This window comes from Amblyomma americanum, chromosome 11 (genome assembly GCF_052857255.1).
Source record: "Amblyomma americanum isolate KBUSLIRL-KWMA chromosome 11, ASM5285725v1, whole genome shotgun sequence".
Classification (NCBI taxonomy): domain Eukaryota; kingdom Metazoa; phylum Arthropoda; class Arachnida; order Ixodida; family Ixodidae; genus Amblyomma; species Amblyomma americanum.
The window spans coordinates 84,613,666-84,742,382 of record NC_135507.1 but is presented as its reverse complement, the minus strand read 5'-3'; the positions used below and the strand labels follow the sequence as shown (position 1 = coordinate 84,742,382).

The following is a 128,717-nucleotide window of genomic DNA, read 5'->3' as shown; positions in this document are numbered from 1 at the left end:
AACTAGTGAAGCGTTAACGAGTTAGCGGCAAGAGGGAAAGTAAAGGAAGTCAGGATCTCGCTGCACAACAGATATTCGGCAGCTCAGGACGACGACCTTAATTTTTATACAATGAACGATAATCTCGCAGCTGTCATAACGGAGTGATAGGATTGTTATACAGGACACCGGCAAGCTCTCTATGGAGACGAAAGATCTGATTAAGAAATGCCAAAAATGGAATCCTCCAGCCCCGCAAACAAAATGCAACTGACAGAGCTATCAAAACTAATCAGTAAGCACTAGGTAGCCGACATAAGGAAGTTAAACATGAAGAGAATCGAGCATGTTCTAATAAACGGCGGTAGGCTAAAACTGCGAAGAAGGAAACTAGACATGGGTAAAAACCAGATGTCTGCGTTAAGAGACAAAGAGGCCAATGTCATTAGCAATATGGATGAGATAGTTAAAGCAGGCGAAGAGTTCTACACAAATCTATACAGTAGCTAACGGCCGCGGCGGTGGCTTTCGATAGAGGCGAAATGCTAGAGGCCCGTGTGCTGTGAGATGTCAGTGGATTTGAAAGAACCGCAGGTGGTCAAGACGCAGTAGCCCACAGAAATGGGATATCCCGCCAGTAACGAAAGCTGAAGTAAAAAAAAAGCCTTAGGAAAAATGGAAAGAGGGAAGCTGCTGGTGAGGACCAGGTAACCGCTGATCAGTTAAAGGATGGTGGGGAGACAGTGCTAGAAAAATTAGCCACCCTGTATATGCAATGTCTTTTGACCTCGAGAGTACCGAAAGCTTCGAAGAATGCTAAAACCATCTTAATCCATAAGAAAGAGGATATCAAGGACTTACAATTCCAGACTGATCTGTTTACTATTCGTTGCCTACAAGGCATTTACTTTGGTAATCACTAACAGAGTCAGGACAACCTTAGACTTAATTCAACCAAAGGATCAGGCAGGCTTTCGTAAAGGCTCAGCAGTCATGCAAGAATTACTGAAACAGTGTGTAGGTGTACCTTATATAAAAATACTGGAAGATATCTAAACCGGCCGCACAGCTACCATAGTTCTCGAAAAAATCAGCAAAAAATTTCAATAAGGATAGGTGTCAGGCAGAGAGACACGCTCTTAACAGCCTGCTTACCGAAGGTGTTCAGAGGCCTGGATTGTGAAAAATTGGGATAAGAGGTAATGAAGAATACCTTAGTAATATGCGATTCCCTGATGACGCGAGACCATTCTACGCACAGAAAGGCCGCGGCAAAGGTGCGTCGACGCCGTTCGCGTCGCCGAAGGCCTTCAAAGGAGGCCTTTGATATTATTTGGGCACCACTACCGAAACCTTGCACGCCTACTGGGTCAGCGACGATGCCGACACCGCAGTGTCCAACGCAGGTTTGTTTGTTTATTGCCTGGCAGTGCGGCAAACCGCCAAGGGGTTGGCGAAAACCCGGCGAATTCTCTTAAACGAAACATCGTCCATGACGTACAAGCACGCAACGTTTGAAGCAAAGAAAAAAAAAACTGCGTCACATGCGGATGGCCGAGGTTTTGAATAAGCAAAGGTTACTCCTAGAAGAAAACGCATGTTATTTAAACTGGAATGTGGCCCCAGGCTGTGCTAATCTACTCTTAAAGAAGGGTTGCACATGAACCGGAGTCAGTGCCAGTCACCGAGAATAACTCACCCTGGTTCGAGGGAAATGAACATAAGTTTCACAAATGCTCTGCTCTTCAGTAAAAGCTTTTGTGAACTTTTAACACCCATCTGCTACCTAATTTAACTACTACCTACCATGGTGGACAGTTGCTCACTTTTTGGCGGAAAGGTTGTGATGACGTCCCAAGGTCACGTTATTATATATGCAGGCCAACTTAGTTCATTCTGTTCCGCTCTAACACTCTATGGCTTGTCTGCGAAAAAGATCTTCGATGCAATAAAAAAATATTCGTTAGAAAAAGCCTTACCTGCAGATTACTCGGAATCAAAATTTCTCCTTCGTCATGAGGGAAAGTAACAACCAAAGCACCCTTAAAAACAGGACCTCGAATGGACGAAGACAAAATGGAAATGCCATACAGGAGTCCATTCACGAAAGGGAACTTACACGCAAGCACTCAGGACCAGTTGGATGAACAGCACTCTCACTCTAGGCGCTCAAGGTAATGCACGGCGCTATATGTGCTTCAGTGAGGTTTTCGAACGTGCCGGAGAGCAGCGGAAGGGAGAGTTAAAAAGAAGCAAGAAAAAAAACACGTTCGGTGTTTTTTCATCCATTCCGCTTGGAGACACTAATGGCTCCCCGCGGCCCTCATTCTATATGAAACGTCATTGGCGATCAATACGGCGCCAATACCGCTAAGTACACGAGTACATATTCTACGGTTAGGTTCAAGAGCGTAATGTCATATTCCCCGCGATGCTTTTTCCATGGAATGATGAAATGGCAATCCAATAAAATGATCTCAAGACGTCTACCACGTTTGTCTTCTTGTTATGACCATAAACAGAGTTAAGGGTTTCTGCTTTAAATTTTACGCTCACAATGCCCCGGAAAAGTTTTGTGATGGTGTAGACAATCAATACGGCACAGTCCACAAAGGGCCCGTGCAAACGCTGTTATTTATGGTCGATACCATACTTAAATATTCTTCGAGATTGCTCCGTGAGCTCGCGCATTAAAATTGCAATCGCACTGCCATAGAATAGACTATATTAGTGTGGATATAGCTGGACTGTAGTTCTCACCATGGTTGCAAATATTCTGCTTTTCTTGCGCCTCCTACGGCTCCCCATTCTACGGGCCAAAGCAGCTGACGTCTCATTAAGGCCACGATCTTAATTTTTTTGTTGCACATCCCACCGTCCCTTAACATGTCAAAATTGCATACACATTGTAAAAGCCACTCTTTATATAAGAATGGCGTCTCTTGTGGCGGCCATCATTAGAATGACTGCTACTACTCTAAGATCTCGACTCAGAAAACCTTATTGCTCCTAAGACTTCATAGGCCAATCAGTAGAGTGCATTCTGCTAGTCACCACTCCGATATTCGTGGAGGCATAATTATTCTCATTGAATGTTTTGTGCTATCTGTTGAGATATAATTTATACAGGTAACACGTTTTCCTTTATACTTGCCAGTAAGAGAACTTCGAAAATTATTTCATCATTAGATAAGAAACAGTGTTCTGCCCTGCTGTATCACTGTGTCTGCAAGCGAGTGTTACAGCGAAGCCCTCCAGTAATCTTAGAAAATAGCTTTCTTGAGGCACAAAGGTAGCTTCCGCGGCGTAATAATGCCAGTGTTGGAGGATATCAGAAAAAAAGGTCAATAATGTTAACCGCTAACCTCGCTATCTAAATTCAAATGTTAAATCTTTTGCTTACTAGAGGCAGGTACCTGGCTGCATTCGAGATCTTAACTGGGCATTAATAATAGCCATATCAAGTTTTAGAATTTTGAAAATGCGATTATTCTAAGCTCTGTAGCTAAAGGAGCTTTGACAGTTCCAGCGATAGTAAGAACAGTTAGGTGAACGGATATGACAAAGCATAATGGCTCGCATACAAAATAATAATAATAATCAAGAACAGTTGGAAATCTGGCAGTCGAAATGTAGAAGTCTCAAGCGAAAACGACCCAGCTTGCTACAATACATCCAAAAACAGCTCACTCCCCCGGACATTACATTCTATAGCAGCTTTGTAGGAAACAAGATGCAAGTCTGGAATCACCATCAGCCTGACTACGCCCACTGCAAGGTAAAGGCCTCTCCCATGTCTCTCCAGTTAACCCTGCAGCCCTGTGCCAGCTGCAACTAACGAAAAGGGTTCAGCTCAAGTTAAGTACAACGCAGAGAGCTATCGAAAGGAAAATGATAGGTGTAACGTTAAGAGTCCGGAAGCGGGCAGAGTGGGTGAGGGAACAAACACGGGTTAATGGCATCCTAGTCGAAATCAGGAAATGGGCTTGGGCAGGGCATGCAATGCGAAGGCAAGATAACCGCTGGTCCTTAAGGGTAACGGAGTGGATTCCAAGAGAAGGCAAGCGTAGCAGGGGGCGGCAGAAGGTTAGGTGGGCGGATGAGATTAAGAAGTTTGCGGGCATACGGTGGGCGCAGCTGGCAAATGACAAGGTTAATTGGAGAGACATGGGAGAGGCCTTTGCCCTGCAGTGGGTGTAGTAAGGTTGATGATGATGATGATGCCGCCGTATCCCCGTAAACTTCTTAATCTCATCCGCCCAACTAACTTTCTGACACCCCTTGCTACACTTGCATTCCCTTGGAATCCACTCCGTTGCCCTTAAGGACCAGCGGTTATCTTGCCTTCCCATTACATGCCTTGCCCAAGCCCATTTCTTTATCTTGGTGTCGACAAGGATGTCCTTAACCCGCGTTTGTTCCCTCACCCACTCTGCCCTCTTCCGGTGTCTTAACGTTACACCTAACATTTTTCTTTCCATGGCTCGCTGCGTTGTCCTTAAGGTCAAACCTTTTCGTTAGCCTCCACGTTTCTGCCCTATAGGTGAGTGCTGTTAAGATGCACCTGTTGTATACTTTTCTCTCGAGGGATGTTGGTAAACTGCCATTCATGGTCTGTCATATGCGTTCCACCCTACTAATAAAGGATACAAACACCCAAACTGAGGTCGGGAACTCGGTTAGTAGTGACTAGTGCCCCGACCTTACCTTTGTTAAGTATGCAAATGAGGTGGAGTGGAGGAATACTTCGGAAGAGCTGTGCAGCGTTCACTTCATCTTAATCATTACACTGACCACATAGGCACTGCGAAGATTCATGGGGGTGGCAAAGCTCACGGACTGGAAGGCCTTCCGCGGTGCTTGCAGCGAAGCTCTCATGGAGTGGAGCCTAGAAACTCGCGACATCAACACCAATAGACAAAGCAATGCGGAAAGTTGAATTTAATGAATGTATACAGTTTAAACCTTGGGAACATTGTATCATACAGCTCAGTCGCAGCTGGCCCGCAGCAAGGACAGGAAACTGGAATCTTTCAAGCGTCAAGTGCCGTTCATCAAAACGCTGGAATTGCTTAAAAGTACTCTAAACCCTCTTATCGCTTGAAACATTAGAGAGCAGCGCCAAAGAACGGCACAGAACACAGCAGAAACAGAAACACAGGACGGGCGCCCGTCCCGTGTTTCAATGTTTCTGCTGTTTTCTGTGCGGTTATTTTGCGCTGCTCTCTAATGTTTCAAGTATGAACCAACTAGCTCAAAACCAAATTTGAGTCGGATTTTAGCCTCTTATCGCGTCCAATAATTCGTCCTTTTTGTTTCTCGGGATAAATGATGGCGGCTAACATCTCGTACGAATTAACCGCGACTTGGGAAAGAAAACGTGCATTTCCAAGCTTGACGATTACCAAGCCGATGCTTAGTAAACACCTGCAGCCGCACACATTGCCCCAATAAACCAATGTAATTCATATCACCACGCGTGAGTCTGACCTATTAAATCTCTAGCTGTTTCAATGCAATATAGTTACTTGAGCACATATCTACTTCCACACTTTGTTATTTTTTAAATTCCATGTTCTAATGTGCGCATGTTTGCAAATTACTGCGTTATTTATTTACCGCCCAATAATCAACAGTATAGTGACCTTCAACTCCTACAGTTTGAAATTGAATGCGTAAGAATCTGGTGTAACAAATGGCTAATCTCTTTAAACGTCAAGTAAGCATCTCTGCTATCCTTCATCGACGTCAATCCCAACCTACTTAAAACCAATTTATCTCCAACCCCGAAAACACTGCTGTGGCAGATTATAAATACTTGGGTGCTCATTTAACCCGCAATCTTAATTGGTCACGTCACATAACGCAGATTATACTAACGATGCTAATCTCGTTCTCGGTTATTTCTGGCGAACCCTTCACCTAGCACCTCCATTAGTGAAGTTGTTAGCTTATTTAACATTAATTCGTACCAAACTGGAATGCGCATGCACTGTTTGGGACATTATCAAAGTAACCTTTCTGGCTTACCAGAAGCATCACAAAACCACGTAGCAAGATTCGTCCACTTGGATTATTTCTATCATGCAAGTATCACTGAACTAAAACTCAACGCTCATCTTACAAACTTGGTAGACCACCGTACTATTGCAAGACCCCCATGATTCCCATGATCAGGCCTGTAATCAGTCCTGCCCACCGCATGTCCAGCAGCACGAACCACCAGAAGGTCGTTTACCGTACTCCTGCCCGTACATGTGCTCGTATGTCATCATTTTTTTGTCCGCTCAGCAAAGGACTGGAATCACTTGCCCAACGCCGTCGTACATCATTCCTACCGATCATCATTCAGATCATCCATCGAATCAACCATGTTCCCTGAACTGCACTCGCTTATGTAATACAACTTTAATGAGCCCTTTTAGGTATTAATACATAAATAAATATGGTAATAATATGGCATAATATAGTAATTCATAAACCACGACAAAAACAACCAGAATGTTACAGCACTTGGAACCTATCTCCGCGGTGTATTATGCGCTACACGATGAGAGCATTAGACAACTTCTCGCCAACCTTTTTTGTGCTGGTTTTTCTTATTGCTCTTCCTTTCATCATTTCAGTTTCTGCGACAGCCTCTCGGCTAACGCACGACCTTTCTCGCTGTGTAGCTCGAGCTAGTGCGGTAACTTCGGGAGCCTTGCAAGAAAAATAAAGCTTACCAGAGGTTTGCTTCGAATGGAGCTATATTAGCGCACCTGAGCTGTGCTATACAATATATCCGGTGACGACTTGCATGCTCAATTTTCCTGCAGCCATTAAGAGGAAAGCGCCAACCCTACTCGCAGATGGCGAGGAGTCTCAATCCATTAGGGCTTCGCAGAATGTGGTTTTTGGCATCGCATCTTTTCCCGTCTTCCACAATGTCGCCATTTTAATCGCTCTGATTTTGTATATGTGTTCGTGTTTGTTTGCTGTATCGAACAGTCCGACCGCCGAAAGGTCAGCCATGGCGTTTTCGCATCGATTTCTTTTGAGCTCTCCCCTGATGAAGGACGGCAACCAGCCGCCCCGCACTCCACCTCACAAAATCAATTCAACATGCGCTTAGACTATGCATTTTATGTTTTGCACTGATATTTTTCACACACCACGGAGACGTGAGTCTGCCATAAGTCAAGCATATTGAACATTAAGGGCATAACCAAAATGTAATAAGGGAGTAATCACTCATTGGCATCCACCCAAGCGCAGCAAAGGAAAGCTATTCAGCTTCCACAGAAACTTCGTATTTAAATAAAAATTCGTCCTGGTCAGGGGCTCGATACCGGCACCACCGCTGCACAGAAGCAGCGCCGTGTCAAGTAGGACGAAGATGAAGAAGGAACGACCAGCGAAACGGAGCGGCGAAAGACTGACTTTGCAATTCAGCTGAGCAAGTTCCACTCGGCCAGCTGTAGCTATATCGAGTCACTCCAGGTTTAACCAGAGCAAAACCACCACCGATTTTTTTACTGCGGCATTTGCGGCCATGTTAAACGTGTCTGCCGCAGCTAGGCACCTGCGAAACATGCGTGCAAGCTACGGAGCATTTCGAGGCGGCACCAGCCGTTTCCTCACCGCCAGCCCTTTGACGAGAATGACCCCGTCGGCTTGCCGACAGTGGCTCGCGGCAGGCACTTAAATTTGCATCAATGTGCTTTCGTTCAAACTTGTAGCCGGCGGTGATGTCGATCTCCTGGGGCCATAGCTCCGTCGAGTGAGGCGACCGGAGGGATCCTTCAAATTGGCAAGCCAGCAAGAGCGTGGTGATCGCCGACAACCTTGAATGGCCGTCCCTACAGGCATAGGCGGAGTTTTGTCGTTGCCCAGATAATGGCGAGGCACTCAGCCTCGGATTTCAGAAAAGAAAGGCTCGCTTGAGCGATTGCTTACTCCGGTCCACCGCTTTTCTGAACGAGAACGGCGCCTATGCACACGTAGCTTTCGTCGGTAAGAATTCAGTGTCGGCGTTTCCGTCGAATTTTCCAAGGACCGGAGGGGACTGCAAATGACGCTGGAGTTCTTGAAGGCTCCTGCTTGCGGCGCTTCCCATTTGAATGGCATGCCCGCTTTTGTTAGCTTAGTCTTGAAGTTCGGCAAGGTGTGAAATGTTCTTGGCAAACCGTCTGTAATACGCACACAGTCCGAGAGATCTTCTGACCGCTTTCTTGTCGTCAGGATGCGGGAACTGAAAAATAGCTGCACTTTTCTGTGGGTTTTCTGTTTTCTGTAGGTCGCACGCAGTCCTTGCTGATGATATGGCCGAAAAATAGCAGCTTCCGGTAGGCGAAGCGGCACTACTCAGCCTTGAGGGTAAGTCCGAAGGACTAGATTGTGTCCAGTAGTGCCTTCGGCCTCTGCAGGTCTTCGCTGAAGCTCGTCGCAAAGGATACAACGTCGTCAATATATACGAGACAGGTTTTCCGCTTGGGACCTGTCAGCACCGTCTCCAGTACTCGTTGGAACATGGCTGGCGCGAAACAAAGCCCGAATGGCGTGACCTTGAAATCCTATAGGCGGTCCTGCGTGTTAACGCTGTCTTTTCCCGATCTATTTCGTCGACCTAAATGACAAGAAGTACTTGGCGTGGCCGAGTCCATCTAGCGTGTGGTCGAATCGGGGCAAGGAGTGGACGTCTTTCTTCGTTATGTTGTTCAGTCACCGGTAATCGACGCAGAAGAGTGCTGCCTTTATTTCTCGCCAGGAGACCTGTGTCGCCCGTGGGCTCCTTGACGGATGGATGATGTTGTCACGAAGCATTTCTTCCACTTAGTCCCTATTGGCTTGGGACTTCCGCTGCGATACGCGGTAGGGGCTTTGACGAAGAGGTCGGGCGTGTTCGTCGGTGAGAATCTGGATTATGTCGAAGGCGGGCTTATGGTCTACGTTAGATGAGTCTTCTGAGGGTCGGTCGGAGAGAACGAATGCGCCTCGAACATCGGGTAGTTCGTCTAAAAAAAGCAGCCGTCGTGAGTTTCGGTATTCTTCGCTGAAATTTCTCAGCAGCACCTCAGCCTGTCCATTCCGGAAACGGGTGATGCTTCTAGCGATGCTTAGTTTTCGATCTAAAGAAACTGCGTGTTTCCCTCGATGATTCCCTCGATGGTCTTGGTAATTCTGGCACTCACCGGGACGATGACACTTGACAGAGCACTCTCAAGGTGGCGTGATGCTCCGGTGTTGTGTTTGAAGGCGGCTTCCTCTGTCAAAGACATGATGGTCTTGGGCGATGGACTGGTCTATGATCACTCGCAGCTCAGTCAAAAAGTCCATGCCTGAGGTCACGTCTCGGGAGCATTGCTGCAAGACTATGAAAGTCGTAGGGTAGGTATGTCCGCTGACCATTACTCGTGCGTTGCATTGTCCTGACGGTCAAACTAAGTGGCCTCCAGCGGCGTGGATTTGGGGCCGTCCCTTGTGGTCGTCACTTTATTGATCTGGGCCGCAAACGGCCCTCTGATGACGGATTACTCCGCTCCTGTGTCCAGCTACAGTGCGACCGTTGATAGCCACTTCAAGGTCGGTGGTTCGTATCACCACATCGCAAGCTGATCTTAAAGTCCGGTCTCGGCTTCGGGTGCCGTGATTGTGGCTGGCGTACGTCGTTGTGATTTCGCTGGGCGGCTGCCACTTCGAAACTTTCCGTCCAAATAATAACCAGGAGAAAAAATTCAGCCCCAGGCGAGATTCGAACCAGAGTCGGTGCAAACAGGGAAGCTTCGTAACGCTTCAAAATGCACGCATTGTTTAATTCCCGCGTTTTCCATAATTCCTATTTGCAGACTAGGTTTCTTCGTCGAAAAAACTTGGGACAATACTGTTTTCTCGCGAAAAATTTCCCACTTGAGGAGGCTGTCCTTTCCTCCACCGCTTTCAATTCCGCTTACGGGCAGATATATGCAAGACGAGTGCAGAACATCTCTTCACATTTTGGCAATTTCGTTCCAAAGCTAGCACTGGGGGGGGGGGGGGGGGCGCACATTATCGTGCTGCAGTATGACTAGTCTTCTTCAATCTTGTTTGCCCCGCAGGGCACAACGTAGCTTAGAGAGCATTTTGACTGGCGAGCCGCGTTTATAGTTTTCTAGCTCAAGGAAGTCAACCAAATTGAACCTTTCCGCTTCTCAGAAGGTCGTGGCCCCAACGTCGGCAGCTGAAGACACCCTCGTTGCTTTCCTTCTTGATGAGAATTCGGTTTGGTTTTGGGGTTTAACGTCCCAAAGCTACTCGATCAGGCTATGAGGGACGCCGTAGTGAAGATCTCCGGAAATTTCGACCACCTCTACGAGAATTTCGACTGCCTCTAGAATTTCGCCTCCATCGAATTTCGACCGCCGCGGCCGGTACCAAACTTGCATCTTTCGGATCAGCAGCCGAATGATGGACAATATTAGAGTTATGCCATGCAGGAGGTGTGGAGTTCTATCCTTAGTGCCGCCGGGTACCCACCGATTTTCCAATAACATTTCCCCTGACCCTGTGCTTGTCTTGTCTGAGTAGAAATGCCTGAAAAATGGGTATCCAACGCCACCTTGTATAGACAAAAATATCTTATGTCACGGCACTCTTCGGCCACGCGGCCCTTGCGCCATTAAAATTCTTAGTCAACGAGGGACGCCACCCTATACTTTTCAGTTTCATTCCGAGGTCCAAAAAAAAAAAAAGGAAAATGAAAACATCTTTCGTCACTGGTTTCAGTAGAAATCCGCAAATTATGTCATTCGTCTCGATTTTTTTAGCAAGCAAAAACTTCTCATATTGTCCAACGCTACCTATCTTCTAAGCAGTTAGTAGGCGATCACAATGTACAGCGGCCACAGTGCTGCACATTTTAGCCTCCAAACTGATCGTGCTGGTGCACCAGTTTTTGAAAGTTCTACATGAGTCAGTTTGATTTCCGTCGACCAGCGCAGTTTCTGTCTCAATGCGTATGTGCACGAATAGTCTACATTTACCCATAACAATTACTCATTCAAACTTACCGCGCCTACATCGGACGCCTCAAGCCATTTCAGCATCCGCTTCCGTGCTCGCGCACTTCGCGCACATGGCACAAGGCGGACATGGCAGCGCTTGTTTAGCTTGTTGATCGTCGGTTCTCACGGAGTTGCATCTGCTTTTGCCGCTTCTGATGAGATCATTACCACATCGTGCCTTTGCCGGGCAGACCAAGGCGAATGTTTCGGCCGTGACAAGTCAATGGGCCGAACGGAAAGCCCTTACGAGCGTCTTCGACGCGGCGTTGAGCAGCTTTTGAAAGCTAGCGGCTACTCCTGCAGTGATGTACAGGAGCTACTGGAAAGGCTGCCTAAGCGCTGGGAGAAGCACGGGGACCTTGTGATCGTTAAACGAGCTGCCTTTGACGATCGCCGATGGGACTGCGTCCGTAAGTAACCATACGAGAGAAGCTGTGGTAACAAGCACTCGTTCGTGTCGATGCGCTACCCTTTTTGCCCGAGCCATGGTTCAGAGTGCAGGGATTTTTTTTTTTATGGCTTTTTACGCCAGGCATAGGAGTCGTATGGTCAGTGAATTGCTCCGGGCAAAGTGCGTTAAGACAGCGCATTCATTTGATTCGCAGGCTCGAGTCTGTGGGACATCGTTTGTGACACTCTGCGGTGCAAGAGGCTGGCACTGGGGGCAAGCATCGCTCACGATGGCCATCGGACGCCCAGAGTGGATTTGGTGCGCGGGAGCGATGGCTGGGTCACGCACGTTGACAACAAAGTCAGGTTGGAGCGCCTTCGGAGCACGCACTTGTTCTCATGAGCTCAGGCCTGCGCTTCATGAAGGCTCTATGATTCCCTGCTTCTGGCGATCGATCTCAGTGCATCACATCATTTAGTTTTTCGATATGCGCCACTTCACCTGGTGCTGGCTTAACCTTTTCATAAGAGCATTATATTCTACTATACATCGAGAAAAAAATTTTTAAATTTGTGTGTGTGCATTTGAACCCTCCATTTCACAAAAATCTAGCATGAATGGCTCAAAAACTTTAGGAATCCACGTACGCCGCACACTTCCGCGCTCACTAATTAATTGCCGCCCTAATTCTTAAGAACGAAACCGCATTTATGCCCATCTAATTATTTTCTTTATTTTATCCAAAGCTGTTATTTCTGCAATTAAAACTCAGCTAATGTGACCTTTAGTAAAATAATGCCCCATATGTAAGACAAGAAAAATGTTAAAGCACCTGACATTTACTTTCTTACCAATACCCCTACATGGGTATGTGCCATGACTGAAGAGGCGAACAACACTTCCTAGGCGCACCGTAGAACTTTTGAGACATCCATCTTATTTTGTGCTTTCGAAAAGCAATCCTTTTTTCTAAGCACGTCATGGCCTTGCTATTCTGTCCAGCAGGGATTTCAAATGTAGCCAGCATCACTGACTTTGTGAAAACAGCTGTGGACGCTTCGACAAAAAGTTTGAAGAGCCACATGCACAATCATAGGTGCCATGCTGCAGAGAGATAAAAGTGGATTCATTCAACAGCTGGGGGAGTGTCCATCACAGAGAGATTCGCTGTGATGCTGTGATGCTAATGGGGCGGGTGATAGTTGACCTATGAATCAAAGCTCCTTGTGGTCTTGGGTCTATCTTGGTGGTGGTATCTATTTTCTGGACCTAAAGTAGGGGCATGCTTGTCTAAAGGCAGTAATGATGGCCGATTAACCGCTTGAGATGCCAAATAATTTGAAGAAAAATTAATGTATAAAACATGATCAGAAGCTTTTTAAAGTAAATTATGAAAAGAATGATGCAAGATTTTTTGAGATGGCTGCTCTTTCTGATTGTGTCCGCATATCTGGGCATTGTGCTTAGTATGCAACGACCTGATGGTGTTCATGTTGCATCCGCAAATCTGGATAGAGTTTGCTGCTGTCTAGCCTACTTATAACAAGTTCAGTTATAACGAATGTTTGCTTATTATGAACAAGGGTGGAACTGCTGTATGTATCAAGGCTATGGCATTGCGTCTCGAATAAAGCGAACAGCCGTTGCTGCACCGTTCAGTTATAATGAATAAGAAGGCGCCATAAACTTTCCCCGCAGTCGAAAAACGCATGCCTCACTGAAAAGCGCTCCCAGCTTCCATGATACCCCCCCCCCCCCCCCCCCCCCCCGCGAAAAAAAACTAGAAAGAAAAACATTAAAAAAAGGCGCATTAAAACTTTAGTTAACCGATGGCAAAGTGTCTAAATTGGAACGAGAGGAGTGGTAAGCGTGAGACAGGGGCAGCTTTGAAAGCGATACTACTCACAACTGATGATCAACCAATGACTGATTTGAGAAGTTTGAATACCAGTCACGAGGTATACCTTGCTAGTCTACCCAGTCACATGTCATGCGTTGCCTGCCCAGTGGGATCTCTGCCCTCTGCGCTGCTTTTGTATGCAGCCAGCGCTAGACAGCAGACAGTCTCAGTTACCCTTGTGTAGAGTGGTCGAGCAGTGTGCGCCAATAAATGAGATCAGACGCTAGCTGATGGCTTTCAAGTGAAGTGCTAGTTCCCACCTGATTTGTAGGTCTAAGTGGCTCTATTTCCATGCAAAGGTGGCATCAAGAACATGGTAGCTATGGCGAGGTGTCGCTTCATTTGGAGCCCAGTGCCCTGCTGGAGCGCGTTACACAAGGGCGACTCATACTGTACATCTTGCGCAGATACACTGTGGTAGTGAAGAAGCGTAGCTTGTTGGGCCTGTTGGTGCTTGGTACGTGGAAAATCAGCGGAAAGGACATGTTCACAAGCAGGAGAAGTAGACAGTACAATGCTGGAAACAGCGTTGTGTTTGTGGTGTCTTCCTCCCGTGCTCGTCTCTTTTGCGGTACTTTTTATTCAATTATGTGTCACCAACTAGCCCAGCAACAAGTTTTATTGAACAACTGAAATTTTGTTTACTTGATAAGACTGACAACAGAAGAACAGGGCGCACATGCGCGAAAGCACCGCACACGCTATCGAAACGACAGGAACAAAATATATATTGAGCGGGAGAAGACAACATGTGGCAACCTATGGAAATATGGTGTTAAGGTTGCCTTTTCTGCTCCCACAAAACTGTCGTCACTTTGTTTCCATATCTCTAAAAATATCAGCACAAAAAAGAAATGTAATGTTAAGCACCAGAGCATGTTCACCAAATGTAAAACCGATCTCGTTTACTCGCTTCCACTGTCCTGTGGCAAGGCCTACATAGGTCAAACTGGTTAATGTATTAGCAAGCATATAAGGCAGCACTGCACTACGCTCCAGTCAGGCAACACAGCAAGTCTGCCAAAACATTGCAACCACTGTAAAGACTGCACCTCTCTGTTCCATAATGTCATAATCATCGGTCGCGGGAAAACGCTGATAGAGAAATCTTAGAAGCCTTTAAAATCAAGCAGTTAGGCACTGAATGTGTCATCGACAGCTCTGTCAGGTTCACAGCAAAAGAGTACAGGTTCATGAATGGAACATAGTCTGCCACATGTTATCTTCTTTCACTCAATCTATATTTTGTTCCTGTTGTTTTGATAGCGTTTGTGGTGCTTTACGCGCATGTGCACCCTGTTCTGTTGGCAATTTCACCAAGTAAGTAAAGAAAATTTCAGTTGTTGTTTCCAGCGTTATCCTGTGTACTGCTCCTGCTTGTGAACACGTCCTTTCCGCTGGTTTTCCACACACACTATGGTAGCTTCGTTGCTGTATCCTTACAACTTTGTCAAGGATCGAAGGCGAGGTTCTCGACTTACCACTAGTTTCTGTGAACTCTTCAGTCGCTAAATCGCGTCCTTAAATCGGCTAGCCCGCACAAAGGGTCTCAGCCAGGAGGACATGACCACTCCGGAGAGCTTAGGAAGTGGGTCGACAGCGTCTGGTTTGAAGAAACAGGCATGTACAACAAACTTTTTGAGGAATAATTGCCACTTCCGTCTGACTGCATCTTCTGGCTATATAAGGGCTAGTCCACTTACTACGAACTTTGGGTACAACAAACGCAATCCACGTCACTGTCACGTGCATTATTAAGTGGGCTCAACTGTATATCATTGTAACTAGGCCTCACCATACCTGAGCATATCAAAGTTGGGAAAATGGAAAACCTGCTGTGCCTGTAATGTTCCAGCACTGTGGAGATCAAGCATGCATGCATGCTGCTCTGAAAAGTCCGCTCTGCACCAAAGTACAGGCCTGGGGACTTAACTTCATTGGTCAATGTTTAGGGGAATCCCCCAAGGTGGAGTAGATTTGTAACAAGGGAGTAATTACTCATTGGCATCCACCCAAGCGCGCCATATGGCTACAGAGGAAAGCTTTCCTTTATGGGCCCTATGGCAGCGCTTGGGTGGATGCCAATGAGTAATTAATCTCTTGTTGCTTTGCTGCAACTGTTTCCTTTGTAATTAAAATCAGCTTACTATTGAAATGGTGGGTGTATCGAGTCTCTGTAAGTATACTATAGTTTGGATCGGGCGTGTAGTGAATGTATACTGCTTGCTACAAGAATGCACTCTTTGATCTTGCAGCTAACATGGTGCATGGCTTTTCTAATGTGCCCATGATAGTTTACATACCTGGTAAAGCTGATCGTGTGTGTGCTTGCTGCCTAGCAACTTGGCATACTTTCAGCGAGAGAGAGGCAGGCTTATGTACAAAGGGATGCAGTGAGTAAATCTTTGTGTAAAGGACAGCAAAGTGTGTACAATTCCAACCAAAATGAAGATTGCAATCAAGGGAGTAGTTGCTCATTAACGTCTTATCGAGTGCAGCCATATAGCTACATATGGCTCATCCTGTTATGAGCTGATCATCTGGTCAAGTGATCGCACCAAACAAGCAGTAGTCCCAAGATCAAGCCAAAGCCTAGAACATATTTTCATTCAGCTGCGAAGATTATGAGAAAGCTGTGTGGGTTTTTCCTGTAGTTATATGGGTACACTCACATGGATGCTGATGAGTAATTACTCCTATGATTTAAAGTTTATACTCCATTTTCTGCTGAGGTTGGTTGAACATTGAGTTTATATTTGTCTCCTTATAGTGGTGTTCTGTATGAGGATGAAGGAATAAACTATTTTCCCTTGTAGTTAATGAAGGGTCTCCAGGTACCCCAAGTTGAAAGCAGTTCTTAAAAGTTAAATGGGATGGCATCATCTGCAGTTGTTGGAGCAGTTTGTAAAGGCTAGCCAAACATGCATTCTCACTGTTGTAATGCTTGTTTGATCTTTATGAAGGTTCAAGGGTGTCCTGCTCATGTGCTGCAGTCAAAGATCTTGTTCCTGGTTCTGACTACTGACTAGCCCATGTGCCCTTGTTGTCATGTGCAGGTACACGTTCGATGTGACCCGCTGCATGTTCAGCGCGGGAAATATCACGGAAAAGCTTCGCGTGGCCAGCATGGACTGTCGAGGCCAGGTTGTCGTCGACCTCTTTGCAGGTTTGTTGTTGGGATGTGTGAAACAGCAGTTAGTCCTAGCATACCTTGGTACAGAAGTGAGCATATGCATCCAACGATGCAGTCTGCATCATATTGTTGCTTATTAAATGGTCGTTAAAATTCGTAGGACAAAAAAAATTTTAATGCCTTTGTATGAATTGTGAAATTGTGGGTTTTAATGTCTCGGCTATAAGGGACGGGTTCTGCAATCATTTAGACCGCCTGGGATTCTTAACTCGTGCTGACATCGCATAGCATAAGAGCGTTTTTTATATATTGTCTCTATTGAAATATGGCTGCTGTGGAGGTTAAATGAGGCTCTTTGTGCTCAGGTGTAACACAATTTTTACACCTTCAAAAGTTTGTGTAAATATTAGGTTATCCACAATTTATACAAAAACGGAGTTTGCCAATGCAGACAGCGGAAGGTACCATATGAAAACTATAAGCTATCCTAACTCTTCTGTAAAAGGACTTCATCAGTTGCTTGGTAGGAGTTACATACCTGTTGCAACCCTTGTTCTTTAAGGCATCGTTCACTGCAGGGTGTAGCTGAATTAGTACTTGCTGAAAAGCCAGCCCCAGAATTGACCTCATGTCTTACAGGCATTAATGTTTCAAGTGATCAAATGCTTCTCTAATGCAGCTGTATGTGGCTTTTTTGCAGTTATGGTCATGCAACAACCTGCCAAGATGAGAATGGACACTGAAACTATATGAGTGCAGGTGGTAATATATTCTGAGAAAAAGCTGGCAGGAACAGATTGAGTCGGCAAAAAAAAAACAACGAAGAACCTGTGATTTGATAAACATCTTCATTGTGGAACCTGCCTCTTGCAGCTTGTTTCACAATTAGGCATTTAATGTCCTGCAAGAATTCATGGCTGCTGGCAAATTCCTTTTATTGGATATGAACAACCCACAAAAGTCTTGCAAGAAAATCAGAACGGTTTACAAAAATAACTCAGTGCCCTTCCTCCTAGAGTGAACTGTACATGATACATTAAAACCTGGGTGTAGCGAACCTCCATGTTGTGAATTTGTATATATTGCAAAGTTTCTCAATTCCTTGACGCTGCCTCTATGAAGAGTGTGCATTTGTGAACTGCATGTGACGGGAGTGCTGTGCTGGCTAACTTTGACATAACGAGCTTGCTACACCGACTGTCTATTGGCTAGTGCCGCGTTGCTTAAAAGTTGGCTAAAATACACGAAAGTATCACGATGGTAGAACCAACTGCCATGAGAGGAACACCTACAGTCATCATCATCATTACCCTTATTACACCCACTGCAGGACAAAGGCCTCTCCCATGTCTCTCCAATTAACCCTGTCCTTTGCCAGCTGTGCCGACCCTATGCCTGCAAACTTCTTAATTTCGTTTGCCCACCTAACCTTCTGCCGCCCTCTGCTACGCTTGCCTTCTCTTGGAATTTACTCCGTTACCCTTAGGGACCAGCGGTTATCTTGCCTTCGCAATACATGCCCTGCCCAAGCTCATTTCTTACTCTTGATTTCGACTAGGATGTCATTAACCCGCGTTTGTTCCCTCACCCACTCTGCCCGCTTCCGGTCTCTTAACGTTACACCTATCATTTTCCTTTCCATAGCTCGCTGCATTGTCCTTAACTTAAGCTGAACCGTTCTTGTTAGACTCCACGTTTCTGCCCCGTAGGTGAGTACCGGTAAGATACCGCTGTTGTATACTTTTCTCTTGAGGGATATTGGTACACCTACAGTAGCAGTGGGCGAATGCAGTTGCCATGGCACGCCATGGTCTAATGCCAACAGCTTCACTCAGTGGTAAACGCAGTATACTCCACAGATTTTGCATTTATGTACATTGCACCAAGTGTAATTGCAACTGTGCACCTTTAGTGCGATTCGGGTGCTGGCAGTTGACTCGCGGCGGGAGCGGAGATGGTGGAGAGTGGCGGAGATGCGAGTTGAGGACTGTACCCATTTCCTAGAGCAACGAAGAGGACACGTAGGAAGAGGCAGGCTCCTTTGAAAGTTACTTTTCAAGCAGTTAGTTGATGGGTCACTGTTCTCAAAACTAGAAGTGCTCAGACTGTGGCCCCTACGATGAAAATGATAGTCTGATGAGCTTGTGCAAAGCTCCTAGGGAAACATCACAGTGCCACTGTTGCAGCTGAATTTGGAGTGGTGTAGCATTTTTTTGGAATGTGCCAGGCTAGTAGTGTGAGAGTCAAGATGGCAGTGAAATTAGGGTGCCCATTGCGAATGGCCCTTGGTAGAGCGAGGCACCGTGCCTGTTGTGTTGTTCAAAAAGGAATGCAGTGCTGGGAGTGGTGCTTTTTGCTGCAGCTTTCCAGGTCCCCGCATGTGCAGCCATATGCTGGACATTTCCGTGTTGCTCTTGGAGGGACACTAAAATGGATTTCACTTCTGGCTGTATGTTGCAGATTAAGCTGCACAAAACGCTCTTGGACCATTATTTACCAAGTTTGTTTATTAGTGCACAGAAACAGATGTAACCATTGACGTAGCCATCAGTACTTGCAGGAAGTAGTACATTACATGAGGTAAAAGCACATTTGAATTTAATTCCGTCATGTCGCTTCAAGTTTGCTGGCTTCATCAGTGGGCCATGCCATTATTGGCTAAGTGAGCTCAAGCACTAAGACAAGCAAATGGGTGCCATCATAATGGCTGCCCGAAAACTCGCCTATTAGGGTTTGTGCAACATTGCTGCGGATGACATGCCAAGTTTCTGTAACTGTGCACGAGATGCAAATTCCTTGATTGAAAGCACTTATGCTGCGAAAAATAAATGCATCTAAACACACGAGACGCTCATTGAGAACATGACTTGGAGGTCATGAGCTTTGTGTTGTAGAAGCAAGCGGATGACGTATGAAGTTGGCACAGGGCCAGGTTAACTGGAGAGATATGGGAAAGGCCTTTGCCCTGCATTGAACGCAGTTGATGGTGAAGGTGTCCCTTCAAGGGCATGCCATGCAGCATTGTCGCTCATTGAGCGACCCCAACCATCCCACCTTCTGTGCTCGCCCGCAGGTATTGGCTACTTCACACTGCCATACCTTGTGCATGCTGGGGCAGCCCACGTGCATGCCTGTGAATGGAACCCCGATGCTGTGGAGGCCCTGCGCAGAAACCTCTATCTCAACCGAGTGCAAGACAGGTGTACCATACACTTGGGTGACTGCCGAGAGGTGAGGAATCAAGCATTGGCTGCAGCCTGAGTCCCGAGGCAGGTGCAGTGTTTCTTGGCGATTGGTGGCAATTCACAGGGTAGGAAAGGAAGAACGGCTGGCACAGTGTGCTGTGTTCTCTCTCTGCTCTGTGTCCTCTCTTACTGTGCTGCCAGTTTCATGAAATGCTATATCAACTAGCTCATGCTTTCAGTTATTAAGTATGGTCCTTCGTTTCAGCCTCAAAACTGTTGTGTTAGTGCCAGTAGTACTATGCAGCGAAATTAGGGTATGTGCTTTAATATGAAAGCAATGTGCAGTTCATTTATATTTACTCTTTATTTTTAAATTTATTTTAAAACTTTTTTCACTTCCTTTGTAATGACACACCTACTCATTAGCATACAGTCGTGAGGCAGCACATATACTAGATTCACCTTTGTTTGCCGCAAGCAATGTGGTTTTGTGGCCTATGGATTGTATGCTCGCTTCGCAGGTTCAGTTCCCGCACTTTTGGAAGAAATTTTTTTTATATATATATACCACTGTGATGTCATCTGGGATTTTTGGGACCGCTGCTGGTCAACGCCGACGCCCTGTTTCGTTACTGATGAGCCATGCATAACGCTTTCGCATTAAATTAATAGGTCCAGTAGGCAGAGGTGACGGCAGCATGTCTGCTTAGGTTTTCATTACAAGCAGCATGGATGCAGGCACAATGAAAGCGTTTCCTGTTTCGATAAAACTTTTTGGAGTTGACGACAGTTTGAGGTTGATGCAAGATTATGTTTAGAGAGCAGCATGGAGGTAGGATGCAACTTTTGGAAATAGTTGCGCACACAAAAGAGAAGACATGAAAAGGGAGTTGCGCCTGTGTGTGTGTCCCTTTTCATGTTGTGTCTTGTGTGCATGCAATTGTTTCCAAAAGTATGCAGTATCAACTCACCAAAAATGCAATGCGTAGGACACAAGACAAAATTGACACAACACGAGCAGCTATCAAGTGATGTGTATTTCTCACATAGCAAAATGCATTTAAGAAGTGGGAAGGTGTAGATTTCATTGTGGCCCGATAGTTCTTCTGGCGCGACACCCATTCTAACAAGTGGACCGCATGTTTCACAGTTGCATCCAACTAGTCCAGCTTTCATTACTGCCTTCCATTTTGTGTTAATTGCTCGTCATACTCGACAACAACTTTTTCTGGCGACAGAGCTGAAGCTACGGAGCGGAGCGGGATGTAGTCCCCGCTTGCAGTTATTAGTCTCTTCTTGAAACATTGTACATTGTCAGTATTAATTATTTAAGGTATATTTAATTCTGACACAACTGCCGAGTTTCAAAGTTGAGGAAGAAAACAGTTATCTTGATTACAACAAATTTGTTAATCACGTCGAAATACAAGAATCTTCAATAGATGGTGCTAGTTGCTCCAGCAACGGAATTAACTTACCGCGAAGAGAACACGATACGCGACCAAGCGCACCGTCGTGCGGCCTATTTGAAAGAATGATACAGTTACTGATGCTCCGCCTCTGTAGCCTTCCCTGCATTATCTAGAAAAACTGTCGCCATGTATAGAGAGGTACTTTTGTCATAGAGATGCCATAGGCATCACAGTTATGGGAACCATTTTGTAGTTACCATCCGTGCAACCAGTGGCAGGTTGAGGCGTAGTTGACATATACGTGGGTACACACACCTGTCGTTTATTTTTTTTTTTATGGGGTTTTAACGTCCTAAAGCAACTTAGGCTATGGGGGGCGCCGTAGTAGAGGGCTCCGGATAATTTCGACTCCCTGGAGTTCTTTAAAGCGCACTGGCGTCACATATTACACGGGCCTCTAGCATTTCGCCTCTAACGAAATACAGCCGCCGCGGCCAGGATCGAATCCGCATCTTTCAGGTCACCAGCCGAGCACCACTTCCACTGAGCCACCACTGCGGCCTCTATCTGCTGAATAATCATGAAAGTTATTGTATAGTATTCCCCTGCAATTTAATTCATTCACTAACCATAAATGAAGGTTTTTTTTAACCAACACATGTTATGGCAGCCTTATTCCATCCCCAGTCCACTCAATGCTAATACAGCACTTCTATTTTCACTGCTCTGCCAGTTAGAAAACGAAGTCTGTCTTAATTCAGTGAACTCATTATAAGAAAGGTGTACCACTGAAAGGACAGCAAAAAGTAGAAGTTTTTGTGTTAGTGATCTCATAACACATGAGAAGATCTCCATATTTTCGGTCTTACCTTTTAGACATTCATTTTAGCCTGTGGTGCCATTAAGGTGCAGACATTGAAAGCACAGGCACTGGAAGTCTGATTGAAAGTTGCGAAAAGCTGCTGTTGCCGTAAAGTGGCACTTCCATCTGCTCCAGGTATGTCCCGAAGGTGTGGCAGACCGTGTCAACCTAGGCCTGATACCGTCGTCCACTGTGGGCTGGGAGACAGCCTGCAGGGCGCTAAACCCAAAGAGCCGATTCTGCTGGATGCACGTTCACGAGAACATAGAGTCGAAGCCTGGAATGGAAGACTCGAGACGAACTCTGTGGGCAAAGCGTGCCCACCAAGTGTGTGCAATGATGGTGGATTTGCTGAGGCAGTGCCGTCGTGGTTATGAGTTGAACATTGTGTGCGAGCACATTGAACACGTCAAGTCGTACGCACCCCTCGTGGATCATGTGGTGATGGACCTGCGGTGTGAGCAGTTGGCAATGGACTGCCAAACGCCTAATAAGGCAGAGGAGTGTACAGAAAGTATCGTGAGGTGAGATGCACATGTCAAATAGTGCCTGGGTTCTTGCATCCCATTTTATTAGTGCTGCTGTTGGCTGTCGGTAACTGTGGGCAGCCTTGTGGTTTCATACACTTGCTTTAATGCACGGACAAGGTCTAAAAATAAACGAGGTTTTCAGATATTGCAGATATTTTTCCAACAGACACTTTACAAATGTTCTTAGCTGTTCCATAATTACACAATTAATGAGCTGTAGTTAAGGATTAAATATGTGTGCATGTGCTATGTGTTGAAGTTTCGCATGAAACATCATATGTCAGAACTGCTGCCACATGGACTGCCAGGCAATCCAGTGTTCAGTAAGGGGATTGTCTAAACTGATTTTATGCCAAGGTTCATTTGCAACCATGAATGCGGAGATCTTTCAAAATGGTAGCACTGCCACATTACCGGAGAATAAGCTGTGCAGCCTTCTTTCATTGGAACGCAAGGCTAAACCTAGCCAAACTTGCTACTGTAGACAGAAGGACCATTGCAAGCAAGCAGTCTTACACTCTCAATACATTACTTCTTGTTTTCGTGTAATTTAAATGTCTTGAATTCAGTGTGAAGCCTGTAAACAGCACACTTTGTGCGTTTTATTATAGGCAGCATAAACTACACCAAAGTGAAAGCTAGGCTAATAAGTAGTCCTGTGGCTACTATTTATCTATTTACACAAGTATAATGCATTTTTCCCTCCGGGCATTTGTTTCAGAACGTACCTCGTGTTATATTCAGAACCAAGGTATGAATAAAAAGTTTTTTTCCTGCTGCTCACCCAAAGATGACAGTAAAGTGAGATGGGTTGCCATAGGAAATCGCCTCTGGGCCTCCATCTCCTCAACAAAATTTGAGAAAATTTATTTCCAAAACTATGGGGACACTTGGTCATATTAAGAGTAGAATGTGATATTAGATTGCATATTGTTGCAGCAGGAAGAGGTCACATTACCTCTCTCAACCAATCAATTGCCACGGTGGGCAGGTTGTGATGATGTCACAAGATCACGTGACCTCTCGACCAATCTGCAAACTGTGACACTGCACAGCAGTGGGGTTTTGGTGCGGTAACTCTAGTGCTATCATAAATAATTTTAGTACTCTTTGCTCTAAATTTTATGCTTTATTCAAGCTATTATGTCATTGTGATTCAAAGGTGCAGATTTCATTGGTGAACGGTTATATTCTTTTACTCTTTTTGTTGGCTCAAAACGACTAGAAGATGTTACCTGCACTCTAATGCTATTTCTCGCCACACCCTTGCTTGTAAGGGTGCTGTAGGTATCCGGATAAACAAATATATGAATATAGCTAACAGTAGCCTCCACCACCAGACTTGAGCTACTAGGAAAATATAGCTACAGCAGCCTTCATTACCAGACTTGTGAGCTACTAGAAGTCAACTATATGATAACCTTGAGGCCTATATGATAACCTGAAGGCAGCGTGACCACACTTCTCCAGCCGTGTCTCGACGTACACGCTGCTCCTATACTGTGCTTGCTGTCCGCTTTTTTTTTTGTTTTCATCGGGCCTTGGCTCTGGCTGGCTTGAACATGTTCCAAGGTCACATCATAATCATAACGTATACACATTTTTTTCGTTTTTGTGGCGTCCCATACTGCCCCCTCACAATGCATTCGTGCTAATTAATATGGTACGTTTCTGCGAGGGCGAGTGGCTGAGCAGTGAAAGGCACTGAGAGATTTCCTAATCGCACTGTTTTCCTCGTGAGCAGCCTTGAATGTATTCGTACGCCTCGTAGCTTTCATTGCAGTGCCAAGAAATTGCTGGAATGAGTACAGTGTTCCAACATCGCATTGAAAAATGAATGAGCCTTCTTGCAAGCTCATGTGCACAGAAGCCTTGGAAATTGAATAAGGTGCTGCTGGTCCAAGAGACATCAGCACCATGCTTTGCTGTCAACTGACACTACGATGATAGGCATCACATCTTTCGCGAATGATACGCTAAGTGGAAGCATGTAGCTTGTGCAGCTGCTGCAGAGTCTCGGACGCTTGCAATAAGGGGAGGAAGGCAAGCAGCAACAACAAAGACGAAAAAGCAGTGTGCTGCTGAAATTCACGACACATGGCATAGTGCTTGTAGGTGATAGCCAACGTGTACTAAGGTTTTCTCTAGCTTTTAACACAATACCGTTAAGGATCCTGTGTCGCAAAAAAGCCAGTGTCGTCGTTGCTGGCCACAAGCGAAAACTTCCCAAATAATTTCCAGAGAAGCGACCCAGGTCTCGTGACCTTGTGATGTCATCATAAACTGCTCACCGGATTGAGAGCAAGCTGCCCTCCGTGGCAGGTTACAGTTAAATTAATGATTGCTCGCAAGGGGTTGCTTGTGAAGAGCAACCTGGGTTGCACAAGCCCCAACAGTAGCAGCACCTGCCATCACAAAGCAGTGGCACATCGCTGAAGCGCTGCACCACAGTGCCAGGAGTGGTATGAGGGACCTATGAATCTCTCAGGGACCTACAAATGTTAAGTAGGGGATAACCAATTTGCACATTTATTTATATGAAAAAAAACATTAATGTATTAACACTATTGCGTTAAGGTGGAGCTCAAGTGTCTCCTGCAGCTTTTGCTTGGTTTCTACGCAAAAGCACTGTGCTCCACTAATACAATTCCCTGCACTTACACAGGAGTCACTCCCACACCAAATCTGAAGGCCAAAAATGTAACAAATACCTAAACAGCTGTGTTCCGAGTAGGGGTGGATATTTATAGTAGGTGACCATGACAAAACACCGATAGGATGACACAGGAGTGTCACTTCAGCTTTTTTATTCATTGACTTTGATCACCTGGCATGGGAGGCGTCCCGAAAGTATTAAAAGCTTTAAGCTTACGTGAATTTTCAACACAGTGGACGGCAACGATGACGACGACATCTACAAAGATGTTGACAAATCAACTCGGGCACTTCTGCAACCAGGTGCCAGATACTGTCATTACACGGCAGTAATCGTGCTTTAAAGCATTTTTAAAAAAATATACAAAGAAAAATGCCCCCTTGAAAGGGCAATATGTCATCAAAACCGAGAAATGCCGTCCTCATAGGGCCATAGTGCACTGCCTACCCATAAACCATAATGCCTGTCAATACTGTGATGCAAAACTCTATGAGGCAGCTGAAATTATGTTTGCTCAACTCTTTGAAAAGGTAAAATCGGTAACTAAAACCATCTTGGTCCATGCCAGGGGTCCTCTGGAACCGCAGGGTTCCTTGAAGTGCTTTTTGGGATTCCCCAAGCATCTAAATCCATGCACTCCTCAAACCCCAACTTTCAACTTTACTCACTTTATTGTGGAACTAATCACTCTGTAATTGCTCATTGCAGACTGTACAGCCGGTCATCATTACATTGAATTTAAACATTTCTTGAGGCACCGTGTGTCTGCATGCTCCTTTTTGCATGCATGCTAAGTGGAAGAGTTGGAAGACGAGACATGCAGGCTTCTCAGGGGTCCTCCGAGGCTAAAAACTTAAGGGACGCTTAATTGCATTACACGTTTACAATGGGTTAAACATAACATGCCTTCATGCACTACATGTAGCAATTTGTGTAGCTGCAAAGTTTCTGGTCAAAATCTGCCCAGAACTTTGCACTCATTTTCATTCTAACGCAATAGCATTAAAGGCCATGCTCTCCAGAAAATCCATTGTCGGCGTTGGCATTGTCGGCAGTTAAATTAATGATCGTTTGCTCGGGAATAGCAACCTGGGCAAGACAAGGCCCACCGCTGGGAGCACCTGCCATCGCAGGGCAGTGGCGCCTTCGCCTAACCACTGAACCACTGCGCCAGGAGGGGTATGAGGACTCCCAGGGATGAATGCATGTAAAGTAGAGAATGACCTTCTGCATATATATGGGAATTAACCCAATTACGCTATCTTGTCGTACACTTAAGGCAGAGCTTAATTGTCCCCCCCATCTTTTTCTATGTCATTTTTAGTCACTATCGACTTTACGAAGTCATTCCTTGAATCAATTTTTTGTGGTGGTTCTTCCCATGGTGGCCACCTTCTGGACTCTTCCTTTCTCACACAAGTGGAAAGGTGAATCCCCCTCTTTCCACTTTGCTACCTGCTCTTCCATGTACACAACCTTCGGCGACATCGGCACATGCTCATAATGGGGCTTCTAATGGTGGCACATTAAAAAGATGTGTGCAAAGTTTCACAAAGACGTAATGAAGACCACCTGGTCTATGCAAGGCATCCCTTTGAAGAGAAATATGTGGAAATTACACATATACACACACAGTGTTTTGGCAAAGCATTTTTTTATTTTGTTCACTCAACACTATGGCCGGCATCAGTTCATTGCAGTGGAATGCACTCGCGTTGCTCATGAGGGTGCGGCAACAAACAATCTAGGTTGGACGTAAGCTGTAATCCGGAGATGGCCACACAGCCACCCTTGACGGCACTTGCTGAATGGAGTGCACTCAACAAGGCATGGCTATGTGGCGCAACACCTCAAGCTCACTGCCATGGTGTTGGACAAATACAGCTTGAGCTGAGAACAATTTGCAGGTTGAAAACAAACCACACAAGCAAACCATTATAGAAGCCAAGGAAAGCACTGGGATGTTGCAGGGCTTCAACATTGTAGAGAAGTGGTTCCTGCTTTCTTCACGTTCTATTAGAGAACGAAACCAGAACCATGTAGACGGTAGGGACTTGACCAATGGTCTTTGCACGTGATAGCCTCCGCTCTACTGATGAGGCTATGGAGGTTGGCCACTCTCCCCTCTGCTTCTGGCCATATTTAAGTAGGCATAATAACCTAGCTTTGAGAGCATTCAACAGCTTTGCTCTTATCCCTGACCATGTCCACCACACCCCCGTGATGTAACATGCGATGTTAGTCAAATGCTACCTTTCTAGCCATACGGCTGTACTCGGGCGGATGCTAATGAGTACTTGATCCCTAACGGGGTTTGTTGCACTACACCTCGACCATATCCACATCTGTCACAATAGTCGCAAATGGTGAGCTTGCTGCTTCTGAAAGAAGCTATGGGATGCGTTCACACTCACAAATACAAAAGAGAGTAGCCGGGAAGAAAGCTAAAGGAAGAGCTCAGCTGGCAGAGCACAACATGCAGCATGTGGCGGCTGCTACAACTCAACCATTGGTTTCCTGTTCTCATACATTCATGTGACACTACAACACTCCAGTGCTCTCCCTGGTTCTATTGGCCCAGTTGGTTGATTCACCAAGCGAGCCGCTCGTCTCCTCCAATTCTTTCCAGCAGGTTGAAACTAGCACACCATTCCCACCACACGAAAATGCAAGCATTTCAGCCTCAATACTGTCGCAGCTTGTTGCAGCGGTGAAGCTATGCTGGCTTGGTTAACACAGTATGCACTGCTCAACAGCTCAACTCAATGGAGCTGCAAACAGCGAGAGGTCACTAAGAACACATGTTGAGAGTTCAGTTGACAAATATTCCAACTGACTCGGAGGTGAAAAAAAAACCTCTCAACTACAGCGTAACCTGCCTTTCTCAGATGTGAGCAATCAGAGGAGTGAAGAAGAAAACGAAAAGGAAAAAAAAAAAAGGCAGGATGAGAGAATTATGGGGCCTAAAGTGCAGATGCTACTAACACGCTCGGCTAATTTCAGAGATCCGGAGCAACTAGCGGTGTGACCTTTTAAAGGGCGTTTGTTTGATCTGAATTTGTAGCAGCTAACGCCAATGCCTCTCGTACCAGCAGCCTAGCATGCTTAGTAGGCACCAAAAAGTCGTGCGTACCACAGACATTGCACGCAAGCTGTGGACTCAGCTGCAAGCATATTCTTTATCAATTAACCTAACACCAAGCTCAAGCTACAGTCGTAATCGTTGTGACTTCTGTAACAAGTGACAGTGTGCTGCCCAATGAGGACCCATGGATTTGAGTTTGTAGCGACATCTGTGTATAATACAGCTGTTACGACTGTAGTCTGAGCATAACCTAAACAAACAAGGATAATAAGCATTCTTTAAACAGGTGAGCATTGATCAATGCATATAAAGGGGACCTCTGTGTGCAGTGGCTGAAGTGGACACCGCAGGCATTTAATCCGCTTTCAGTCCAGAAAATTATGCTCATTATGGAAAATATGAATAACTGCGCAAAAAGGATGGGACAAGAGAGAAGAAGCACAGTTCTGTGCTTCTTCTCTCTTGTCCCGTCCTTTTTGCGCAGTTATTCATATTTTCCATAATGTCGTACCAACTAGCCCCTCACCGCACTCTTCTAAATTATACTCACACTTTCTTCCACCCCGGCAACACATTCGTCACTGCTCTTATTTCTTAAACGACACTGTAGAATCACCTCTCCGTCTAGTTAGCGCGTGATGCAAGGATTGCGACGCCACACGATGCAACTTGACGACACTTTTCTACATTACCGCGGCGCTGGAAATGCGAAGGGAAGCTAAGTGTGGCAAGCTCTTCAGAATGCCTTCTCACACAAATATCACCACTCATATCGTACAGGCCGGAGAATATGAAGTGGTTACACGGACAGACTTTTTCTGTAAACTGTGCGGAATGATGTCGCTATGAGAAAGCAGTATCCGTGAGTGCTTCCATGCGCTTTTAGGAGGAACTCCTTGACGTGAACAGCACACGGTGCCTTATTCCCTCGAAAAGGAAGCATTTAAGGGACCGGAATGGAATAACTTAACGCACGCTCTCTCACAAGCTTCCTTCACGCTGTGCGCATCCAATTTGATAACGAGCCAAGCAGCACAAAAAGTGCTCCTGTCCAAGCTGTGGCACAGAAGTTTAGATTGTCGCCAATGGCCAACGGACGAGCCATCCTCTCAACTTGCTTCAAAACACACCGAAATAAACAACTCTTGTAAGACCCCATGGGGATTACAATGGGTGGCAGCGCAGACGTGGAAGGATGCGGACCTTAGCCAAACGTTCCAGGGACGCACTGCAGAGCTTGAACTGGTGCTGCTACAACAGGCTGCACTTGCAGTGAAGGGCAGAGGTACGTATAGTTGGATACAACTCAAGGACGAAGCAGCAACGAATACCCTTCAACCTATGGGATCAAGCAACAGTCATGAAGTCAATTGCCCTGCACCTGCCAGACACCTGTAATGCTGTGCTGGCAGGTGCAATGGGACTGCCTGCAACGCCATGACAATTGGCCAATGCCACTGGTTGAATGGTATCCTCTGAGGGGTCATTCGGTGCTTTGTCCTCAAGTTGCGTCCAACTATATTCGGATATGCCTGGCACAATACTGTTGACCCCTGCAACTGATGTCACAAGGCGGAGCTGGGGGCTGGTAGAAGTAACATTCTTCCTTTTGGCCGATAGAAAACAGAGCACCTTCTTTACAGACCAGAGCACCGGATCAGGTTCAAAGCCACCACAGCTCTCGAGTATGGCACACTCTACTGACGAGACGACCTCCTTCCTGTGGACGACTTGGGTGTGAGTGCATGACCATGCTTGGACAAAGCCGAGCTGCCACATCTGCCGTAGGGCAGTTCGGCCTCATAGTGAGCTTACATGGACGCAAGGGACGTCAAATCGACGGTAACGCCTGCACTACGGCAAGGCAAACAGCAAATCGCTGCCTCGATAACAGGTGACAGGCGCCTCATCCAAGAGAGGGCCCAGAGGAAATGGCACAGGCTAACAAGGCATCCCCACAGCGACCTAGAACAACAGCATCAGTGCGGACCTTGAATATTACTTCTCTGTGGGAAACACACCCACCCCAACGAAATCATTGTGCAAAGTCTTTACATACTGGTACAACATGCCGTCCGCAAAAGCATTCTGATAAGTGAGCTTGAGGGGCGGGGGCTGCTAATGAAGATGGCTGGCCAGCAAAGCTTGTGACACAAATGGAAGAGTTCTGTTCAGCACATGACGGAGCTTTATCCTCGTAAAGGCAGCTACACAAGGTGTTAGGAACTGACAGCGATGTGCGAACCACCCGAGAACCAGTGATGCATTTTCCCCTCCCTGGTGGCCATGAACACAACTACCCAGAATGGACAATAGGGAGCAAATGGTACAGCTCTTGTTCACCCGCTGTCCGCACTCAAAAGGAAAGTTGTTGCCCATGCACCTGAACTGTCTCAACTGAGTCACTCTCAAACCACATCAGTCCTCCTATTGTCTTGAAGAGAAGATTGCAGGAGCGGCATGTTTTTCCGGTATGACCTCCTTCCAGGACTTCCCATGCTGGAGGGTTGAACACTACACACAGGCAGGTATGAATAACAAAGGAAGCAGTGAAACGTGAGGCTGCAGCAGCAGTTGTCTGCATGCTTGCAGGTGTTGCTCAATGACACTGCACCTGACCACAAAGCAACGATGGCCATGCACACTGGAGCTGGCACCCACATGTGGTCGGCTGATGGGAACAGCTGCAGTGATCTGTACACTCTAAAAATAAATGGGATTCCTCTAGCGCAAATCCTTTCGTGAGAGGGAATGCGCCAGAGGACAGCTTAATCTTTTCTGCTTTAGAGTGTACCTGCACACTTGAACCGACTCGCACCAGTATCAAAAGTTTCAAGCGAAACACTTGGGCCGCCTGCAGCACAAACATGCCGTGGCCCATACTGACTTGTGCAAAGTGTTGCGCTTCAGGCAACATTTAGCACGAACACTGCGACAGTGTCATCCAGGCCCAACAAGCCAGCCATACCATCAAAGCAGCAACAATGATGACACCTAAAGCAGCCCAGTTTGTTTCGACATGTGTTCACCAGCATTCAGTGGTGCTACCAAGGAACAGCAGCATGATTCGAAGATTTGTGCAGCAGCATGAAAACCAGCCTCTTGAGGACAAATTGAACTGTGACCAGACATGCTGAGACGGCCTAGCACACATATATGTAGTTGGCCAGTTAACCGAAAAGCTAAGTCGTACGATCACAAGAAATTATCTTATTACCACGCATGCACACACACACTCAGATGCTTGTGTTTCGGAATGAGGATGAGCTGTTTACACAAATTCTACCTCAAAGACTGTCTGAAAATGGCTTCATTTTTTTTTTCTTATTTCTGCACATCACAAATAAGGATGAGCTACTTCAGGCTTCATCACCATGCTGTGCGAAAACAACGGTGAGCTCTCATCACTGACACTCCTTACATAGCCTCTCTAGAGGATCAATATAACTGTACACTTTAGAAAAATCATACCGGAAATTAAAATTTCACCTCAAAATAAACACAAATTTGTCAGTAGTGGCATAGGCCCAGTTACATTGTTTAAAAAGTAATCCGATGAGTGGTGTTCAAAACTGGAAAACGGCAGAGTTGAAGGGAATGACTGGGTACCTAACCCTCGGCAGCGGTTACATGTGGACAGGGCGCGATGCCAGCATCCCTAATACAGCTGGTGAGAGCTAGAACGAAAAGAGCCCGAGTAGAAACCACCACAATAGCACAGGTAAACGCCCTACTGCTATCTACCAATTTTGCCAAACCGTCAACAACTGGTGGCCATTATTGAATCGCAAGTAAAAAAAAATCCTCCAGTCGCAAATCTTCAGAAATACCATTCAGAGAGAATGGCACAGGTCCCATGGTGTGAAATGCTTTCCCTTTCTCCGACTCCTGCCTGCCATGAATTGCCACATGCACATGACAATGTAGGCTCGTGCTGTGACAACACCTGCCAGAAACCACATTTGTTAAGTATTGAGAAATGGCGGACGTAACATCGGTTTGGCCAGCTAGGACACAGGCACCCCGAGATTGCCCAACGATAAAGAGAGTGAAGAGAGAGAGAAAAGGCTTCGCAAGGAAGCTTCTCGACCAGCTGCACCAAACAAGAGCTGCTCGGCAAGTGGGTGCAGGCTTCGTCGCTCGCCTTCTGGGTCTCGCCTTGGTTCCTGCTGTGCGATCCCGCTCCAGGCGGTGTGTTAGGGGGGGGTGACGACTGGACAGGAGCAGTTGCTGCCAACCGAAGCAGCTCGGGGCCTGCCACCACTTGCGCGCCACGGAGGACGGACTCTAGACGCCAGGCTCAAGTCGGCTCGCTTGCACCAGCAATCATCAGAAGCCTTGGTCATGGCTGCCTGCAAGAAGACCAGACAATGTTTCCCATTCCGCAACCTTCACGCAGTTGGTGTCCACTTTTCAGCATGTTTGACAGAAGAGCACAGCACATCAGCACAAGCAAGCAGTGTTCTTTATTACAATGCCCCAATAAATAAAGCTCACAGAGGAGCAGGTGTCTCTGGTACATGGAGTTTAACTACCCGAAGAGACAGATGGGTTATGAGGGACACCATAATGGAAGGCTCAGGATTAGTTTAGACCACCAGGAGGTCATTTATAGTGCATCGACATCGAATGGCACACGCGCGTTTTTAGCATTCCACCTCAACTGAAATGTGGCTGCTGTAGCCAGGATCAAACCGTGACTCTGGGATCAGCAGCTCAATGACAGAGCCACCGAGATACCACAGTGGTCAAGAGCAGGTACAGTAGAATCTCAATGATACGAATCTCACGGGGTCTCAAAAAATTTGTATCATCCAAAGTGAACAAAATCCATATGCAGAAGCATGAGAAATGCAATAACGGGGATTGGTTTACGGCCATGGGGCCACAGCTCACTACTCACAGTATGTACAGAGTGACTGGTGATTCACAACATCAGCAATGTGTGGGCCACGCACAGCTACTCAATGCTCACAGTGCGGACCGCACAATTAGCGATTACGCCTTCAGCGTTTTATAGGTAGCACTTAGTGCTCAACGGTGCAGTCACGGCTTACACTTTCATATCATCCATAGTAGCGGGGAAAGTATTCGGAACATCCGAAATTCTGCACATCGCACAAGTGCATTCTGGCTAGGGAATTTTACAAATTCGTATCAACCCAAAATTTGCATCAACCGTGTACGTATTGTGACAAGACGACGAAGCTGGCAGTGGCGTGGGATGGAACGCTCGCGCTAGGCCAGCGGCCATTAAATCATCTCTTGTCCATTGTTCATCGTGCCTCATTCTTCGGCTGGCCACCATGTAACACTTGGTGGAGCTTGTGGGGTACCGCCCAACTCTCATCCCGCTGGTCATCGTTCTTCGGAGCCCTGTGTCTGCATCCTTCCGTCGGCTATGGGTTCCTGGTCCGCGCTATCTGGATGTGCCCCAGCCTGCCAGACCCGAACCGACCTTGCCGTTGCTCTGTTGCCCCGTTCCGCGCACCGACCACTCAACATGACAAACTGGAACCGATGCCATGACTGACCCCACAGACCTGAGACGCCACTCACATGTGAATACACTGTCCCCACATCAAGTGAGCTTAGGTCTTAAAAAAAATCGAGAATGGTCGATTGCCGTTTTTTCCGCTCGCTGGAAAACACCACGCGTTTCTCGATGGCCTGGAAAGCCGCATTGCTCTCAGCATCGCTTTGAGGTGCGACGTACCTGCGGAGGAGGTCCAGAGCCGCGACGGCTTCTCCAAAGCTCGGGTCCGCCAATTCCCCGGAATCATGCGGCTCGTGCTCCTCGTCGTCATCGCAGTCTGAGGCTTCACTCGTGACCGAGTCTGCAACGATCTCGGCGATACTCTGACACTCGGACGTCACGACAGCAGCATCCACGGCAACGTAGTCGTCGTACGTGACTCCCGTGGCACCCAGCACATTCAAAGCTTCACTCAGCTCTTGATCATGAGAGGCTGCTTCCGTCTCTTCAGCTTCCGTGGCAGTTTCCTCTCCGCCGTCCATGCGAAAGCCACACTGCGCGAAGCAGTGCTTGTGCGACGCCATCAAAGGACGACAAATCGCTCGTGGTGTTAGCGAGGCCCGACGAGGCGTAGGCAGTGTAGGTGTCGACGGGAGGACACGGACGACTCGGATGGGTTGAACCGCACAAACAAGAAAGACTGGATTAGCGAGGCCTGACGAGGCGTAGGCAGCGTAGCTGTCGACGGAAGGACACGGACGACTTGGATGGGTTGAACCGCACAAACAAGAAAGACTGGATTGCTGCGGGCCCGCGGGTTTTACTCGCTTCGTCTGACGAGGCAGTGGCCATCTAGTGGCAATCTCCCCAACTCGCGTGCGGCTTTTTATGGCCTCCGAGATTACCCACGCGCGTGCAAGGGGGTGATCTCGGAAGCCATGGTCTTGTAGCCAATTCCGTAGCCAAGCCTGGCCAAGACTCGTCAAAATGGCGGTTGGCACGCGTTGCCCGGCAGGGTTCGGGGTGCCAGGTTGCGACGTATCATGCGGGAACGTTTCACATCTACAACGTAACAGCGGGGTACCTAATACATTGGATCCTATGGGAGCTATGCCGGGACCGGACGAAAACGACGTAACAGCCGGGAAAACGCAGCAGTGAGGAACGTAACAGCGGGGTTCTACTGTATACAATTCTCAGCACCTCAGACGCGTAGCTTGGTGCTGCAACATGGCATCACTTGGGTTCATATACATTGTTAAAAATGCAATGCATTAATAAGAAACTGTGCTCGACGCTGCTTAGAGGGACACTATGCACAACTGCACTGAACTTTTTTTTCAGTAAAATTCAATTGCCTGACATTTTTTGGTCCTGCTGACGTCCGTTCAGCAGCAAAAGAGGCCCTTCTAACTTGAACAAGCTTTGTAATCAGTGAAAGTAACCTCTCTGTCATTAAAACATAGTGACTGATCAATACATAGGCCAAATTATATTTGTGCCCAGCTTCCTCTTAAGTTCCAATGAGAGAAAAGCAGTTCACAACGTTGGCTAGATTGGGAAAGATAAAAAGAAATGAAAACAACAGTGAGCAGTTCACAATAGTGGTACAACACCAGAAAGGCATCGCTATGGAAAGAAAAACTACAAAAATGCCTGAACAAGGATGGCTGCTCCTGCTTGGCAACCACCACCACGTCATGCCTAATGTAACAAGCTAACCAGGCCACCTAAAGAGCTCAAATGTATTGGCAGCTCGTCACTCACCTGGCCGTGGCATTGTTTGTTGCTGCGTTAACTTTCTGGCCTGCATCCCCCTCTGCAAGAAGTGGATGCAAAGATCAGAAGCAGCAACAATTTGAACAGGAATTCAGCTTCTACAGGCATACAGCTACAAAAAATTGTTAAACATGACGGTCACTGTTCACTGAGACTATTCAGCACATGCTGCTGAGACAGCGCGAGACTCGACTATCATGTTTGACAGCAAAACAGGACATGCGTGTGAAGGTGGATTCCACATTGCAAGACCTCATAAAGCATGCACATTAAGCTCTAGAAGCTCTAACGTGGGAGCAATCAACACAGGAATTACAGACTGCAAAAGAGTGGGCACAATTCCGCATGAAATCAGCTGTAACAGCTGGCTCAGTGGTGCATGTTACAAGTGACTTGTGCCATTCTTTCCGTTGTTCACATTGGCCACAAACTCGTCTAAGAAAAGTGCACTCCTATTTAGCTACACAACATCAAACCAAATCCTTTGCCTCTAAAGTTTTGGGTCAGTTGGAGTTAACCCATCCTGGTCATCTGCCAGCTACTGCCTGAGAGCGGAAAAGTGCACACCCGGTCTGCGGGTAGTCATTGCCCGACACAAAATTTTTCCCGCTATTTCTGTAGTGGAAAGGGCACACTATCTGTTTCGAATGGTTGTAGCCTCATACATACTGGTGCAGAAATATATTTTGATCACGTGGTTCTTGGGTCTCTGAAACGGCGCGACAACTTCACAGCATGGCTTCCACTCCGCCAGTTGTGTTTTGAGGAATGCTGTCAAGTGATTTTGCGGAAAGTGAAGACGACTTCGGTGATAAAAAGTTTGGTTGGCGACCAGTGCCTGCATTGTTGCTGCTTTGCTTGCTGCCCGAACGACACAAGGTTGCTGAGCATGCAATGCCGCTGACCTGATTTGGGCGCCTTGGTGCTGGAAGCCTGCTGCGCAGCTGCACTGGTGGGGCGCTGGAAGACGAGGGGCACAACTGTCTTAAAAAGGTTCGGTGCTACTACTCATCGCATCAGCACTTTTAACAGCAGACATGGAGCAATGGCACTCAGTCAACTCTCGATTCTCATTAACTTGAACTCACTCAAGCTGAACTTCACGTTTATTCAAGCTGTAGATTTTGTTCGATCAATACCAGATGGATTAAAACTTGGTGTGTGCGAATATTCGAAATTTCGAATACGAATCAAATATGTTTGACATTGATTCATATTCGAAAATTGATATTCGTGAATTTCCGAATATTCGAAAATTCCCGAATACTCGTCAGCGATCGTATACTGCGCATACTTTCATAAATTCGACCATGGCAAAACCACAGTATCTGGAAAAATTAGCTGATAATCGAGTTAAAAATTCCAGGAAAACAATACAGAGGTCCCATCCCCTTCCTTCTCCGCCGTTCATCACGCGGACCGACCGCATCCCGACGACGCAAGGCTTCACCTCGTGAGAATTTCCCCAAGTGAGCTTTCCCACATATCACCCGTGCTACGAACAAGATAGCCGACGGCCCGCTTCGAGCAATCGCAGCGCGAAATCGCGCTTCGCGCTTTTTTTTAATCCTTCGGCAATACGTTACATATTTAATGCCTACATCCGAAGAATGCGTCCTGTCGCCTTCAAAGCTCTCCGAGCATGACTTCCGCCATCCCGTTTTGTAAACTACGCTATGCGGGAAAGCCTACTTGCGGAATGCCACGGGAGTCTCCTGAAGGGGCGTGTCGAGTAGTCACAATAGGGCAAGCGATCCTGTCAAAATCTCGTCTATTGCATGGTGCACTGTAACCTGCACACCTCTTTAGCGGGCGTAACGGCAGGCGTGGCAACAATCGGAAGGCCTCTGTCGCTAGGGCAAAAAAATTGTCTGGCTGCGTAGTTTCGGTTTCTGAGCTTCACCGCTGCCCCGCGGCAACTTAAAATGTCGGCCCGCGCATTCGCCGATAGTCCAATCCCAGCTCCGCGCGGCTTATTTCTTTTTCCTTTTTAGAAACCGCCTCGCCGCTCCGACGCCAGTGTGTGTTCCCCGGCCCCTTGCTTGCATTTGTGTTGTTCTTCCAGCACTCCAGAACGGGTGGCTCGTCACGGGCTTACAGGTGTTAACGCGATGGAGCCGCCTTATAAGGCCTTACTGCATCTTCAGCATTTTTCGGCAGCATTTTCTTTGCGGGGGGGGGGGGGGGGGGGGGGGGGCAATTTTATTAACAGAGGCCTTCAGGTGAACTGGGCATTTCTTCCTGTCCCTTGAACTCCGAATGAATGAGGCTTAATAGTCATCATGTTATTTTTTTGTTGCCAGTCTTGTCATTTTAGGGATATTGTTTTCCATGAGCTCATTATAGTTTGGATACTGTTATGCTGTCTAATCAAGTAGTATACATTCTGTGCACATTATGTTTTTTTATATGGTACTGAGGCAGTCTAGTTTTGTTTATTTTAGTTGCAAAGACCATACACTATTTTGAAAAAAAAAAAAAAATAAGGGCAACAACGTTTGCTTGCTCATCGTTTTCTGAAATTTTTTTTGTACTGAACAGATATTCAATATTCGATTCGATATTCGAAGCCATTTTTTCTTCATATTCGTATTCGAAAATTTCAATATTCGCACACTCCTAATTAAAACAAATGTTCCCTTTAATTTGAACAAATTTTCACTACATTTCCAGGCTTGAATTATTGAGAGTCAACTAGGTATACATAGAAACGGAAACCATGCTCTCGGTCAGAGCATGGCAATGGTACTAACACTTAAACAGGCATGGAGCTTATCGCATGCTGGCGATATATACATGTCTTGCGGCAGGAAGGACAACTGGGCCCATGCAATTTTCACCTCCTTCATGGTGCCGATAATGATCACAAAAACATTCCAGCGATGCTCTTAAGCATGTATAGACGTTTCGGATCATGCCTCGCCATCTATGCACCACAGGTGCTGCCCTACAAGATGTCTCTACTCTCCTACGTTTTTGCTATGCAATGTAATAACACCTTGCACAGGATATACTGCTCTGCCAACTTTGACAAGAGCCAGTAAATGTGGCAAGGGTGACATTTTCGCTCAATTACAGCCCATTAAAATATTAATTCATGTACCCACAGCAACCACAGACCACAAGTACACGAATTGTTACCTGCGTGGTAGAGCTTGGCTGGGAATGTGTGTAGAGGGCAGCCTTCTGAAGAAGCTCGGCAACTTCATCACTCGCTGAACGATTGACACCAAGCTGGAGGAGAATAGAGCGGAGAGAGGCAGCACTTATTAAAATGGCCGCCCCTCGAGGCAAGGTCAGTGAAATTGCCTTTTCTGCTGCTCGAACTTCAGAAGGGACAATTGTGCTCACAGCATGTAGCAAATGAAGCAAAACAAACTCCCATGATATGCCTTTTGAGACATCTTTTGCATGAAGGCACTGTGCACTGTCAGGCTGTGCTTCAAATGCAAACACCACCAGTGTACTCAACATGACCACATGCCTTTTCACACTCAGCTACAGTTAGCAACTAACGTAATTCCTGTTTGTATGAAACAGTCCTGCAAAGCGTACATTCATCACCCAATTACACATTGATGCGACACTTTGTGCTTCAGCGATACTGCATAAGTGTGTATGCATTAATTTGAATCTATTGTAGTAATATGTGCATCAACACAGGGAAGTGTCACTTTTATACCACTTCTCACAGAAGCACTGCATCGCACTTAAGAAGATAAAGGCTACAGGCTCACTTGAAAGACAGCTGAGGTTCTCTACCACGCAGTACCACTACATGTCACAACCTAGGCACCTTGGTTAAATCTGCACGCTGAAAACTACTGCCACATTTGGAAATTGACTTGTGCCCTCAATGCAGCCTAATGATCACATCCTGCTCAATACACCATCACTGTGGGGCGAGCGGTGGGCAACCACCAGCAGCAGTAGCACACCTGTATCTGAAGACCCTGGTAGACGGTGCCCAAGTGGCTGGCCTCCCTCAGGGCACCCACCGCAGAGCCATTGTTCGTGGCATTGAAGGACCACAGCCGGTCCAGCTGCATCCAAGGAAGAGCAAACGGTTGTGCCATAACCAATGGGCACCCCAGTGCAATAACCAAATAGACTGGCTGACTAACCATTGCTCACAACTAGTTACTGCACCTTTCTTTTCCTCAAAACTTATGATGAACGGAAAGACGTAACTGTGCTACTCTTGAGGACACCTCAAACAGGCCGTGATGAAACGGAACAAAGGAGTGAAAGAAGACAGACAGAAAAAGGTGCTGCAGAGGAGGTCCCCAGTTGAATTTCAGTCACCTGGGGTTCTTTAACTTTATACGGCAGTGGGACGCATGTCCCGCTTGCTTCAGGTGCCCACAAACAGAAAACGGTGGACCTATGTACCACATTTTCGATCCAGAATACTAATGAGCCATCACACAAACCATTCAGAGTGGTTCTATCTTTCACTAGTTCTGCGTGTTTTTACAAGCGCGGATGCACAGCTCAACAAGACTCACTTCTTGACAGAGGTTAAAAAAAATATGAAAAATTGTTCAGCTTTTGATGCTTTTTCATCACTCAAGAGCTTCATAGTACTTCTTGAAGCAATTTTCAATTCTAATGCAAGTTGTTTTACACATCCAAAAGACTGAGCCATTGGTACAACTATGTAGCCCAACAAAACCAATGGGCCAAACAGCTTAAAAGTGATGTCATTCAATTCATGGAGTCATTCTGAGTGCAGTTTTACCGCTTGTATGAATGTGAGATATGCACAGAGCTTGCACCTTATAAAGGGCTAACGTTCAGTAGCATATCACACGGGCACCATCTGCATTTCTACTCCATTCAAATGTAGCCACTGCAGCTAAAATTTACTAAGCAACATCGAACTAAGCAGCCAAATGCCAAAGCTGCTACCACAGCGGGTAACACGTATGTTTCTTGCCTGCTAATCACTACTGCTGGTTTCACAACTAAAAATACTAACAATACAATAACAATATATTAAAACGAATGTGCAAGCGCCACAGTGAGATTAGGAAAGACCAACAAGTGAAGTGCTGGTCGTTGCCAAGGCCACTGACCTTGTGGATTATTAAGCATTCAGCTGTTCTATAACCCTCCCGACTTCCTTGTGTCCAAAACTTTGTGAAACACATTCGCAAAGGACAACCGACTCACAGCCAGACTGAGGTTCTCGGGAGACAGGTCAGCTGGACAGGTATGGCTGCAGTTGAGCACCCCTTCAAGCTGTGTCTGGGCGGCAGAAAGAGAACCGTATTTAAAGAAGCATGCCGTGACATGTCAGCTGCCATGCCCCATAATAACATGCCACCAGCCAAGCTGCTACCATGCAAAAATTCTAAATGTTAAGCCAGTGGTTCTGTGTACCACTGCAAGGTCCAGGCGTGTACAACAGCAACCGTTCTATTTATGACAGTGTGCATTACTGTCAAACACTGCAAACGTTGTTGGAGACTGAACAATAAACTGAACAGTCCGTTGGAAGATCTCATCTACGTTAGGACTCCTAGCATGCTCTCACTGCTTCATTAGCAGCTGTCTAGCACGTCAATAACAAACACTGTCTTGGTGTGCCTTGCAAGTCTTCAGTTCTAGCATTTTAAGGATCAGGGCCTGCACACATCCAAAAGACTGAGTCATTGGTACAACTATGCAGCCCAACAAAACCAATGGGCCAAACAGCTTAAAAGTGATGTCATTCAATTCATGGAGTCATTCTGAGTGCAATTTTACCATTTGTATGAATGTGAGTTTTTTCAACTTGTTCTACGCACCCAGGTTCAAAACCGTTAGGCAAGGAAAGTTAAGAGTAAGAAAGCAAAGTAAAATTATGTTAATAAAAAGAGAGAAAAAAAGAAAAAAAAATGAGTGTTAATGCACGAGTTTGTGCACTGGCAAATGCTCCAAGGTTGCATTTACAGGCAACGCTAGTCTGACCTAACTGTTACAGACATAGCACACTTGGGCTTTCAAGCCAGTATACAGAGAGGTGGCTTTTATGTTACATTAAAGCTATAACAAGCAGATGTGCAGCTCTGCCTTGCAAATGGAACCCCGGCGACCTTGACTGACCCACCTGCTGCCTGAGGAGGATGTCGGTGTGGTTCTCGGTGGCGGTGTGCACCTCCTTGAGGTCGGACTCGATGCCCACCAGTCGCCGGTCCACCACTGCTCGCACCTCGCCCAGGTAGCGCTGGACACTCTGCACACCCGTTTTGACATTTTTAAGCACCCTGGCACCCCAGTGCCTGGAGCAGGGTGCACCTGACACCAACCTTTCGTACCTCTCGGTGTTACATGAAAAAAAAAAAAAACAACAGTCTCTCTCTCTTCAGCATCAATGAAATGCTTATAAACAAGGAACACTTTGAGATCAATAGCGTGAAACCATTGCAAGTTCAGCAAAGAGGCCACGCAGTAACAAGCTAAGTGCAACCGAGCAGTAACCAAAGAATAGTGGCTGGTGCAGCCATTGAGCAGGAGCATTCATGGTGGGTGAACAGCGCAACAAAGGCGGGACAAAGGCGAGACAAGTGCTTGTCTTGCCTTTGTCCTGCCTTTGTTGCACTGTTCACCCACCATGAATGCTGCTTACAAACTCGCCGAAATTTCAGCTCTACTCAATGTGTGCAGGAGCATGTAAAATAGGCTGTGCACTAGTTTTGCCATGTTGGGTCAAGTAAACTGTCCTGGCCAGCAGCATATGCTCTTACACAAGCTAGCAGGCATCAAATGGGAAGATGTTACTAAAGCTGGAAGCATTATGAGGGAAGAGCGTCTTAAAAAATTTTAATAAATCTTCGGGGAACATGTACATTTGCATGTTGACTCCAAGTTATATAAAACCTTGTTCCATGAAAGGCTGCCTCTAATTTGACTTGCTTTATAATTATGTTTATTTCAATGCCTCCGATGTGCCGAACCCGACCATGCCATTTTTGAGAAATTGGTAAATTACCCTGGACCGTAACACCAATGTCGCATGGGCACATTTGACTGCAATCCAAGACGACAGGGATCAAACACAACACAGACACAACCCTGCTACATGGCCCATTCAGTGGCAACAGGGCAAAACCCTGCTCAGCCTGAAGCAGGTTTCTGAAGCACGATCAAGCTTTTCAATCCTAGTCAGCAGCTTCTAAGTTAGCGCACTGAGAACATTTCAAAACAAAACTAACAATGAAAAATACAGAGGGATACTCTACGAAAGCTATAAAACTTCAGAACAACTTTATATTACATTCAGTCTGGCTTGATTTCTCGCAACATTGTGAACACTGAACATCACATATACAGGGTGTTTCAGGGAAGACTAAGTAATTCTCAAGAATAGGTCTTTTGAGGCAAAAATATGGCTTTCTCAGCATAGTATTAAGAGTGTTGGCGGACGCCAGAAAACAGGTGAATTGTTGTAATTAGCAAGCTGGTTAACTATTTTTTAATAATTAACTTTTCAACTAGTAGAGTAAGGTGCCTAGTTGAAATTAGATTTGTAGCTGGTCGTCACTAATAGCCATATCAGTTTTTAAAATTTCGAAAGTGCCATTTGACACTGTAGGTCAACAAAATTTGGCCTTTTTGGCTAGTTATGTGCACTGGAAAGGTTGCTTCGCCTGCACGATGCAGCCAAATTTTGTCAAGGCACAGCGTCGATGGTAATAGCGTTTTTGAAATTCTAAAAACTGATAGTACGGCTATTACTAATGACCGGCTACAAGTCTCAAATTTCAACAAGGTGCCTAATGCCCAATTAACAATTAAAGTTAATTATCAGAAATTAGTTAACCAGCTTACTACTTAAGCCAATTCACCGGCTCTCCGGTGTGCGCCAAAACTGGTAATACTATGCTGCAAAAGCCATATCTTTACCCCCAAAAACCTATTTTTGAAAATTACTTAGTCTTCCCTGAAACACCCTGTATGCCCGCCAGGGAAGTAGCGAACCAACACGGTGCCCATATGCATGAGTCAGTAATGTGGTGTTTTGCGAGTGCTTCTGGTGGCCTTTGGGGCCAAAAAATCACAAAAGAATTGATTTTTTTAAATAGCATACTTAAAACCTACAGCTCATCGATTGTTGGATCAAATTTAAGCTGTAAAGCCAATTTAAAATTGCAGTTTGTACCTCATCTCTGTTTATTTTTCCCGAAGTTCTCGAAAGAAAAGTTTCTACTGTTTGCAAGTTTACGAGGAGGATATCTTGGCTCCCAGAACAAACATAGCAATCATTTTTGTTGTAGCATACTGCAAAATGGTTAACCGATGCAATGTTGGAACCAAGTCTCGCAATTTATGCTTACAAATTATTTTGTGCATTCTAACTTAGACCACTCATTAATCAGCCTATCTCAACATTCTGTAAAATAGCTAATATTAGCTTAACCTGAAAAGTACTTCCAACATTGGATTCCTTGTATTTTATATTGTCTAGCCACATTTTCACACTGGTTCTCTGACCACTGGCTTTTTTTTATATTGTGATTGCAAGCAAAGGAATATAAATGTGTAATATTTTAGAAACTAGCAGGCGTAAAAAAAAATCAAATTTATATTTCAAAATAGCACAAAAAACTGAATAAGACCGAACACCTTGGCCTAAAAGAAACAAAAAATTTTTTGCCACCATTTGTACTACTATGCTCACATACAGCACCACCTCGCATTTAGCATGCCAATTCGTCGACTGTTTAGGATTCAGTGGGATTGTGTAGCAGTGTTAAATGTCGTGTTCACTCAGAACTTGATCAGAATTGGACTCCATCAGGATCGCAAGTGCCCGTGTGAGAGTTCAAGCATTGCATTTACATACTGCCTCTGGCTGATGCTAGCAGTGACTCATTCAAGCTGGAGAGGACTCTGACCTGTTCCAGATCATGCAAGTTGGCATGGGTGGAGCCCTGGTCGTCTGCAGCCGACGAGGATGAGTTGCCTGCCCGCTGGACTTGCTCCTGCGGCGAAACGGGATCGATGGGCGCCACCCAAAGCCATGCACAGAGCAACAACATATTTACCTGGACAAGACAGGGCATGTGGCTAAGCTTGGAGCAGCTCCATCACTCAGACAAGCTCTACACCTCTTCGATTGGGAAGCTTTTACCTAAACTGTCTACCTGCCCAGTATCACCCTCTGGTTTACCTAATTGCGTTACTGCACCCAAGCTCTTGCAGGGTTGAACACCATTTGTGAATGCATCGTGTTCTCACTGGCTTTGGCTCTGGCAGAAAAGCTGCAAGAGCTACACAAAGGTGGTCGGCACTGAAATTGCCAAGTAAGCTGCTGCAACTGCTTTCTTTCCAGTGGGAAGGCAGAAAACAGTGGCAGAATAGGCTTGCTTGGGCAACTGAAGGTCTTTTGTTGGTCAGTGACATCTTTCAAAGACCATCACACATTTCTCAACCCTGTCAGTTGATTACTTCTTCAAAGAACTTGCATGACCAAAACCAGTAAAGCGTTACTCATTACCAAGAAAAGTTGCATGCATCAAGCACTTGCATGCATTAAACACCGCTATTTGGACGTGGCGAACATGGGATTCTCAGTACCTGTGACGGCAAAGCGTTAGCCCCATGCTGCTGTCACCCTGCAATGTCATTGCACGAGAATTCTTCCCTGCCCCATTACAAGGGAGGTGTGCAGTGGCAGCCCTGAGAATGCAGGCTGGGCCTTACCTTAATCTGGTCGAGGTCTTTCCGCAGTGCCTGCAGGCTGGTGTGCTGTTCCTTGAGGGCCTGCAGGCCGTTCTCCAGGCTCGACACCTGGCTGCCCAAGTTGGCCACGTTCTGCACGCACATGCATGTGTGCAAGAAGCATAAAACACATACACCAGCCCACAGCCACGTGTAAGCAGGCACCAGCTCAAGTCCCACCCAGAGAGGAATTTCACTTCCGCTCGATATTTCAAGCAAACAAATCAACACAAGCACTTTAACAGGAGACGTCCAGATGCTCCTGCCAGGGCCATTGAGTGCCTTAGCTTGTAAATTTCTACAAGAGATGGCAGGAGCAGTAACGGAGAAGGCAAAGAAAAGATAAAGAAAAGGATAAATGCCCTAAAGAACATGCACAGTACCAAAGTTTGTTTCCATTAGGTCTCAGTAGCAAGAACAAGAAAGAAAGGTCACTTTTTTTCAGGTGCCACGGGATAAAGTCAAGACATGTAGGCAGCTAAATCCAAAATACACCATTAGGAAGCTCAATTCATTGATTGTCTTCTACAGGTGAGTGATATTCTGCACCTGGCGCTTTGGCTTTTGCACTGTTAAGCACTAAAAATACACTGCATGCTGGAAAGTTTTGGCAACCAAGAGAATATAAGTAATTCACTACTTTAAGCAACACACATTACTAGGACTAATAAAGCAAGCACCAGCCTCAATGCCAAGCAGCCGTAACGCTTTCACACAAAGCTGTAGCAAACTTAAAAGGGCTCTGAAACACCTTCCGAGGAAAGCACATCAACTCGCTTAATCACCGCATTGTGTTGTCATGAAAATCTGGGCCAAATAACACACTTCTACATGCAGCAGAGGACCCAATCACGCGCGAAAGTTGACGAGCCCTTCCCAGCGACTTTTTCATGCTCGCACCCTCCTCCGTTGCTCGCATCTACGTATGCATGTCGAGAGGTGGCTACTCGTTAGATTCTTTCGGATGTAAGGCAGATACCAAGGCCGCGGGTCGGAAAGCTCCGCTCCCGGAGGTGGGGCCGGCGGAGCAGCGCCGACCTTCCAGCGTGCAAAAAGTGACGAGAGGAGAAGGAAAAGTGCGAAGACGCTGAAATTCAAATTTTGACTGCAGATAACTCAGCTTCTACAAAGCACATTAGAAAATTTCTTCCTGGACAGTATTCGTGAAGAGGCATGCTTTAACATCTCAGCTATACTGCAACTTTATTAGAGCCCCTTTCAGGGCCCCTTTAAGTCATGTCATTATTGCGCAAAACATTTGAACCTACAATTCCCAAGCTTAAGTAAGCCACACAATGACTCTGGCATGGCACGACCAAGGACAAATGATAACTGAGATAAAAGAGCACACATATGAATACCGCACGGAAAGACCCTAGTTCTGTTTCAGTAAATACCAAAAGCCAAGACATGTTCCAACACAGTCAAACCTAGCAGACTATGTGAAAGGCGTCTTCTCCAAGCGAAAGACAGTTAGCTGTTCATAAAGACATGTTAATACGAATGTGCTGTACAGCTAGTGTACGTAAGTGAAGAAATGTTACACAGATTAAGCAACTGCAATAATGCCACTTGGGGGAAATGAATCTGCCTTCAGTTATGAACTACTAATAGCGGACAGACCTGCTTGAGATCAGTGACAGCACTGGGGAGGCCCTTGATCTGAGGTGCTGAAGCCACGCTCTCTTGCAGGCTTCCCGTGGTTGCCTTCAGCTCAGCCACCTGTTGAGAAGGGCACCAGTCAGAAAGCAGCTCATTCGTGACAGTTAGCAGGGGCAACTACTGCTGCTTTTAGTGGCTTCCAAAGGTGCGCATGGGGGCAGTCAGAACAACACAAACAGCTCAGTTACACCCATTTTTCAGCACGGTAGTTGAGAAATGCAATAGTTTAAGAGGACACTTAAGAGCGAATTGCGGCTGGCCAATGCCAACCTCTTAGGTCAATCTAATTGCAAAAGGAGTTGCTTTCACTTCTCGAGGATCTCTGATGCTAGGCTACACTGTCATCCACTTCCAGTCAGTTATCACAGATTTCTTTTCAGCACTGACAGCACAATTTTGAATCGAGTAGTGCAGAAAAAAAATGCACCATTTCTAAATCCAATTTTCTGAGAAATAAATTTGTCTTTTCCTGCTGAAGAAATACCAATGCAGCCTCAAAAAACTATACCAACTTTCAGTAGTGCAAAAATTTGAACTCAGCTGTCCTCAGTACCCCTCAAAGAGGATGGAGCATCGGAGGTGAATCAGCTCATGCGCTTAGCACATTGTTAAATGCATGCACCCAAATCCCAGATAAAAAAGAAACTTGCTAAACTATGCTACGGCTTAGTTAGAACATTTAGCGAGAGCAGTCACGTCCATTTTTCTCTCCGCAATTGTGTCCCCTGTTGTCTTCTCCCTCTGCCCTGCGTCTGTTACGGTTTTTTAGTCAATGTTGCAGCAACTGGCCTACAACTTTACCCTGTTAAACTATGTGTCCCTCCATTTTCTCCTCCTAAGTCTTCTCTTATTTTTTTTTTCATCTTTCTCTTCTCTCTCTCTCTGTTGGCTCGGCTATTGATTTGGTTTGCCTTGGCTTGGCGCTGATCCACTTGGGTGCTAGCGCAAGTCAAGCCAAGCCTACAACTACAACAGGCTTCAGTTACACAACTCAGGGTGGGGCCCTATTGACAGATCTCGCCGTAAAATGAACAAAACAAACTGCAGCCTCAGATTCCAATGAAGAAAGGGTAGGCACGAGGCTAGAAGCCGACCAGAATTTTCAAAAAATGAGTTGCCCCGGGACTTCCTTCCTACCAACCTGCTTGGCCAGTGTTACAAGGTCCGCAGCAGTTCGGTGCAGCTCAGCAGCCGTGCTGCTCAGGTTTTGCTCCAGGCCCTTGATCTGGCTATGCAGGTCATGCAGCTGTGCTGGTAGTTTCTTGCCATCCACATCCACTGCACGCAAGTTCAAGCACTGAGCACAACGCAATACAGGCACTGTCTAGAAATTCGACACAGAGAGCTCCAGGGAAGAGAAGCTACTAAAGGAAAAGGACAAATGCTCACGCCGTGAGCACGGCAAACACTAAGATGAATTAAGTGCCCAAGTCATGAATGAAACATGCCGAGACAAACTTGTGCCAGAAAACTTGGCAAGTGTTTTCCTTGTAAGTAGTACATAGGTCATTAGACAAGTTTGGTAAATTCCAAGAAGACAATTTATGTGGCATTTGCACATGGCACGCTCTTGCTTGTCATTAAGTAAAATAAATATGAATAAGGCACCGCTTTTGTTTTAATAGACAGAGGCAACCCTTGAACCACGGCAGTGCATAGAACCAGGGCAGGCATTTCACTACTTTTTTTCCTTAAATACAAGAATTGAAAGGATGTCACCCCACATCAACAATGGTCCCAATTTTGTCTGGGAACCCCACAAAATGCACAGGCAAGAATTATCTGAAGACAGTATTTTAAACACCTCGCACAGAAGCTGAAAAAAAGAAAAAAGAAGAAATACAACTTCTCTGTTCTGATTAACTGTCACAAGGAGAAAATTAAAGGAATAAGAAAACTAGCTGTTCCCTTGTTCATCACAGTCTCCAGGCTTTACCATTTGTTTTCCCAAAATCTGGTCCCAGAAAAAAAGACTCATAACAAACAAGCGTGTCATCGCTGCTCTCAATGTAAAGTATTTCTGGGGCCGAGAAAATTTGCGAGAACAATTTTTTGGCAGAATGGAGACATTGAAGAGCAACTGGACTATTATTTGCAGCCATCTATGACACTAACATTGACAGAACAAAACACCTTCCTCCAGAAAAATGCACACAACTTCCTTTTGTTTTGCCATGCTTGTCAACAAAATCAGGCTAGGACCAGCTAGCAAACTATACCCCATTGAATGCAAGTTTGTTGGCAGTGCTGGGCAGGAGAAAAAGCGTGGATTATCAGCCAGAAACTGAATGGACTTAAGTGCCGTTTTGTGCATGTTATTCAAAAATATGTTGCTTGCAAACATACAAAAAGCTGCAGAGTTGAGAACTCTCCAAGTAAGAATTATTCAACACAGTCATTAGGTTTTGTCCAGCCATTTGGTGTTTCTCCATTGCGTTCAGTTATCTTACTTGTCGGCTTCATTTTAAGCAATGACATATTGATGGTCTGGTTGCTATTTGGTGCAATGACAGCAGTTCCACGTTCTCTGTTCCTTGACCAGGCATATGAGCACTGTGTGCACCATTATTGATGAGAATAAGTTTGATCGTGAGCTTGGCTTGGTTACATAAGGAGAGAGCATGCACACAGCATGAAAGAGGGCCTCAGATTACAAACGTGTCAACCATGCGTATCAGCTGAAACGTAAAGCCCACTGGATAACAGCAGTGAAAACTAACAGTAGCCCTACGAAAGTGCACATGAAACTGTCAGGCCTTAAGTATAGTAACCCAATCATCAATTGCGAGAAGTGTTTCCTCAGCTATTACAACAAACCTGGCAAACGGTACTGTGACAACAGTGCTGCCTCAGAAGTATCAGATTATCAATGAACTTCGTCTCAACTGAGGATAACCATTGCTTCATGCACTGGTCATGCTTGAATCATCACATACAAAACTGTACAACTGGGTTTCATTTCTCTTGTGTTCACGCCCTATTGTAAATTTTTTCACTTTTGTAATTTTTTCACATCTGCTTTTGTTGGAATTTCCCGGACACCTCTGGCCCTTCACCACAGACATTAAATTAAAAAAAAATACTTTAAATAAACTTTCATTGTATTTAAATGCTGTGCATGACATCACTGTGAGAACTATTCTCACTGTCAAATCTTCCCTCCTGTTCATGTCACCTCCAAGAAAAGTACAGAAGCCCCTTCAGAACTTCAAAATAAATGTAGTTCATACCTGCATACCGTGCTCATGCTTATTTCCACTCAACAATTTTACATTTTTGGTCAGTTGGCAAGACAAGCACGTAGAGTAGCAGACAGGGTATTGACCACTCTTAAGCTTTTCCCCTGCATTACATGACAAAAATAGAATAGGCTGCCTTTATGTTCAAGTGGCATCTACTTGCACACACATCAAACACTCAATTATTTTGGTTAGGTGACCTGTCAGAAGAGTTTGACTGCAGAAGCATGATCTATAATATTCTGTCCGGAAATGTACATTTCTAATTTTTCTCTCAGTGCTTACTTAGTAGGTAATCACTGCTGTGAGGTGGTATGCTCCTTCAACACCACACACAGTCTATTGTGAATGAAAATGTGCACATATCGGAAATATCATAACAGTACTGAAGAATGATGCTGCATTGCAATGAATTCATGTGCCCTCCACCATCCCAGATAATGACAGACACTCCGGCGCACTTTTTTGTTTGCAACAACCAAGATATTCCTCCACTTCAGGGCACAAATTCAGCTTCAACATGCCTTCACCTACAGCCAATGATAATTCACCAATGTGCTCAAGTCTAACAAGCTGTACGAAAGAATTGACTAAACTGTCCACAAACCTCACTGAAACAATGCGGTTTGGGCTACCGGACTGCCCGGAACCACTTGTGGTATAACCTAGACTGTGGAGCATATGCGTGTGTCCAGCATATGTGTGTCTTGTCAATAGATTCTTGTCAATAGATTTCCTGAACTACGACTTATGCCGCAAAGCATTTTTGCCATTTTTTTCACTGAGACAAAGGGGTCATCGCAAAGCGATAAAGATCAAAGACTAAACATTCTGGTAGTCACAGCCGCACCTTTCCTGCTCCGGTTGACCAAGCACCGCAGTAAAACTCTCTTCAACTTGCAACACGATCTACAACAATTCAGACAGCCATAGCCTAAAAAGACAGCACATGATCTCGTGACAACAACCTGGTCACACAGCCACTCCCGTGAGTCCACAATCACAGGTAACCGCAGTGCATTTAGATTTATTTGAAATGTTTGGTTCATTGACTAAAAATTTTTGGAACTAACATAAGAATACTAGTCCATCATGTCCATGACACCTACTAAGAGAAGTTCACTAAACTGAGCCCATCAAATGTAATTCTGTAATTTCACTTTCTGAGCCATATAGCCCAAATGAAAGAAGGTGGGAAAAAACAGCAATAAGGCAAGTGCAGGTCTGTGCAGTCAGACTAGTATAAAATCCAGCCACAAAAAAAAAAAAAGAGAAATATGTATTATTCTACTGACCATATAGTATTTCATTCAAGGTAATATCTGTTATCTGTTAGAAAAGCAACCACGTAAAACTTCACTAGAACACATCATCACGCATGATGCAGCACAATGACAAAGCAGATGCAAGGTAATTATGGAAGAAACCACTAAAATGACCATGACGTGCACAACTTCTTTTCAGCATTAGGATGCATTATTATGATGCACTTGCTGGATTATTCCTGCATTTAATTTGGGCAACAGACCTCTCCCGGCCTACGTCATCAGCATACGTGTTTCTGGTTCGATAGGCACAACATGTGCCGCACCTAGAAGGCTCCCACTGGCAGAAGAAAGGCTGTGAGGCGTCTTGAATAGAGGAACAAAGGCGGCGGGGGAGCGCTCAACACCAAAAAAACCAGTTTAGAACCGAAAGTAGACGATTTTGCCCATCGGGCCACACACTTTTGACATCACACTGTTTACACCAGGGAGAGGTCTATTCTTATGACATGAAAAATTTTTCGGCAGTTGAATCAAATCCATGCAACTTTCTCAATTACAGCGGGCCACACGTGTTTATTCGTGGTCAGATAGACAGGGCCTATTTTGATGTAACTAAAGCTTTTTAGACAGCTAATGAAGTTAGAAAAATATTGGCTGGGTCCCTTATACTATCTTATCTTGACAGCTGTCTTAACAACTGCTGCAGTCAGATTAGATTTTCCTGTTATGTATCCGATAACTTTGCATCGACATCAGAAGTGCCTTAAGGCTCTATCTTAGGAGAGCAAACTGTTCACTAACGAACTGCTGCTTCATATCACGGTCTCAAAAGCATTGTTCACTGATAAATTAAATTAATCTGCAAGAATAAGGAGCTAAAAGGCTGCCATCAACTGCAAGCTGACATGAGCAACATCGAGCAATAGTGCTCAATAAGCAAGCTTCAATCGGCCATCAAGAAAACTTCTGTAATGACCCTCTCTAGAAAACCTGACATAGCAGCATTTGAATACGCACTGCTTGGTAAAAAAATACCCGTTGCTGCTCACATATGAGATTACGGCGATGTTATTAACTGAACACTTGATTTCCAGTTACTGGCACTGTTCCACATGCAATGGCACATGCTACTATTCAAGAGTGGCTCAAAAATTTCATCAATTCAAATGTGTGCACACTTTCTATTGCACCCTCATAGGAGGCCACATCTAGAGCTTGCATCAGAAGCTTTGAATAGCATCTCCGCTTGTTGGTGCAATTCAATCACAAACTTTCAGCATCAGTTCATATGCATCATCTGTAACAGATAAAAATCGTCACAATCGTTCTTATGATTGTGATACTCCGCTAGCGGATCTTGTTATGCTAACTCTTCTAGACAAGCGGCACGCTCGCGGCACGGTTTCTTCACAAAGTCATGTGCAGTTCCATTCCTTGTGACCAGTTATGTTATTACAATTTCACATACCTCATGGAAGAACGGTCAAATGTTCCGATGGATTTTATCCTGACATGCAAGCCATTAGTACAATGGCTCATTGGCAAACTACTTATAGTTCAGTTTTCTGACTGCGAAAGAACTAACATATCTAGACCACACGTGGAACTGGGTTACCTCTGGTGTTCCTTGATTGTGACAGTGATGTTTTCAAGATAGTGTACCACGTGTGTTGTTACTCAGCTTTTCTCCTCAGTTGAATATCTTGCGCAGTGATATTCATGTTATCTTTTTGGCTTGTACCTTTTTCTCCTTGTCCAGATTTGCACCTTGCCTCAGTTTTCTATAATGTCTTTGTGGCATTTATTGGTGTTCTTTCTTTCTGCTTATTTCTGCTTCATCAATTCATCATCAATTCTTTTTTTTTCGTGGGCTGTTTTCATATTACCCTGTGATGCCCTATGGTGTTTGTACATGTACACAGAAGCCAAGGGGACCTCAACCAACATTCAACCCAATGAGCATATTAGCTTCAAAATCACGCATACAAAAATACACAAAGGCCAAATATTTATCTGATCAAGAGGTAAGTGAACTTTAGTGTACGCAAAACATTAATCACTGAGAATTGTGATAAAATATGCATTCCCATTAAAACAGGTGTGTTCCTCTAAAGTAAATACCATGATTGTTCAATAGCATAGAACATAGGGCCAACTGGTAGTTGTTCATCATGTAACAACATGCAACAAGACAGGGCAATAAGAAGAAAGAAGGCACTCAAGCTCCGCCTTGAGGGTATGACGCGATAGCGTAATCGGTTAATTCCCATACATGCTGAAGGTCATTCTCTACATTCATAGATCCCTACATTCGATTCCCTACCTAGTCCAACTTGCTACTCTTTTTTATCTATTAATCCATCCGGGATTTTTCGTTCACGGCCAACGCCTTCGACGCTGCGTGAACCTGATGCTGATGATGCTACGTACGGTGAAATGGACGCGCGGAGCGGCAAACCATGTAGAAGCGCTCACAGGCGCCTTACCGAAATGCATGGGACTCAAGTGGCAGTCGTAGTTCGTCAGCGCATCGTTCTCGACAAACCCAATGCCACGAACGCCAGCATAGCTTCTGCACCGAACGAACGGGCAGCATGCAGCAAGCTTCGTGGTGAACGCGCTTTGGATGTGCGCTGCATTCGCCGCTCACTGCGCGATTCCTGCGTCCACGCACGGCCCCACTGTGCCCAAACGAGACGAGTGGGAGGCGCTGCCGTCGTGCGCTATCTGTTGGGGCAGTGGCGTGCATTGCGAAGAGGAGGAGGAGGGAGTGGTTTTAGTGGGCCCCGCTTGATCGCGCTATGTGCACGCCAAGCAAAGAGGAAAAGTAGCAGAAACGTACTTTGCTACTCGCTTAACTGCGACTTCTGTAATTTCCATGCTCATAATTACTAATATACACCACAGCATACGTCTCTAAAGCACCCTTCTAAGACAACACCTTATTCACTAGACGTGCCTTTGTTCATACCAAATCATCAAGCTGGCACGGCGGAGTGGTTAGCGTGCTTGTCTCACACTCCGGAGGCCCTGGTTCGATTCCCCAACTCAACCAATTTTCTACTCGGTTTTATTTATTAATGCTTCTGGGATTTTTCGCTCAAGGCCAACGCCGCAGCCGCCGACACCAGCTTCCCTGCGACACAGGGCCCTTAACGCTATCGCATTAAAACAGAATGAACGCAAGCAATACTTGCAACTCAAATAAATAGGAAAACTCCTGATTAGGATTTTTCCTATTCTTTTATTTTCCTATTCAGGAGTTTTCCTAGAATCAATAGGAGAACTATTAATTCCAGGAAACTCCTATGCAGGAGTTTTCCTATTCAATTCAGTTGTCAGTAGCTCTTATGTTCATTTTGTTTTCTCCTTGTCCAATCTTGTCGCGTGATGTATTACATGATTCGCAACTTTCACAATTTAATGTTTTATTTAGTGCATTATTTTGCTAACATGTAGACATTTAAGTTTTAGCTACAGCTGAGGCAAAAGTGCAACTGGGATACACTGAAGTACTAGAAGCGAAATAGCAAGAAGATAATATCAATGCAGGAAGTGCACTGTGTGGCATTAGGGCCAACTAATGTAGGTTCACTTCATCAATACAAAGAAGACCTGAATGAAAAACTGGTGGCAACGACTGCATGCAACTCCATTCATCATGTACAGCAATGCACCAACCACAAGCCAGTAGTCACCTCGCACATCTGTCTGCAGGATTAGGAGGAGTGAAAATGTGGACACCAATGATGCTCACTTGGATTCAGTACAGGTGGTAAACGCTAAGCCACGAGCAACATTATTTACCAGTGCACAAATATCCAATACAGAGAAATGGAGGTACGCAACAACTGTGATGAGGTTAACGATGCAAGGAGCAAGAGGAGTCATCTCGCGTGACAATTACCTCGGTGCAGGCGCGTTCGGAGGGCGTCCACGTCCTGCCTGAGGGCGAGGTGCAGCCACACCAATGCCCCTGCCACCCCAATCAGCAGCACCAGCCAAACAGGCAGCCAGGCCCACCAGCGCACCGGCCTGGGGTCAAGGGTCAACGACAGTGCGTCCTCACCCTCGCCCCCTCAAGCAGCGACAAGCGATATGCACATTCCGAACCCTATTCATATTCTAAATGCATGCTCGCTGGTACAGAAAAATTACATTAAGCTGTGAAAAGGCGCTTTAACACCACAAAGACTGCGTGGGAACGAAAAGATAATATAACGGAAAGGCAGGCAGCTGCTGCTTAAATCTGGTGCTCATTTCGCGGCCTACATTAAAGATGTGTGCACACTGAACCACTATGCAAAAATAATACCGTTCAAGTTCTAGACTTACTGAAAAACTCGTATATTCCTGCTTGTAGTCATTATCTCATTACGGTTCTCATGTAAACGTTCAACTGTCTCTAAAAAAAGGGCTACAGCTCCATGCCTGCATTTTCGTTCTTTATGGCATGTTCCTCTCTTATTTAATTCCATGGTTTAGTTTTTAGCTTCCATGCAAACGGTTTCACAAAATGAATGCTTTTTCTCAGACAAAAACAGATGCATGCACCAGACTCACGCTCCCGAGGAAGAGCAACATGGTTTACATTGCAGAGTCAACGGACATTTCTAACACGCTATTTACCTTATGACTGACTTTTCCTAAACAACATTTCAAGGTGGCGCAGTCATAGCTGCCTCCCCATTAGTAGTATAGCCCTTCAAGCCAATCAGAAATCGTAGTTCTCTGTTAAAGGCATATTTCTAAGCAGGGGTTTTTCAAGGTTCACTTAACTTACTAAGACTTGAACTGTAGGTCCGCCTCTCCGTCCTGATCATTTCCTCTAACTCTGGCAGCAGTGTGGCATTTCATTCTCGCACAATTTGATTTTCAATTAGCTTCAGTTCAGGTGACTTCTAAAAGGCAACACTGCATTTGTGATGCATAAAGACCACTACACGCTTGCTGAAAAAATTTTTCAGCTTGTCACCTCATGTATTTTATGAATGTAGTCATTATTCAATCATTATTTCAGCTTTGAAACTCATGTACAAAAGTTTTTGCATGAATGTTGAAAAGAAAAATAAAATTTCCATTTTCAGCTCATCATTTTTGCAGCTGTTTAGCCACCACCACACTTAAGCCTCAATGTTTTCAGCGTGGAATCAAAAAACTGATTTAAATTAGTTTTTTGCAACGCTATCCTTGCAACCACAGCTGCAAAATTTAGTAATGAGAGCAGTGAGCTTTCTGTTGTGTTACAGGGAAGCCACGGCTCTAAACGATAAGTAGACGGTTCTTTTAAAGGCCTAACAACTGTGACTGTGGTAGGTCGTCTTCAACGGCACTTGTTTGTTTTTCTTAAAGCAGTGAAAAGTTAGCACTGGCTATAGAGAACATGAGATATGCCATGAGGGCTCGAGAACCCATACATAAATTCTAACTTTCATGCTGCCAATTTAGGGCCACTAACTTGTCTAAGCCAAAAAGTATGCAAGCCTATCTTTCAACTGCAGCAAATAAGGCCTCACCTCATGCTGGATGCTTATGCAAAGTGTGCTGAGCAGTTTAATGGACATATAAGGAGTAGAACGAGGGAGCCTTCAGAAGTATATCTTCCTACCTCTTCTATACACCACCACTCTGGTTCAGGCATACCTGATCAAACATTGATACTTTGTACATGAAATTATTAATGCATGTGTGTCTATCTCCAAGTCTATCTAATGGTCCATCAGTTCGCATATAAAAGACGACCAACACTTATACGTCACGGCTTGTTACATAACTACCAAGAGGCCACGTCAACTTACTGCCTGCGCACAGTCTGACCTGTGACTAATATAGCTTTTTATGAGAAATTTTATTGAGTACTTCAGCCTTGCATTAGCCACTAAAGAAAGCAAAGTCTACAACAGTGAGTCACTATATGTAACAGAGACAAGGGGAGAAGAGAACAAACAGTGGTTGCCCATGCTGCCTACGCCAACATTTGTGATTTTTCACGTGGTTGTTTTCCAGATGCATCTCGCGATACGCTACTCTAGCGTGGAGCTTAAATGAAGTAAGTTTCTAAGCGGCTTCCTCTGCCTTAGCTAGTCTTCCTTCTCGACACCGCCTCCCATCCCTACCGGCGATGACAGCACTGAGCCCACGCGGCGGTCAGTCGGGGGCGCGGGTCCCACGGGACCTTCGCGCCTCGACGCAACAGGAGGTGTACGTGACTCACGGCGCCGCCGCAGAGCGGTACGATGCGAGCACCGCGTACGAGGACTCGACGTCGGACGAGTCTGAACCATGGCCGCCGTTGCCTCCGGCGGCCGCGGCGGCCCCCTTCCTGAGCAACTCCTGCACCGAGTGCTGCGAGGCGGCACGGGGCGCGGTCGCGCGGCACGACACCAAGGCGTCCAGCTCCTTGCGTTTCTTCATCTTCTTGAACGGCGGGCCCGAGCAGGCATCCGGGCGGCAAGCCAGCTTCGCGGCGCCTCGAGACACCACCGCGGCCGGGTACGCGGTCCGCGGCAGCGGCAGCAGATCGATACGGACCAGCGCGGCGCCGATCAATCCCGCGACGCCATTGCGGCAGCAGACGCCGCGTCGCAGCGGACACGCAGTTCCTCGAGCAGACGACGCGCAGACGACGACGTCCCCGAGCGGCACGGCGGGCTCGGCATCGCGGCCCGACACGTCTTCTAGCCCGCGGCCTCGCCGCGCAGACTACAGCGGCTCGGGGACGAGGCTGCCGTCTTCTACTCGAGCTAGACTTGCGCAAGTCTGGACCGGTCTCAAAGCGCGAGGCGGCACGCACGCGTGGCGCTAGTCTCGGCCGTCCATGACGCGGGCATGACGGGAAAGCGCGGTCCCCGCGTGCGCGTTAGGTTTGATTCGCGGCGCTTACCGATAATCGGCTACGCGTCAACTGCAGAGAGTCGCGGTCATCGACAAACATACATTCGTAGGATTTCCGGCTCCCACAGATCATGGTGACCGACAGTGGCCGCGGCCAAAACTGTCTGTCTCCATCGAGGCGTCCATTAATTACTTCACATAATGCAGACAGTGAACTCAGTCAAGGAGCTGACTCCAATCTCTGATACCGTTTCACACGAGGCAGCGACGATCCAGATTCTGGAACGCGGCGCCCGCCAACTGTTCCCCTCCCACATCTGACAATGCGTCGACACCAAACTAGCGCGCGAAACTTCCTCGACTAAGCACTGCTTCCAAAACCCGCGCCTAGTTTGGAAAGGGCTGATGCTTTGCACCACATATGACATGCGCCAGCAGTTCCACCCCTACCAGAATAAATTTACCACAAGTTAACACTCAGAAGGTATAGCAAAGCGGCACGCTTATGGACCAAACACGAAGCCTTAGCATGCACTGAGAGTGCTCTTATGCTTATACTTTAATACGAAGCGCCCATCTTTGAGCGCAGCGCTATTTGCTTCCATGCGATGGAGCAAAACATTTCTGCCAGTTTTATTCCACTGTAGACGCCACTCAACGTCAAGGGTGGAAAAAAAAAACCCGCCCTAATCATCGAATGCTGCCCCCCTTTCGCCCCGTAAAAAAAAAAAAAAGACGTGTGCCATCGGGCGAATAGCAAATTTGTTTTAAAAAACAAAACAAGCTGTAGGCTCTGCTTTTAAGCAGATAACTACGCAGCAACAATTAAAATTCCAAGTTCCATTACTGCAGTGTCAAAGAGGCTCCCACGACCTCCTTCAAGGCACAACACGACAGAGCTAGCAACCTCGTGCTAATGGTGGCATCGCAAGCGTGGAGACTTCATCGCACAAACGGTGAACAACACATGCCGAGCTCGCTGATCAGGCGCATTGCAAGAACCACGCGTACAGAAGCGACAGAAAGGCAAAAAATGGTGCCAGAACGGCAAAAACGCTTGTGAAAAGGGAAAGAAAACAAGGGCAACGAGTCAATAAGCATCCAAAACAACGCACAGCTCGACGCTGGCAGATGCGCAGCCGATATAGACACAGTTGTCGCTGGCTGGTAGCATAGCTCAGAAAATGATACTATGCAGCCGGGCTATTTTTTTGGCTTGCGACAACGATCAGTGAGGGCCGTCGCACCTGTCGCACCTGTCGTTGCACACACGTCAGAGGTGTGCAGGCAACATACAATTCAGGCTGGAGGTGAAGGAAAGGGGGGTAATGAACGATTGCTTGTTGTGTCGGTCACCTCGACACTGCCCCCTTTCGGGAGCACATCCGATTCCACGTTTATCACAAGCTGTGGTGCCCTCTCGGGGAGAGCACGAAAATTCCTCCCATAATCAGAAAACCTGGTTGAAAACAAACGTCTATGAGTGATGCATACGCGATTTGCTCTACAAGGCACCAAGTGCACGCACGAAGTGGCAGATGCATGCTTGATATATCGCCATCTGTCACTTGCACCTGTCAACAGCATGAACTACGCATGCGCACCAGAAACTAGTATTTTAAAGCAAAAGCGTTACTAGCTTAGCAGCGCTAATTTCACTGTGTCTACACGAATGACCTTGAACAGGAGGAGCGGAGCTGGCTAAGTAACCACGTGACACACCACGTGACTCGCAGAAGCTGCAGTCGTGCGCTCCGCCGTCGTCGCGGCGGCTGCGCGCTGCCTATGCAATGTTTTTGCTATGGACGAAGCAAGTCAGCCGGAGCTAACATCCTCGAGAATCAGTACTTGCAGAAGTTGGGCAGAGTCTGATCATCCGGTTGACAATGCCAACCGTGTGAGGGATTTAGCAATCGATGGGATCATAAGCGCGCTAAACGGGCAGCCAAAACCAATGAAGAGCGGGAGCTTCACCTGGCTCATTGCTAACCACAGCTAAACTGAGGCTTAACCAGGCGATACCGAAGCTTTCACTTGCATAACCAGGGTTAGCTGAGCTAAGCTGCAGGTGTTGTTTCACTAGCGCAGTTCGAGAGAGGGCAGAGGTGTGGGGCATATATGCGAAGTGGCCGTGAGAAAAAGGTGGATCAACCTGCGCAATCCAAGCAGCACCTGAATTAAGGGGCGCCCAATGCCACAGACTTTCAAGGGCATTTGCCAAGACCGCCACGGAAATCCGCATTACCTAGATTATCAAATTAAAGGGACCCACAACTAAATTTTATTGATCCAACTATTTTCCACGCAACGGAAAACTTTTGTGTCCAAAGTGCAGAATACCACAACGTTTTTCTATGAAACAAAGCAGAGGATTTTCACCAACAATTTTTCTATCAGTGGATGCAGCCAGTTTCACGCGTCCCGATAATGAGAACCATGATCAGTGAGCACAACAGTGATTGCACACCAGCTACAGTGACATAACAAAAACTAACCCCAACCACCCGACATTGCGTAGTGTGTTTGAATTCCCACACCGAAGGTTGTTACGGCACAGTCACACAGGTATCGTTGATGTCAGCTTCTGCGGACTGTAGTAACTGCTTCAACCAAGAAATGCAAAAAACGAAAGCTCAAGGCAGTTAATTGGCAATGTGAAGGGAGCATTGCTTTTCATTGAGGAGCACATTGCAGGAAGCACGAACTATAACAAAAAGTGACAAACACTCCTGAAAGAAAAAAAACAATGTACTATAGCATGTAACTAATATTTTAGCAAGAGATGGTCATATGTTGGGATTCACTGATAATTGTGAAGTTTCACTGCGGGATGTTGTTCCAGTTTGCTTTAAGCAATCTTCAATGCCAAATTAATATTATACGTCCTCGTTTCTTACATGTTACAGAGCTCAACTTGTACAATATTAGGGAAGATTTTATTTACTTCCATTGCAAACAACAGGACAGTGATTAATTTTGCAAACAACAGTTCAAAACCGCATGATGATGTACGAGAGTGTGACCTTTTCAGCAATAAACTAAATGCTCAACACTGTGACCACAATCCACGATAGCTTACTGATGTGACGTATGACTGAAGTTGGCTCAACACAAGCATGGTTTATGGGGGTTTAATGTCCCAAAGCTACTCAGGCAATAAGGGACACCGTAGTGAAGGGCTCCGGACATTTCGACCACCTGGTGTTCTTTAACATGCACTGACATCACACAGTACACGGGCCTCTAGCATTCTGTCTCCTCATTGAGTGCTGAACTACAGGTATATGACTATGTGCCCACTGCTGAAAGATAGCTTCCACCACTCCACCACTCCCCCAGCATCCCTTCACCCCATGTCCCAAGTTAGGGCTGTTTTGCATGCTGTGATTATCATGTAAATGTATCACAATTTCTTTCACTTAGCAATGAAAATTGGTGCAGTTTACATCATGGGATCCACTCTGCTGGTCACACAGGCACTGTCAATTAGGTTGCCAAGCAATCAATTCACAGCTTCTTCGCTGTATGAAATGAGGCACAATATAGTAGAGGATTTCAAATTTATAAGTACACATGCCCAAACTTTTCCATTACTTCAATGCTCTTTCCATGAAGAAATACTAGAACCAGAAGGCAATGAACCACCCAAAATGTTTCTAACCCGTTGCATTTGTTGTCTTCCGGGCCTGGCAGGATCACCAATCTAGCGTTCCAAATCCCTCCAGTCCTTTATAGAGAGACAACTCTGCTTCTCACACATTTTCCATAGCTTTCACATAAAATGCCAGGGATGCTGCAAAACTTCTGATACACAACCCAGCAGCAAACCGGACGATTTGGCAACTTTTTAAAAGAAGTACGGGAGGGACATGAAAAACTAAGGAATAGCGCATAGCACAAACACACACAGAAAAAGTTGAAATCTTCACCGTGCATCTGTGCAAGAACAGTTTCCCCATTTTATTAACAAAATATTAACCAAGTAGCCCAACAACTATCTTATTACAGGTGATGATACTTATTACAGGCAATGATAGCTGCACAGAAAAAAAAAAGTATGTGTGCCCCACAACAATGATGAAGAAATTTGAATGAAAACAAAATTAAATTTGATGAAATAAAGCCGGGTGCTTGCATTCCACTTTTGGCAAACAGCTCGCATGATTGGGCATCATACAGACGCACATGGCAAAGCCTGTGAAACATCTTCCGCAATTAGTCTTGCCATGGCTGTACACTTAGGCAGCCTATTATGCTCAGAACCCATGCAAATGGAATGGTATCGACAGACAGGTCTTTTATGTACCACTACGCACCATTAAACAGGAGACTACCTTGAAAGTAGCCTGTACTTGTCATGTGCATCTTAACGTGGGAGCAGTTAAACAGCTCTGCCTTCTTCGTCAGTTTTGTCATTTGTGGCACTAGCTGGTTTGGTATTTAATGCACTTTTTGTCATTTTAACGTCTCTCCTCTCAATATAGTGCACTATGTTACATGTGTACTGTTGGATCAGAATCATCGTTTGGGCTAGTTGGCGGCCATTTGTTGACTTCACAGCGCGAAAGAGGCAAGTACAAAAGACATGAAATGACAGGGATGGGCACCTACTATTAACTGATTGTACTGAAGCTCATGGACGTTAATTTTATTGCAAGCCATCACCACGTGATTCTGATCCTGAATCTAGAGACATCACTCTGATGGGTACCCTTCATGAGCTCAGAAGGCTAACTGCGACCTACAAAAACTGCTCGAACAGTTAAACAATGCAAGGAGCTGCGAAGATATTGCTGCAATTGGACAGTCGACACCACACCAAACAGAATCTGGCCTCCAGTGGCACCGCAAGGTTGGCATGATTTCTGCCTCCACTGCCTGCAGTGTCTTCACAAGGGTGAAGAGACTACGGACAAAGATGGGCCCACATGACATGAGACCGTTCAACATCCGTAAGCTTCAATAAAATAGTTAGTGGCAGGCGACCGTCCCTGTCGTTCTTGTTGGCTTCGCGTTGTGAAGTCAACATGTGTAGTCTGTTTGATCACGTGTCTAATTTTGGACTGCATTATGAAATTATTTTCTTCTTGCCACTATGCAATCCGCAGAATGGCGTTTGCTTTTCTGCTTTCAGTAGACTTCAAAACAATGTTGACAAACTCAACAGCATCAAATATAAGTAACTTCATAATGTATGCTACTTAAATCACTGCCCTTGTGATGTACATATAATGCATTGCTCTGCCCACTTTGTACTGCCAAGTGAGGGTTTGAAAAGACATATCAAGCTGCCTAGAGCAGCTTTAGACTGTAGATATGACAACAGATTTCTTCTGGTGGAAGGGCATCTCCGGCCTCATAGCACCAAACACATGGTGACTTCAACTCACGTCCACAAGGTAACACATGCTGTGCTGCAAATCTTTAACGTGTTTAATGGAACCAACATAGGTGGAGTGGGCCTGAAAGTCATCACCATGCGCATGATTCACAGTGTATCGTGAGGGCGGTAAGTGCAACAGAATTATTAACCCCGAAAACCTTTTAGCTTGTTGTGGAAAATTGAGAAGCAATGTCATGCTGAGGCCAGGCAATGAAAAATTTGTTGAATAGACTGCACAATGGTACAGCTGCGCAGTATCCATGTATGGAGGTGTACTGCTGTAAAAAGGCTCTTTCTTAGCTACTTTTAGAGCCTGTGTCATTTCCCTCTAATTCACGGGTTGTCATAATGGTGGAGTCAGTGCGTGCATGTTTTAAGGTGGTGGTCAGTAAGAAGCCAGCGCATTCATGCTTCAACAGGTGGCAAAAACACTCTTAACCACTCCACTCATTAGCACTTGTACCAGTGCAAGCAACACACATAAGCATACATTTGAACGAACAGAGGGCTCTAATTTTCCTCTGTGCTTTGGCAATCTCACAAATTCCTCTGTATTGGAAACTTCCCAGCATGCAGCTTTAAGTTGAAAACACAGCAAAAGATATTTAAATCATGTTCTGAGATCATATTTTATGCGCTTCAAGAGAAATGTGAGACACAATTTACACTCTGGGTCACAGGAGCCCATTGCCCTGCTGCAGCAAAAATCTGCAGCTGCTAGCCAGTCATCCAGTCTTCAGTTTCTTCATTCTTGTCTATTGTGTTTGTTGTAGAAAGCTAACTGATTTAGTTTCCTTCTAATGGTAGTAGACTGTTATTGTTACGCAACTTCATTTATTGTAAGAAACATGAAACAATCAAACTGTTTGTTAGGAGGGGAGCAAGAGCTCGAAAAACTACATGCTCATTTGGCCCTTTTCCCTTGCCCCTCCAGATGGAGGAGCTCTCTGCTTCTCTCGACCTTAGGCCCTCCCCCTAGGATTCCCAGGGTCCCGTCGACACGGGGAGACGCCGCCCGCCATAAACAAGCGAGAGGTGTCTGGGTTTTGTCTCGTGAAGTGTATTTAAAAAAATCACATACAAAGGACAAACCGGTTAAACATGAAAAATAAACGAAGTTTCAACAGTGTTGTCGAAATGAAGAGGCACTCACTGTTCTGCCGGTAGATGGTGTAGAGGTGGTCCAGACGGGAGCGGACACTGAGCAGGAACCAGGCCTGAGCCACGAGGATGGCCACACCCAGCAAGAAGCCCACCGTCTTTACCATAGAGAAGCAGCCTTCACTGCTGCCACCACAACAGGCACCACCCGGGTGCGGGCCACCAGGAAGTACCAGGCCACGGGCACCCCTCAACCGCCTGCACCAAACGACACCGCAGGTCAATGTGAAGCGTATGCTCAATACAAGCTAGGAAATTACAGAACACATTCTAATGCAGGATGGGGCATTCCGACCAAAACATTCAAAGCAACCACAGAGAAATGGCGAAGAAAAATATTCCCTTAGACAAAAGCAAATTTTTTTCCTACAAAAAAGAAAATTTTTTAGAAGAGGAACGGCAGTCTTTGCCATGTGCTCAGAACACACTTGAATTGTGCCACGAGGAAAAGGATGGAGGAGGGAGGAGTGAAAGGAACCAGAGAGAAGTAGTCACTACACTGGAGATCTCCACGTGACTACCGACCCACCTAGAGCAGTTTAACATGCCCCGACATCGCCCAGCACAAGGGCACCTTGCAAATTTTACCTTCACTGAAATGCGGCCACCATAGCCAAGATTTGATTCTGCGACCTCATACTCAGGAGCCAAGCACTACAACTGGAGAGCATTCCTCTACAGACATATAGCAGCAGCTAGATGGACGTTAATTACGACTGGGCCATCGTTTAAAATCTACCCACCTTGGAATTTTCTCTCGAACATGCTCAATGAGGCAGCCACAAATCTAAAAGTCTTCTAACCAACAAATCCCTCAAAGGATTGCAGCATTGTACCAAGAATGCGATGAGAACAGTGGTACAGCGCTGACTAGCGGCTTCCAATACAAAACACTTTCTCGAGAAAAACAAAAACAAACAAAGATGGTTCATCAAGAAGTGGGAAGTGGGCATAACACGGTTAACAGAAGGGTACAGCATTTCTTTTTCAAACGTATAACAGCAAGGTGTGAATTAGAGTCAAGGATATAATAAAACTGGTGAAATCGAGAACCTTAAGGAGTGAATAGATGCCTGCCTCACCTCGAGGCAGTCATGACCAACAAGCCTTAGGTTGCCTGTCACTAACCTTAATACAAACAAGTCCGAAGATACAAGCGCAGCAAACTGATGAAGGGTGTTTGTCTTTCTTCTGTCGTCCATTGCGTTTTTGCGCTGCATATTTTCCTCTGCTACAAGCACAGCCAATGCAGGCAGGTAGCGAGAGATTATTTTCAGTAGTGGTCCAAGGTAGCTTTTTGTATAGCGAGGCTTTCCGCCTCGCCTCCCCCCCCCCCCTCTTTTTCATGCCAAAGCAGTCTGGCAGTTGTACTGGCAGAATTTGTTTAACAGGATTGGTCGTGAACGCCTCCCTCACAGTCATAAAGCAAGCGAATATGGTAACAAGATCAGCTTGCACTTGAAATTCCACCCTGTGGAATTTAGATCTACTCAATATGTGTGCAAGCATTTCCATGCAACATTTGCAAGCTAGCACACTGTTACATATTACATCCTCCCTAAATTTTGCAGTACCCCTATCCCAGCCCAATTCCATCACAAAACTAAGTTGTGTTTAATTTAAACATGGCTTGAGTACTTTGGAACGTCAACAACAAAAAAGTGCGCAATGGCACCCAACATAGAGAGTGATGAACTAGAAGCAGCTACAGGCAACCTCAGTACATAAATGACCAATAAAGTATGGTCTGTAGGGTTTAACGCTGCCCGAGCTGCACATGATATATGAATGACGCCGCAGTGGCGGGCTTCAAATTAATTTCAACCACTTGGGCTCATAAATGAGCATACACATGACACAGCGGCAAACAGCTCAACTTGGGCTCAGCAGCCAAACGTTGTAGCCACTGAGCCACATAGCAGGCCAGAACAAGGCATCAAATCGACTGTCGTGACAAAGGCAGTCACTAAATGAAAATGCTTGCTGCATTTTTAACTCTACAATGCCCAGTGTCTCAAATTCGCGACGTTTCATTTGCACGCTGTGCGCTCAATAACTACACGGAGCTTGCGTACAAAGTTTGATGTCAACATTTTCTCAGCAGTGAAGTCATCATGAGGAAGCTGTATTAAAAAAAAAGGGGGTGTGCAACATGCGACTTCCAGCCAGCATTCAATAATTTCAATTTTGCAGGGAAAAAAATTGGAGGGTACACTTAAGTTCCACGTTAAGAGTATGAAATGATAGCTTTAATGCATTAATGCCCATACATGTGGAATTGGTAATTCTCAACTTTACATTCATAGATCGTTGGGATTCCTCATACCACTTCTGGCGCAGTAGTGCAGCAGTTAAGTGATGAGTTACTGCCCTGCGATGGAAGTTGCTGCCACCAGTGGGACTTGTGAGACCCACGTTGCTCTTCAAGAGCAATATCTAAGAACCAATCGTTAGTTTTACTGCCATTTGCCATGGCTGTCAGTTTTCTCACAATATGGTGGCCAGGTTCTGATCACACCACAAGGTCACGTGATCATGGTGGCCCACCTATGTTGCTGGAGCAGCTGGTTACTCTGGCCGCTTCGGCTGCGGGGCTTCAAACAGTTGACGTCACCAATGCCGGACAATTTTTTCCGACATGGCGCCACTAACGCTCTCACATTAAAACAGGAAAACACCTGTTGGACAAAAATTACCCACTGTCCCTATGACTTCAAACTGGTCTTCCACACAATTAGGACTAGGTGCACAGAATGATAATTGCTCCAAATTGGTAACCTGAACCCCGCCATAAGGGAAGGGATAAAGGAGGGAGTGAAAGAAGAAAGAGATGCCTTAGTGGAGGCCTCCGGAATAATTTCGACCACCTGGGGATCTTTAATGTGCACTGACGTCACACAGCACACGGGCGCCTTAGTGTTCTGCCTCCATAAAAACTCAGCCGACCCCGGCGGCTGAGTTTTTATGGAGGCAAACAGATACTGTGCCATTTCCTTTACCCAAAAACCAATTATTATTATTATTATTATCCAAATTGGCAGCATACCAACTTTCCATAACTTTGTGTTGCCCATGAAATTTATGTTGGCTTTTGAATGCATACATTAGCTAGAATAATATGGAGGTAAATGACTTTTTTTCTTTGATTCCTTCATAATTTCAGCATTAAATGATTAAACAAATAGTAGCATCTGCTCTGTTACCTCGCCGCCTACGTCTGGACTGCAGCAGAATGCAGTATGGACACTGTCTGTCAGCAGGTCTTTCTGGTGTGAGTAGTGCTTGAAGTGCCCATGAAATGTTTAGTGGTGCCCATCTGGCCCGCGACCTAACTGCTAGACTGGCAATGTGCAACCCCTTTTGGCACACACGAATGTGCAATGCTACCCCATGCTTTCCCTTCGTAGCAGCATTTGCTTGCCACAGTCACATCAACATTTCCTTCTGACTAGAGCACTGAACCCGCTACTATGAAGGCTGCACAACAGCTGTGCTAACTTAAGCACAACATAAACAACATTTGTCAACAGTGCACAGCCTAAGGGGATTGCATACACGCGTGGCATACTCAGGCTTTCTAGCACCCCTTGGAGTCCCGAACTTTGTAGGGATGAGGATGACAGTTCGTACCTAGAGCACTGGTAATGCAAAAAGTGCCATACTGCATGGCTCTGAAGCAAACCCTCTGGGTAGTATACTTCTTACAAACACTGTACTTCCCCCTCTGTAACCAACTCTTTCCCCTCCCCGTTTCATCATAATATACATCCGCACCAGAAGTTCGGGTCGGCGGGCCTTTATGGAAAGCACGGCCTCTTTGCTACCGTGCGTGCCTGTGCAGCAGCCAAGTGCGAAGTGAAACAGCCTTCAATGTGTTTTGAGCAGTTTTCAAGGCCTTGAGTGAATTGCTACGCCAAGGACACAGGTGTGCTTTGTGAGGCTGATCCAGCAGAACTTCACCGCAGCAAGAGCCAAGACTTTACGCCGCAGGTAACGCTGTGTCTCCCACTTGAGCGCCGATAAGGCTCAAGTGGGGGGCAGAAACACATCAATGAGCATCAGCAGCAAAAGCTAAACAACATCGGCGCACAACGCAAGGCTTTTCAGATAAAAGTTGGCGTACCACAACCGTTCAACAGCCGGCCCATGCGGTCATAGCTGACAGCGGGCTGAGCAGTACTTTTCTTCCTAGACGCTTAATAATTGCCAGGATATCACACGAATCGCGCCTGCCGTCATTTATCACTTGTGGCCCAAAGTATACGCATTGTCAACCATGTGAGCTGGGTATCTTGAAGGCAGTGTTAATTTGCAAGAAGCACTTGGGACGTCACCCTGCGAAGCGAACGTTTTGACAGGTTCTAGAGGCTTCCTTTCTTACTTACTTTCGGAAGCGCACTTTGCGCTTGGGCGGCACGAGTTGAAGCGGCTCGGGCTCGGACTCGCTCTCCGACGAAAGCTCGAGCAGCTTGGCCGCCTCGCTCTTGTTCTGCGTGGGTCCATCGCGTCGGAACGTGTCCGTGGTTTGGGCACCGCCGCCACCAGTCCACTCTTGAAACGGCAGTTCTTGGGACATGCTGCCGGCAGGGCCGCGAGCGTCAAGCAACACCTTCGTTGCTACCGCCACATCGTCAACACACTGCACATTTCACTCCAACACACAGCGACAGGCACGCACACTACAGCCAGTTTCGTGAGCTCGTAGCGGCAGTAATGTGGAGCACTCACTTTACCGCAACATCTGCTCGCGCGAACTAACGTTGCACATCAATCCCGCGGCACTTATCGGCGTGACTGATCGGCTTTGTGTGGGCGTCGGATTGGCTCGGATTGACTGCTGACGCTGTTGATTAGCATCTAGAGCTACTACGCAAAATCGTGAAGCGTTCCACATTTTTTCACGGCGGCACGCTTTCGACGGTACACTGCAATGAACGAATTGGGCGCATCAGCGCTTACTTCCTTGGACGACTTCCAGCACCTACTGTTCCCTTGGAGAAGCTGAGTCTGGCGATCGCGCAATCTTGAAGTTTCCTTCACGAGGCTTCGTTTCCGGGTGCCGCAACTAAATTTTTACCTCTACAGGCCTGGTCTGGCGATCTCCCCATTGTGTCCGTATTGTGCGGAGCCGGAAACAATAGAGCACCTTCTTCTTTTTTGCCGTCGCTACTCATCGATTAGGAGGCGACTATTAGAAGTTCCAATACAGAATCTCAGTTTGCGCCTGTCTTCTGCGGTTGTTCTGTCTCTTGGCGCTTCTATGCTTGGGCATACCAATGGGAATGTTTGTTCTGCCGTTCAAAATTATCTCCTAGAATCAAAACGTCTACCATAATGAGCTTTCGTCCTGCCCATCCCATTATCAGCTTCTGTATTTCGGTTTTTACAACCACTTATAGTAATCCCTACCCCTTCTTTGCCTAAATTTTAGTTTGTATGACCCCCCCTAACCTCCTGCAACCACCTCGGCTACGGAAACTGTGCGATCCAAATTTTGGTAGGTCATCCCATGCTTGCCACATGCAACTGGTCATTTAAATAGTCACCGCCTGGTTATGGCCAATCCCCCTTGTGGGTATGTGCCATTGTGTGAGGTCAACAACAACAACAACTACTACTGCCGATGGATGGATGAATGGATGGATGGATACGGCTGAACCCTTTAAATCGGGCGGTGGCTCAAGCCACCTAGCCATGCCTTGTGAAATTTTACTCCTGTCTTGCTTTTAGCCGCCAATCGTATAACCTTCGCTTGGTTTCTTCTAACCTCTTTAAATCCACTTTCTCTTCACTATCCCTAAACCCTAATGCCTTGGGTAAATCAGCGCCGCTGCTTTCCACTGTAGGGTGAAGCCCTTTAAAGAAAAGTATCAAGTGTTCAGCCGTTTCCTCCTCCTCTCTGCACGCAATGCACAAAATGTCTATCTCATGGTACCTGACTCTATACGTCGTAGTCCGCAAAACTCCAGTCCTGGCTCCTGGCCTCAAACAACAAAGAGCTTCCCCTACCATTATCATAGATATTTTCTTTGACAATTTCCCGTTTAAAGGTTCGGTATGTTCCCAGTGCCGATTTCGTCAGCATCCCCGTTTTCCACAGAGCTCTCTCTGTTTCTTTAACCTTTTCTTAACCGATAATTGCTGATTTGCCCCTTACTGCTGTCCAGATATTTGCTTGTCAATTTTCTCGTTCGCTTTCTCCATTTCGTGTCAACATTCTTTATATACAGGTATCTGAAAACTTTCATAGCCCACTGCTTTTCCTGCATTTTTCTCAATCGTTCCTCAAATGCTATCTTACTGCTAGCCTTTCTGCTCTCGAAAGACGCCCATCCCATATCACCCTGTACCCCCTGATTTGGTGTATTGCCATGTGCTCCCAAAGCTAACCTCCCGCCACTACATCCCCGCCACTACATCCCCTCACATGCCCCCTACAGCATAGAGGGAGAATTTCATTTCTCCATGCCCCGCACGAAACTTTGTAACAGGACCATGGAGGCGAACAGGACTTAATATACCGGCCTCGAACACGTGGTTAAGAGCAGCTCGTTAGTACGTCTGGGCACATGTAATGAAACCCTCTGTAATGTTTTCACCGCCACCACATATAATATTTCATAGAGCAGTGCTCTCAAAGACTGCAACCCAAGCAGCAGAGATCGCTAGAACCAAGCTTGGCAGATCGCGAGTGGCCATCATTGGAATATCATTGGTGACAAATCTAGTTTTTCGCTTGAAAATGGTGACATGCCTACCATTGGGCCAAACGAAGGAAGCTTGCCAAACATGTAGCCAACAATTGGACACCTTGAGCCATGACGATGCCAATTATAAAAGCCCTTGCACTTGCACACAATTAGCATCTTTTTTTTGTATTTTTGGTCAAGCAAATTTATCCAATGTTTGTCCTAGCCCTTTTTCAGCATGCATAGTACAGTGCCCAAAGTTCGTTATAACACTTCCTCAGCCTGCAGTTTAGCCGTTCCTGGCATTCTTTGAACTGCGGTGTTGATTTTGAAGAGAATATTATATAAGCCGCGTGCCAATTTCTTGGCCGGTGCCAGCAATGGCACCTGACTGAAAACTTGGCAGAAAGCGTGAGTGTGAGCAGAGAACAAATTACCCATGCAATACTTTTATTTTTTTGCCTTCAACGAAAAGGAAACTGATACGCAGAAGCAATTGACAAATCAGTCGGGGGGAAAAGTTTGAAGTCTGTTTCAGCAACGTGTTCCAGGCCCCGCAGATCGTAAGCCACCTTTTCGCGGCATCTTGAACGCTGGGTCGTGTCGTTTCAAAGAGCCTCCGTGTTGCACCTTTATATGAGAGTGATAAGCAACATATAGACACAGACGCATGCTCACGGTCTAAATGGAAGTTCTAGATGCTAATTCGAATTGGAAAAATGCACGTGAACCGGTTTCACTATACGAAAGGGGGAAAATTTTGGCGAGTTGTCGGGTTCTATTATATTGTAGCAACATGACATAACGGGCTCACTTATAGTCTTGCGTTGTGAAAAAAAAAATATGCGGGAGAAGAAAAATATATATGCCTGTTAAGGCGGCCTATAATATTACAGATAGGGTCTACGTAAAAAAATAGCAGTGGACATGTGGTCAGAAGAGCAGAAGAAAATGAATACACCACTATGCAATCCAGTCAGCAGTACAACAAAATATATGAGATGTCCTTGGTTTTGCAATTGCTATAAAATTTGAAGCAAAATTATACCCAATGTACGCTGCTGAAAGTAAAGCTTACTCAAAAATATTCGCAGTATTCTTGGATAAGCAAGTGATTAAGACTCAGGTGCTTGGTTAGAAAAATGCAGGAGACGGTAAACAAACCAGTAAAAAGACACGAGGCACAAAAGTTGCTAACGAGCTTTTTCTTTCTTTGGTTCTCGCTACTTTCTCATGCCATATTCAGTAAAAAAAAAATGCTGGTGGTTTACCTCTGGTTATAACCATGGCCGAAAGCGAAAAGCTGCATCTCCTTGGCTACGTTTGTGGTCGAGCGACTGGCGGTTTCCATAGATTGTCATACCGACACACACAGTAGTAGGCATTTTTAATATTTGTTAAACAGCTTGCTTTCTTCGCAATGACATTAAAGGCGCTCACACAAGAGAGTATGCATTTAATATAGCTTCGGTGATATTTACAACTGCATTATTGCTCATTGTATGCGGAGATATATGGAACCAAATGCGGTTCCAAATAACGCGCAAACCCGCATATAATTTAATAATAATAATAATAATTGGTTTTGGGGGAAAGGAAATGGCGCAGTATCTGTCTCATATATCGTTGGACACCTGAACCGCGCCGTAAGGGAAGGGATAAAGGAGGGAGTGAAAGAAGAGAGGAAGAAAGAGGTGCCGTAGTGGAGGGCTCCGGAATAATTTCGACCACCTGGGGATCTTTAACGTGCACTGACATCGCACAACACACGGGCGCCTTAGCGTTTTTCCTCCATAAAAACGCAGCCGCCGCGGTCGGGTTCGAACCCGGGAACTCCGGATCAGTAGTCGAGCGCCCTAACCAACTCGCCGCGGTGGCTCAGTGGTTAGGGCGCTCGACTACTGATCCGGAGTTCCCGGGTTCGAACCCGACCGCGGCAGCTGCGTTTTTATGGAGGAAAAACGCTAAGGCGCCCGTGTGCTGTGCGATGTCAGTGCACGTTAAAGATCCCCAGGTGGTCGAAATTATTCCGGAGCCCTCTACTACGGCACCTCTTCTTCCTTTCTTCTTTCACTCCCTCCTTTATCCCTTCCCTTACGGCGCAGTTCAGGTGTCCAACGATATATGAGACAGATACTGCGCCATTTCCTTTCCCCAAAAACCAATTATATATATATATAGCACCCTAACCACTGAGCCACCGCGGCGGGGCGCATATAATTTCAAAAAGCCGAATTGATGTCAGTGCACGTTAAAGATCCCCAGGTGGTCGAAATTATTCCGGAGCCCTCCACTACGGCACCTCTTTTACTCTTTCTTATTTAACTCCCTCCTTTATCCCTTCCCTTATGGCACGGTTCAGATGTTCGCCGATATATATGAGACAGGTACTGCGCCATTTCCTTTCCCAATAATAATAATAATTGGTTTTTGGGGAAAGGAAATGACGCAGTATCTGTAGCATATATCTTGGACACCTGAACCGCGCCGTAAGGGAAGGTATCAAGGAGGGAGTGAAAGAAAGGAAGAGGTGCCGTAGTAAAGGTTTCCTGAATAATTTCGACCACATGGGGATCTTTAACGTGCACCGACATCGCACAGCACACAAGCGCCTTAGCCTTTTTGCCTCCATAAAAACGCAGCCGCCGCGGTCGGGTTCGAACCCGGGAACTCCGGATCAGTAGCCGAGCGCCCTAACCACTGAGCCACCGCGGCAGGGTAAAAAAAACAATTTTCAATTTCCAAAAACAAATTGTTTTTGGGGGGGAGGGGGTGGAAAGGAAATAGTGGAATGTGAGACAGGCATCATTTCCTTTTCTTAAAACCAACTTTCATTTTCCTTCGCTTAAGGAGCGGTTCGGGTGTCCACCGAGATATGTGAAACGCGTAATTTCCTTTCCTTAGAACCAACTTTCATTTCGCTTTCTTCTCTTACGGCGCGGTTCGTGTGTCCACCGAGATATGTGAGACAGGCGGCATTCACTTTCCTTAAAACCAACTTTAACTTTCCTTCCCTTACGGCGCGATTTGGGTGTCTACCGAGATATGTGAGGCAGGCGTCATTTCCTTGATTGAGCTCCAGCTACATTGAAGGTCAAACTTGCGGCCCCGCTGACGGCTCGAAAAGCTGGCGTAGTGAAACTTTTCGCTTCAAAACCATTGCCAATTACAAATGGAACCAATTGTGGTTTCTCCCAGCACAGCAGGTGGACGCTCTGCCTTGTGGCAACATTTTTACAAGAAAAATATATGAGAATTGCTCACTTTAGTGAAGTGAAGCCAAACGAAGCCTGTATCACACAGAAAGAACATAAGCTCAAGGCACATTTATAGTGTTCTTTGCTTCCGCTTATATAATGCATTCATTCATATATGGGTCCCTCCTGCTGGAGCCAGTGACCCTCGTCCATTGAGCGAAGTTATTCCATTTAATCGCTCCCACAATGATGGCGGATATGATGAAGGCAATTCAACAGATAAAATTAAGCTGCTAATATCTTTTTTTACAAAAACCGAATTAGTTGATTGTTGTGTGCTAACGGCGAGCAATATGTAGATTGGAAAATTCCAAGCTACATATCCTAACCTTCCAACTGGAAAATTTCCAGTTGGCATTTGGAAACTATTGGAACATCCAATTGGACCTTATATAGTATTTCATATATTTGTGTTACTCAAATGGAAGACATGACACCAATTAGAATCGCGCCGCCACTGTAGCTCAGTGGTTATGGTCCCAGAGGTTTTTCTGAGTGGTACTAGAAGGCTGCCCTGGTATGCATTGGTATACATGGATCATTACGTGGTATTTGCCCACAACAGACAGGTAATTTAGAATTAAAATTCTCTCTCACATTGTTTTCGTTTAAACTGCTGAACGATTCCTGTGACGTCAAAGGTTCATATATAAGGCAGGTCACGCGAGGCATGAAAAAAACTGATATAACCGCTGCTTCTTCACTTTAGTCCCTACAACGCTAAATAAAACCTTTCCCAAGAGGTTGAATGACAACGAAGAAGCTACGATTATATTGCTCCTTTTTCATACTTTACGTGACCTATACGGACATTTAACCTGAAAACAAAAAGGGCTTGAGAGAAAAATTTGATTACAAGTTATTCAGCGGTCGTAGGTGAATACGACGTCCCCTGACCTATATTTAGTAATGTCTAACGAATCACTGCAAAGAAGACATGCAACCAAAATTAGGTGTCTATACTCCATTAAAAAGTGTAACTACCACGTGGTTGCCATGGGGACCACTAGAATGGTATAGTTACCCTACAGAAGGAAAAGGAGGGTTGCCATGGAATGAAGGTACGGTGCAGGAAGGGGCACCACGGTAACCATAATAATAATAATCGGCTCTTGGGGAAAGGAAATGGCGCAGTATCTGTCTGACATATCGATGGACACCTGAACCGCGCCGTAAGGGAAGGAATAAAGGAGGGAGTGGAGGAAGAAAGGGAGAAAGAGGTTCCTTAGTGGAGGACTTCGGAATAATTTCGGCCACCCGGGGATACACGCTAACCATAATAATAATAATAATAATAATAATAATAATAATAATAATAATAATAATAATAATAATAATAATAATAATAATAATAATAATAACTGGTTTTTGGGGAAAGGAAATGGCGCAGCATCTGTCTCATATATCGTTGGACGCCTGAACCGCGCCGTATGGGAAGGGATAAGGAAGGGAGTGGAAGAAGGAAGAAATAGGTGCCGTAGTGGAGGGCTCCGGAATAATTTCGACCACCTGGGGATCTTTAACGTGCACTGACATCGCACAGCACACGGGCGCCTTAGCGTTTTTCCTCCATAAAAACGCAGCCGCCGCGGTCGTGTTCGAACCCGGGAACTCCAGATCATTAGCCGAGCGCCTTAATCACTGAGCCACGACGGCGGGGGAATTTTTTAGGGTTAGCGTTTTTCCTCCATAAAAACGCTAACCATCCGAACGTGGTTACAGTGGAAGGAGGGGAAGGGTGTGGCAAGAGGGAAGGAATGTAGCACGGTACATCTGTGACAGCTGCTGAGAAACTCGCGCCGCCCGAGGAGAGCATCGTCGGCGGTGCTGTGCTTCTATAAAGCAGCGGACTAGAAAGAAGACAGAGATGAGACGACGATGGTTGGAAAGCTAAAAGAAGGGCCCCATAGAATTACACAAATGTGAGGTCGCTCTCATATTCCCTACGACAACATATCGCAAACTAAATAATAGTTTAACAGCTGCCGCTGAATCTCGCGTTAACCAGTTAAGAAGTTTGCAGGCAAAGGGTGGATGGACCTGACAAAGGACATGGTTAATTGGAGAGACATGGGAGAGGCCTTTGCCCTGCAGTGGGTGTAGTCAGGGTGGTGATGATGATGATGACTGCCGTGTCAATTTTTTTCCAGCGTAACATTGCGGCGTGAAGTTCCTGCCCGCGACTTAAAGTTCCAGCCCGCTAGTCAGTTTTACATTAAACGGTTCCTCTGAATATAGATTTGCGGTTTGAAACAATATTTCAGACTTGTCTACATGGTAGAAGCTCTAGAGTCGGTCATTCGTAATTGGCAAAATTTAACGCGTTGCAAGATTTTTCCTCGCGTTTACCTGCTCCTACGATGCGTACAGTAATATGTAGAGACTGTGAGAGGTTAGATGTTAAAGAACGTTTGATTTAAAATATGAGGCTTATTTTCAGGTTTCTGACAATTCTAGAATGCAGAAATTGGCATTCCAAATACGTAGCTGCAGCTCATAACGGCGTACACGTTTAATGAAGAGAGAAAGAGAGACACCTTTAAATGCTGTTGGATATTCTAGGCTGGCCGCGCATGTGGTATGTTGCTGCAGTTTACAACGATGTATGATGAACTGCTGTATTTAACATACTAAATGCCGCACAACGAACAGGAAGTGAATGCAAGAGAGCGGACACGACAGGTGTTCTCTCTGCGCGGGCGTTGTTCAGGTTATTTAGCCCGCTGTTTAAATTTTACCGCTGAGTGAAATATCTGTGTGCTTAGCCTTTTTAAAATGGTTGCCTCAGTATGTAACTGAACGATTGTATACTTGTCTCCAGAGAGCACACTATTCCATCATTTGTTCTGACCTCAGCCCTAAGAAGTATATTAACTCTACATAAAAAAAACGCGCCAATTCGCACAACACAGCAAGAAAGACGGGACAGGGGTACCTGCCGGTATTTCTTGCTGTGTGTTGTTTAATTTGGCGCCATTTTTTTCTGTTGATATGCACCATCTAGCCCCCCACCATGTTCTACTATACTAACGCTATGCACAAAGATCTCCAAGTCGCAGTAGCTTCTTCTAACAGCGACCTCTGCGTAGTCCAACAATGCGCATCGTGTCGTCTACAATGTGAATTGCTCCTGTCCTAACAGCTAAGCATCATCGCTATCTATTGGTTGAAGCCGCATTCATGACCTGTTCTCTGACGTCGACCTCGTTGTGTTTGAGTTACGACACGCACAGCTCTCGCACGCGCGGAAAAAAAAAGCGAGATCTGACAACGCGCGCCGCCTTCGCGCATCCCTCGGTGGCAGTTCGCAATTCGTCGAATCAGTCTCATGGTCTTGTGGACTGTGCTGGTGAGTTTAGCAATGGTGGCAGTATTCTTGCCGTTGTTCTGAATAATGATGCCAAGTATACGCACCTTATCAATCTCGGGGACTTGTTGATCCTCGATGACTTTAATATTGGGCGGAGGTCCCATGTCTGGGAGGAACCTAGTACAGAAAAGCCATACTCACCCCCCCCCCCCCCCCCCCCCCATCCATCGAGGCGACAACAGTTCAGCAGCAGAAGGCCGCAGCCACTAAGACACCAGAGCAGGTAGATCGTCCCTCAAGAGGAAAGAATAAAATAGTAACTTGCAGCACTCGCTTTTGGGCCATGAACTTAGAGGATTTATCGAAAATGTTTGATATAAAACTGAGGACAGAGCAGAGAGGCGAGTGTATTAGGGAACAAACGCGTGCTGATGCTCCAACCAGATAACGAAGATGTAATGGGCATGGGCGGGGGAAGAGAACTGATGGTGACCGCTGCGGCCCCGTTCCGATGGCGGCGAAACACAAAAGGCACACGTGTGCGGTGCAATGTCAGTGTACGTTAAAGATCCCCAGGTGGTCGAAATTATTCCGGAGCCCTCCACTGCGGCACCCCTTTCTCTCTTTCATTCCCATCTGCCTGCCTCTCTTCCTTTACGGTGCGGTTAATGTGTCCACCGAGAAGCAACACTTCCTGCGCCGTTTCCTTTCCTCAAAAACCACTAGTTTAAGATAACGGGTGGTTTCTTTCTGTCTTGGTGGTGGTGAAAACATTTATTAATCATAGAGAGAGGTGTTGGGGGCCGTGACCTGAAGGGTCACGCCCTTACAACCACTAGGTGGGGTCCCTGACATTGGCGGTTGCCGCAGCCCGTGGGCACTGTGGGGAGGTGCGTCAGACACCTCCCCACAGTGTGAGCACCGCTCGTCGAATTGAGGATCGAAATGCTTTAGAGCTGCCGGGCACAGCATCGTGTCAGTGAGTAGGCGCATGAGAACCCGCTCGCTGGCCTTCCCAAGCCCTTTGCACGGGGTGGGAAGAGTTTGGTGCGTGGATTTGTAATAATCGCATGTTTGCTTAAAAGTGTAAACCGGATTGAAATCGGAATCCTGGTCAGCGTCGGGTCCCGTGGGAAATGCCCGGAGAGAGAGCGCGCGGGCGTCGGCGTCGGCTGATTCGTTTCCGTGGAGGCCTTGGTGATCTGGAGCCCAAACGAGAGACCGGTGCGCAGGATACGAATCTCGGCTACAATTTTGGAAGATGCGATAAGCCAGGGGAGTAGCCCACCCTTGCTCGACGTTTCGACAAGCGCCTCGCGAGTCGGTGAATATGTATTTGGAGCAGGAGTCGGAGGCTGCCAGGGCAATGGCAACCTCTTCTGCGTGAATTGCTGACTCGGCCTTGAAAGTAAGGCCGTGTACTGTTTTGCCTTCGTAGATGGCCGCGGCTGTGTATCATCCCTTGGTGTCTGGGCCGGAGGCGTCCACGTAGAAGACTTCTGGTTTGCTCCCAAAATGGCGGTGCAAGGCTTGCGCCCGCGCCAGGCGCCTGCCATTATGGTCCTATTTGGACATGTTGGTGGGGGAGGCCGCGTCTCCAGTGTACAGGAAGGCGGCATCTCTCCTCTGTAAATTCGGTTCAGGGGTCCAACGATATATGAGACAGATACTGCGCCATTTCCTTTCCCCCCAATACCAATTATTATTATTATCTCCTCTGTAAATTGGGTGTGCTGGATGTGAAGACGGGCTAGAAGGCGGCAACCCGACCCTGTCTTTGTGAGACGAGTGTATTGGTCTATGAGGTGGGCCTCCCGAAGCCCCCGAAAAGTGTTCGCCGTATCAGTGCCATCAGGGGGCTGGTGGAAGTAGATACCGGGAGGTCCAGCACTGGTTTAATGTTTTTGCGGAGGATGATCTGAAGGGCATCCGCTTCCTGTTTCCGCAGATGGAGGTAGGGAGTCGAATATAAGATTCGACTGGTAACGAATGAGTTCGCCAGCCGCAAGGCGTCTTTGCATCGTAACCCACCGCGCTTCTTGTAAACCCGGCGGACAATGCGGCCCACCTGGTCCCCCACCTGCCGGATCTTGGCGAGTGTTGCGTCACAGCGTCGCTGGTTGCATATGAAGAGTCCGAGGACTGATTTCCTTGGATTCGTGAGTGGGACCGCTTTGCAAGGAGAGATGGATTTGTGTCGAGTACGTGCGCGAGGGGCGCAGATGAACGAATTTCGATTTCCACGGGGAGCATTGCAGACCACAGTCTCGAGCATAGCGGTCCACTATGCTGGCGCCCGTTTGCAGGTTGGTCTCCATGTCCCCTAGGCGTGCTTGCGTAGCCCAGAGGGTGATGTCATCGGCGTACAGCGCGTGCTGGACCCCTTCGACCGCACCCAGCAGGGCAGGTAGGCGCATCATGGCTGTGTTGAATAGCAGGGGGAACAGCACCGCGCCTTGTGGAGTCCCCCTCGTGCCGAGCAGGAAAGGTCCATGCTCTTGGTCCTGTATTCTGATGTAGGATAGTCTGTCTGTGAGAAATTGTTTAACGTAATTGAAAGTATTGGTGCCGCAGTGAGTTTGACTCAAGTGTGTGAGTATGACCTCGTGAGTTACATTGTCGAACTCTCCTTCCAGGTCGAGCGCGAGGACAATTTTGTCGCTTTGGGGGTGTGTGATGTGGTTCAAGATTTCACGGTCGAGTTGGAGCAGGACATCCTGTGCGGATCTGTGTGGGCGGAATCCGAACATGGTGCTCGCAAAGACATGTTTGTGTTCAAGATATGTAGATAACCGATCCCGTACCATCGTCTCCATCAATTTGTCCACTCACGAGGTGAGAGAGATGGGGCGGAGGTTGTCCGTGTCGATCGGTTTCCCAGCCTTAGGGATGAAGGTGACAAGGGCCGTCTTCCAGTCAATGGGTAGCGGGGTTTCCCCCGTCCAGATTGCATTGATGCAATCTAGAAGGCGCTAGTACGCTGAATCAGGAAGGTTCGCCAAATGTTTGTCGGTGACCTTGTCCCGGCCCGGCGCGGTGCCCTTCTTCATTTTGGCCAGACTGGCCCGCAGATCTTGAAGCTGGAAAGGCTTGTCTAACTGCGAGTTTTCCTTGCCTGCGTAGGAATAGGCCGATCTGCGGGCGTCCTGAGTTGTGCACAGGTATAGCGATCCCGGGGCACCTGTGCCAACTGCGTTGTATTTCCATAGTCACTACTGCGCATGCGCCACTAGTAGCACCGATCCACTGGGGTTCCGCCGCTGCGCAGCGCCGCGCCTTTACTCAAAATCCAACTTTCAATTTTCAGTTTTCTCTTTCCTCTTTCCCTCCCTCCTTTATCCCTTCCTTTACGACGCGATTCGGGTGTCGACCCTGATATGTGAGCCGGGTACTTTGCCATTTCTTTTCCTGAAAAACCAAACAAAACAAGTGATCTGATGGCGTTCATATAGTTCATAGACGTTGACAACTTTGCAAAGACCATTCATTTTCACGAAAAGAAACGCGCACAACCGGCTCCGTGGGTCAGTGGAGACCTCAATATCGCTTTCGGTTTGTATATCCTGGATTAGCTGGGCTAATCCACATTAATTTTTTACTGCAGTCCCAGAGCATGTGGGTTAAAGTGGCGATATCCGTGTGGCAGACCTTGCATATATTTGTCGGGTATGTGTCGGGGTAGAGCCTGTGGTATCGTTCCGGGCTGGGGCACGTGAGCGTCTGCAGTTGTCTGAGGGCCGCCGCGTGCGCCCTGTCCAGCTTGTCGCTGGGCGGAGGGAAGGTTCGGCGGGCCAGGCAGAGGGCGCTGGTAATTTCGTTCTAGCTGGTCAAGCATTCTTTCGTGCTGTCCCATGGACGACGGTCCCCGGCGCGGTTCGCGAGCTCGCGCGCCTTGGTGTGTTCAGTCTCGTTTCGGTTGTGGTATGTCTTCGATACTACTCCCATGTGCGCCGGGAACCACTGGATTCTGGTTTGAAAAGCTTCCTCCCACTGGACTCGTCGATTGCTCAGGACTCGGGTCGCGCTCTATAAGATCCATTCTTTGAAAAAGTTTCGGACCGTTTGTCGCGAGTCACAAAGAACCGCGGTGCACGTAGGATCCGTGAGGGCGAGTACCACCGCCGCTTCCTCCGCTTCTTCTGCGCGCTCGCACGCTACACTTGCCATTATGCGCGTTTTGCCCCTTGAATCGACGACCGCAACCGCAAGTCGCCAGCGTTCTGCGTATATTGCCGGTTTTTGAGGAAAGGAAATGACGCGGTATGTCTCACATATCAGCGGACACCTGAACTGCGCCGTTAGGGAGGGGAAAAAGGAGGGAGTGAAAGAAAGGAAGAAAGAGGTGCCGTAGTGGAGGTCTCCCGAATAATTTCGACCACCTGGGGATGTTTAAGTGCACTGATATCGCACAGCACACGGGCGCCTTAGCATTTCGCCTCCATCGAAACGCGGCCGCTGCGGTCGAACAAAACTCCAGAGTAGCCGAGCACCTAACCACTGAGCCACCGCGGCGGGGCGAGCGTACAGACGTTTTCACTTTTTACAGCTTGATTGAGCGCGCGTCCGCCTTGGACTGTAATGCGTATGCGCAGTAGATGCCTACAGAAAATCCTCAAATCAGAACGCTGCTGGCACAGCCTAAATGAAATATAACAGCGCTGAAAAAGGTAAAAGTGAAAATGTCTACGGGTTCGAACCGGACCGCGGCGGCAGCGTTTCGATGGAGGCAAAACGCAAAGGCGCCCGTGTGCTGTGCGATGTTAGTGCACGTTAATGATCCCCAGGTGGTCGAAATTATTCCGGAGCCCTCCACCACGGCACCTCTTTCTTCCTTTCTTCTTTCACGTACTCACTCCTTTATCCCTTCCATTACGGCGCGCTTCAGGTGTCCAACGATATCTGAGACAGATACTGTGCCATTTCCTTTTTCCCAAAACCAATTATTACTATTAGCCCAGTGAAGAGTTCAGACTCAAGACTCGTACGCTCTAACCAGCGTCAGGTTCAACACTATGGTCCTTCGTCAGAAGCGATTCAGAGTATCACTACGGTCATGGGCTAAGGCCGGCTTTTCGGCTGCCCGACTTTGTGAGAAATAAATTGGCAGTGGCTTAGCCACGCTACGCCAATGCCAGGATATACGTAGCGGGAAGGACGTTTCCCTGGCTGAGCTTGTTGTCACTGTATGTTTAGCAATGAGAGGCATTGGGTATACACATCTTTTATTCATTTTGCTTGACAGAGACGAAGACTGCCCGATGATCTGGGAAGTAGCATGCAGTGGTCTCAATTTTGTCTATACAGTATTTCGGTTTGGTAGGGTCTCTGGATACAAGGTCTATAGTAGATCCCCATTGTGTAGTGTGGACGTGTCGGTCCGAAGCTCAAATAACGTCAAACTTTTCTTTCATACGCTGAGTAAGAGTGTCCTGTGTCCAGTTGAAGTCACCCAAAGTCGCACACAACTGTGAAACAGTGCCGTAGGCTGGTATACACGTGGCAACCACACCAATCGTCTGCTTGACAGATGTTCCCGGTGTCACGTAGACTCCTTGGATGATAATGCCGCTCTCCAGAAGCCGAACGCAGCAGGCTTCACCATTATTCACCGCGATCGAAGGAAGATGTCTGACGGCGGTGATACCTTGTTTCACGTACACACATACTCCACACACATACTCCAGCGTTCTTATTTGGTTCAAGACGACTGGCGTAAGGAACCAAGTTCAAAAAGTCTTCCTTCAAATGTCCGGGCCGCAGATGCACTTTCGGAAACTCGAATGGGGTGGTCAGTCACACGACGGGCCTTCACATCCTCTTCGGTTGGTGTCCGTTGACTGACGCTTTCCATAGGCTCCATGTCGGCGGCTATGCGCCGTCTATTACGCTCTGCAGCCTGGCGCCTCCGTTTGGCAAGGCGTTCCTCTCTGCTCGGGCGTCTCCGCTGCTCTCTTAGCCTTCTGACGCTCATTCTCTCTTTGTTGAGTAGCCAACTGCCAGGCGACAACCTCAGGATCGGAAGAGTTAATGTTCTCTTGTCTATACCGCTGTTTAGCAGCGGCTGGACTCTCCTTCTGTGCATCAATACCAAGCGTTGCGATACAGCCGCCGATTACACCTCCGCCTTTTATACGCAACGCTGCGCATGCGACGACGCGCGGTTCGGGTGATAGAGCGGCGTGCGGCGAGGCGGTGCTGACGAACGCGGCGCAGCTGTGGGGTCTCTGGTTACGATAGTATCGGCGCATGCGCACAACTGCTCATCCGCGTGACGTCACATAAGCTTCGACGATGGAACGGGCACGCGGCCGCGGCTCACTTCGCGGCACACACACTGCTCCTTTCCAGTTGCCATGGTAACGGCGCATGTGCACAACTTTCCTCTCCCATGTACCGCGAAATGATCGACTGGTAGCCTAGTGTAGCTCCCGCTACAAAAGGTCTCAGCAGTCATAGACTCATTGCGGAATCAGGGTGTAGATGAGCCTTATATATATATATATATATATATATATATATATATATATATATATATATATATATATATATATATATATATATATATATATATATATATATATATATATATATATATATATATATATGTAAAAAAACTGGAAGATATATATAGAAACTGTACAGCCACCGTAGTCCTCCATAAAGTCAGAAATAAAATTCCAATAAGGAAAGGCGTCAGTCAAGGGGGACACGTGTCGCAGAAAAGCCGGTGTTGTCGGCGTCATTGGCCGTGAGCGAAAAATGGCGCATCTAGGTGGGATTCCGGAGCCCTCGACTACGGCACCTCTTTCTTCCTTTCTTTTCCCTCCCTCCTTTATCCCTTCCCTTACGGCATGGTTCAGGTGTTGAACAGTATATGAGACAGATACTGCGCCATTTCCTTACCCAAAAAACAAATTATTATTATCTCGGTGGACACGTAAACCGCGCTGTGAGGGAAGGGATTTTAACGTGACAGCTTTAAGGATTGATTGATGGGTTCATTGATTGATTGATCGACCGATTGATTGATTGATTGAATTATTGATCGATGGGTTATTAGTTGATTGAGCGATCGATCAATTTTTCCTTCTCTTACGGCGCGGTCCGGGGGTCCAGCGAGAAATGTGAGACAGGTGTCTTTTCCTTCCGTTAAAATCAATTGTTCATTTCATTTTTTTTGGGGGGGGAGGAAATGGCGCAGTATCTGTCTCATATATCGTTGGACACCTGGACCACGGCGTAAGAGAAGGGATAAAGGAGGGAGTGAAAGAAGAAAGAAAGAGAAAGGTGCCGTAGTGGAGGGCTCCGGAATAATTTCGACCACCTGGGGATATTTACCATGCACTGACATCGCACAACACACGGGCGCCTTAGCGTTTTGCCTCAATAAAAACCTCAAGCTCTCCGAGCAGAAATGTTAGACTTCATGCAGGACACCTAGGTGTCAATAAATCTAAAGCAAAAGCTAGGTTTTTGACGTTCTGGCCGGTAATGCCAGAAAACATTAAGATGATCAAGCGCTGTGAGGCGTGCTAGGTTAATTCGTGTGCCCAACTAATGCGACCACCTCCAGATGCACTATGGTCGTGGGTGGATGTGGACTTGTGTGAGCTTGCAGGCAACACCTATGCTGTTGGTTATGACACCTATTCAAACTATCTTGAAGTTGAGGAGCTCGAGAGCAATACAGTTCACTTCGTCATCGCTAAGCTTTCCAGTATCTTTTGTAGACATGGCATACCTCCTGAGGTTCTGACCGACAATGGATCGCAGTTTTCATGTAAGGAATTCGCTCTGGTGCCGCCGGTTATAACTTCAGACATATCTCTTCAAACCCGCATTTTCCACGTTCAAATGGGCTTGCCGAGAAAGGTCTGTAGATTGTAATGAAAATAACTAGAAATACTGGATACTCCGGTGGAGACTTCCACAAAGGTCTGCTAAGCTACAGGACATCGCCGTTACAGTGTAGACGAAAGCAAAGTGTATTGTTGATGGCATGTAGACTGCGCTGTCGAGTGCCAGACTACACCACATGACTTGTAGCCCTGTATTTAAGCATATACCGTGGACACAAGAGCACTGCACCTCGTCTTCACAAAGGAGATATTGCCCGTCTGAAAACAAACACAGGTTGGATAACCAAGGAAAGAGTACCGAATGAAGTTGCACAACGTTCATAAAAAGTAGTTGGTGAAGATGGTGCAGAGTATTGATGATAATTATGGATTTTTATGGCGCAAGGGCATCTACGGCCAAACAGCGCCATGACAAAAGTTATTTTCCATTTCTCAAGGTAGGTTCCAAGACCAATTTCCCAAGCATTTCACCCTAGAGAAGCCGATCACCAGACCAGGGGAAAGCTTGTACCCATTGTATCACAGGTGGGTACCCGGCGGCACTGGGGATCAAACCCCGCACCTCCCGCATGCGAGGCGGATGCTCAACCACTTGGCCATCGAATGAAGGCGCAGATGAAGGCGCAGATGAGCCACCGAATGATACTTCGGCTCCTGCACCACTCACTCAACAAATGCACGGCCTCTCTGCAACAGGAGATTCCAGGGAAGAGTCGTCAAATGAACCTGTGACACCAGGCACTCCTCCTTAGGCCAACGCGTGCCATGGCGCACTAGTGAGCGCGCTTCCAGGCACTCCAGCGCCAAGACCGGTCTCTCTCCGTCAGCGTCGTCCACCCCGGGTGCGTACTTATGATGGGAACTTCAATTAAGCATTTGAGATTCCGTGCTAGTCTGTTTCTACATTCTACCATAAAGAAAGGGGGGTGCAATGGACAGCTGGTCTGGCAACTGTGCCAGGCATCCGTCCATCTTTACCCTAGCCAGAGAGAGAGAGAAACGTTTAATCGATAGAATGTTTGGGATAACCCCCATTCCTGGAGCCCATTGGCTTTTGCCGCCGCTCTTGCCCGGTTCATCAGCGAAAGCTGGTCATGAGAATGTGAGCTGGACAACGCCGCCTCCCAGTCCTCAATTGTTGAGTTACTGAATCTTGATAAAGCTGGATTTTTCTGGTATGCCTATACCATCTGGTATAAGTCAGCCACCCCACCGCTGAAGGCGCAGTGCGGATCATACGAATTTGGAAACAAATAGTTGAATTTGACAGAATTTATATAAGTATTCGATTGCAATTTCTATAAAAAGACCTCTTGCTGCCTGTTTAATTTTTTGCGTGGTTCAGGGTATAGTTTTCTCGTTATTCTCAAATGTTGGAGTAAATCTGCGTAGCTTCACAGGGGTTCAGAATAATTATGTTCCTGCGAATGTTGGCGAACCCGGGGTGATACCGCGCGGGCAGCGGTGTGACCGCTGTTTTTACTAACATCCCCATAGTGTCCTGGAGTCCATATGACTGTGGATTTAAGGGCACAGGGTAAGCCCTATACTTCCCATGCATTTTAGGCCATGTTGAGGTACATGTTTCTCACTAACTAATAACAGTAGCTTAATAATACATATATAATTGTTTGCCAAATTTTGTGCTCTTTTTACTGAACTAGAATATTTGAAATGTGTTGAAAATTCGATTTTTAATAAACTTTTTTCCGGTAGTACACAAATCTGGCCTTTCTTTGCGCATTTCAAAATTCATAACAGAATAACTGCTCAGTGAAATTGCTTAATTCTAGTTCAGTAGTTGGCAACACTTATGTAGATGATTGCAAAAAAAAAATCAGCCGTCTGTCTTGAAAGGCATTGGAAATAATGGAACCTTTGTAAGAAAAAACACTGTTTTGAGATAATAGAGCGTAAAGAGAAAAAAGATGTGAAAACCATTTTTTATTCGCAGAAACGCCTCCATAGTAATTGTTTTAATAGCCCCCTGCTTCGTAGTCACTGTCGCCGTCATTTTTTCGCTTTTCGGCTTGTCGTTTTGACTGTCGGGCCTCTTTTGTAAGCTGTCGTGTTGCTCGGTCCGCAAAGTACATGCGCTTATGGTCAGCTTCCCTCAGCCACTTGATGGTGTTGCTCCCTGGGTTCAATCCACACGCCTTCAAAACGTTGGCCCGTGCGATGCTACCATCATTAAATGAAAGAACAGCATCCAGTGTTGCCATCCGTAGGGTCCGAAGCCTAACAAACACATTCATTGGCGCGCGTTCGCAAACAACATGGTTGAACGACTCATTTGCATTTTGAGTTCGCCCATGCAGCCACTTCTCTAGGAGCTCAGCCTTCGATAGCTCCCTATAAATGGGTTTGATAGCCTCCAAGACAGATGCAGGCAAACTCTCCTTGTGGAAAAATGGCTTGCCCTCTGACTTACTTCTGTTGAAGGCACACCACGTATCAGGTCCCTTTGGGCAAAGTCCATGGCATGGGTCATCGTCTGTGGCCCATAAGTGGAAGAAGGTTGCCCAAACGGCCTTTCGCATTTCATCCAGGTTTCCTACATTTCTTCTGATGGCCAAACCATAGTACGTCTGGAGCTTGTCTATTACTGCATCAGTCAGTCGGCCTCGGCTCTTTCCATCAGAGTTTTTTCCTGCTTTGTTTCCTTTTTTTAGCCTTCGTAACCTTGTGCCCATCCTTTTTTGCACGTGCCCTATGCACTCAACCTTGGATATTTCAACGGAATCACCATATGGCATTTGTGCCTTCACAGCCATAAAAGCCTTGCTGTCACCATCCCCAAGGTATTTGACGTATCGAACGCCGTGAAGCTCCTCACTCCTGCCGAAAATTTTCAGTGCTCCTGCGACTTCCATTCCACCGCTGGTGCCTTGGTAGTTGCTTTGGCACACCTCTCTATGAAGGGGGTCACTGTTTGTACCCTTGATGCTGCACTTTGGACAACGTTTAGACAAAACCTCCACATCCAGCACTTTCCCAGAGTCTACACTGGTCGCAGAGACTATGCCGTTATTGGAAGTATGGCCTCGCTTCTGCCAGCTTCCATCAAGAGCAACTGCGATGTCTTTATCCCCCTCATTCAGCTGCACAGCTTCGTCAGCTGCCCTTTTCATCGACTCCTGAGCAGCAGCTTCGATGTGACCTAGAAGCTCTTGATTGTATTTCGCAAACTTTGTCGGCGGCTTAGGAAGGTTTAGCATAGCACAGAGTATATTTCCTGCAGCCATTCCCTTACCAATGGACCTCAAGGCATACACTAACCTGAGGTTGGCTTCATAGAGGCCAGAAGTAGTTTTCTTCGACGTCTCAAATCGTTGTGCGGCACTACACACCTCACAGTTCAAACTGTAAACGCTTGCAACACCTACCCGTTTTGTCACAATTTCGATGAGCTCAACACTTCCACCGCACTCTCTGCACACACAAATCTGTGTAATTGCGGCACAAATGCCGTCCATGTCCATTAAGGCATATTGGCTGCTGCTCTGTAGCACATCCTCTTCCTGGAAGCACAGAGAAAATCTTGAAAGCTTCGATGTCGAGGAGCTGGCGCGTTCGGCGTTCGGGATCTCATTCGGTCGTGGACATCCTTTTGCTTTTTCACGATGAGCGTAGCGGTTGCCGTGAAATTCACGCCTGACGAAGGCCTTCTTTGCCCTGGGCATCTCAACTTATCAGCAGCAATCAACACCGGCACAATTTACAATACTGATCGAAAGGGATAGCACTCGGACGCAGCTGCATGAAGGTTGCAGAAACGTGGAAAAAACGTGCAAAGCGTCTCAAGATTGTCTTGGCTAAAAAAGAGGAGCTGTACAATAGTTGCCAGACAATTTTTTATATGTAGCTGATTTTATACAAGTTTTGAAATCAGGTGGTGGACTTTTTGGTTGAAAAAATTGACGTTAATCCTGAAAGGGGGCGTGGCCGCTCACTACTTGGTTTCGGAAAAAGCGTTTTTCAGCCGTAAATATGGCTTTCTGAGGAAAGTGCGATCATAGAACATGTGTAGAAAGAATTGAACTTCTAAAATTCCAAAAGAAAAAAAAACGATTTTTTTCTAATTTTACCTTACCCTGTGCCCTTAAAGTCTGTATCTTGTTTAGTTCTGAGTATTCTTTTTGCCTGTTTACCAAATCTCCCTCTTGTATAGTTACGACTGGCACTCTGGGAATCTGTAATAACCCACGAGAAATTCCTGGAAACCGTCGCCAAAGCTATCGCCGCTTCCTCAGCCGGGGCGATTTTCTGGCATCGAACTGAAGCCGCATTAACAAATTTCTCTTCCTCATCCGTGCATGCTATCGTTGATATCTTGCTGACGGGTCCTGCCGTGTGCACGTAAATTACCTCTTCTATTGCGCCCCATGTTCGCCTGATGGTGTTCGCCCTAGAACTTCCTTCTTTTCTTACGATATTAAAAGTGCATATTCGTCGGAATGGGCTGCACCTCGATCTTGCTTCAAAGCCGATCTTTCAAGTCCTGTCCTCAGTGCGCCAAAAGCATGGGTGCCCTAGTCTATCCAGTACGCCCCTTCTTGTCGTTCTAGCAGCCGTATCCTCTGCCATATCGAATGGCCTTCTGTAATTTCATCTATACTATTGTGAATGCCCATGTGTAATAATCTGGGCCAATAAACAGGCTTTGCAGACGCTTGGTTGCAGCCGTATGAGTGGCACGCGAGTCTCCCTCGCTGTGTGGGTCTGCTCTGCCCGAGCAATTCAGGCATGACCGTTGTAGCTGTTACAAACATCGGTGCCGACTACTCTGTTCTAAGTGGGCCATTCGCCACAACTAGAAAAAGGTAACTGCGCCTTGTAAGGGCCAGCAGCTTCGTGCTGCCGGACTGGCACAAGCAGGTCCATGGTCACGGTCGGAGAAGTATCGTACCTGGCAACGTTCACAGCACTCGACCAGTCTTCGCGTGACGTCAACCTTGGCTTGGATTTCTTAACAGAAAATAGTGCAGTTATTGATCTTCAGTCCATGTCGGTGAACCCACCGCGAGGGGAGGAAGCCGGCGCTCAGCCGTTCCCCTCACCAAGCCTGCCGATTTGTAGTCTTACATCCTTTGCAGTCTTCCCCAGAATCATTTAACGGTGACTATACCTCTTGGAAACTTATAATGGTTTGGACAGGTAGAATGTTCCGCAATATCACCCCGAATTTGGCCTCTGAAATGGCAGCGTTACGATGGGTCGGCCATATACGTTCCAGATGGCGAAACATAGCATCGCTGCCATGACATCTGGTTTGGCTGCTCCAAGTTAGTCCGTATCTTTAGCATTCGACAGTTTTTTTTTCAGTGAATGACCTAATTCTATTATCGAATCCATTTATCGTTCGAAATCACAGCCAAACAAAGTTTCTCCTCCCAGTTTGAAGATATCTTAATGAAATTAAAATTAAAGTTACAGAGCGCTAAAAAACACGCGCACATTGACATTAGACAGGACAGGCGCTATACTCCAATAGACATAGATTGGTTGCTGAAAGGCAAGAGTAATGTATTGTCGTCACTAAATGATAGCACACTCAAGCGCCTTCGGATTTATGAACCCGTCGAAAGTCCCGCATTCTCTAAAATAAGCACGAGAATTGCAGCACGCATACAGAAGAGAAACAGGTGAGCTTTCGCAAAGTTGGCTAGAAGTGAGGCTGTTCTGAGTTAACTTTTTCTGTACTTGACAAAACCTATGAAACACAGGGCCACGCGGTTGTAGTTCACCACAGAGCCTTAGTCGCATTGGCGACGGGCGGTGCAGCAACTCACAGAGCCATTTTGTATAGGTTTTCGAATACTCCATTTCACGCAAACGTTACTCCCCGAAGCTCCTTTAAAAAGCGAATCTCGCCGGTACGTATGCGGAGGACTATCTTAAGAAAAACTAGAATAAAGTGCAGATGCCGTTCCTGCTCATATTGTGGACGATTCTGCACTGGAACGCGACGAAGAATTCAGGCATACTCCTGACGGCGACGTTGCAGGCCTGTCTGGAGCTGAAGCGTCCGTAGCTGCCCCCGTGTGGTCGGTGTCCCGACGGCGACTCTGAGCAGACCGTGAGGCAGGCCCTTCGGAAGAACGTCCGGAGCAGCGAGGTCTTCTCCCCCGACTTTAGCGCCGATGTCGACAAAGTTCTGTAAGCTTCGAGAGTGGCGCGGAGCCCCAGGGCGAAGCTCAGGGCGTCCACCACGTCCGACGCATGCTTGGCGTCACCCGCCTTCTTGTGGCACTCGGTCGCCGTCTCCAATAGCGAGTTGACGGCGCGTTCTTCCTCTTCGGTCCTCGCCTTGGGCGAGAGGAAGGTGCGCACGATTCTGGTGGCCATGAAGAAGCCCAGAGAGGCGTAGTTGAAGAACTTGTCCGCCTCCCCGTACACCATGGGCGGGAGCAGGACGTATGGCGACAGGCACATCTCCTGGCTCACGTCGGCGAGCAGCTTGCCGTCCACGCATGTGTCGAGCAGTTCTTCGGGCACCAGGAAGTGCGCGTGCCACATACTCTCCTGGTACAGGTTAGGCATGGCTGGAAACGCTTTGTAGGCGCTCTCCAGACGGCTCATGTTGAGGTACGGTCCCGAAAAGACGCTCTTGTAGGAGTACGAGCGCAGGCTCTGGCTAAGCAGTATGCGCGCCGAGGTCTCCACGCGCCGGTTGAGCGACACCCGCTTGATGAGCTGAAGCGTGACCAGGGTCATCATCTCCTTGATGGCGACCACGGTGCGTTGCGAAGCCAGCGTAGAGATTTCGAAGGAGCGCCGAGCAGCGGACAGTTCTTTGGCGTTGAGCCGCAGCAGACACGTCTGGCTGGCGACGTCCGCCCTGCCGTCTACCTTGACGTTGAGGTCGTACACGGCTGAGACGGCATTCACGACGTGCGCGAACAGGTACACCGAGCGGGCCGTGTCGTCAGCGAGGGCGAACAGCTGCAGGCTTGTCTTCAGCAGCTTGGGAGAGGCCAAGGCGACCGTCGAGTCGTTGGTGACGTTCAAGCGAGTGTGTCTTTCGACGGCTTGCAGCCAGCTCGCGGTGTCGCCGAGTCCCAGGTGGGGCAGGGCGGTCTTGGCGTCACCCAAGAGCCTGGACTCGTTGCGGTCGCGGCTGCTGTATGCTTCCAGGACCTTCCGGTGGAGTTCCTGCGTTCGGTTCGTGATTCCTAGTGGGTCTCCCTCCAGAGAACGGTTCACCAGGACGATCGCCTTCTCAAGCAGCGCGGTCAGCCTCGACGGGCTGATCAGCTCGTTGTCTTCGAGCGGAGACACGACGAAGCTGTACTTGAGCTCGAGTGTGACGACCTTGATGACCACTGAGACGGCGAATCGTGCGCTCATGGCGACCAGGACGTCGACCAGTTCGTGGGGGCTTCTCTTGGCGATGAGCGTGTCCCAGCGGAGGCCAGTGGTCTCCGAGAAGCGCTCGACGAAATAGGCAATGTCGTGGCGACTCTCCATGTCCTGCGAGCGAGAAAGTTGGACAAAGTAAAAAGTTGCACTACGAATGCGTTCGGTTTGCAACTTCCCTGAGAGTGGTATGAAACCAGTATGCTGGGAACAACACTTATTGGGCGCAGTGCCGCCTTATAGTTTGTGAAAATGGCAAGTGCTGTGTGGATCAGCAGAATGTTCGACATATTACTAGTGCGAAAGCACTCATACGCTCAGCAACATCGGGCAAGGAAGACGAAAAAACAACAAACCCTAATCACTGGCAGTCAAAGCATGCAGCCATGAATTGAAGGGTGTGCCCTGTAGTTCTCGGATGATCTGTACAGTGCATCTCTCAGTGCATGGCTGGGCTTCTAGTCAGCGAGGAAATCGAAGTTTTTCTTGATTTCGGAGTTCCGAAAACGTATGTGGGAAGCTGCACGTTCTTTCGAGCTTATGCCGTTGCCCAGAAACTTAAGTTACTACCCTAGCTTACCCGAGTTATCCCGGGTAAGTCCGGAGGAGCGTCACGTCAGCTGCTCGAGAGATTGATCTTAAAGAGCAACCTGGGTCTCAATCTCTACCTGTGGCTGTGATAGAAACAGGTACATAGTGCAGTGGCGCATGGCTTAACCCTGCGTCAATGCGCTGGTAGTGGTATGAAGACTTGCCGCGATCCATGAATGTTAAGTACAGAATGACCAATTCTGCATATATGGGCTTTAACCCACTCAAGATATCGCGCCATACCGTTAAGGCAGAGATTGTGTCCCCTCGTACTGAAGAAGGAAGACCTCGCTCCGCACAGCTGCATGGTTTAATTAAGTTAAACTCCTACCAATTTTGTAATCGGATTGTATTAGCCCAGTTGAATCTTGAATGTTCCGTGGAGTAGAACTCTACGTTTAAATATTTTTGAAAGGTCATAAAAATGTGAGCCTCCAATATCTAAACAAACACTCCGTCATCTGGACGCAAGGAAAACTCGGCGAAACTTTAATTGTTCGAGAATTGTGCATGGAGAAACGAGCGGCACCCTAAGCGTTACATTGCCTCCGCGAAGAGAACTTCAGTGTAACACTCGGAAATATAGAAGGCGCTGTTCAGAGCAGACCTACTCCAATCACGCTGAGTGCCGTGTAGCCATATGTCTCACGTGTACCATGCATCGTTTAAACTTTATTCTCAAGAAAAAGGGAAGTAAATGTGGCTTCGTTCGAAAGAGCATGGGGGTGAAGAGGGGTGGGATGGTTGCCGTTTGTGACTGCTTAGCGCCAAATAATTGGCTATTTAGAACCCAGCCTGGCAATGAAAAGTTTAAGTTGGCTCCCTGGCTACTTTCCGGCTACTTTGAACATCTATTTTGGCACATTTGCTGGCCACATTTTTTACCGCACCATAACCGCAGTAGAGAATGGGGCCACTATAGGGAGCCTAGGGAGTTAGAGAGCTTACACGCCTGCGCAGCGCGACTCTATAGAAGGGGACATCTTCAGAGAGATGCTTTCACTAGACCAAGAAGCCATTTGAGAGTGCTGCGTCCAGTTCTTGAGGCAAATGGGGATACAACTGCTGCAGCTGCTTCTGAACGCCTCGTGTGCGCTTCAGGGGCAGCATGCCATCAATCCTGGTGACATACAAAGCGCGAAGAGCCGTAAATGCATACTGAAGCTGCAGCTTCATATTTTGGATGTTCCTCCATCGAGCCGGAGTGAGAAATATGGCAACTGCAAACAATTAGCGTGCACTTTACCACGTATCACGTTTGATTTTATCAAGCATCCGCGGCATCGTTCAAAGACACTTGCGGCGAATGCCCTTTTCCACACATGACGCAAGGGCACATTGCGAATTTCCAGTTAGTTTCTAAAGTTGATGCTGAGTGCGTGTTGTCCTGTGTTCATTAATCTGACAAAAAACTGACGTGCTACGAAAAGAAACTAGACTGGCTAATGGCGATTGCACGAGTGGGGTTCGGTCAACGGCTTCAATCCAAAACAGCTTCAACCCCCGACTCAACTACTGTCTAAGATATGACAAAACTATTCTCGAAAGATCAGGATCTACGAGCACTGATCATTTAATAATTATTTATTTTCAACGTACACGTGGCTTGAAGGCGAAGCAAATTGGCGAACATCTTGTGCTCTTTGTTCTGTTTGTGGCGTTGATACAGGGACTTTTGTCTTGTTTTTTAATAACAACTGTATTGACAATATCGCTTCTGTGCTGTTTGGCAACAAATTTGGCGCTAGATTAAATGGTGTGGCTATTTTTAGAAACTTTTAGCTTGAGTTCTGGCTCCTTTTAAATGTTGGTTCCTCCCCTCCCTTAAATCCATGCTTGAACTTTGCGCGCTTATCTAATTCATATTGTGCCATCTGTTTGTCTGTCAACTGTGGCATCTAAGCATGTGGAGCTGTAGAACCACGCGAAATCAATCACGCTTGCTTCGAACATTCCATTGCGTTCAATAAAAAATCCCAACGGTACGGCTATAATTTCAAGACCGTCTATAGATGCAACACGAGCGTTATGCGGGTCACATAGTTTTCACCGAAGTCATAGCTTCCACCATCTCTGAATCCGTAAAGCGCAGCGAAAGCCTCAGCGCTTTGTCAGCCTGCCCTTCCCAACCGGTTCCCGCGTACACTGTGGAAGCTAGCCACAGTACCGAAAGGTGGCGCCCGTGACCTCACGTGAAAACTATATCTTACCATGGGGCTGCCTCCGTGGCTCAGTGGTTACGGCACTCGACTGCTGACCCGAAATACGCGGGTTCGATACCGTCCGCGGCGGTAGAATTTCGATGGAGGTGAAATTCTAGAGGCCCGTGTACTGTGCGATGTCAGTGCACGTTAAAGAACCTCTGGTGGTCGAAATTTCCGTGAGCCTCCACTGCGGCGTCACTCACAGCCTGAGCCGCTTTGGGATGTTAAACCCCCATAAACCGAACTATAGGTTACCATGTAGCAAGAGCGGTAGTAAGCGGCAAGCTTCTCGAACGTCGAGTAGGCCATTGTGAAGCCCCGTGGGTAGGAGGTGAGGGCGTCGCGCAGGGCACGATGACCCTCGGCTGTCAGCGCCGCTTCGAAGGACGGCGCGGAGCCCCATCGGCCGCACACGTGCTCGTAGAAGTCGTCGCACGGCGACACCCGCGGCTCGGACACCCTGTTCAGGAACGCCTCGGCCTCCTGCGTTTCGATGAGACGCCCCTTATTACGGCAGAAACCGACAGAAGTGCAAAAGATTCACAGGCTCACCTAATTACACTCTAAACAGAAAAGAGTATAAAAGGCCGTCCCCGTCTGGAAGACGTTGAAGTAGCGAGCGTTAGCTGTTTGGTTTACTAGACTAAGAAAGCGAAGAAAAACGCGCCGCTCGTCGCGAGAAACAGAACATATAGTACCCTTTCAAACGGCGTGGATTGCCACCATGCTCGGCTACGTAGGGTGCCTGGATGCGCGCCCTCGCCCCGCTCCGTTGAGGGTGAGGACAACCGCGTCGTCTGCTACGGCGTCCGCCATTGCATAGCCCTCTCTCAGGGAGCGCGCTGCAAGCATACGACTATGCCCCTAGTTTCTCGCCCGCGTGCACGTTTCGTGCTGATAAAATTACTTGAAGAGGGGGCAGGACAAAACAATAGACCAAGGAAGCTAACTTTTTCATGGTACAGTTTTGCTCAACCCATGCTGCGACATGATATCGTTCACGAATGCAGCGTGTTTTGCTTCGAAACACAGTGCAGTAGTTGTTCGCTTAGAAAGTATGCGACGTGAATCGCTCTGTTCTCGCGGTATGCCAGATGCTGTAGTTCACTTATTTTTACTGGCATGGTGTGAGCTTCTCTTTAGCCTATGCGAGCTCTAGGTGTTGCACCTTCCCAAGGCAAGGCGGGCTGACAAAATTTTATTTTTGCTAAACTGTCACTATGGGACATTAATTAAGATATGAACTTCAATTGCTGAAAGAATGAATGGAAGTAACCTAATGAACGAAAACTCTGGCATTTATGTAAGACTTGGGGAATAAATTTAAGCAGCGAATTTCACACTAGCTTCGAATACACAGTTTAAAACAGACACATTGAACACACCGAGCAAACTTTTGAACGATTTTATTCGGATGCTGTTGTAGCATGAAGGGGAAAATGAGCTCTGCAGCGTAAAAATACAAGGTAATACACTACAGAAAACAATTAAAAATGCAGGTCGAGATGGTATTGAAGAAAGGAGCAAAAAAAATACCACTGCTACTAAGGTAATATGAAAGGGGATATGTTGCGGCGATGTACAGGGCACTGCAGGGCAATTTCAGAGTTCACGGCAGGCTTGCTCCTGCACATGTCTTACTTGCGTTTCCACTGACTGTTCTTGCTCCAACCTTACGAAGGTGTATGCGCAGCCGCAGCCGTGCGTAGCTTGAGATCAGCATCTTCTGGACGGCTTCCTTGTGCTGCTCGCAAGTTTCGAGATTGGGTCGCAACATTTTGTTCAGATATGCAGTTACGACCCGCACTGGCGATTTCATGGTGAGCGCGTTATCCGTCCAAGTGGTGATTCCCCTGAAATGCTCCTCACAAGACTGTAGAGTGCTCATGACTGCATTGCTCGGATAGTGAAGGTTGTTGCCATCGCAAACATATTCCTTGAGCGCAGTTAAATATGCATGCTCGCTGCTGCTGGACCCCAAGACTGCGGCCTTGCCCTGGCCACACGAGTTAACCGCTTTGATGAAGCTTTTTACCAGAAAGCCACCAATGTGAAACAGGATGGCACAATCAGCTGATGATAAGGTATTTCCGCGTCGTCAATGTCTTCCACTTCGGCTTCGGTGTGCTCCTTCAGGCCTTTCGACAGCATGTCAACAAGGTATTGGCCATCGTCGACTTCATAGTTCGTTGTCGTTGGTGTGTGCAAAAACTGACTCACGCAAATAAGCTTCAACGCACACTTCATATCATACGCATTCGGAACCGGCTTCCTTATGCGTACTACAGAAAATAGGTTTTCGAGGCAGTCCTGCAGAATCCTGCTAGTTAAAAAAAACTTATAGCCTTCGCTCTTTAGGAGAGTATCGTGAAGTCGAACAACGGCTGTTGTTGATATTACGAGGCCTGCTTAAGACGGTTTCCACTGAGGCGTGCTACCTGCTTTCATACCTTGAAAGGTTTCAAGCGCCAACATAAGTGTGCCGATGGCTGAATGGTATTTCTCCCTGTTTTCAAGGCTTAGAGCGGTTGATGGGTGTCGTGAAGACATAATTGTGTACCACTTAGATACCAGTTCGAGGAACCATGCGGTAGTCTCCGCTTCTGGACCCAGAATTTGATGCCTCACCAAATGTCGGATTGCGGCAGGAGCCTCCCTGAAGAACTGCACAGCTACTCCCACTTTCATTTTGGTGAAGTGACCCCCAGTAACATGCGCCTCTGAGAGATTTGGCGCGACTTTTAGCTCTTTGTCACTGTCGTACTCTACTACAGCGCGTACATGACCCATTCTTACTTCATTAGATGACAAGCCATGTTGACATACAGTTGCATCACTAAGAGTAAAAACAGATGAATTCAGAAGCTGGCCCCTGATATTCTTCAGCACGTGTGCTGCGTCCGCAGTAAAAAATAGCTCTTTACCTTCAAGGAAAGGATGTGGTATTGAGCAAAGTGTTCGAGAATTTCTGTGACTCGTAAATCCAAGATCTCGCCACATCGCCCGGTTTGAAGCTCCCATGTCCGAAGTCACGACGCGGATTCTCAGAGAAATGTCGGCACAAAGTTCAACAATCTGCAGAACGCACTCCTTGAGGGTCGGACCATCTACGTGACTACCAGTGAAATGGTATGCAATTACTTGCTTCCATCTCTGAGTTAGGCCGCCCACCATGAATACCAGGGCATGGCGAGCAGGCTCATCTGGCTTTAGAGGCAAGGTTTTCCCCCCATACACAGCGTCTCCAGCCCGATCGAGCTCATATCCTTGAGCGATCTCCATTTCATCGAGGAATAAGGCACAGTCTTTCTCGACATCCTGCATGCCTTCTGCTTTCATCTTTAGCAATTCAACCACCTCAGTTAGGATCCCCGGCGTAAAACTTAGGCCTTGGAGGCGACGCGCAAGAGTCCTATTGGATGGAAGTGGGTATCCGAGTTTCCTGATTGTTTCGTAACCCGAGGTTCCGCATGAGAATTTTATCTGCAGTGCTTGCCGGATTGTTTTTGGTGACCATGTGTTGCCTTGGTTGCTATTTCGAGAAAGTGCTTCCACTTGATCTTTGTTCAAGAATTTCACGTGCTTTCCAAGATTTTCTAAATTACGCTCTAGCTTTTGCACCTTTTTTTAAGGCATTGAATTGTTGCATTTGCCTTGCTGTGCGCGTCACGGAGTTGATTGTACTACCTTTTCATATCTGCGAGTTGCTTATTTAGCTCTGCGTGCGAGATATTAGCAGATTGTAGATCATCTTCTCCAGACAGTGCAGCAGGGGACCAACCTTGCATTCGTTGCGCATTGCTTCCATCACTTGGCGAATGGCTGAGGCTGCCTGCTTCTGGGCAGCAGTCCTGTTCTAGAGGCAGATCGATGTTGCTGGTCAGTAACCCCGAGGCTGGATCCTTGCTTTTATCCCATGAGATTCCAGCTGTTACAGAAGCATCATCTTCACACGGCGGCACGCTTTCTCCTTCACATGCCCCAGATGGCACCGGAGGTCCCATCCTTTCTTTTGGTGGCTTCCTTTTCTGGGGCAAAGCTGCAATAACAAAACAAAATAAGTTGGTGGCACAAACAAGAATGGCCGTTGTCGTAATTAGATCTATGCAAGCGATTGCAAGCTCGAATGCATTAGTGCCGGTGAAGTTCTTCAAAATAATGCAGAGGCGAGTATTTGGTGCATGCAACGATGATACGAATTATTGGCGGTACTTCCCGCGAAAGGGAAACACAGTTGGTACAGCATTTGGTTTCAGCTTTTTCCAGCCGTCGGCACGATTTTGCTCGAAGTTGTTCTCTTCAAAGTGGGCCTGCAGGCAATGTCAGAACCACAAAAAAAAGCGTGAAGCTTGTAATACCTTTATAAAGGAGCGAAACCGGGAGCATCAACGCATAATTCTTTCAGCGCTGGGCTCACGTCTAATGTGTTTTAGAACCATATAAAAATGCTGGCATCGTACAGTTTGATGATGCAGGCACGGAACACTGGCTCGTGTCACATGGCAGTATTTCTACTGCTTCTGAGCACACTTTTGCACACTACAAAATGATGGACTCCGAGCACGGTTATTACATGCACGGCAGTAAGTTTTAAATACAAAAGCGAAGCTCATAATACTCACATTGCACACGCATGATCCCTTCGTCGGCTGCCACTTATCACGCTTGACTTTTGCGATCCACAGAAGTCTTCTCTTCGGCTCTGTCGGAAAGTGATACATCTTCCAGCCATTTCTAGAATGGTTGGTGCACAACGGCACACAGCAGCCAGGCATTCCGTGCCGAAAACCACGGCCAGGCGGACGCGCGAAGTTCACACGTGCCGGCTCCGCGGAGAGTGGGCTAGGCAATGGCGGACAGCGGCTACGAAAACCGGTCGAGGCGGCAACAGGTCCTTCAAAGAATGTCCCCACCCTGAACGGAGCGGGGGCGAGGCGCGCATCCAGGAACCCTACGGCTACGCGTGCACGCACGCCGCCTAGCCGAGCGATCGACGCCTAGCGCAATCTATCGGAGAAATTGCGATGCATGTCTACCCGTCGTCGAGTTATACCCCCTAAAGATACGTCCCACACGGAATTTGCTGCGTTTCGGGGGCCAAGGTGGGAAAATAATTCGGCTTAAGTTGCGATATGGTAACACTTCAATTAGTAATTCCGTGTATAAAATGTTTACCTATTATTTAAGAGCGGTTTTATTTCTATGCCACAATATATATATATATATATATATATATATATATATATATATATATATATATATATATATATATATATATATATATATATATATATATATATATATATATACACACACAAGAAGACAAGGCAAAATGAAATGAGGGGCCCGTTACACAAACTCTGTCCCGGCACAAGCATGGCAACCAACAGTTCCTCCGGAGAACCGACGTTCCGCGTTCCTCCCCCGAAGGCGCACTGTTCCAACTTTGTGTTGAAAACCGAGGCCTCGGCCGACGACATCGTCGATGGCATCGAGGCTGTTGTTGGCCCCAAGGGGCTGGAGCCACTCCAGCACCAGGGCGGCTTCAAGTTTTGCATCGCCGAAGCCTCGGCAGTGGCAGTGCAGAGGCTGTTAGCAGAGGGCGCCTTCGTTGTGAATGGCGCCTCCGTTCCGATCACATGTGTGGGCGCTGTTGCCGTCACCATCACCGTGTTTCGGCTGCCCCCTACGTGGGCGACGCTTCGTTGGCCTCGGCACTGAGCCCTTCCAGTAAGGTGCTCGAGGCCTCCCCGCCGTTCCTGAAAAGCCGCCGGCACGTCGACAACGGGCAGCGGCTGGTGCGCATGGAGATGCGATAGGCGGTGGCCAACTTCGTCACCGTGATGGGCTTCCGCGCTACGTGCGACTACCGCGGCGTTCGAAAGGTGTCCTCCCGCTGCGGACAGGAGGGCCACGTAGGCGCAATGTGTCGCAAGCCGCGGTGCTTGCGCTGCGAGGCCTTCGGCCACGACACGGCCGGGTGCCAAGCGGCGTGCAGGCGATGCGAAGGGTCGCACGCAGCGGCGGATTGCCCGCGGCCGCGCTCACATGCAGATGCGGCCGCCACCAGGAAGCCCGAAGCGCCCGGACCCGAGCCGGCCAAGGGCGCTGGAGACGAACATCCGCAGCCCCCGGCCGACACTCACCGGGAGGAATAGGCCGCGAAGCCCCCGGTAGACATCCCCCGGGAAGACCAGGCCGGATGGTGAACGCCTTTGTCAGGGACGGTGAGAGGCCGGAGTCCTTTAGAGAGAGCCATGTAGCGCTCATCCTGAAGCCTGGCGGGTGCCCATCTGACCCGCAGGCTTGGCACCCGATCACTCTGCTAAACACAGATTATAAGATCATGGCGTCACTGCTGGCTAATAGGTTGAGCAAGGTTTTAGCGGTGCTCGTAAGCCCTGCGCACACCTGCGGCGGGCCAGGACGCTCGGTGTTCTCGTCTCTCGCACTAACTCGTGACTTGTTCACGTTCACTCCGAGAGCGGAAATAACGGGCTGTTTCGTCTCACCCTATCAGGCGAAAGCCTTCGATCGAGTTGAGCACCGATACCTTTTTGGCGTTCTCGGAGCTTTCGGCATTCCGCCGGAGTTTGTAGAGCGTTTAGAGCAGCTGTAGTCCAGCCTTACGGCTCGGCTGCTTTTTAACGGGGAGTTGAGCGACCCCATTAAATGTATAGAGCGCGGCATTAGACAGGGCTGTCCCTTGTCGCCTGTGTTGTTTGTTTTATGATTGGACCCGCTCCTTCGCCGCATAGCAGAGTGTCCACCTGTGCGCGGATTCCCTTTGCCGGGTCAAGGCCAGGTGAAGGTGTCCGCTGAAGACGTGTCCCTGTTCTTGCGGGACGAGGACAGCTACGTAGCGTTTTTATGGCTTTTTGCGAGTTACAGCGAGCTGTCCGGCGCCCTGCTGTGCTTCGGCGCCTTTACTTCAGACCTGCTGGGCGATGTGGAGTGGGTCTCGGCAGTGGAAGTGCTGCGCGTAGTGTTCCTCTCCTCCGGGGACGCACTTAAGAGCAACAGCAGAGCAACGCCTGACAGTAGCAGCGCATTTTCGCCTGTCGCTGTCCGAGCGCGCATTGGTCATAGGATCATCAGTGCGCGCGTCGCTCTACTACGTCGCTCGCGTCGCGCACATTCACGCGTCGTTTGGCCACACTTTGTGGCGGTTCTTTCTGGGCGGGAAAGACGGAGACCGTCGCTCGCGCTCTCCGTCTTCCCACGCGAATGGGCGGGTTCAGCCTGCCTGATTTGCGCACAATGTGCAGCGTCCTCGCTGTCCGAGTCCCTGCGACGGTGGAGCACTCGCTTCATCGTCGCAAGCGCGGACCGTGTGACGGTGCGGCTCCTGCCATGTGCACACACATCGCTCAAGTGATGTGCGCGACGTGTGTGCGCAGAGTTGGTGTGCGATTTTCCGCGTGCTTCCCACGCGTTTATGGGCACTTTGGAACTTTCTCTGGACACTAGTGTTTCTTGTGTGTGTACCGGGCGACATTATTCGCCGTATTGTATCTTTTTTTGTGTGTACCGGGCGACATTATTCACCGTATTGTAACTTTTATGTGTGTCGGGCGACATTATTCGCCGTAGTGTATCTTTTATGTGTTTCGGGCGACATTCGTCGCCGTAGTGCATCTATTGTGAGTGTCGGGCGACACTAGTCGCCGTACAGTATCTTTTGTTTGAGCGAGGGACGGCTGTCACTTCCAGGCGGGGGGGGGGGGGGGGGGGGGAATCCGACTGTGCGGCCTGCCCGTGGCCCTCTCCCGCCACCAGATACGGGCCGGCGTAGTTTCGGCTACTAGCCTTTGTTCCGGTGCAACGCAAGCGGTGCGGATGGGTTGGGGCCCATCCTGTGGGAATGCAAAACACCATGGGAGTGGCAGCGACTCCCAAGCGACTGTGAGGGCCATTCGCGCCCGTGAGGTTCGATGCCTGAGCGGAGGCAGGCCTGGTTATATCATCAGGCTGGACCCACGGAATCCGGGCGCGGAAGGCATGTGAAAAGTCAACAGGTTTTTAAATACATGCAACTAGCCTCTGCACGCGGGGACGTACGCGGCTGGCGACCGACGCGCCGGTTTCTGGCTACGGAGAGGCCAGGTCCGCGCAGGGGGGGGGGGGGGGGGGGTCACAGCAGCCAGGCTCCTCGGAATCGATGTCCTCGGGGAGGTAGCCTCACTGCTGACCACGGTGCCGAGGGGGCCATTGCGAGACGCCGAGGTAAGGGGTGCGCAGTACGACCAGTGCAAAAACCGTCGATGTTGTGGAGTACCGGCGGAGAAGGCCCGGTCATCTAACCTTAAGCCATGTTCTTGGTTAGTGGCGCGGTCGCCCGGCCTTGGACCTCCCTCCTCAGTAGGCGTGGAGCAAGCTAGGGGAGAAAATAAGTGTACGGTCGGTTGGTTGGAAGCACAGGTGGGTCTCCCAGGAGGTGTTGCGTCATGGCGCCGAGAGCCGGAGGGTCGATAGGCTGACGACCTAAGCCTCTACTGGCCGGACAACACCACTCATACTTCCGGAGTCTGAAAAACCGGGAAAAGCACTCGACGGCTAGTAGCTGGCAGGTCCGAAACAAACCCTCAAAGTCGTGGAGGAGCCCGAGGTAGCTGACCACAGGTTAGGTTTTCCTGTCTCCGGCGGTCGGAGCCCGTTGCGTTTGTTGGTGGTCGGGCATCCCGTGAGTGGAGCCGCACCATTGGGCAATCTCCATGCTCTCCCTGTTCTGGCCAGACAGGCCAGCAATGGAGTCGAGACGAATGAAGGATCAGAGCCAAAACTCGCAGTCCCCATTCCCTTCCCAATTCCCATAACCCCAACCCAAGTCCCAATTCCCATAACCGTCATCCAACCCCTTCCACTACGTCCCAGGGGAGATCAGGGAAGTCTCCTCGGGGCCCGCTCCCCCGGGTGTGGGTCGCTATGTAGCTTTTTACCCCCCCCCCCCTTCATTTTTTTTTCAATTTTCCCCACCTACGGGTGACATAAGTATATCATTGCCTTCGGGCCTTTTCATTTATTTTAAGATTGGAATAAGGCTGTTATACGTTAGTGGTGCAGGCGGGAGCTTGTTGTTTCTCATTATATTTAGGTTGCCCATACCTAATATTTGTCCCTTCCAGGCCCGTGTTCAATAAACTTCTCTTTCACCCGTTATAGGATATTTTTTGGTGAGGGGGAACGCGATGGGAGTGCACAATCAATTTTAATGACCGCCATCTTGAATTCGATAAACCGAAACTACGCCACCATTTCGTCCCCTGACGTCATACTCGCATAGTCCCACCATAATGGACCGTGGCGTCACCATTGGCACGCGGCAGGTGGCTGCTTCTACGATGCTAATGTAGATGGCGCTACAAGTCTCAATGCGAGATGTGCTGTTTTCTAGTTGCTGCCTCAGATGGCGCTGTGATCTCAGGGTGGTAGGAGACCTCACGAAATCTCGAAATGTGATGAGTAAGAGGAAACCCTCCTAAAAGTGCGTATGTTGTCCTTTAGCACACTGCTGTTTACAGACTAAACAGAATTGAGTAAAAAGGGAATACCGTGTGCTCTACGCACTCCCTTTTATACTTTATGAACAGAAAGGAGTAAAACGGGAGTATGGTGTCCTCTCGCGCACATCCTTTCCATAAAAGGGAGCTTACCACCTTTAATCCCATATGGGCATATTCTTGTTTAGATTGTACAATATTGTCACTGATAAACGGTCGAAGCACTCAAAACCAGGTTTAATTAGGCGTGCTAGGCGTCCAGGGCAGCAGAGAGCTCGAGCGAGGAAGAAGACGAAAACCGCTAGCCCCTCGACAGCGCAAGGCAAGGCAAGTCCCATCTAAAACAGTTCAGCCGTGGTATGGCGCCACTGGATTGATTGGGCCTGTGGCAATATGTGTAGACAATGCGATAGCATTAGAAGTTGTTGATGCTTTCACCAAAAGTGATTTCATTTTTGATCTAGCGACGTCAGGTCCGGTCTGATGTCGTTACCTCACTCGAGACAGTGGGAATTATCTGGTGACGTCGCTTCATTCAAGCCAATCGACGAATTCCCTGGCCGACGACACATTTTTTTCCCCGACGAGGCTTCTAATGATCTGGAATTATTAGCACAAGTTCTGACATGCGGAGGCTATCACCGTCTCAGCTGCGCCCACAGCAGGTCTAAGGACTCTCACCATGACCTCAAATTCGTCGACATCATCAGACTGACTACTATCACTACAGGGCAAAGCCCTATCGTATATCTCTCCGATTAACTGTGCCAGCTGCAGCTACCGTATACCCGCACTTCTTAATCTCATCCGCCCACCTAGCTTACTGCAGCCCTAATTGCGAATACTAATGGAGCGTGATATGGGGATGGGCGAAAAATTTCACAAGAAAAGATAATTAGAGAAGTAAAACGCACCGTGCAAGCTGTCTAGTTTGTGTATTAACGAACAATGATAAAGTAGATGCGGTGAACGTGGCATCAACCACAAGAGTATGTATGTGCTATGAAAAACGAGCGCAGTATCCCTTGAATATGCGTTTAGCTGCGGTCTGATTTCTGTATGCCAGACGAACCCTACAATGACAAGGTCCATGAGAACATGAGGAGTCGTTGGAATCGAATACCGAGAAACGTCGATCAGAACGCTGCGAACCTTACGATAGCGATTGCGCAGCGTTTTTCAGGTTGACAAAACTCCTCGGCTATTGCAAAAGGCCAACCGGCGCGAGAAATCCTTGAAGCCTCGAATATATCGCAGCACTGTCCGGACAAGTGTGTTAGCGAGATTTCAAGCTCTGTATTCGATAAGGAGATGAAATTTATCGGCTGGGCGGGGTGATTGCGTGGGCGCCATTGACTGTCACCAGCATTTGCTGCACGTGCCCACTGTTGGCATTGGTAGGAAGGCAGCGTGGTTTCAGAAAACTTTTGACCAATGTCGACGCTCGTCCCGTTTACATTTACTGTGTGTCGAATCTCGAGCGCAGTTTTTATGTTTCAAATAACGAATAGTGTCGTGGTCCTGAGCGCAACGCCATGGGAGAAGCTCACCTCGCAGGCTGAGCATTTGCGCGGAGGCGCACCGATGACGTCAGGCTCAGCGAACAGCCAGGCGCCGAGAGAGGCGAGCGCTCCGAGGACGACCAGGGCGACAGCCTGGTTGAGCGCCAGGCTCAGGGGCGGCACGTCGTTCGGCTGCCGATGCTTGTGCTTCTGGTCCCCGCTCAGGATTTCGCCCGAGAAGCTTCAGTGCATAAACGGAGGAAAGAAAAATGTTTCCGTGGAAGTACGCCGCCATGACCACGACGATGATTACAACATTGATGAAACATGCTCCGCTCAAACCGGCTAATAATAATAAAAATTGGTTTTGGGGAAAGGAAATGGCGCAGTATCTGTCTCATATATCGCTGGACACCCGAACCGCGCGGTAAGGGAAGGGATAAAGGAGAGAGTGAAAGAATAATGGAAGAAAGAGGTGCCGTAGTGGAGAGCTCCGGAATAATTTCGACCACCTGGGGATCTTTAACGTGCACTGACATCGCACAGCACACGGGCGCCTTAGCGGTTTTCCTCCATAAAAACGCAGCCGCCGCGGTCGGGTTCGAACCCGGGAACTCCGGAACAGTAGCCGAGCGCCCTAACCACTGAGCCACCGCGGCGGGTTCAAACCGGCTCCCTGCCCCTACATTCACGTTTCGGTGGAGGCGAAACGCTGAGGCGCCCGTGTGCTGTGCGAGGTCATTATACCTTAAAGATCACCAGGTGGTAGAAATTATTCCGGAGCCCTTCACTACGGCGCCTCTTTCTTCCTTTCTTTCAGTACCTCCTTTATCCCTTCCTTTACGGCGCGGTTGAGGTGTGCGCCGATTTTTGAGACATATACTGCGACATTTCCTTCCCCAAAAACCAGCTGATATTATTTCAGTATCCCACAACATCATCATCTGCAGCCCAAATTCATCAACCGATAAAGACCAATTTTCAATTTTTCGGGAGCTTCGAAAGCAAAGAAAAAGCACATAACTGCCCCCCCCCTTCCCCTTGCAGAACAGTGGACATCTACAGACTGCCAAATTTTTCCGGAGCCCTCCACTACGGCACCTCTTCATTTCTTCTTTCAGTCCCTCCTTAATCCCTTCCCTTACGGCGCGGTCGAGGTGTCCGCCGAGATGTGACAGATACTGCGCCATTTCCTTTCCCCCAAAACAAAAAAAAAACCTTCCGTACATTAGGTGTCTCCTACATATATCCAATGTTCTGTGCCAGGTGTGGCTGATCAGTCTCCGCAAGCTTCTGAGTCTCATCCGCCCACCTGATTCCCTACCACTTTAATTGTTCTCCTCTTGTCTTTCCTTGGAACGCACTCTATATTCATGAGCGTCCATCGGTTATCTGCAATCCGCATTACATGTCTTCACTGCGCCCATTTCCTGTTCTTGATCTGATTGGGATATAAACAAGTGTATGTTCTGTTACCTATTTTGTGCTCTTCTTGCCTCTTAACGTTACATCTACCATTTTCCTTTGCATAGCTTGCTGCGCTATCCTAAATTTAAAATACAGGCTTTTGTGCTACCCTCGAAGTTTCTGCGTCTTAGGATTGTACTGGCAACATACAATTGTTTTATGCCTTCTGCCTCAGGGATACAGCAAATTGATAGTCATGACCTCTTATGTGAATACATCAACTGCAGTACCTTAACAGCGCCCTAATTTGGACATTGGAGGAAGTTGTTATAAATATGAACAAAAAGTTCGTAATTCTAAACGTGTGAAACAAACATAAATCCAGAAGGTTTGGAGATTTACATAGCAGCATAATACAGCGAGAAAACAAGAAACGGCAGATAACAGCTGTATTACAAACTTGACCATCTAAAGTTCAGACTAAACACAGCACAAACATGACAAAAAATCCCGCAAAATTGGGAATAGCAATGAAGGCGGTTCAGTAAAGATATCAGCATGCTGCCAAGTTATTGCTCTCTTTTAGAGCGTGTGGAAAATTGGCCTAGGTTCACCTTCACAACACTGCCTTTACAGAGGAGGTCAAGCGTTAGTTTCCACTATCAGCATAGTATGACGTCGGCTACAAAACTTCACCGCAGAAAGACTGTCGCGTGGGGCGCCCTCCTCTCCTGTCCTACTTCCTGCGCATCCTAGAGTACTGGCGCTAAAATGTTAGCATAACCTGCATTAAATTATTCTCAGTGATTTTTCGCAATCTCTTCTGCGAAGATTCTATGTCAGTCTCCTCGAACGAAGCTGTGGCATGGCGGCAACTTCAGACTCACACGTATCCTAACCATTATCACAAGCATTTTTCTTCCCCACCCTCTACCCAGAAAAATGTCGGAGCTGTCAAACCCACCGAACTACACTCCAGCACTCCGTTTGAGCCTGCGCAGCATAGTCCTCCTTCATACTCCCCCCCCCCCTCCCCCCTTCTCTTGGAAAGATGCCCTGTGCAGCACGGAGCGGACCGGCCTGAACCGGCTCATCGAACGTGCCGAGAAGATAGCGGTGGTCAACGGTGCCATGCACTGAGAGCACCTTCTTCCTGAGACCGCTCTGACGAGCAAGACCAGCGATGGCTGCTCTAGCGCAACTGCAAGATCGTGGCGGCAGATGGAGCCCTGGGCTGACGTCTCCACTCAGGAAAACAACAAACTATAACCTAATAAATGTTTTTCCTCCTTCCCTCCCAGAATTAAGGAAGTTAAATATTGTTTTGAATTATCCGCCATGGCGAACCCGCATCCTACGTAAGACTTAGAAAGCGCCAACTGGCACGCAAATGACATACACAAATACACACGGCGATCCCTCACGATTAAATACCCTTCCAACGAAATATCAACTAGCCCCCATAGTAGCTCTTCTGACGTATCCTATGTCCATGACGTTTTCCGTTCGGGAACTCACGGGCTCAGTTCACCCTCCGACAGGATGTCCAAGTCTTGCTTCATCCCTTCCTGGTGTGTGCCAGATCCCGGGACGTAGCACCGTGGGTATTAGGCTTCTCTTAGTTCAGGGATCATAGCTCTTAGGCAATGGCGACCTGTGGCGTTCCATTGCGCTCGCAGCTGCTCAGACCATAAAAGGAGGGACGCTGAATAATGATGATTGTGGCTCTGAGCGTGACACTTAATTCTTTCTTCTTCTTATGGTCATTATGGCCACGTGCGACAATAATTCCCGTGTCATAATGCAATATATGCTTAGGGAAGGAGAGAAAGCGAAGGCTCCTTATTAAAAAAGATTGTGGTCAGCGTGTTCAGTCAGCTACCACGTATATTTGCTCTTGAAAGGGCTTTACAGAGAAGAAGGTGGTTTCAGAATGGCACCGAAACCGCATGTCTGATGCTATTGTCTCATTATTATTCTCTGACCGCATGTTTTGTAAAACATGCGGGCAGAGGATAATTATCAGACAATGGTATAAAGTAATCGACCAAATAATGCACGAGGAATAAAGATAAATAGGAACATCCACTTTCATCCTCCGGCTGTGCTTGGCGCCAGATTAAACCGCGATCTAACAATACGTCTTTGCTTCGCGCGCACTAGCGCCTTGCTTTGTTGTTACTTTCCTGCTGTGATACAGTTCTGGAATCAATTGCCTACTTGTTGTACGTATTCAGTACCCTTATAACAGCCTTTCAAAAAGTTGACGAATATTTTATTCAAAGCTACCCTGTTGTTCCCTGCGTGCCATATTGTCATAAACCTGTGCATTTTTTAATTGCGCTCTCGGTGATTAGCTCGAGCGTAACAGTATTTAAATGTTGTATTTGGATGAATTTAACTACAAGTGTTCGTTATTTATGAAGTTTGAAATTTTGGTATGTATTAGTGCTTTGTTCGAATCATCTTATTCCCTCCCTGTCATGACCCTGAGTGAGGGTTAACAATGGGAATAAATAAACAAATAAATAATAGATTCCAAAGTAGGATACAAAATTAGAGGTGCCCAAATATGCAATACCCTGTGGACCGGGGAACAAAATTTCACTACTGGAGACTACTACACTGGCTATATTCTATTTACCCTGCACATTAAATTTCTGGGAAAGGAAAAAAAAAACAGCAGCATTCTTTCGTTCGCCTGACTGGACTGCACTGTTTAGAATGCCACTCAGCAGAGGAATGCTACTGGATCGAGTCTGCGTCTACTTGGTCAGATTTCTAAAACAAACGCTGAAGCAGCTACAACATCGCGCCCTTTTGGTGGCGGGCCATGTTGTTAACACTTGTACCTCGGAAGTCCAACAGATGTCTGTACCATCCTACGCAGTATGAAGGTTGCTATATACCTTTGCCGGGAACATGGCCGGGAATGTGTTTCGCGGTGGAGTCAACTTGCTGCCATTGTCTAAGGTGGTAAGTGGCAAGGTAAGGCGGGCTGGTTGGTAGTGTGAACGAGAATGAGCGAAGGCAAATCTGATGTAAAGTGCGTGGGCGTGTGTGACCTCTTGTGATGTGCTAGGCTGCGTTTCACGGAGGGAGGGAGGGGGGGGAGGCGCTCGCCGAGTGGAAACATGGCACGCAGAACGTTGGCATTGACCTCACATCTGCAATTTTAAAGCGAAGGCTTTACCACTCCCTTCCGTAGCTCGTTCGGCGTCAGTTTCATATGGCGTTCAATGCAGGAGAACCACGGGACGTCGTCGATACGCACGTATGCCGAAACCGATAAAGACCAATTTTCAATTTTTCGGGAGCTTCGAAAGAAAAGGAAAAGCACATAACTGCCCCCCCCCCTCTCCCCTTGCGGAACAGTGGACATCTCAGTCACGCTGTAAGCTAAGTGACGTTAGTCACAGATATGCGCTACATGCGTTGACATAGACAACATTGTGGCAGAAACATGGCTCTGAAACAATACGCCACCCGCCGCGGTGGCTCAGTGGTTAAGGCGATCGTCTACTGATCCGGAATAGCCGGGTTCCAACCCGACCGCGGCGGCCCGTTAAAATAGCTGCACTTCGAATCGTGAGAATAAATAAAATAAATACACATTGAACTTTACGTGGTGTAATTGTGTGAAGTTTACAATTTGACCACTATGCAAAAGATAAGGAGCGCGACCTGAGGTACTGGGCTCAACCGTACACTTGTTTTATTCGTCTTAAAAGGCTTGATCTGACCATGACGTTTCCCATTAAGCGTAAAATTCCGTGCATCGCGATGCAAAGCATCTCCATAGCGTCGTCTTCACATGAAAGTACCGAAAGCAGCGCAATTTATATGTACTCGCTCAGTGTAACGTCTACTTACGGAATACGTCTACTTAGTGCAGCTAGTGATTGGCAGGTTCTCTCAGATCATGAATGGCAGTTTAAAAATGAAGACATTCCTTTCCCGCCTCACGTATGATACCTTCTCCCTCCACAAGAGCTGTATCTACTTACGAGCCAGAATCTACAGCAGTCGATGGCGCAGGTAACTCTCGGTCTGCTCACCCTTCTTTCAAATTCTCTTTCCGCTCGTCTCTGTCTGGCTTAGTCCTGTTGCTACCAGTCGCGCATGTAGCACTCCTTTCACCAAATCCAGCTGCAGTTAGTGCCCTCATTTATGGCCACACACTCACTTCGGAGTTTATCTGAATTCCACCAAATTCGCGCATGGCTTGCAGTACACTGGTTATTGTCATAACTCAGCGGCGGTCGAATTTTTAATGGAGGCGAAATTCTGGTTTCCCGTGTGCTGTGCGGTGTCGGTGCACGTTGGGGAGCCCCGCGGGTGGTCGAAATTTCCGGAGTCCTTCACTACGGCGTCCCTCTTAGCCTGAGTCGTTTTGGGGCGTTAAAAAGAAAATTTATATCTGAGCCTTTCCGGGCTTGACGTCCCGTCTGTTCTCCGCAAAATAGTTACACGCAGTGATCGAACGCTCTGCGGGTTTTACATTGGACGACTAACAACTGGACGCCCAACTCTAGTTGTATTCAACATAGTGCTGTGCGCGTGTGTTTTTATTGCCCCGTCATGAACTATCCACGAACAACCTGGACATATTTCTTATTTGTAAATAGTTTGTGTATATTACCTCTCCCCCTATCCTCAGAGGTCTTCCTGTCCCCTCACCTCCTTCATTTCATTTCTCCATTCAGCCTGCTATCCTTTACTTTCGCTGCCCCAGCTTAGGTGCTTCGGTATCGACGGCAGATGCCGGGGTTAGCAAAAATCTTTTCCTTCCTTTTTACTATTATTTTAATAAAAACAACTTCCTACTATTAGCCTTTCAGTTTTCCTCTACGAGTGTATAGAGACGTTCAGTGTACTTCCTCCTGTCTTGAGTTATTAGTGCACAAGGCTGGACAAGATAACAAATACTAGGGAGAGAAACCAAGGGTACTTATGGAAAGCGCTCAGGAGAGAAAGGCGAAGTGCCACAATGACTTGGATCATGGACAGAATAACAATCTAATCACCGGTGGCGCGTTGTTGCGCCAAACGGGCCTCGTCGTCTCCTGGGCGTGAACACCAATTGTTTCCACGCTGCTGCTTCCCGTCATCGCAACGAGGGCCCCTGGCCAGCACCTCCGGGACATGGACGCGGTGACCTGCTCCTTCTCTGCAAGAGCTCCAGTGTGCCAGCTGTGGAGCTCTGGAGCAGTGCCCCTCTGCTATATTTTAATCAAGAGGCTCCTCGGGCTGACGACATACAGTTTCACCACCACCACCTCCCATACAACACCTGTATCCCATGAAAATCAACTAGCTCCACCTGTCTGGGGCGGGGAGAAACGTTGGAACTTTGTCGTCCGGACACACAGAAGACAAATGAAGACGAGAGGAGAGAGAAAACAAAATTGGCAGTGGCTTAACTTGGCTAACCCTGGAATTCCGCGAAAAGCAAGCACGCTTGCTGAGCGTCTGAGGCTCGTAACTGGCAGCTCCGCTACAGGCTCGCGACAGCCGTCCTATATATACCCACACGACCACGTGGCTATGACGTACATGGTATCACATGGTCTTACGACAGCCCCATCGGATGTCATCACGTGGCTTCACATCATCCAATCGGATGTTCTTAAGGTCAAAGGTCAATCCAAAGGCAACCCAATCTGAAAGGTCAGAGGTTCAGAGGTTAAAGGCCAACTAAAGGCCAGGGGTCAAGGGTTCGCCACCATAACTGTACCACATATGGTGGTACGCGGCTAACATGGTTGGACTGAAGGCCGTTCAAGGTCATTCTCCGGCCTACGCAACGGCTGGTTTGCCTAGCGTAGTGAAGCTTTTAACTTCAAAACACAGGACAAGCGCTTGTCCTGTGTTTTTCTCCACTTCCGTCTTCGTTTTTCCCTCTGTTGTTTTGAATATTTACCAACTCGCCCGCCTAGCTATTGTGTTAATTTTACACACTAGTATCCGTCACTATTATCAATGAATGTTCGCCAGGTGCTGCCCTTCTCATGAAGCAATGCTCATTTTCACTGGTCATTTAAAAGCGTTCGCTGCTTGCTATCGCGGCCACCTCGGTTCCGCTCTATAAGACGTCCACGCCGTGGCAGCTGGACGCCCAGGCCCATCCCAATTTCCTGACATGTCGTTGACTTTGCTAAGCAACTAAATAGGGAATTGTAAATCATGATCGACGACACAGACAGTCAAAGCAGAAGGGCCATATGCTTACTGTAGGCAGGGAAGGAATGTAAGTTGTCAGGGAATGTACCTAACTATAGAGCAGATCGTGACCGCTTGTCCGGACAACGGATGTAAATAGACTGGGGTAATTTGGATTTGTAGGCTTTGTCGGGTTAAGAATAGCAGTTTCCCAATTCCCCCAGAGGAACGCATATGATGCGCTATCTATGGTACTAATCTATTTAGCAGAAACGTGGAGGCTAGCAAAAACTTTAGATCCCTTCTGAACAATATTCTGAGAGAAGAAAATACTATATGATTCACGTCGCCTACTATTGTGCCCACAATGAGTATGTAGTGTTCTTATTTTGCTGCCAATAACTCCCGCTCGAACAAGTTTCATTTCTTTGATATGATATGCAAGAGTCTCCACGTTCTGCAAAGTTGGAACAGCGTCTATCGGATTATTTATCCATTTTTTTGGTGGGCCAACTTCTAATATTTCTGAGTCCAGTTTTATAGATGCTGGTAGCCAATGAATCGTCTTTGCGAAACGTAATACGTTTGGAATATACTTCGGGGTATTTATAATGTATTTCAAACATATTTTGTATTCATGAATGCACTAAAAATATGCGGGCAGCAGGTTCCTGAAATTCTTGCTTGGCATTCTAAATATATTCTTACAATATGCCAAAAATATGACACTTAAAGCATGCTTCGAACACGTATCAAACATTTGAAAAAATATGAATGCGGTTTTAGCACCCTGTCAGTGTATTAAAAGTGTACTTTCGTAAATTTGAAATTAATTCTTCTGAAGTATACGTCACTTCAAGCATGTTCCGATCACGTTTCAAACACGTGAAAAAAATATCTATGCGGTTTTAGCATCGTGTCAATGTATTAAAAGTGTACTGTCCTAAACATTAAACTAATTCATTCGAAGTATTCGTCCCTTAACGCATGTTTCGAGCATGCTTCAAACAAGTGAAAAAATATAAATGTGGTTTTAGCATCTTATCAGTGTATTGAAAGTGTACTTTCGTAAACATGAAATTAATTCGTCTGAATATACGTCACTTAAAGCGTGCTTCGAGCACGCTTAAATCACGTGAAAAAATATGTATGCGGTTTTAGCATCTTTTCAATGTATTAAAAGTGTACTTTCGTAAACATGAATTTAATTCCTCTAAAGTATACTTCAATTTTAACAAACGGGCAGTGGTTTTAAACATATTTGAAGCACATCTTTAGCTGCCGTAGAACAATCTAGTGCTCGAAACGACGTTTCGGGAAATGGCCTTTGCATGTTGGCAATATATTAAATGTGTACTTTCGCAAATACATTAATTCGTCGAAAGTGTACTTTAATTCTAACGAATGAGCTGTCCGCGAAAACGTACTTGAAGCACACTTCAAGCTGCTGTAGAACAAACCAGTGGTCGAAATCACGCTTCCGGGAACAGTGAAAACTCTCCCTTTTCTGTCGTCCATTCGTTTATGTTAACTTCTAGCAGAAAGGCAATCACCACTTATTTAAATTACGTGTGGACAGCGTGATAACATTATACCGGCAATAGCGCCATGCGTGCTTCCGGGCCCGAACATGCCAGCGAAAAGAACCCCGACTGGCAAGGCGGACCGGCTCCCATAGACGCCCATGTATTTGTTGGTTGACAGCTGGACTCCTGACCGATGCCGGACGCTAGTTACGACTAACATTTAGGCTCTAGATTGACCGCAGATTCGAACGAGACCACTCCGATGTTTGTGCGACAATTTAGCGGCAATTTGGCGGCCCACGGTCTTTCCGCGAAAAGCACCTCGCCGGGCACGATAATGTGTCTCCTGTCGGGGGGTATATAGAAGCCAAGCCAAGTTTCGCGCTTGTCGGTGCAGTTTCTGTTTCCTAACGTCACTTTCCGTCGGCATTTCTTGCGTGGCGACATCTTTCCCGTTCAGGTCCCATCACGTGACCTTGCACTGGCAAAGATTTCTTGATGACAACGCGTTTTCTCTGGGATTGTTTGTCTCCTGATGCTTACCCGCGGTACTTTAGAGGAGCGGGGACTCCTTCCTTCTTTCGGACTCACCAACTTTATATGTCGCCTGATGCTGGGGGGGGGGGGGGGGTGAATCCGGCTGCACGGCCTACTCGTGACACCCCCCGCGCACCGGATACGGGCCAGCGTAGTTTCGGCTTCTAGCCTTTGTTCCGGTGCAACGCCAGCTGTGGGGATGGGTTGGCCGGGGCCCATCCTCTGGGGATGCAAAACCGCATAGGAGTGGCAGCGACTCCCACGCAGTTGTGAGGGCCAGCTGCGCCCGTGAGGTCCCATGCCTGAGCGGAGGCAGGCCTGGTTATATCACCAGGCTGGACTCACGGAATCCGGCACGGAAGGCATGTCAAAAGATCAAAAGGTTTTCAAATACATGCAACTAGCCTCCGCACGCGGGTGCGTGCGCGGCTGGCGACCCACGTGCCGGTTTCTAGCTACGGAGAGGCCAGGCTCCTCGGAATCGATGTCCTCGGGGAGGCAGCCTCACGGCTTACCCCAGTGTCATTGTAGTCAATGCGGGACGCCGAGGTAGTGGTGCGTAGTACAACCAGTGCTAAAACCGTCGATGTTGTGAAGTACCGGCGGAGTAGCCCCGGTTTTTTCCCCCTAAATCCCGTCTTGGTTTGTGGCCCGGTAAGCCCGGCCTTGAACACCCCCCTAAGTAGGTGGGGACGAAGCAAGCGGAGAAAATAAGTGCCTGGTTGGTTGGTTCGAAGCACAGGTGGGTCCCCCGGAGGTGTTAGGTCACGGTGCCGAGGGCCGCAGGGCCGATAGGCTGAAAACCTAAGCCTCTACTGGCCGGATCACACAATACATACTTCCGGTGTCTAAAAAACCGCGAAAAGCACTCGATGGCAAGTAGTTGGCAGGTCTGAAACAAACCCTCGAAGTCGTAGAGGAGCCCGAGGCAGCTGACCCCGGGTCAAGTCTTCCTGTATCCGGCGGTCGGAGCCCGTCGCGTTTGTGGGTGGTCGGGCATCCCATGAGCGGGGCCGCACCATTGGGTAATCTTGACGCTCTCCCTGTTTTGGCCAGGCAGGCATGTAATGTAATCGAGATAATGAAGGATCAGAGCAAACACTTGCTGGCCCCATTCCCATCCCAATTCCCATAACCCGTTCATCCAACCCCTTCCGCTACGTCCGAGGGGCGATGAGAGGAGTCGCCCCGGGCCCGCTCGCGCGGCTGGGGGTCACTATGTAGCTTATTACTTGCCCTCCCCCCTCCCCCTCCCCCAACACATATTTTTTTTTAATTTTCCCAACCTATGGGTGGCAAAATTAATCATTGCCTTCGGGCATTTTCATTTATTTTCAGATTGGATTAAGCCTGCAGTTGTACGTCAATGGTGCAGGCAGGGGCTTATTTTCATTCTTTTTACGTTTCCCCAACCTAACGAATGTCACCTGATGCTTATAGCCAGTTCAGTCATTACTTCTGCTGTTGATAACATTGATCAGTACCATCCGGTGATTACGAGTAGTACACCTTTTTTTAAGCCGAAGTGAATATACTTTTAATGCAGTTATTGTATATTTTAGTGCATTTGAAATGTAATATATGTGTTTAATGTATATTTTAGTGTATTTTTAACATATCTGTAAATTTTAGTGTACATTTATTGAAATGAATAATAAAACGTATTTTTAGTATATTTTTAATTTCTGATAAATATACTAAGCAGAGAGAAAATGTATTTGTGACGCATTTGAAAGAATGTTCAAAACATTACTCCTAGCATACTTAGAAAGCATTCGTATTGCAATTTAAGCATAGGAACAAAAGAAGTGCGAAATTAATATGAAATTAATACAATGTGTTCCAAATCCATTTTAGCACAACAGGCTTTTTTCGCTAAGGGTTGGACCCACGCTGATGATTTCAACATCCTCTCAATCGCATTCATAGATCGCGGAGAGTCCTTATTTCTGTACTGACTCGCTGGTGCAGCGTTTGGGTGATGCGCAACTGCCCCGGCAGATGGCTGTTTCAAACACAGCTGCAGCTGGGTCTTGTGAGACTGGTGTTTGTCGTCCCGATCTTCCCTGAGGCTCATGCGCTGCAGCAAGGTGGGCAAGTGGCATATTTCTTGGTGCAGTCCGATTGGTTCCTTTGGTGTCACGTGACTTTGGTGCGTCATCTCTGAGTTGACGAATTAGGGAATTGCAAATTTTGGTTGCACTCTCTGAGTGGCCGATTGGGGTCTCCTACCCCGATCTTAATACGGAGAATCAGGAAACTGCATAACGGCATACTAAGTGCTATCGCATTAAAAGGGTTGAACATATTTTGAGGAGAGCATAGCCAGCTACAGATAGGGGAACGATAGGCGTAACGTTAGCTCACGGGAGGATAGTTGAATGGTGGCGGTATTCGTTAGGGATGGATCCATGAGGTGTCGGAGAAGCTGCCACTCCCGTTTACTGGACAGTCTGCCGGTGTTTCTGTTGCATACCTGTCCCCTGTTGGAGTGGCGGACACAGACAGAAAAACTTTATTTCACCGAAGGAATTCGGGGCACGCAGCCCCTGGGTCTCCGCATGAGGCGAGTGTTCCGAAGGTCAACTGCATTGCGGTCCGGGCGGTGGCGATGGTCTCCATTATGCGTCCTCCGAGAGCAGCGAGGTCTCCCGGTCCTCCCGGGTCTTTAGTGGCTCCAGGCCCCGAGACAGAGAGTCCGCCTAGCAGAGGGAGAGGACATGGGGAAAGAGACGAAAGGCTTTGTGCATAAGGTGCAGGCAGGACTGGGGAAGAAGGAACATAGTGGGATAGTGTAACGAATGAGGGGAGAGTGTGTGTCTGTAGTCTGCGCAATGGTGTTGCGAGCTCCTCCGAATGTTGTTGGATTTGTTGTGTTAGAGTGGCTAAGCGTTTTTTTTTCGTGTTCTGTTATGATCGCCCCGTTTCTTCCTCTCTAGAAGGCTCTGGTGGGCCGCCCAGAGGTTGGCGTGTCTAGTGTGGGGCCCTGGAGCACCTGAAGACCTGGGAGGACTGGCTGAGCTTTGTGCGCTCGGACAACTCGGTCATACAGACCATTGCTACTGACCGGGCTGCCAGCGTTATAGACCGAAAGAACGTAAACGGTTACATGTACATGAACGTATGGACTCGAATATAAACAGAACAAGTCGGTTCCCACGGTGGCCCAGAAGCCGTCGTGCTCCAAGCTCCTGAGTTCTGTTAACAAATTTCTACAATGATGATGTTGATAGTGATAAATGATTATGGGATCAAGCGCGAATTTCTGATATCCTGCTCAAAATCAAGAAGTGGGCATGTACACGGCATATAATGTCAGGAAAGCACAACTGATGGTCCCTTGACATAACGTAACGCAGTGGATTCCAAAACAGGGAAGACTGCGCAGAGGTTTCCACAGGGTCAGGGTATAATAATTGGTTGTTGAGGATAGGAAATGGGGCAGTATCTGTCTCACTTCTCGGCGGACACCTGAACCGCGCCATAAGGGATAGGGTAAAGGAGGGACTGAGAGAAGAAAGGAAGGAAGAGGTGGCGTAGTGGAGGGCTCCGGAAGCATTTCGACCACCTGGGGATCGTTAACGTGCACTGATATCGCACAGCAGACGGGCGCCTTTGCGTTTCGTTTGGGTATCCGCATGACGCAAGTGTTATTGTTTCGAAGGTCAACTGCATTGCGCTCCAGGCTGCTGCTGCTCGCGAGGTTGTAGTGAGTCGAGAGCAGTTTTAGTCGCCTAGTGGAGCACTTTCAGTGCCGTCTGGACAGTGCAAGTTCCCTTCTTAACGGTGTTGATTGGGTGTGGAGAAAGGTGATGGGGCACGTAAAACTAGATAGTTAGAAAAAGTTTATTTGAAATCGACAATTGATTTGACGTTAACATTGGAACGAGCGATGAGATGATCTTCGTAAATCTAGGTCGAGACTCCCTTAGTTCAGAAATAATTTGACGTTGACAAATCCATTGACATTCAACGAAACGTCTAGCAGCAGCGCACCGCCATTGGAGCCAAGTTCGTAATCCACAAGGGCTCGTATGCCATGCACGGAAGCGTGCCTTGGTGCGCCGACGAGCTACGAAATTTGTTCAACGCAGTTTACAGATATCTCCTCAGATGGAAGTGACCATGGGATCCTCACATCTCTTTTCTCAAACCACGGATGGTTATTATCTTTGAATGCATGTGTACGGTGCGAAAATTTATTTTTCCAAAGATCGCCAAAAAAGGGAAAGCTGAAAATTTGTAGGCCGTTTAAGTCGGCTGACGAGGAGTGAGTGAAAAAACCTTTATTGTCCAACAGAATGAGACCACCTCACACAGACCTCCCCTGTCCCATGCCCTCAGTTGAGGGAGGAGGATCAGGAGAGATCCGGCCGCATGGGGTAGTCGCGTCAGATGCTGGCCAGGATCTCTTGTATCCCGGCGGCCTCTTCAGCCAGTCGGACGGCGGTGAGCTGGAGCTCAGGGTCCGTGCTCCGGAGCAAGGTCTCCCAGGCGTCTCTACTATTAATGTTCTTTGCCCTGCCTGGAAATTGGCTACACTCCCATATTATGTGGTCGAGGGTCCCTCTCGCCCCGCACTTCTTGCATTTATCGTCCTGTATTTCTGGAATGATATGTTTGCTTAGAATTGGGTGTGGGTAGACATCTGTTTGTAGACGCCTCCACGCCACCGCCTGTTGATTGTTGAGTGCTTTGCTAGGTGGGGGAAAGTACCTGCGATGTTGTCAATAATATTCTGTAACTTCCTGACAGGAGATTAGTCTCCCTTCTCTCCCGTGATCTGCGAACGGTGGCCCGTCTTGTGCAGCTCGGTGGTAGAGATCTCGAGCTACCTCGTGGGCCGCCTCGTTGCCACGGACAGATTCGTGCGCGGGGTCCAGATTATATTGATTGTTCTATTCAATGTCGCTTGTCTTAAAATTTTGGCGGCGAGGGGAGAGACTTTCCCTCTACTAAAATTTTGGACTGCAGCTTTGCTGTCGCTTATGACGTATTTAGCATTGGAACCGACGCAATCTAGTGCTATTGCGACCTCCTCCGCCGTCTCGGTGTTTGTCCCTAGGATAGTTGCGACCGTGATGGGGCTACCCGCTCCGTTCACTACCGCGACGGTCGTGTACTGACTACGTGTCTATCGCCCGCTGCGTCTACGTAGGCGACCTCCTCCTGAGGCTTGTCACCGTAGATGCGCTCTATCACCTCTGCCCGCTTTTGTATTCTTTCTTTGTTTATTTCTGGGTCTTACATGTGTTAAGTTAGAGCCTAGATTGCGACAGGGTGTTCAGATCAATGGCATAGCTCTTCAGTTGCATGCTTTAAAGCGCAAATGAGGTGTCCACCAATATGTCAAGATGTGAGCGGTACTGCGCCCTTTTCCATTCCCCCCTTACCCAAGAACATGCACCCAGAAATATTAATAATAATTGTTTTTTTTTGGGGGAAAGGAAATGGCGCAGTATCTGTCTCATATATCGTTGGACACCTGAACCGTGCCGTAAGGGAAGGGATAAGGGAGGGAGTGAAAGAGGAAAGAAAGAAGGGGCCGTAGTGGAGGGCTCCGGAATAATTTCGACCACCTGGGGATCTTTAACGTGGCCCCGCCGCGGTGGCTCAGTGGTTAAGGCGCTCGACTACTGATCCGGAGTTCCCGGGTTCGAACCCGACCGCGGCGGCTGCGTTTTTATGGAGGAAAAACGCCAAGGCACCCGTGTGCTGTGCTATGTCAGTGCACGTTAAAGATCCCCAGGTGGTCGAAATTATTCCGGAGCCCTCCACTACGGACCTATTTGTTCCTCTCTTCTTTCTCTCCCTCCTTTATCCCTTCCCTTACGGCGCGGTTCAGGTGTCCAACGATATATGAGACAGATACTGCGCCATTTCCTTTCCACCAAAAACCAATTAGTATTATTATTATTATCTTTAACGTGCACTGACATCGCACAGCACACGGGCGCCTTAGCGTTTTTTTTATGGAGGAAAAACGCTAAGGCGCCCGTTTGCTGTGCGATGTCAGTGCACGTTAAAGATCCCCAGGTGGTCGAAATTATTCCGGAGCCCTCCACTACGGCCCCTTCTTCTTCCTTTCCTCTTTCACTCCCTCCCTTATCCCTTCCCTTACGGCGCGGTTCAGGTGTCCAACGATATATGAGACAGATACTGCGCCATTTCCTTTCCCCAAAAAACCTATTATTATTATTTCTGGGTGCATGTTCTTGGGTAAGGGGGGAATGGAAAAGGGCGCAGTACCGCTCACATCTTGACATATTGGTGGACACCTCATTTGCGTTTTAAAGCATGCAACTGAGGGTGCCCCGCCGCGGTGGCTCAGTGGTTAGGGCGCTCGACTACTGATCCGGAGTTCCCGGGTTCGAACCCGACCGCGGCGGCTGCGTTTTTATGGAGGAAAAACGCTAAGGCGCCCGTGTGCTGTGCGATGTCAGTGCACGTTAAAGATCCCCAGGTGGTCGAAATTATTCCGGAGCCCTCCACTACGGCGCCTATTCTTCCTTTTTTCACTCCCTCCTTTATCCCTTCCCTTACGGCGCGGTTCAGGTGTCCAAAGATATATGAGACAGATACTGCACCATTTCCTTTCCCCAAAACCCAATTATTATTATAAGTGCTATGCCATTGATCTGAACACCCTGTCGCAATCTAGGCTCTAACTTAATACATGTAAGCTATATGCAAAGAGAAATGAAATAATAATTGGTTTTTGGGGAAAGGAAATGGCGCAGTATCTGTCTCATATGTTGGACAGCTGAACCGCGCCGTAAGGGAAGGGATAAAGGAGGGAGTGAAAGAATAAAGGAATAATAGATGCCGTAGTGGAGGGCTCCGGAATAATTTCGACCACCTGGGGATCTTTAACGTGCACTGACATCGCACAGCACACGGGCGCTTAGCGTTTTTCCTCCATAAAAACGCAGCCGCCGCGGTCGGGTTGGAACCAGGGAACTCCTTATCAGTAGCCGAGCGCCCTAACCACTGAGCCACCGCGGCGGGTCAAAGAGAAATGAAATAAAATTGGCTTCTGAGAAAGGAAATGGCGCAATAACTCACTTATCTCGGTGGACACCTGAAGCACGCCGTAAGGGAAAGAATAAAGCAGGGAGTGAAAGAAGAAAGGAAGAAATGGGTGCCGTAGTGGAGGGTTCCGAAATAATTTCGAGCACCTGGGGATCTTTAGCGTGCACTGGCGTGGCACAGCGCACCGGAGCCCTTTGCGTTTTTAGCCTTCATGGAAGTGTGGCCGCCGTGGTCGGGTTCGAGCCCGGCTAATCCGGCTCAGTGGCCCAGCGCCCTAACCCCTGAGCAGAAAATTTTGAAGGACGCTTAAGCTTCGTTATACGCGACTGCGTGTTGCAGCGTTTCCAAGGAATGCATGGAACGACAAAGCCCGTTCGGCGCGACGCTTGGCCCGTTGGACAATTTAAAGAAAGGACGCCTGTCTTAATATTCTGGCTGGACACCCTTACCGCGCCGTAACGGAAGGAAAATCCCTTCTCTTACGGCGCGCGTCAGGTGTCCACCGAGATGCGCCATTTTTCACTCACGGCCAACGCCGCCGACGACACCGCCTTTTCTGCGACCCAAGCTCCTTAACGCTGTAGCGTTAAAAATGCTGCGACACCATTCTGAACGCTGTATGACGAACGGTTGCACAAAAGTTTGATGCGAATATCGTCGGCAATGCTGCCACCAAATTGAGGTCAGTCAGTTATGACGTCACTGAGATTTGAGCTCCATCTTCATGAATTAGGGGGTGGCGGCAGTGAGGATGGGTGGGGGCTTGGTATGACGTCACCTTGCATCGTTGTCAAGTGGCATCGTATGATGTTGCAGTACACCATGGCGACGTGACCTTATATGACGTCACATTACATCCTTATCACGTGACTTTGTAATACGTCATACTAACATGATGTCGTCGCTAATTACACTAATTGCATTACTTTGGTTCCTTAATTAATGATGGGACGACATCATCTTTATCACGTGACTGGTTAGCTCGTCACGTCACATGGCGACTTTTTTGCAGACATGACCTTGAGATTGAGGCACCTAATGTCATCGCGTTAATAATGGTGCGCACAAGGCTTAGCATGCAGTTAGGAAACAGCTGTAATGGTTATTCGCCATGTTCCTCTCATAGAGCAATAGAAACGCGTTGCTGTTCATTACGATTGATTAAGATGGCCCAGTGTAGTCGTAGTAATAAACTTATAATGATGATAATTTGTTTTGGGGGAAAGTAAATGACGCAGTGTCTGTCTCATATATCGTTGGACGCCTGAACCGCGCCCTGGGGGAGGGAGTGAGGGGGGTGGGGACGAAAGAGGTGCTGTGGGGCCCCGGAGTGGTTTCGGCCACCTGAGGATCTTTAACGTGCACTGACATCGCACAGTACACGGGCGCCATAGCGTTTTGCCTCCGTCGAGACGCGGCCGCCACGGTCGGGTTCGGTCCCGGGTACTACGGGTCTGCGGCCGGGCGCCCTGACCTCTGAGCCACCGCGGCGGGGGAGCAGTAAGCTTTATTGATCGTTTCGAATTACTCGCCCGGTCTTCCCAAGTCCGGGATCCCGTTTACGAAGGCCGCTTGCCAGACTTGGTGAATGAGCTGGAGCTGTAAGACCCTCCGCGGTGGCTCAGCGGTTGGGGCGCTCGTCTGCTGAGCCGGGGTGCCCGGGTTCGCGCCCCACCGTGGTGGCCGCGATTCCACGGAGGCGGAACGCAGCAGAGGGCACATAAGTCTATCCGTCGGTGTGGTTCAGTGGTTAGAGTGCTCGGGTACTGATCCATGGAGTAACCGGGTGCGGGTTTGAACCCCAGTGCTCCAGATCAGCAGCCGAGGTTTCAACACCATGCGTTGACAGACCTCAGTAGTTGAGTGCCAGGTTGCGTGCTGCTTTTGACAAAATGGAACCGTGGTGTTGAAGCCTGCGAAGGTTACATAATTGGAGTATCCGTCTAAAAACAATCACGGTGAAACTTTCTTTGGAGAGCCTTCCTTTCTAACGGAGTGCCCTTAGACACTATAGCTTTGTCATACTCGACCAGTGCTGCTCTTAGTGTTCCGTCTGAGCTTTGCGTACAGCGTCGCATTTGCGGAAATTTTTGTTTACAGGCTACAAACAATGGCTCTCGCCCAATTTGGCCAAACGTTACTGCCCCAAGACGCCACAGGCCAGACTACGTGGCTGCCAGTGAGAGACATATTTTCAGACACGTCAGGGCTCACAGGAGCCGCAGCCACAAGATTGCGTGCACGTGCTTGAAGCTTTCAGTATAGTTGTGCCCATGCTTTTGCCCACCATTTGAAACAAAGCCGTAGCCATATCAATGTTACAAAAGTTGCCATTCAACCCAAGTACGCTTTCGTAAAAGAGCACGGAAAAATTAGGTTGAGTTTTTTGCATATATTTTCACTGAGTAACTGCAAGGATAGCATATCTCCGACATGATTTCGCCGCTTTCAGTTTATGGAATTTGGGATGCACTGAGAATACGGGGTCTACATTCTCGCGTAAGCACCACCTTTCGGCAGAACATGGTAGGCGGATTGATGGCGTCTTTGTGGGACACTGAACTTAATCGCACACTGAACAGAAATCCATCCACTTCATGCAATTTTTGCTCTCAGTGAAAAATCAATCGTTCTGTCCTCTTCGGCAGCAAAAGACAATTTTCTTGCCAATGAAGCTACATTTAAAATATGCAAATTCTTTTTGCCGTAGCTGCATTCAAAACTCTTTGGCGTGAAGACACTGTAGAAGTAGTAATATAGTGTGGTTTATATTAAAATAATGCGTAATCATCTTTTGGAAGTGAATTTCGGTGTAGCATAAGTTCAGGGATTCGTGAGATAAGACGTTGTCTCAATTTCATCGTAGTTTACCATTGAAACAGTCAGATGGCGATGCCTGTTTTTCATACATTTTTGCCTCCTGAAGATTGAAAAGCTCATAAATTTCCCGCCTTCGGTCATGGTAGCCTCTTACTCATTAGAACGCGTCATCCATCGCTGCTGGCCAGCTTCAATTTGCACTTAATATCCTTTAAAGCACTGTCTTTGAGAAAATAAGTGTAACCACCCGTTAATAATATTCTGTTTCAAGTGGTGAAAATATAGTAACTCCTTATGCATGTCGCACATGATGTATTCTTAACTATGTCAAGTATATAACCAGTAGTCTTCTGATATCTTACAGGCTTCAACTAGCTGAACACGCAAACTGATAATGTAAAAAGTTTACCACAAGTGGATTTCTGTTCTTTCCCTTCTAGTGCTCGACAGCACAGACAACAGAGCTGCCGCTTCTTGGCAGAGCGAAGATCTATTTATGACGACGCTTTTAAGTCCTATCATGAATTCTAAAATAGAAACCCCTTACGTTAGTGGCTTCACCTGGGCTTCCTTTAAGCTTTAACTATATGGGTAAGCTTTAGTGAAAACTTCTGTACGACAAATATGCAGTGAGCCCAGTGAAGTGCTTTGTTGTCTGGGAAAGTCCTTCATACAAAAAGCTGCTTGCGCAGGTTTCAAGTCAACTGAGAGTTTTGTGTCGCGAATTAACGTAGACGCCCCTGAGGCGTTAACTAAGAGCACCCTCATGCGGTATTTTCCAGCCCACAGTCTGCGGGAGACGCACGCTGGTAAACTAGAGAAAGCTCTGTGTGTCTGTGTCATGTCATTTGCTTGTCGCAATGCTGCGATGCTTTCTTCAGAGTGAAGGTACGTGCGACGACGGACACTTTAAGAAACACAAAGAAAGCGCCTGCCTCAGCGAAAGAGTGCTTTCCTGTCACCAACGTGTTTATTGGTAGCTCTCGTGCAATCTGCTCACTTTTCAATGGTTTAGAGCAGCCTACTTTTGTATTGAGCTGTTTTCTTCATACATGTTCAGGGGATAACCCACTGCGGTGGCTCGGTGGTTGGGGCGCTCGTCTGCTGGACCGGGGCACTCGGGTTCGGGCCCGACCGTTGCGACCGCGTTTCGATGGAGGCGGGACGCAAAGGGTGCCCGTGTGCTGTTCGACGTGAGTGCACGTTGCGGGTCCCCAGGTGGTCGTGGTTGTTGCAGAGCCCTCCAATGAGGCACTTCCTTTCTTCTTTCGCACCCTCCTTTGTCCCTTCCTTTGCGGCGCGGTTCGGGTGTCCGCCGGTGTGTGGGACGGGTGAAGCGCTATTTCCTTTCCCTGAAAACCAATTGACCCGCCGCGGTGGCTCAGTGGTTAGGGCGCTCGACTACTGATCCGGAGTTCCCGGCTTCGAACCCGATCGCGGCGTCTGCGTTTTTATGGAGGAAAAACGCTAAGGCGCCCGTGTGCTGTGCGATGTCAATGCACGTTAAAGATCCCCAGGTGGTCGAAATTATTCCGGAGCCCTCCACTACGGCACCTATTCTTCCTTTCTTCTTTAACTCCCTCCTCTGCCCTTTCCTTACGGCGCGGTTCAGGTGTCCAACGATATATGAGACAGATACTGCGCCATTTCCTTACCCCCAAAACCAATTATTATTATTATTAAACCAATTGATTTCTCCTGTGCTGTGCGATGTCAGTGCACGTTAATGATGAGAAATGAAAACTGAAAATTGGTTTTCTGAGCAAGGGAAGTGGCGCGGTGTCTGTCTCACATGTCGGCGGGCGCCTGGGCCGCGCCGTGGGGGATGGGAGAGGGAGTGAAGGTGGAATTAAGGAGGAAAGAGGTGCCGTGGTGGGGGGCTCTGGAATAGTTTCGGCCACCTGGGGATCTTTGGCGTGCGCTGGCGTCGCACAGCGCAAGGGCGCCTTAGCGTTTCGCTTCCTTTGAGGCGCGGCTGCCGCGGTCGGGTTCGGGCCCGGGAACTCCGGAATGCTGGCCGAGCGCCATGACCACTGAGCCACCGCGGTTAGGCGTTAAGGATCCCCAGGTGGTCGAAATTGTTCCGGAGCCCCGACCGCGGCGGCTGCGTTTTTATGTAGGAAAAACGCTGAGGCGCCCGTGTGCTGTGCGATGTCAGTGCACGTTAAAGATCCCCAGGTGGTCGAAATTATTCCGGAGCCCTCCAATACGGCACCACTTTCTTCTTTTCTTCTTTCACTCCTTCCTTTATACCTTCCCTTACGGCGCAGTTCAGGTATCCAACTATATACGAGAGAT

The 128,717-nt window shown here is 47.4% G+C and overlaps 2 protein-coding genes and 1 pseudogene across 3 annotated transcripts; 1 reads left to right on the top strand and 2 right to left on the bottom strand.

Moving 5' to 3' along the window:
- Positions 1-11,056: 11,056 nt before the first annotated feature.
- LOC144110356 (tRNA wybutosine-synthesizing protein 2 homolog) lies at positions 11,057-27,975 on the top strand. The gene is made up of 5 exons (XM_077643211.1): positions 11,057-11,410; positions 11,606-11,756; positions 16,348-16,457; positions 19,498-19,655; positions 22,019-27,975. The coding sequence occupies exons 1-5, from the start codon at positions 11,224-11,226 to the stop codon at positions 22,409-22,411; spliced, it is 999 nt and encodes a 332-aa protein (XP_077499337.1). The 5' UTR covers positions 11,057-11,223; the 3' UTR covers positions 22,412-27,975.
- Positions 27,976-28,974: 999 nt separating this feature from the next.
- LOC144110355 (uncharacterized) lies at positions 28,975-69,460 on the bottom strand. 2 transcript variants are annotated; one of them, XM_077643209.1, is made up of 13 exons: positions 69,050-69,460; positions 64,657-64,862; positions 47,921-48,057; positions 46,741-46,839; positions 45,100-45,210; positions 44,292-44,378; positions 41,504-41,629; positions 40,585-40,659; positions 39,348-39,452; positions 38,551-38,643; positions 36,315-36,369; positions 35,398-35,449; positions 28,975-32,506 (listed from the first exon to the last, which is right to left on the bottom strand). In XM_077643209.1, the coding sequence occupies exons 1-13, from the start codon at positions 69,238-69,240 to the stop codon at positions 32,497-32,499; spliced, it is 1,347 nt and encodes a 448-aa protein (XP_077499335.1). In that variant the 5' UTR covers positions 69,241-69,460; the 3' UTR covers positions 28,975-32,496. The 2 variants fall into 2 exon arrangements, with proteins under 2 accessions (XP_077499335.1, XP_077499336.1); XM_077643210.1 differs by lacking the exons at positions 64,657-64,862; positions 69,050-69,460 and adding exons at positions 55,194-55,321; positions 57,501-58,081 and having other exon boundaries at positions 31,372-32,506.
- Positions 69,461-97,372: 27,912 nt separating this feature from the next.
- LOC144110115 (uncharacterized) lies at positions 97,373-100,637 on the bottom strand (annotated as a pseudogene).
- Positions 100,638-128,717: the final 28,080 nt, after the last annotated feature.

Bases quoted from the DNA above. Each gene is read 5' to 3' on its own strand.
- LOC144110355 (XM_077643209.1), bottom strand. From the start codon at position 69,240: ATGTCCCAAGAACTGCCGTTTCAAGAGTGGACTGGTGGCGGCGGTGCC. The intron at 48,058-64,656 runs GTGAGTGCCTCT...ACTTGCGTGCAG, and splicing joins CACCATCTACCGGCAGAACA to TGGATGTGGATGGCAAGAAA. The intron at 38,644-39,347 runs GTGTGCTACTGC...ATTCTCCTCCAG, and splicing joins ACCAGGGTCTTCAGATACAG to CTTGGTGTCAATCGTTCAGC.
- LOC144110356 (XM_077643211.1), top strand. From the start codon at position 11,224: ATGGGCCGAACGGAAAGCCCTTACGAGCGTCTTCGACGCGGCGTTGAG. The intron at 11,411-11,605 runs GTAAGTAACCAT...TTTGATTCGCAG, and splicing joins TCGCCGATGGGACTGCGTCC to GCTCGAGTCTGTGGGACATC. The intron at 16,458-19,497 runs GTTTGTTGTTGG...GCTCGCCCGCAG, and splicing joins TGTCGTCGACCTCTTTGCAG to GTATTGGCTACTTCACACTG.